This window comes from Lepidochelys kempii, chromosome 2 (assembly GCF_965140285.1).
Source record: "Lepidochelys kempii isolate rLepKem1 chromosome 2, rLepKem1.hap1, whole genome shotgun sequence".
Classification (NCBI taxonomy): domain Eukaryota; kingdom Metazoa; phylum Chordata; order Testudines; family Cheloniidae; genus Lepidochelys; species Lepidochelys kempii.
Genome location: NC_136381.1, coordinates 5,425,470 through 5,568,195, shown reverse-complemented (window position 1 = coordinate 5,568,195; position 142,726 = coordinate 5,425,470). Strand labels below are relative to the sequence as shown.

General features: G+C 49.2%; 5 protein-coding genes across 5 annotated transcripts; 3 read left to right on the top strand and 2 right to left on the bottom strand.

Moving 5' to 3' along the window:
- The first annotated feature begins 43,074 nt into the window (after positions 1 to 43,074).
- PSCA (prostate stem cell antigen) lies at positions 43,075 to 51,610 on the top strand. Its single transcript, XM_073329332.1, has 3 exons — positions 43,075 to 43,126; positions 47,781 to 47,888; positions 51,396 to 51,610. Exons 1-3 carry the CDS (start codon positions 43,075 to 43,077, stop codon positions 51,608 to 51,610), a joined length of 375 nt encoding a protein of 124 aa, XP_073185433.1.
- Positions 51,611 to 70,714: 19,104 nt separating this feature from the next.
- LOC140905834 (ly6/PLAUR domain-containing protein 2) lies at positions 70,715 to 78,649 on the top strand. Its single transcript, XM_073329331.2, has 3 exons — positions 70,715 to 70,852; positions 76,594 to 76,713; positions 77,771 to 78,649. Exons 1-3 carry the CDS (start codon positions 70,801 to 70,803, stop codon positions 77,974 to 77,976), a joined length of 378 nt encoding a protein of 125 aa, XP_073185432.1. The 5' UTR covers positions 70,715 to 70,800; the 3' UTR covers positions 77,977 to 78,649.
- Positions 78,650 to 82,721: 4,072 nt separating this feature from the next.
- On the top strand, positions 82,722 to 87,530 carry THEM6 (thioesterase superfamily member 6). The gene is made up of 2 exons (XM_073329968.2): positions 82,722 to 83,433; positions 85,413 to 87,530. The coding sequence occupies exons 1-2, from the start codon at positions 82,930 to 82,932 to the stop codon at positions 85,524 to 85,526; spliced, it is 618 nt and encodes a 205-aa protein (XP_073186069.1). The 5' UTR covers positions 82,722 to 82,929; the 3' UTR covers positions 85,527 to 87,530.
- A 19,793-nt stretch (positions 87,531 to 107,323) lies between these two features.
- Positions 107,324 to 108,987, bottom strand: LOC140907963 (ly6/PLAUR domain-containing protein 2). The gene is made up of 2 exons (XM_073335051.1): positions 108,903 to 108,987; positions 107,324 to 107,535 (listed from the first exon to the last, which is right to left on the bottom strand). Exons 1-2 carry the CDS (start codon positions 108,985 to 108,987, stop codon positions 107,324 to 107,326), a joined length of 297 nt encoding a protein of 98 aa, XP_073191152.1.
- Positions 108,988 to 136,823: 27,836 nt separating this feature from the next.
- On the bottom strand, positions 136,824 to 141,207 carry LOC140905832 (lymphocyte antigen 6E-like). Its single transcript, XM_073329330.1, has 3 exons — positions 141,156 to 141,207; positions 138,365 to 138,469; positions 136,824 to 137,128 (listed from the first exon to the last, which is right to left on the bottom strand). The coding sequence occupies exons 1-3, from the start codon at positions 141,205 to 141,207 to the stop codon at positions 136,914 to 136,916; spliced, it is 372 nt and encodes a 123-aa protein (XP_073185431.1). The 3' UTR covers positions 136,824 to 136,913.
- Positions 141,208 to 142,726: the final 1,519 nt, after the last annotated feature.

Here is a 142,726-nt window from a genome sequence, read left to right as displayed (position 1 = left end):
ATGGGCTTTGTGGAGACAGCAGGAAAAACACTGCCGAAAAGCCCCACCCGTATTCACTCCTCCTTCCAAACGCATTCACCTCCCATTCACTCCCACCCCTTTCGGGATCCTTTTCCACCGAGCTGCGCGCAGAACAGTCGGCTGGCGGGAATGCTTGGGGGGAGCCAAGTGGGAGTCACGCAGAGGAAGGCTCTGGGTGCAGAAGAGAAGTCGTGATGAGAGAAAGAGAAGAGTGAGGGGGAGGAGCAGACCCACAAGAAGAAGCCAGAGCCACTGCAGCCCCTAGAAGGGCTGGGAACCTGGGTTCAACTCCCTGCTCTACCCCACATTTCCTGTGTTCTGTTGAATTAGATGGAAGGGGTGGGGTCAAAGGTATCAACACCATCCACTCCCTGTCCAACACTCGGGCAGTTCTCCAGCCCGTGCAGACTAGCTGACCACCATGATCCCGCCTGGCCTTAGAATCGATGGAGCCAGTGCAGGAGGCGGGAAGCGGTGGTCTGAAATATCCAAGCCGGTGGAAGAGGAGGGAGGATGATGCAGCAAAAGGAAGTTGTTTCCTGATGGTGAACAAGCTGGTTCTGAGCAACTCCGACCGGCTCGCCTGTTGCCACTCAACGACTGACTAAGCCATGTTGAACTCCTCTCTCGCTCACCAGAGCTGCTCCGGTGGTTGAAGAGCGCTGGTAGGGAAGCAGCGAGGCTGGCCTTGTCCACACTGTACCTGGTCAGTGGGGACAGGGAACTCCGTGCTCCTCTGGCTCCCTTCACCCAGAGAGATGGGCCGACGACAGGTCTCATGGCCCAGGCTGTCCTGTTACGTTAGCACTGGGAGAGCTGGTGACCTCGCTACGAGCCCAATAGCCCCCTTGTTTCCCAATTCATTTTGTCCCATGTCAGCATCCAAGGAGCGGGCGAGAGGAGATGTAAGGGACTTCATCTTAGTGTCCCAGGAGGACGACGTGCTCTGTCACTCAGCAAGCGAGTCACAAATCCCAGGAATGGCACGACTGGAAACGGGCTCTCTGGTAAAGAGAGCTTCTTAGGAGCTGGAGCACTGAGATCGCTGGAGAGGCAGCAGCATGCTACACAGCGGACCAGGCTCTCAGCTGGATTTAAACACCATTGACATGGACGGCGCTCCATTGATTTGCAACAGCGGAGGATCCGAGCCGGTGCGTTACGCCGACGCAACCCGCTCATGTGTCTCAGTGACGGAGGTTGAGAGCAGCGCATTAGACATCCAATTACTCCGCTTCATAACCCAGGTGAGGGGCCAAGGGTCGATGGGCATGGGGAGTGAGCCCCCTATTTCCCCCTAGAGGTGAGCTGCATCATGCGTGTTTGGGAGGAGCTAGAGGAACTGACTGGCAAAGCACGTCTCATGACCCCCGAGAATGGCTGTCCCGCGAGAGAATAGCAACCTGCTCCTGCCGGCAGCGAAGAATTACTCTTTGGCACAAGTGGTCGAGCTCAGTGTTCTGGTGCTAACGGTACTGGGGTCAGGCCTGCCCGGGGGGGCCTTTAGTACTGCTCTGGTGTGGCTCTCTGATTGAGTATGGAGCTTCACTCTTTAATGTCTGTCCAGCTAGCACATCTCACCAGCACTAAATTCTCTATAAAGGCACACTGAAAAGCAGTGAAGCTGGTGGCTCAGGTTCCTCCCGCAACAATATTTCTTCCTGCAAAGTGTCTGCCAGCTCCTCTAATTAGCAGCGGAAGAGCTACCCCTTGCTAATTGCAGTATGCACATATCTATATGAAAGGAAGCAGCTATCGGCTGTAATTAGTGGCCGGGCTCTGCCGGCTGTGCTTGGGCTGACGGATGGTGACAGGCCACTGCACTCCATCCTTGCTGCACCGACGTCCCAACAAGGAGCAGATGTTTCCTCCATTCCTCGTTGAATTGCTCCGGGAGCCAGGCCTTTTACTGCGGCTCTCGTTAAGCCATTAGCCTCCCAGAATGTCTGGCTTCTGGCTCGTTAACACACAGACTGTGGAAGGCCCAGTTCAATTAATGCTCTGATCAGTGGAACAATTCTCCTTCAAAGCCAACGTGGTGCAAGCAGGGGCACCGGACTGGCTGCCCTCGAAGCATGAAAAGCATGAGACAGGGACAGGCACAGAGCAAACGTCCCCGCACTTTCGCCTACGACTCTACCGTGGAGGTCCCTGGTCTAGGGCCTTCTCCATAGCTATTAATTCCTTGTTGTCTCAGCCAGCCCTGCTGCCCAGGGGACTGACTAGTCCCACTGTGGGGTTCTCTGATTTGGACCCAGACCCTGCATCATTCAAGTCAATGAGAGATTTACCATTGACTCTGATGGACACAGGATCAGACCTCGGACAAGTGCCAGAAGAAGCTGGACTCCTAAGGAAGACAAAGAGACAGACACAGCTGGGACGCAGCTCCATTGACTTGAGTGACGTTACACCAGCTAGCCCTGGAGCTGAATCTGGCTTAGGGGTTTTATAGCTGTAGGAGTGACCAGTACTCCAGGGAAGTGAGCTACAGGGCTGAGGGGTGTGCTGGGGATGGAGACGGTGGAAGCCTGCTGCACCAGGATACGGAGGGCACTTCTGACATGGGACATCACCACAGATGGAGGCATGAAGGTGAGGGTGGGAGACGGATACAAAGGGAGCGGCTGGCCATGAAGTGTTGGCAGAGCAAACAGCGTGAATAGCAAGGGGTAAGCAAGCTGCGTAGAGCCTCAAATGTGAGCGAGAGGAGCTTGAATTTGGCAGGGGATGCAAAGGGGAGCCCCTGGGCCAGGCACAGCGCCACATAGGCTGCCGATCAGCTTTCTTCCGTGAGGCAGATTCACAGCAGTGAGATCTAGACCTGGTTCCATAACCCACCACCCGATGCCCTGGATAGGCGCGGTCAAAGGCAGGGACCCACAACACTCCTAACGCCAGGTCAGCAATAGAGCGCTGCATGCCCTAGAGCGGAGTACAGGGAGTGACCAAGTGTGCCCATCCTCCGATCATTCAGGGCAGTCTACACTGCCATTCAAAATCTGCGGCTAGCCCCTGCCAGCTGACGTGGGCTCGCGGGGCTCAGCCAAGGGGCTGTTTAACTGCAGTGTCGACATGTGGGCTCGAGTTGGAGCCTGGGCCCTAGGACCCTGCCAGGTGCAAGGGTGATCTAGTGAATAAATGACAAACCCAAGATCCCGGTCTTGTAAGGTCTGTTCCCAGTGCCACTGCTGGCCCACTGTGTGTCCTTGGCTAAGTCACGTCAGGGTCCTGAATCTCAGTTTCCCAAGTGCAATAACAACCCTTGCTGACCAACCCTGAGGGTGTCGTGCAGGTGACTTCATTAACGTTTGGGAAAATATTTTGAGACCCTTAGCCTGTCGGTGCTAGAGAAGTGCCATGGGATGAGAATGACAAATGACACATTCCTGCCACGAGAGCAACACACACAGACACACACACCTACACCAGCCCGTGCTCTCACAACAGCCTCAGTGGGTAAATCATTTCCATGTAGAGGCGACAGGCTGACAGATAAATGGAGCCTCAGGAAGCTATTCCATACGACCAAAGTGAAATCTCCAGCCTCTCAGGGGTTCCTCTGCAGGATGGAAAAGGCCAGTTTATTATTGTTGTTATCTAGGTGACATTTCTCGGCTCAGTCCCTTCCTCCGTTCCCCCAGCCCTGACAAAATCCCCTGCTGCAGCTGACGGAGAGCTATGCTTGGCTAAGGGCTGCTCAGCTAAGCGATTATTGTTAGGATTTCATTTAATATTGCTTTGGGCTATCGTAGCACCTAAAACACAGTGTTGGTCAGTATGATGAGCCGTAGATTCAGCACGGCAGCAGCCTAGCCAGGGTCATCTTGCTGCTGACCCCTCTATGCTCCCGTCTGACAATGTCCTGATTCTACGCAGCCTGGGATTAGCAATAGCGAGTGTTGTCACTGTTCAGGGCAACTGCACTTGTGTTCCCCCTCCATGGGCCAGCAAGGGCACCCGCTCTTAAGCCATTGTGGAGAAGCTAAATTAATTCTTTGCATCGGTCGTCACTGCAGAGGTCTCTGAGGAACTGCCCCAGATTGAAGTGTCAACAGAGGTGATTTTGGCACAAACTGATAAACTAAACCTTACTAAGTCACCGGGGCAGATGGGCTTCACCCAAGAGTTCTGAAGGAACTCCAATGTGAAATTACAGAATTACTAACTGTGGAGCGTAGCCCGTCGCTGAAACCCACCTCTGCACCAGATGACTGGGAGATAGCTAATGTGACGTTGGCTTTTTTAAAAGGGATCCAGAGGTGATCCTGGCAATTCCAGGCCAGCGAGCCTAACTTCAGTACCAGGCAAACTGGTTGAAACTACAGTAAAGAACAGAATGATCAGACACGCAGATGAACGTGATATGTTGGGGAAGAGTCAACATGGATTTTGGAAAGGGAAATCATGCCTCACCAAGTTATCAGAAGGCAGGGTACAGGGTTAGATGGACTGTTGGTCTGACCTGGTATTGCCTTTCTTACATTCCAGCTCCCCAGCCATCACCTCTCTTGGGTGGAGACCTGTGTCTCTCTCCCTCCTGACAGGGAGTTTTCCAGGCTACACAGTTCCCTGCCTACACTGTGAATTCCCCAGCAAGGCAGACAGACTAAGCAGAGCCTAATTGCCCAGAGTTACATTATCACATGGCTCTTCCTAAGCAAGCACATTGATCCTTAAGATGACAGCATGACAGAGAAAACATATTACAATCAAAGAACTTACACACATGTAATCAGCTTACTAGAGATCACCCCAATGCCAACAAGCCCTCTGCGGTGAACGGGCCTGCCAAACCCCCACAGGGGTTATTCTATGGTTACAAGTTTGTACCTGCCTTGGCTTAGAACAAGCATCCCTGTGGATCCGTGAGTCACTTCTTCATACGGTTTGGGTGTCTGATCAGTCCTCATGGAACAGGAGATCAGCCGACAAAAGGTCTCTCCCTCAGGGCAAAGCTTCAAAAGGCTGAGTTCCTGCGTAACTGGAGGGTTTCACTGGCATATACTTTCCCCCTAGAGATTTCCTGGGAAACCAACATAACTTTAAACTGTCACATTGCTTCAAATTGTGCTGTGCAGCTCAGAACGCATCCCAGGGTTTACATTAGTCGGCTCTCCTCCCTGGAGATATGTGCGCTCCCACAATGACACATAAACACTGGCATGTTTGATGCAATGAACTCCTAAGATACTTAAGCTTCATTCACTGAGGTTTGTCCACGATATTGTCCTATATGTCATGGGTGGTCACATCACAGTGGCTGGCTGCTGGAGATCTGTTTCTGCCACAGCGTAGAATTGGGACTAGACCCAGTGACCAAACAATTTAATGCAATGGTGGCTGGTAGCCCTAATACCCTCCACCTGCTAAAGGGCAAGTCTGCTGGCTCTGCGTCTGCCCCAGTACAAAGGGTCTGCAGTTCTGCACAGAAGGTCCTTCAAGCAGGGCTTGCAAGCCTGACTCACATACAGCCGGCACGGTGGGTAATCCCCATTCAAGGAGGATGGCAGCCCTACCAGTCTGTTCCCTTGCAGAGTTGTTCAGCAATAACACCGCTAAGGGCCTTGCAAGAGCTCTGCTTTACTCTCTGTCTGGCTGCGGCTTGCTTCACAGGGCTCCACCCAGAGGCTCTTTCTGGGAAGCTCAGCCCTTGAAGGCACAGAGCCCGCAAAGCACAGAATCCCGACTACAGTTAGCAATGGCTCTTGTCCTGCTCTGGAGAGGGAGGGTGTGCAATGGGTTGACCGTGTTAGTGCAGTGGTTTTCAACCTTTTTTCATTTGCAGACCACAGGTTGAAAACCACTGGGCTAGCATAACACCCTGTGGCCCCATGCAGATGGTGGGAAACTGAACCCTCAGACCCTCAGCACAAGCGCCTCCAACAACCCCATTAGCAGCCAGCAAGCAGCCGGCTCTGATGCTCTCTGGGGCCAACCACTGGAGCAGGACATGGCCATGACCAGCCAGCCTGCTTCTTCCGTTTCCTCCTTGAGCTCCGGGGGCAGCTGCATGCACTGGAGGAGTCTAGTGTTGATTCCCCACAGGTGACCGGGGTGTTATTCTGTGGGTGGCTGCAGCTTGTTACACCAGGACTGCCATGTGTCCAGCACCCCGAGCTTAAGAACGTGGCCGTTTAGCTCACGCCACTGGCTGCCTGGCTCTGGCATTGGTCAAGTCAGGCGCTATCATGCTGGCTGGGACCTCCTCTGCCACGTCTCTCCTTGCTGGTGCTGGCGAGTGGATTGTGATTGTGCTGAGCAGACTAAGTTTCCCCTTCCCACTCCCGCCCTCGCAGGAAAGTCAAGGGGAAGCAGAGTTCATTCTACTAAGTGGGGTGGGAGCAGCGTGACCTAGAGGCTAGCACTGGACTGGGATGCAGGAGACCTGGAGTCCATTCCCAGCTCTGCCACTGAGCTCCCTGGGGGCCTTGGGCATCTCACTGCAGCACTCTGGGCCTCAGTTTCCCTCTCTGTGAAATGGGGTGAGTGATACAGATCTCCGTTATAAAGGGCTTTGGGATTTATGGATGACAAGGGCCATAAAGGAGGGAGGTATTATTATGATTTGGGTCCCAGGGAGCTGATCCATAAGCAAAGCTCCCAAAGAACTGGTTGAATTTTGTGACACGTTAAAGCCAGCCTGTGAGGGACACAACAAACAGCAGAGTAGCCCACAGCACATGCCATCACCCCCTACTCCTCCTTATTAGTGACGGCTCTGCTAAGGCTGCTCCAGAATCCCTTTCTTGAACCAAAAAGAACAGGAGGACTTGTGGCACCTTAGAGACTAACCAATTTAACCAATTTATTTGAGCATAAGCTTTTGTGAGCTACAGCCGATACATCCGATGAAGTGAGCTGTAGCTCACGAAAGCTCATGCTCAAATAAATGGGTTAGTCTCTAAGGTGCCACAAATCCTCCTGTTCTTTTTGCGAATACAGACTAACACGGCTGCTGCTCTGAAACCTTTCTTGAACCAGTGGGGCATTGCTGGCCTGTTGTTAAACCTGAAGTGCCACGGGTCTAATGACAGTGTGTTCAAGTGGCCCTGAGAGATCGACCCAGAGGCCCCTGAAATGTTTGTCACCAGCCGGGCAGGCACACGCGAGAGCCGTCAGCGGCATGGTAGATGTGCTCTGTGGCATCTGAGCCCTGGAACATTTGGCAGCACGGCAGATGGGAGCACCGATAACATTCAGCGGGGCGGCAGGTGCACGGTCAGAAGAACATCCAGGCTCACAGCAGGTATGTTCTGCTCAGGGGTGCCCCTGCGGTGTTTGGCAAGACAGCATGCGCGGTCTATCTGCCTGAACGGAGCTCAAGTGATTGAACGTAAGAACGGCCACACTGGGTCAGACCAATAGTCCATCTAGCCCAGGATCCTGTCTGCCAACAGCGGCCAATGCCAGTTGCCCCAGAGGGAGTGAACCTAACAGGTAATGATCAAGTGATCTCTCTCCTGCCATCCATCTCCACCCTCTGACAGACAGAGGCTAGGGACACCATTCCTTACGCATCCTGGCTAATAGCCATTAATGGACCTAACCTCCATGAATTTATCCAGTTCTCTTTTAAACTATGTTATAGTCCTAGCCTTCACAACCTCTTCAGGCAAGGAGTTCCACAGGTTGACTGTGCGCTGTGTGAAGAAGAACTTCTTTTTATTTGTTTTAAACCTGCTGCATTAATTTAATTTGGTGGCCCCTCGTTCTTATATTATGGGAACAAGTAAATAACTTTTCCTTATTCACTTTCTCCACACCACTCATGATTTTATAGACCTCTATCCTATCCCCCCTTAGTCTCCTCTTTTCCAAGCTCCTAGCCTCTTTAATCTCTCCTCATACGGGACCCGTTCCAAACCCCTAATTACTTACAAATGTTTCTATTTTTAAATTGTTGATTGTGCTTGCACTCCTTGCAGCATCCTCTGTGGAAAGCGTTTTACTGACAGGAACATTTGCAAAAATACACCTAGCAGAACGCTTGTGGATAAATCAATTGCATGGCTTTGGATGGAGGACCTGGTGCTATGCAGGACACTCATCCAGTCCGGAAACAGAAACATCCCATACCACCTTAGATCCTCCAATCCAGGACCAGAAACATACCACGGGACCGATGTGTCCAATCAAGCAGCTTGGAGTTCCAGTATTGGCTGCTGAAAGCAATACCCTCAGCAAACATCTGGGGAACTGCCGGAGGGCTGAAATCTATTTGCAATAAACATGGACTGAGTCATTGCAAATGAAGAACGTGGTGGGAACTGTGATGTGTTTGCAGGTGTTTTCCAAAAGCAAACGGCCAACAGTGCCCAGTTCTGCCAAGCCCCAGAGAGACACTTGTGTATTTATTTACCTGCAAAAGTAACAACTCCTGTGACATGCCATTTTTTTAGTTGCTTGCCAGCTCTTCTCGTCTCTGCTTTCATTTCCTCCTCTCACAGGCAATATAAAAATACGGGATTTATTGCCATGGACGGGCTGCCATTGGAGAGAGGTGAGAGAACAGCTGTTCCTGGAGGCAGGGGGAGGGAAAAGTGTATATGGACAGCAGAGTATATGTACTGTAACACTGTTGACTCTCTCCTGTTATCACTAGAGCCAGAGAAAAACACCATAATCAGTGATAAATGCTCATGAATCCGTGTCTCATCTTCCCGGGAGCCTCAGAACAGGGGACAGACAGAGGGTCAAATAAATGGGGAGAACTAGCCCCTGAGTCTCATCCAGCCCCCTGCTGTTTGGCTGCCAAGTTAATCTCCTGCCTGGCCACTTGGCAATCACATAACCCCTGCGCGGGAGGAGCGGGGAACCCTTAGCCACCATGCTCTTAGACACAGCCTTGCCCTTAGCCAGGCTGTTGAGGAGCCTGTCCTACAAGGCATGGGCCCATCAATCCTGCATGCACCAGGCTGCAAGAGATGGGCCTTGGTGGACTGTGTGTCAAGCCCTGAGAGGGAAAGGGCCTGGAGAGGTGGGACTTCATAGCATTTCTGTTCCTTCTGCACAGATGCACCCTACCCTCTCTAGTGTTAGTAACCGTAGAGTCGTAGAGTTTAAGGACAGATGGGACCACTAGGTATCACAGCCCTCAGGAGACTACACTGTCATGTGCCACCTTCAGAGAATAGGTGGGACTGAGGTGCACCTGTGCCCAAAGCTCCTACAAAGGCAGGACAATGATTACCTGAGATGCATCCAGGTAATCCTCGCAAGTCACCTGCACCCCACACTGCAGAGGAAGGTGAAACCCTCCCCCCAAGGTCCCTGCCAATCTGAGCTGGGGGGAAATTCCTTCCCGACCCTACATATGGCCATCAGTTAGACCCTGAGCGTGTGAGCAAGAAGCAGCCAGCCAAGCCCCTGAGAAAGATGCTCGGTGACACCTCAGAGCACTGGCCCACCCTGCTGAATGTCCCTTCTCCAACCAGGCACATCCCTGATGTTTCAGAGGAAGAAGATTAAAAACACTACCCAGAATACATTGGTGGAAGTAAATCCCTTCCTGATCCCTACTGGGGCCCTGGAGCATGAGCTTGAGGAACAGGACAGAGCAAACACAGCAACGTTTGGCTTTGGCTTGTCCCAGGCATGCTGTGGGCTGGGCTGGGCCGGGCCAGCTGGGAGCAGCCAACCCTCCCTTCCCTCCAGTCCAGGGATGGGCACCAGGAGTGTGAGGTTTTTCCGGACCAGCTGTAAGGAAGCAGGGACGAGTCTGTCACCCAGCCGCCGAGACGCACACGTCAGCCTGAAATGTGCTGGTCCTGCGGCTGCTAATGCAGACTCGTAATGACCAGCTTGGGTTCAGCAGGGGGGCACTGAGACTGTGTCCAAGCAGGCTTGGATTTCTGGACAAAATAGCTGGGGAGAGGATGTTTCGAGGCCCCTTTTTATGCATCCAGACCTTCAGATTCCTTGGACTCCCACCTCAGTTTAGAACTAAAACGGGGCTTCCCTTCTTCTCTGAGTGCCCAGGACACAGCAAACAGCCACGTGACTCATCTGGGAGAACATTCTGCTTCGAGACAATTCTGCTGGTGTCCGAGATAACTTTGGTTCTCCTGGAATAGTTTTAGAATTACCCAGTGGTTAGAGTATGGGGCTGGGGGGGGTCAGGACTCCTGGTTCTGTGTCCAGCTTTGGGAAGGGGCTGTGGTTTCATGATTAGTGCAAGGGATGGGACGTCAGGGCTTCTGCCTGTGATTCTCTATGAGACTGTGAGCCAGTCACTTAGGCCTTGTCTACACCAGGCTTTGGAGGGGTGGTGGTAACTAACACACTTTCAGAGTCTGGTCTAGACAAGACCGGAGAGCCCGGTTTTTCAGAGAAGCTGCACGTCTGTGGCACTCACCGACTGGCTGGAATTAGGAGTGGTCAGCACCTCGAAAAATCAGCTCTGTGCCCTCCTGTGCCTCAGTTTCCCCATCTCTAAAACAGGGCTGGTGACACTTCCCTACTTCACAGCATAGCTGGCAGGCTTAATTAGTCAGGGGGTACAATGCTCTAACTAATAACTAACCCTCATCAGCATGAATTTGTTTGTCTAGCAATGCCTTGCTATGTTACCTGGGGTGCTGCTATTTCACATACCCCCCCCACCCCACCCGCAGCCCTGTACCTCAGTTTCTGCCACATTACAGGTTAAGAAATCCATGCCGAGTGAATAACGTTTGCTCTCAGCAGGAGAACTAGTGATGAATAAGCTGGGAGCCGTTAATGTCACGCAGGCCACATTTTACAGTCGCAAGAAGCTAATCAGCATGAAATCGCTGGCTAAATTCTTTGGTGCAAACGTTCATGAAGGTGCCTGCCTGCACAAGCACATAACCTATAATTTCCCATGGGGACCGCTCCCCGTGGCTCTGTTAGCGAACGGACTAAAGTCTCGGACCCACCTTTCACGCCCATTCCATTTGCACCGCTTAAAATGCCGCTTGAGCGAACAATATGCTCAGCGCTAAGGCGGGTATAAACCTGTTGCAGGGAATCATAGAATCATAGAATATCAGGGTTGGAAGGGACCTCAGGAGGTCATCTAGTCCAACCCCCTGCTCAAAGCAGGACCAATCCCCAATTAAATCATCCCAGCCAGGGCTTTGTCAAGCCTGACCTCAAAAACTTCTAAGGAAGGAGATTCTACCACCTCCCTAGGTAACGCATTCCAGTGTTTCACCACCCTCCTAGTGAAAATGTTTTTCCTAATATCCAACCTAAACCTCCCCCACTGCAACCTGAGACCATTACTCCTTGTCCTGTCATCTGCTACCACTGAGAATAGTCTAGAACCATCCTCTCTGGAACCACCTCTCAGGTAGTTGAAAGCAGCTATCAAATCCCCCCTCATTCTTCTCTTCTGCAGACTAAACAATCCCAGCTCCCTCAGCCTCTCCTCATAAGTCATGTGTTCCAGACCCCTAATCATTTTTGTTGCCCTTCGCTGGACTCTCTCCAATTTATCCACATCCTTCTTGTAGTGTGGGGCCCAAAACTGGACACAGTACTCCAGATGAGGCCTCACCAATGTCGAATAGAGGGGGATGATCACGTCCCTTGATCTGCTCGCTATGCCCCTACTTATACAAGGGAGTTCTCCTGGACACCACACTGAGCCTCTCGGGGACTCGCCCGCGGTCGACAGCAGGGTTTCTCAACCCGTGGGTCGGAACCCAAAATTGGGCCGTCAGAGTGTTTCAAAGGGTCGCGTGGCAGCTCCTGTCCCATGGGGCTGGCTGGGCTCGCCTCCCTGCTCCTGGCACTGCAACCTCTGGGGTCCCAGCACCACTCAGGTTTGGCCCAGCCGTCGTGATGACGGGAGCCCGGGAAGGCTGGTTTTGAGTGAGTCGCCCTGCAACTCCAGTTGCACAAATCTGGTCCAGTCAGGGGGCTGGGGCCAAACCTGAGTGGCACTGCTTGGAGTGGAGAGCCAAGCCCAGCCAGCCCCACAGCTCAGGAGCTGCAGGAGTCAGCACTGTGGGCTGAATGCCAGGCAGGACCCAACCCCTTGCAGGGCAGGACCCGACCAAAACCACCCCACTGACTATTTACTGGGTCACAACAGGCCATAAACATTTACAAATGGGTCCTGAGCCCAAAGATGTTGAGACCCACTGACCTACTGCATTAATAGCGGTAGAGGGTCAGGAGTCTGGTTCCCAGGTTGCCTGGAGTCCAGGGCGGAGATAGAACGAGATGGAAGCTATTCCAAAAGCCAAACTCAGAGACAAAGGGTTGGCTGAGCCACAGTGCTGGCTGGGAACCTGAAAGGGATCTTCGAAGGGTTTTATAGGCAGCCATGCTAAAGGAACTACCGTAGAGTTTGCAAATATTTGCATGCATGCGTATCTACTCTGTCTCTCGCTCTCTCTGTACACACAGAACTTGAGCACTCTCTTTATATATATATTAGCTCTTAATCAGGCGAAGGTCCCTTGAGTTTTGTGTGTGTGGGGGGAGAGAGAGAGAGAGAGAGAGAGAGAGAGAGAGAGAGAGAGAGCTCTTAATTAGGTACAAATCCCTAGAGTGGTGTTAATACCTCAGTGACAGGCCTTCCCTAGCACACAGGGGTGTTGCAAGGATGCACACATTGAAGACTGTGAGGTGCTCAGGTACAACATCAATGGGGCCATACAGGTACCTAGGACTGACAGATACACACCAGCGAACAACTTCAGCATGATCTTTGTGGAAATGTCCCTTCCTTGCCTGATGTCTTCGGACCTCGCATCATGTCTGTTGTATCTAACTTAGATTGTAAGCTCCAAAGGGCAGGGGCATTGTCTTTATTATTTCTGCAAAACATCCGGAGTAGCATTAGCGCTAGGAATATGACAGCTAGACAATTATCTCCAAAATTTGATCTCTAGAAGGATTTTGTACCTCTCCCAACCCTGAAGCATCTCCCACTGATCGTGCAGGTAAGAAGAAAATCTTCTGAACCTGACAAGCCAAAAGGAGACACGCTAAAAATGTAGAAAGCGATTAGGGGGTCTCCATTTTTGGGTGCCTGATTTGAGACACCTTAAGAGAGCCTGATTCTCAGGCGGCGTGTGCTTACCATAAAAGGGCCTCCCAAGACAGGTGCCTAAAAACTGCTGAAAAGTAATTAATAAGAGGATAGAAAGAGAAGGTTGGTAGCTGCAGATCTTCCCAGCCCCAGGCAACGTGACCATGCAAATGGTTTTCATTACCCATCATCAGTGCTTAAGAAATAATAAATGAATAATAAAACTGCCATTAAAAGTTGATTGGCCCATGAAGTTAGAAAGCTCCTTAATGGCTGTTGCGCTTGTGAGTTTTCAGCCACCAAGAGGAGAGGCTTTGATGCTTTGCTCCCTGTATTTGCCATGGCAGTGAAGGCGGCTGAACAGACATTGCAGTGGCATGAACGCAGACTCTACAGAAAAACCCAGCACACCTCAGTGAGCCGCATCAATCAGGGGCGATTTTCCACCTGAAAACGTATGTGTTGATGCTAATGTCTTCCTGGCAGAAAGCACAATGGAGAAGGACAAAGGAGTAGCCAGCGGGAACCAGCTGTGTTGCCTGAGTACTGTGCATATGGCATGAGGCACACGTGGTACAAACAAACACTCATTTCTATGCACTTGCTATTGTATTCCAACACATGGTAACAAAGAAGAATGTAAGAATAGCCATACTGGGACAGACCAATGGTCCATCTAGCCCAGTATGCTTTCTCTGACAGTGGCCAGTGCCAAATGCTTCAGGGGGAATAAACCAAACAGGGCAATTGCGAGTGATCCATCCTCTGTTGTCGTCCCAGCTTTTGGCAGTCAGAGGTTTAGGGCCACCAGGAGCATGGGGTTTCATCTCTGCCTATCCTGACTAATAGCCATTGATGGACCCATCCTCCAAGAACTTATCGAAATCTTCTCTGAACTCAGTTATACTTTTGGCCTTCACAACATCCCCTGGCAATGAGTTCCACAGGTTGACTGTGTGTTGTGTGAAGAAATACTTCTTTCTGCTTGTTTTAAACCTGCTGCCTGTTAATGTCATTGGGTGACCTCTGGTCTTTGTGTTAAGGGAAGAGGTAAATAATATTTTTTAGTCGCTTCCTCTACACCAGTCATGATTTTATAGATCGTCTCTTTTCAAACCTGCACAGTCCCAGTCTTTTTAATCTCTCCTCAAATGAGAGCCGTTCCAGACCCTTCATCGGTTTTTTTGCTCTTCTTGTGAATTCCAGACACACCAGTTCTGCTTCTTCCCCAGCTCACTTTAAAGGCAACAAACAACATCTTTTCTCTTGCAGATTTGCACTATTCTTTTCCTAACTTGCTTTCTTCCTTGAACAAGGCTTTCCCAGCAGCTGCCTCTTGTTGTGGAGGAAATCTACTAGAGTTATAACTCCGTCAGAGCCAGAACCTCAGCTTGTGTAAATCAGCACAACTGACTTGAATGGATGCTGATTTACACCTCTGCATGCTCTCCGGGTTTCTTTCTGCTCTTGTTCACGCAGGGGAAGGAATAATTTCAAAATGTCAGCAGAAAGTTTCACCAGCATGTTTAAAAACATGTCACAGCTCCCTGGCTGGCTGAAAAGCAAAACCCAAACAAATCCATGAAATCTTCCTTGAATTTTGGATGACAATTGCCATAGAAAATTTGCAAATACGAATTAGCTGCACCAATATTGCTCCAATACTGTTGGGACAGCTGTAGTGGAGTGGATACAGCTGTAATTTAGAAAGTATTATTATCATAATGTATTGCTATCTATTACTTTAGCATCCACAGATGCCCATCTGGATCAGGGCCACATTGTTCTTTTATCTCTCTGCTTCAAACAACTGAAAATTGCTGCTCCCAGGACAACTTCAGGAAATGATACATGAACAGTCTAGATTGAGATACTACAGGAAGATAGAAGGAAATCTAACACCTACAAACCCTGAACTTGAAGCCAAGAATGTAACAAGATTCAAGAAGGGACTGGATATTCCTGTGGATAACAAGAATATGCAGAAAGAAAAGGAGGACTTGTGGCACCTTAGAGACTAAACAATTTATTTGAGCATGAGCTTTCGTGAGCTACAGCTCACTTCATCGGATGCATGCCGTGGAAACTGCAGAAGACATTATATACATACAGAGACCATGAAACAATACCCCCTCCCACCCCACTGTCCTGATAGTAATAGCTTATCTAAAGTGATCATCAAGTTGGGCCATTTCCAGCACAAATCAAAGTTTTCTCACCCTCCGCCCCCCCCCACACAAACTCACTCTCCTGCTGGTAATAGCCCATCCAAAGTGCTAACTCTCTTCACAGTGTGTATGATAATCAAGGTGGGCCATTTCCTTCACAAATCCAGGTTCTCTCACTCCCTCACCCCCCTCCAAAAACCACACACACAAACTCACTCTCCTGCTGGTAATAGCTTATCCAAAGTGACCACCCTCCCTACAATGTGCATGATAATCAAGGTGGCCCATTTCCAGCACAAATCCAGGTTTTCTCACCCCCCCACCCCCACCCCCATACACACACTAACTCACTCTCCTGCTGGTAATAGCTTATCAAAAGTGATCATCAAGTTGGGCCATTTCCAGCACAAATCCAGGTTTTCTCACCCTCCACGCCCCCACACACACAAACTCACTCTCCTGCAGACTGATCATGATTAATGCTAACAAACATTTTGGAAGGGATATTAAACCTTCCGGCCTTAAAACTAGAAGTGGAGAGGACACCTAATGTGAAGGGCAGATTTTCCCTCAGATGCTGGGATGGTCACATCTTACACCTTAAGAACATAAGAACGGCCATACTGGGCCAGACCAATGGGCCATCTAGCCCAGTATCCTGTCTTCCGAGAGCAGCCAATGCCAGGTCCTTCTGAGGGAATGAACAGAACAGGTAATCATCAAGTGATCCTATCCATGTCACCCATTTCTAGCTTCTGGCAAATAGAGGCTAGGGACACCATCCCTGCCCTTCCTGGCTAATAGCCATTGATGGACCTATCCTCCATGAACTTATCTAGTTCTTTTTTGAACCCTGTTATAGTCTTGGCCTTCACAACATCCTCTGGCAAGGAGTTCCACAGGTTGACTGTGCTCTGCACTGTGCATTATTACACCTTCCTTTGGAGCATCTGGTTCTGGTCACTGTCAGAGTCAGGATACTGTGCTAGATGGACCTTGGGTCTGATCCAATCTGGCAACCTCTATATTCCTAATTAGCAAAGTACAGATTGAAATTCCTGAATCAGCTAAGCACACATGTAGCCTCGTCTCTGTTCAGCAAAGCATTCACACATATGCCTAATTATAAGCATTGACTTCAAATGTGTGTTTAAATTTAGGCAGGTGCTTATGGCCCTGATCCAGCAAACACCTACACACACTTAACGTACAGCACATGCTTAGTCCCACTGACTTACATGATTAAAATGAAGGACATATGTGAGTGTTTGCAATACCAAAGACTGAAAGCCTAACCTTACACCATTGAATGGAATCTGTGCCATTGACTTCAATAGAAGCAGGATCAAGACCTAAGTGCTTTATAGAGGTCTAGGAACTGGCTGGGAATGACATTAAGCAAACCTTACAGCTCCTTGAAAAGCTTCCCAGAGGCTTAGTCCATGTGCACAAAAACCAGGAGATAAAATATCTCTCTCCAGTAAAAGATTGTTTGCTTATGTTCAGCATCAGCAGCTGGTTTAACATTAAACCCTCCTCTGCTCTGGAGGGAAAAACAAGCAAACAGCTAAACACTGCTTAATAGTGTGCTCCGACTGAAATTACAATTTCCCTTGCTTGTTTCCTTTTCTTCTATGCAGAGGAGAGCAAACGCAGGCGCTATGAGCCATTATGATCAATCACAGATCATCATAGCCGGCGAGGTAGTTACAAGATGTGTTTAATAGACATTTTCTCAGAGACAGCATAATCGCCAACCAGCTCAGGTGCCTGCAAATAGGAAATCTTAACAAAAACCCCACATGTTCACACAGAGACCTATGAAAACAAATGGCAAATGACATCCCGGGCCTTTGATCCAAACCAGGGTCTCAGCTATCAAGCCGCCGAGCGGCTTGGCCAGCACACAGGTACCCCAGAGTCGGGAAATGGCTTTATTGGACAGAAATAAAGAATAACAATCAATGCAAGTGCATTTGTGAGGTTCAGCTGAATCCCTCTTTTGAGTGGGCAGTTGGAAGGGAGCAAGATTCTGAGCCAGATCCTCAGCTGGTGTCAGTTGGTGTAGCTCCACTGAAGACAACTGGACTTAAAGTTGAAGACTTAAACTGGACTTAAACTTGAAGTTAAGCACTTGCTTAAGTGATTTGCAGAATAGGTAGAAATCCTAAGAGTTACTATTGAACCAATGCCCCAGACTATTTCCAGAGGCCACTGTTTTCTGGAAGATACCAGCCTACCGATGAGATGTAAAATGCCTGTTGTCGTTAAAGAAGGAGTGGTAAGCCGGTGTCCTGGCCAAGTTCCAAATCAGGTAATTGCATCCTGCCTACCCGAAATTCCCCTGTAGGTTTAATTGATATGTATACTTCCTTACTTTCTGTCCTCAGCTGTTGTGCTGTGTGGCTATGCGCTGTGAAGACAACTGAGATGTTCCACCCCAGAAGTGGCTGTGTTTCAGTAAAAAGAAAAGGAGTACTTGTGGCACCTTAGAGACTAACCAATTTCAGTAGTGGATAAAGTAATAATTGTATATTTTGTTGTTTGGTTGTTTTGTGCGTGCCTGTGATCATGTTGCAGATAGTCTGACTGGCCTCACTGGAGGAATCCTATTCCCCAGATCTGCATCCTTTAGCAAACATCCATTTGAGAATTTCAAGGCGAAGAAGGTTTGGGGATGGAGTTCTTGGTAGACCTGGAGACGGAAGCGCCCGGTGATATCCATCCTCTGGGTGATGTACAGACCTCACTGACAGAGCGCTCTATTCATTGCTGGAATGTGGTGCAAGGAAACATTACCCCATAATATTTTGTCCATGGCCATTTGACAGCCTTCCCCGGTAACCTGTCACACCCCCACCTCTATAGCACATGTGCCTCACCCATTGCTCATTTGACCTGAACCAAAGTCCAATGGAGTCAATGGTAGCTTTTCCACTGACTTCAGTGGCCTCTAGATCAACGCCTAGGGAGGCAGCAATAAACGTACTAGTTTATTCAGAACCAGGTATATGCACTAGGTATGATACCAAAACACATCTATTCGAGGTCGTTATTTACTGCATCTCATGGAATCATAGACCCATAAGGTTAGAAGGGACCACAAGGGTCTAGTCTAACCCCCTGCCAAGATGCAGGATTTGTTGTGTCTAAACCATCTGAGACAGACGGCTCTCCAGCCTCCTTTTGAAAACCTCCAGCAAAGCCGATTCCATAACTCTGAAATCAAATATTTAATATGTCAAATATTCAATAACCTCTTAGAATCAAAGAATCATAAAATATCAGGGTTGGAAGGGACCTCAGGAGATCATCTAGTCCAACCCCCTGATCAAAGCAGGACCAATCCCCAGCTAAATCATCCCAGCCACTTTGTCAAGCTGGGCCTTAAAAACCTCTAAGGAAGGAGATTCCACCACCTCCCTAGGCAACCCCTTCCAGTGCTTCACCACCCTCCTGGTGAAAAAGTTCTTCCTTACTCGTTTTCACTCCAACAGTTACTCACCAGACTCCAGATGCCGAGAAAAGGCTCCATTGTGCTACGTTGAGGAGCGTGAACCCTGTCCGATACGTACCTCGCTGGGCTGGAATGCCTCCAGCCATCACTGTGTAGCTGGGAAGGGCCTCTCTGCTTTTGTAAAGCAATTTTAGTAGCTGTTATCTTATTCTTCCCTCCATCTCGAGTGGCCTCCCCAATTAGTTAGCTGTTGCTGACCAATCCGAATGATAATAAAGGCCTACGGGCTGCTCATTTTGTCTAAGTAATTGTAGAGAATGGGCTATAACTTTCTCCAAGAACAAACAGGAGAAAGGTCTGTGTCACAGGAGATGGACACCCGGTCTTTGCACTGCTTGGTGCTTCTGTGAACAGTCTGATTGTAATGATGCTACCTTTCCTTTCCGAAACCAAGCTCTAGGGAGAGTTCTTTGAAGGGAAATCAGCCTGGAGGATATAGCTTTGATTAGACATATTTACACTCCCTGGACCTCCAGGTTTATGCCTGGCAGAGTCAACTCAACTTTTCATCTTTCAGAGATAAATACATTCAGTTCTGGGCAGCCTGTTGTCAGTGGCTCTTTCTAATGAGACCTTTTTGGAAAAGCAAAACTGAAGGCAAGCCTTGCGTATGCTCTGAGGTCATTAAAGATTACAAGTGTCCCACTGACATGCCAGTTCTTGTTATCCAATGCTCAGAGTACTTCAGTATGTTATGAAAAGGAGTAAAGAGTCCACACAATTTATAATTATTGTACAGGAAAAAAGCATACTAAATATCTGCTGATATGAGAAGACTGCATAGATCTATCTAGCCATTTATATACACATCCACCTATCCAATCATTCATCCGTCTCTATTGATATCTGTCCATCCATCCATCCGTTCCGAATGATACCATTCATCCATCCATCCCTATTGATATCCAGCCAACCAACTCTATTGATACCGATCTATCCAGCCAACCAGCCCTGTTGATATCCATCCATCCATCCTTATTGATACCCATCTATCCACCCATCTATCCATCCGTACTGATACCCATCCATGTATCTCTATTCATACACATCTATCTATCTATCTATCTATCTATCTATCTATCTATCCCCATACAACCCCACTTTCTATCTATCTATCTATCTATCTATGCTAGCTAGCATGAAAACCCCTTTTTTTTCATTTTTCAACTCCCCTCAAAATATTTGGGTGAAGTTTTTCAGTGAAAATCCCCCTAAAAATTGGGGGAAAATGCATTTTTTTCATTTTCTTTGAACTATTCCATGGGAAATAAAATCCATTTCCCAAACATTTCCTACCATCTTCCTGGTGCCCAAGCCCCGCAGCTATAAAGCACCACAGACTGATGTGTTTCTTTTTCTCTCTTTGCAGTTGCCCGGGACTGCACAGTATTGCCACGGAAGAGTTTGTCTCTTCAATGCACTGTTGTTATGGGAGGGCTGGATGAAAGAAGCCGGTGTTGCACTAACTCCTGCGGATCACAGAGAGACACTCTCATTTCGTAGTTTCTAGCATTCTCCACACAGTCCCACCGCCTCTCTCCCATATTGAAGCACCACTGTTTTAGGGCCAAATTTTGCTCCTATTACTCATGGTGAAGTATTGCTATTTGCATTGCTGTAATGCCCAGCGGTACCAACTTTGGTCAGGGCGCCATTGTGCTTGTAGGGAGAAAAAACGATTCCTGCCTCCAAAGAGTTTACAAACTAAACAGACAATGGGTAGGAGTGGAAGAGACTAACCCAGTGATGGTCACACACCAGGGCGGGGCAGAGTTGGAAATAACACCCACGTCTCCTGATTCCAAATCCGGGACCCTTTCCACTAGAAGACCATATGCCTGAATGGTCCCTTACTACAAATAGTCCGACAGCTGTCCATGAGGCAGTGTGGTCTAGTGTATAGAGCAGTGGACTGGAACTCAGTTGACCAAGTTCTATTCCTGGCTCTGCCATTAATCTGCTGGATGACCTTGGGCAAATCATGGTGCCTCCCCATATTTAAAATGGGGATCATGTTACTGAGCTCCTTTGCAAAGTGCTTTGAGCTCTACAGATGAAAAGCTCTACGTAAGAGTCAGGTGATGCTGCTATTAACTTTTTTAAGGCCCGGCTTGACAAAGCCCTGGCTGGGATGATTTAGGTGGCATCGGTCCAGCTTTGAGCAGGGGGTTGGACTAGATGACCTCCTGAGGTCCCTTCCAACCCTAATCTTCTATGATTCTATGATTATAAGATGGCAAACTCTGATCTAGATCCAGGTTGTGATCACCTTCAAAGTTCACAGGTTTTTCAAATCCCAGGTTTTGATTGAGCCAGCATCATCACAAAGCGTGCTGTATTAGAGATTAACCCCTCCCTTTGTGGTTTTATTATGTATATTACAGTGCCACCTCGAGTCACCAACTGAAATGGTATGACTTGTGGAGTAGGGTCTCACTCAACGTGTTCAAGGCTATCAGCATCTGCCCATAGTTAACAATGTAAAATGAGCACTGTATATCAAATGTCGTTACGCAGGCAGCACAAGGGTCTATAAATATATATAGCCTAATTCATCAGGCAAAGGCAGTCGGAAGATAATCTGTGAGGCAAAGCCCTCAGGATTCTCCTTTCTACATCCACCCAGAACAATGCCCATAATCCCTGAAAACACATGATTAATTTGTCCAGTGAATCCTTTCATCTTCTCACCGAGGGCAGTTTGTTTTTCAGTTGCAAAGCTGTTTTTGGCAGCACGGATCAGCTGATCACAAAGACACCGTGAGCCTTTGTTAATGGGATACACGTGGCCACCGGGAACATGACTGGGTCAAATGGAAGTTGAAATCGACCATCTCATTGATTCTACTGTCTTTTCCCCAGGCCAGGATGTTAAGACTCATCCATCAATTTCTAACACACCCATTGTCATGATATCAGAGCTGCAGCATAAGTACATAAATCAAAGACACAGGAAGCCTGTTTTGTCTCACCCATCCCACATAATGTCCAGGGAGTGTGTTGGTGAACATATGATATTATTATTAGCAGGCTCAAATAATTTCCATTGGAACGTTTTTTTCAACAGAAAATGGCATTTTGACCAGAAGGAACATTTCCACCCAAAATTTTGGTTTGGGTCAAAACGTTTTGTTTCTTGGCAAAAAAGTTCAAAACAATGAAATGGTGCCATTTTTTCCAAACGTTTTGGTGGGCAAACCCCCCGCCCCCTATTCTCTCCTTTTTTACTGCCCCTTTTGCTTTTCTCCAGTGGGAAAAAGTTAAAAGGCGAGAGAGAAATTGAGGGGATTTCCCCACATTGAAATGAAACAATATTTTAAAAAATCCTCCCAAAGATTCACAGAAAATGTCAAACCAAATGAAACAAATATTATTTTTTCTGAAATGTTCCACTTATCTTTATTTGAGCATCTCTAATGATTACTTAGAGAGTTTACATCAAGAAAGGATCATTAGATCATCGAGTCTGAGCTCCTGTATATTACAGCATAACTGCCCACTAAACCCAACAGCCGGAATTAGACCAAAGTGTTACAGCCTTCAGGAGACCAAACTATTGTGTGCCACCAGCAGACAATAGGAGGGACTTAAGTGCACCAGTGCCCGAGGCCCCTGCGGGGGCAGGATGTTCCCTTAGTATGATTTTATTATATCAGATTCTTTAAGGTCGTTCTTGTGGGAGGAGATGGGGGTTTGTTTCATTCTGAAAGTGGTGGCCAATGTACACCTGGCACAACGGCATTCCACAGCCACCAGCTAACCGCCGGAAAAGGTCTATTCGAATTGGAAACGGTACAGAAGAGAGCAACAAAAATAAAGAGGAGCATGGAACAGCTTCCATGTGAGGAGAGGGAAAAAAGACAGGGACTGTTCAGCTGGGAAAAGAGGTGCGGAATCCGGCTCTTAAGAACCGATTCAAATCCTGTTCAAGTCAGTGAGAACGCTGCCCATTAACTCCAGTGTGCAACGTATCAAGCTCCGAAAGTATTCACGGTTCACTTATCCATGTCCCTACTGAAGTTAAAGGGAGTTGGCTATTGAAATCAATAGGGACAGAGTTAGCCTAATGCTGAGTCAATTTGAAAAATCACACATTTCGGGGGAACTCCTGACCCTATTGAAGTCAACAGCAAAACTTCCACTGATTTCATTGGTGCCAGGATTTTACCCTCCGTGCATATCCTTTGCCGTGATAATGGACATTCACATTGCTGCTACTGGAGAATAAATAAATAGAACAGCAGAGGTCACTAATATCAAGCCCTCCCCATGTGCGCAATGGGAAATCTTTCATATGGGTATTAGCCAGCATCACTTCTGTTTGCATAATGGCTCTGAGAAAGTGTGGGGTTTTCTAATAGGTTTTGCAGCAAAATATTTATAGCGGAAGGAAATGCAGATATGAATTGAAATTCTTATTGTCTATTCTATCTACGTTCTCAGACCGCCCTCATCATCATAGTACCTGATAAGGCATGCAACGCAGGACAAAAAGATGGAAGAAAAATCTTTTCCCCAGTGCACAAAAAACAGAGCACGCTTAATATTCTTGCACCTGGCTGATTTTCCAATGCAGCAAAAAAACCAGGCATTTCCCAGAGGGTGGAAACCCACTGTTTGGCCTTGAAAGCTGTGCGTGAGCTCACAAAAATTCACAGAGGGTGGAATCGTCAGCCACATCAGGTGCACAAAGGCTCCTGGAAGGATGATCCTTGTGTTCATTGTGATGCAAATGTCTGGAGTGGCATTGGCAACTGTCGGAAGACAGGATACTGGGCTAGATGAAAGTTTGGTCTGACCCAGTATGGCCATTTTTATGTTCTGATGAGTTTCAAACTGGTTCTAAAGCATCAGGCTAACTCTGCTGAAAATCAACAAAAGGACCCATGTGTCACAGGGTGCCGCTGGCTCTTTAAGACGGAATTGGCCAGCGTTCCTGTGACTGGTCAGCTGATCCCCAGCTGGGCTGCAAGAGAAGGCACCTAGATCCTTGAAGTGGGGTGGAGGTGTTGGGGGAGTCAAGCAAGGGGCAGAGAGGGGGTAAGCCTGAGAGCCCTCCAGACTGAAGGATGATGAAGACCGATGGCAAGCCTGGAGTCAAAGAAGGCAGCAGAGCCTGATCCTTGTGAGTTATTTGTGAGTTGAGGTGCCCCTATTAATACATTACCCCACAACACGGGTGTTATCAGCCTCAGAGTGTTGGAGAGATAGTCTTGAGGAGCTCTGAGAAGGGGAAACCGAGGCTGGGTGCCTACAGAACTAGCATCACAGGTAGGCTACACAGGCATCCACCCAGTTTCTATCGGCAGCCCCTGACTCCAGCACTGCTAGCAGGGATAGCTTTAAGAGGCCTGCCCCTTTAACAGTAGCCACCCATGCATCGCCTTACAGCGGTCTGGGTTTGGCCTCAGCCTTAAGAGGTGTAGCATGTAGTACCTCCCGGCCCCAGCCACAGACCCTCAGCCAGGGCCAAGGGGGAGGAGCCTTGGCTGGCCACACCCCAACACAGCCACACCCTCTATGGGGTGTGGACGCTCACGCCCCTGGCCCAGCAATGGTATTCTGGCTGTCCCATGAGTGAGGTCTCCCTGGTCCTCACTCTCTCTTCCATGCTGAAGTAATCTTAGGGTCTTTCCCACACAATCTGCCCAATCATTCCCAAACCCCACCCAATCTGCTCTGAGCCTGGGCTCCTGGAGAGCACCGATCAAACAACACTAGCCCTGCACTGGTAGGGGGCGTCCTACGGGTTAGAACACAGGAAAGTGACCCAGTTTCCAGATTCTGTTCCCAGCTCAGCCACTGTGTGACCTTGGGCCAGTCATTTCTGCTCTTGCTTGCCCCCTTTATAAAACAGGGACCTGCCTCACAGGCGCATTGCCCAGGCCTGTATAGTGCTTTGAGATCCCAGGTAGCTGGTCTGAATTCCTGCCTTGAGCTGTTTCCCCCAACAGCAAAGCTCCAAGAAAGAAAGTCCCTTCCCATCTCCTCCTGCAAACAGCACGGAGACGCACTAGGCTCCTCCTGCAGCCGCTGGCAGGGATCCCACACACGGAATCTTTTACAACCAAACGAGCTCAGCAATTAGCAAAATGACAAAAAATGTCAGACGCATTTTTGATGCGCTGGAGTTGCTGGATTTTGAACAAACAGCCTGGACTGCTCCTCCCCACAAAGCCACCTGAGCACGAATGGTGGTGCAAGAGCACCACCTTCTGGAAAGCTTCCAGGACCTGCAGCCCTCCGAAATCAATCTAGCTATGTGCTAGCCGCCAGACACAATTAGCATTACGTTTTTGTGATATATTGATGTCCTGGTTTCCAGCAAGACCATGTGTGATGTAGTGGGGAATTCTCCTTCCAAGCTGGTCAGGCTGGCTAGATGAAGCATGGGTACAGACGACACAGGTTCCTGGTTAGGAATGATGGTCTCTGCCTTGACCCTTCTAGAAACGCTCAAGGTCAAACAGGTTTCTTGTTTAATGAACTCGTATAGCCATTCTACAGCAGTTTTCATCCACAGATCTCAAAGTGAACTGCAAAGGAGGTCAATGTCTTTATCCCCATTTTAAAGACGGAGAAGAAGAGGCACCCAGCAAGCAAGTGACAGAGCCAGGATGCAACCGAGTCCTGAGTCTTGGCCCAGTGCTCTATCCTTTAGTTTAATCCAGCTCATTAGGACAGCTCCATCTTGGCAGATCCTGGAGGGTCTCTCTGGGCTGGCCTGACCTAAAGATACCTCCGGACTCCGAGGTGTTCTAAAGCTAAGCTCAAATCAGGATTCAAATTTCACAAATTGCCACAGTCTTTATAAAGATCTGAGCAAACCCCCCAGATGCAAACACCTCTGGATCTGGCTCCAAATTCAACAACCTGTTCTACTGAAAGTCTGAGCGAGTTCAGCCCTGGCATAAGCAGGCATCATTCCTATCAACATCAATGGGTGTTGCATCTGTGGATGCCAGGTCTGAATTTTACCTTCTAAGCCACAAAACAACAAGCCTGGAGGCCTGGAGAGTAGCTGGAAGCGTTGGCTGAAACCGTTCATTGCCCGAGACAGCTCACACATCCTTTCCTTCAGCCACAAGAGTGTGCTAATACTGGAAAAGTATAAAATTCTTAACAAATGCATGCATCCGATGAAGTGGGCTCTAGCCCACGAAAGCTTATGCTCAAATAAATTTGTTAGTCTCTAAGGTGCCACAAGTCCTCCTGTTCTTTTTGCAGATACAGACTAACACGGCTGCTACTCTGACACCAGTTATAGAATGGTGTACCTTCCTACCAATTACTGCACATCGCTCCTGATCTATCCAATATTTTTATGTTACTGTAGTAATTGAATTCCTCCTGCCTGGCCAAAGGCTCCTTGCTGGGTTGTACTATAGGGAAACAGTTTCCTTTTAACTTTTCTCATGCATCAAAATGAATGCTGTGGAGGATGGAATAAAGTCATGCTTGCTCAACTCTCAAGCAGGACTGAAAATCCCCACTAATGATGGCAAATATGTAGTTATGACAAGCGAGCCATTCAAAAGCCAGAGCTGTGCGTCCGGCCATGCTCTCCTTACAAACGGCAGTGTAAGAATAGTATAACGTGACTGTGCATCCGGCCATGCTCTCCTTACAAACGGCAGTGTAAGAATAGTATAACGTGACTGTGCATCCGGCCATGCTCTCCTTACAAACGGCAGTGTAAGAATAGTATAACGTGACTGTGCATCCGGCCATGCTCTCCTTACAAACGGCAGTGTAAGAATAGTATAACGTGACTGTGCATCCGGCCATGCTCTCCTTACAAACGGCAGTGTAAGAATAGTATAACGTGACTGTGCATCCGGCCATGCTCTCCTTACAAACGGCAGTGTAAGAATAGTATAACGTGACTGTGCGTCCGGCCATGCTCTCCTTACAAACGGCAGTGTAAGAATAGTATAACGTGACTGTGCGTCCGGCCATGCTCTCCTTACAAACGGCAGTGTAAGAATAGTATAACGTGACTGTGCGTCCGGCCATGCTCTCCTTACAGACGGCAGTGTAAGAATAGTATAACGTGACTGTGCATCCGGCCATGCTCTCCTTACAGACGGCAGTGTAAGAATAGTATAACGTGACTGTGCGTCCGGCCATGCTCTCCTTACAGACGGCAGTGTAAGAATAGTATAACGTGACTGTGCATCCGGCCATGCTCTCCTTACAAACGGCAGTGTAAGAATAGTATAACGTGACTGTGCGTCCGGCCATGCTCTCCTTACAAACGGCAGTGTAAGAATAGTATAACGTGACTGTGCGTCCGGCCATGCTCTCCTTACAAACGGCAGTGTAAGAATAGTATAACGTGACTGTGCGTCCGGCCATGCTCTCCTTACAAACGGCAGTGTAAGAATAGTATAACGTGACTGTGCATCCGGCCATGCTCTCCTTACAAACGGCAGTGTAAGAATAGTATAACGTGACTGTGCGTCCGGCCATGCTCTCCTTACAAACGGCAGTGTAAGAATAGTATAACGTGACTGTGCGTCCGGCCATGCTCTCCTTACAAACGGCAGTGTAAGAATAGTATAACGTGACTGTGCGTCCGGCCATGCTCTCCTTACAAACGGCAGTGTAAGAATAGTATAACGTGACTGTGCGTCCGGCCATGCTCTCCTTACAAACGGCAGTGTAAGAATAGTATAACGTGACTGTGCGTCCGGCCATGCTCTCCTTACAAACGGCAGTGTAAGAATAGTATAACGTGACTGTGCATCCGGCCATGCTCTCCTTACAAACGGCAGTGTAAGAATAGTATAACGTGACTGTGCGTCCGGCCATGCTCTCCTTACAGACGGCAGTGTAAGAATAGTATAACGTGACTGTGCGTCCGGCCATGCTCTCCTTACAAACGGCAGTGTAAGAATAGTATAACGTGACTGTGCGTCCGGCCATGCTCTCCTTACAAACGGCAGTGTAAGAATAGTATAACGTGACTGAGGGCAGCTAGTCCAGTTTATTCCATATAGCCAATTACCCTGCCTCCCGCACTGGTTTATATGCCAGATATTCAGAGGACTCTGAAAATTCCCATAATGCACCTCACTCATTGTGTGATATTGTACCAAGGGGGGAATCCCTTTATAAATACTCAGTAGTGGGGTTGCTTGGGGGGATTATTTCATTGACTGAGGTGCCATCATGTTTCTAAGGAAAAGGTGCAGACAACATTTAAAATAAAGACACCACGAGCCAGATCCTCAATGGGAATGAATCAGTCGAGCCCCATTAACGTGCAGCACATTGGCTTTAGCGGAGCTAGGCCAATTTACACCAACTAGCTAAGGACATTGCCTAGGAACTATAGGCAGAATCACCAACCATTTAAAAATCGTGAGTCAGCCCTTCCCCTCCCACTCACATCACAAGACTGGCTTAACTCTCATGAGCTTTAAATAAATAAATAAATAACTGTGGGGTTCTTTTTATTTTTCTTCTGGTTCTTGGGCTGTTACGGGGAGTTTGGGTCACTTTTTCAGGGTTTTCTTCACCACTGTGAGGGCTGGAAACACACTTTAAAAAGGAAAAAGAAAGCTGAGACTCCAGAAGCTGGGGCTTTAAGAAACTCACCAAATAGCATGGGAGCCATGTTAAAAGCTCACGAGCTGGCAACGCTGGTAAATAGCAGTGGCTTTGTATGAAAGGAGCTAGTCAGCTATTCAAAGAAAAGGAAGCAAGGCTTGTAGAGAGGATATAAGTTTTCAGAAGTAATTAAAGTGATAGCGAACTCCTTATAGTTCTACACTGAGACACGGGACCCAAAGTTGGACACCTCAGTCCAACTTTAGGGGCTTAAATAAGCAGCCTGATTACCCATTGAAAGGGCAAATACTCAGCCATCAGAAAGAGACCCCCACCCCCCGCCCCAGACAAGGTAACACTGAAGTAACGGCTGGGTCACGGAATCACTCCCCCTCCTTTTCTTGCTGACATTCTCAACCCAATTACCAGGGTTGATGTGGACGCTCAAATGTGACTGCCTCAATGACGGGGTTGTACTCTGAAGCACTCAGAGCTCAAACCCAGCCGCCTACTTTGCAGGAGTGGAGGAGACTGTTTCAAAAGGCACCTTTGCTGCGGAAGTCATCGGTACAGGTCTGTCGGCACACATTTGTTACACAATCTTTCATGCGGTGAGTGTTACAACACGCCCAGGAGGCAGGGAGTGCTGTTATCCCCACTGTATAAGTGGGAGACGGAAACTTGGTGATTTTCCCCGGTCACTGCAGGAATTTCAACACAAGTTGTCTGTTAGAGCACTAACCACTGGACCATCCTTCCTCCCCTGAGCATGCTTAGGAAACTGCCAACAAGAGCATACCAGTGATCTTTGTTGCCATGGCAGGACAGAAAATGAGCGGCCTTTAATGTGAAATAATTCCCAGCAAACTAGACAGCTGTAGCAATAATGCGATCGTTTATTTCAAGGAAGGGAACTACGAAGCGGGATTTGAATCAAGAAAGTAACCAACCAAGTCATCGAAGGTCAGGCTAGATGACCACAGTGGTCCCTGCTGGCTATGAATTTGTCCAGTAGAATTTGTTTTCTATACAGATGAGAAACCAAGCACTTATCCTTTCCATCCTTAGATCCCAAAGCATTTGGCAAAGCTGGATGAAGATCATCTCAATTTTAACATATTTACTGAAGTGCAAAGAGGTTCTGAGAATTACCACAGGTCACAGAATGTGAGCAGCAGAGTTTGGAACACAGGCTAGATTTCCTGACTCTTATTCCTGTCTCGTAGCCATAAAATGTAGTATCCACAAAGAGAGAGTCAGAGGTTTGTGCAGACTTGGAGGCAGAGAACACCGGGAGCTCTCCTGGAGGAGGTGCTCTTCGCCCATGCACCAGTGTCAAAGATCTGGTCTGTCTTCAAACTCTAAAGAAAAGGGAATGCCCAGGGTACACTGTTGGGCTTGGAAGCAATGTGAGAACACTGTACATCTGTATAGTTATTGGGCTATGCAGGCACCTCAGGGTTCCCCTAATGACTTTCCCTTTCCAGGTCTGTGAGCCAGTCAGAACCCTGAGATCAGTGTGTAGAACTAAATTCAGAATTCCCCTTTGTTATTTTTCTGCACTTCCAGAGACATTCCAACAAAACTAGGCTGTTCCTGAAGTCATAGACATTTCTCTCTGCCATCTGGCCCACCTTGCTGCAGTATCTTCAAACCACCTGCTCTAATGCTTCCTGTGACCTAGGAATGCTAAGCAAGTTTCTGTCATTGATACACACCGGGGATACCCCAAATTTCACGGCACAATGGCTCACCTACTGTCTTTGATGGCCCAAGATTTCTTCATGTGACATGTCTTCATGTGACATCTCCTGCAGTGATATACCATGTCAGTGTCACCAGTGACATCACACCGTGAAACACAGCACCGAAGTACTCAAGCCTGACATTTAAAGGCTAATACCAGGTGCCCATGTATTATCTGGAGATTATACCTTCAATGGAAAGATTACAAGGATATATTTCTTTCAAGATTTTGTAGTGACACAAAAGCAAAGCCTGAGTGATTTGTAGCTCTTCCTAGATCCCCAGGAGAAATAGATGGCCATGTATTATGCACAGTTAAGTGGACTTGTGATTTTAAAATACAGGGAGGAATAAAATATGTGCACACATACTCACACGTGTCTGGCTGTATGTTAATGCTACCTGCTGGTATCTAAAATAGCTCATATTTGCCATCTTCAGGAACTGAGCCAGAATTGCACATATATTCAAAGTACCATTAGGAGGGACTCATGCCTCGAAGGTACAAAAATGCTGAGGTTTTCATGCTACCCCCAAAATGGGGGCCACAGGGAATGGGGTAACCCATCCTGCCTGGCGTGCTGGTATAGCTCATGTTGAAACCCATCCCGGTTCATCTGCCCTGCTATTTTTAGCTATGCCAGGATGGGTAAGGGCCAGGAGTCAGACCTGGGATTGCCGTGAAGACAAACCCTAAGAGCTCTCACTGTTAGGGAATGTTTCTTAATAGTCAGATAGACTGTAATATTTTAATATTAACTTTACATCGGAGCTAGTATTTCAATTCTAACATATGTTCCCTTTGCTCATTTTTCTCCCCCTTACTCATAGTCCTAGCAGAAACTTTGCTCTTGTCTCCTGAGTATTCCCACCTTCCAAACTCTTGTCGACAGTTACCCAGGTCCCCCAGAGCCTGACCCAGCAACCCGTATTTAGATCTTTCTAAGTTTCTTTGCTATATCCTGTATTTGTTTTTTCCCCAGAGCCTGCAGCCCATTCCACCTTGGGCTGCGATCCCATCTGAGGTCACAAGCTAAGGAAACATGGCTCAGTGAGTAAGATGGACGACCTCCAGGTATCATCTGTAGTGTCTGTAGGACAGGTTGTTGATGGCAGTCTCAGGGCTTGTCTACACGGGACATTCGTGCGCGGCAAGCCAGAGTGCGCACCAGCCTGCCACGCATTAATGTCCTGCATGGACACATGTGCAGCGCACTATAAGTTGTGGAGTGCGCTTTGGCATACTCCCATTTCAAACACACTGCAGAACTTTTCATGCGCTGTAGCAGTGTCCACACAGAACGTTGCTGCGCGGCCAACAGGCGCACTGTCATAGGATCATAGAATCATAGAATATCAGGGTTGGAAGGGACCTCAGGAGGTCATCTAGTCCAACCCCCTGCTCAAAAGCAGGACCAATCCCCAATTAAATCATCCCAGCCAGGGCTTTGTCAAGCCTGACCTTAAAAACTTCTAAGGAAGGAGATTCCACCACCTCCCTAGGCAACGCATTCCAGTGTTTCACCACCCTCCTAGTGAAAAAGTTTTTCCTAATATCCAACCTAAACCTCCCCCACTGCAACTTGAGACCTTTACTCCTTGTCCTGTCCTCTTCCACCACTGAGAATAGTCTAGAACCATCCTCTCTGGAACCACCTCTCAGGTAGTTGAAAGCAGCTATCAAATCCCCCCTCATTCTTCTCTTCTGCAGACTAAACAATCCCAGCTCCCTCAGCCTCTCCTCATAAGTCATGTGTTCCAGACCCCTAATCATTTTTGTTGCCCTTCGCTGGACTCTCTCCAATTTATCCACATCCTTCTTGTAGTGTGGGGCCCAAAACTGGACACAGTACTCCAGATGAGACCTCACCAATGTCGAATAGAGGGGGACGATCACATCCCTCCATCTGCTCGCTATGCCCCTACTTATACATCCCAAAATGCCATTGGCCTTCTTGGCAACAAGGGCACACTGCTGACTCATATCCAGCTTCTCGTCCACTGTCACCCCTAGCTCCTTTTCCGCAGAACTGCTGCCTAGCCATTCGGTCCCTAGTCTGTAGCTGTGCATTGGGTTCTTCCGTCCTAAGTGCAGGACCCTGCACTTATCCTTATTGAACCTCATCAGATTTCTTTTGGCCCAATCCTCCAATTTGTCTAGGTCCCTCTGTATCCTATCCCTACCCTCCAGCGTATCTACCGCTCCTCCCAGTTTAGTATCATCCACAAATTTGCTGAGAGTGCAATCCACACCATCCTCCAGGTCATTTATGAAGATATTGAACAAAACCGGCCCCAGGACCGACCCCTGGGGCACTCCACTTGACACCGGCTGCCAACTAGACATGGAGCCATTGATCACTACCCGTTGAGCCCGACAATCTAGCCAACTTTCTACCCACCTTATAGTGCATTCATCCAGCCCGTACTTCTTTAACTTGCTGACAAGAATACTGTGGAAGACCGTGTCAAAAGATTTGCTAAAGTCAAGAAACAATACATCCACTGCTTTCCCTTCATCCACAGAACCAGTAATCTCATCATAGAAGGCGATTAGATTAGTCAGGCATGACCTTCCCTTGGTGAATCCATGCTGACTGTTCCTGATCACTTTCCTCTCATGTAAGTGCTTCAGGATTGATTCTTTGAGGACCTGCTCCATGATTTTTCCGGGGACTGAAGTGAGGCTGACTGGCCTGTAGTTCCCAGGATCCTCCTTCTTCCCTTTTTTAAAGATGGGCACTACATTAGCCTTTTTCCAGTCATCCGGGACTTCCCCCGTTCGCCACGAGTTTTCAAAGATAATGGCCAATGACTCTGCAATCACAGCCGCCAGTTCCTTTAGCACTCTCGGATGCAACTCGTCCGGCCCCATGGACTTGTGCATGTCCAGCTTTTCTAAATAGTCCCTAACCACCTCTTTCTCCACAGAGGGCTGGCCATCTATTCCCCATGTTGTGATGCCCAGCACAGCAGTCTGGGAGCTGACCTTTTTAGTGAAGACAGAGGCAAAAAAAGCATTGAGTACATTAGCTTTTTCCACATCCTCTGTCACTAGGTTGCCTCCCTCATTCATTAAGGGGCCCACACTTTCCTTGGCTTTCTTCTTGTTGCCAACATACCTGAAGAAACCCTGTCGATTCACACCTCAGCTTGCCATGCACTAACTTCAGTTGTAGCGGAGCCCTTACTGAAAAAGGCAGCGAGGAAGGGTGCATGACTGTGAACAAGTCACTTTATCTCTCTGTGCCTCAGTTCTCCCTCTGCAAGACAAAAATCAATATAGTTCCTTCTCCCATCCTTTGCTTGGCTTTCCCATTTACATAGTAAGCTCAAGGACAGTCTCTTGCTATACGCATATCCAGCTCCTAGCACAATGGGGTCCTGATCTCAGCTGAAAACTCAGGGTGCTGCTGTAAGACAAATAAAAAATAATAGCAGTTGTGGGTGAACAGAGGAAAGCCAAATTCATGGCCTAGGTAGAATCTTTCAGTGGCTCACGAGTTGGCCTTTTTGCAGTAACCCTGCTCCTCTTCCAAATGAGAAATCGGGCCCAGGCTTGGCTAGCGACTCTCTGAGGACAAGCACAGAGTTAATATACCTGTGTGTGAAACAGACAAACCAGGTTTCTGTGATCCCCACAGGACTGAAGACAAAATAGAGATGATGCAGCTGCCTTTTATATTCTTTTGCCATGTGGCTTGTGCGTCCTTTGTCCCAAACACAAGCTTCACAGCACAGGGCATGGAAAAGCCTTAGAGTTCTGTCCATAGGCCTGCCCCTACATACCTTGCTGACTCATAAGGTACATCCCCTGGCTCCTCCCAATGGGTTTATTGTACAGATAATGACCCTTTATGGGCCATCAAACAGGTTAGGCAGTGCCAAGCTATCTGTGAGTGTCACCCAGAAACATAACACAAGTTTGGAAATACAAATATTCCCTACATACCTATAACTCACAATACAAAGGGATACCCACATATAAACAAGATGATCATACCTGGCGCAAATTATAACAGTTTTGCGGATACCTCACATGGCGTATCTGGCACGATTCATTGTAATTGTATAATATTGGTAGTGGTAGTAATAATAATAACAATAATGCAAAGTGTCTCACAATTCCATACAGTGTCACGCTAGGGGTCACCCAATGAAATGAATAGGCAGCAGGTTTAAAACAAACAAAAGGAAGTACTTCATCGCACAACACACAGTCAACCTGTGGAACTCCTTGCCAGAGGATGTTGTGAAGACCAAGACTATAATAGGGTTTTAAAAAGAACTGGATAAATTCATGGAGGACAGGTGCATCAATGGCTATTAGCCAGGATGGGCAGCGACGGTGTCTCTAGCCTCTGTTTGCCAGAAGCTGGGAATGGGCGACAGGGGATGGATCACTTGATGATTCGCTTTTCTGTTCATTCCCTCTGGGGCACCTGGCAGTGGCCACTGTCAGACAACAGGATACTGGGCTAGATGGACCTTTGATCTGACCCAGTGTGGCCGCTCTTATGTTCTTATGTGCATATGTAGAGAGTTGACTGAACATGTAGAGCCAGAGATCACAGCAGCTCTGTCCGAGTCAATGGAGAGCAGCCAGTTGATGCCAGCTGGGGACCTGGCCCCAAGTCCCCATCTCCCGGTACCGCTTTGGGCTCTGAACTGGCAATGGGATCCGCACAATATCATTGGGCCGTGCCATTGTAATGAGTTCATTGGAACAATCGCTGAGCCAACCCCTGCCTGCGTCCTTGCCCTTCCCCGCACCCGTCAGAAATGGAAGGAGGGCAACTCTGGGTACTGGGGCCCTGGTTGTGAGTAACAAACTGTCCCAAAGTATGTGACAGTGGTTCTACCCCTTGTGAGGTATGGGGGAAGGTGGTTCTACCCCCTGTGGGGTATGGGGGAAGATGTCTCTACCACTTGCGGGGTATAGGTAGTGCCCTACCAATTTCACGGCTATGAAAAACACCACATGGACCATGAAATAAGCCCTTTCCCTGAAATCTGATGTCCCCTTGTTCCTAGGAGCTCCCCAGCAAAGGGGCTTCTAGCTCCAGCTGGGCTGGGGAGGGACCAGACTTAGCCACCCCCTGCTCAGCCACTCTGGGGTGGGGGGAGACAAGACCGATCTCCAGGTGCCTCCCCCGTCCCCCTGCTGCAGGACATTCTCTGGGTCTGTGCAGCCGCCCCAGAGGTTCCTGCAGCTGGAGGAGACTTGTGGAGTTGGATCCAATCTTCCTGTGCTGATGGGAGCACCCCAGCAAAGGGAGGTCCTAGCTGCTAGTCCAGGCAGGGCTGGGGCAGGACAGGACTTGCTCTTTCCCTTCAGGACTCTCTTGGATATCTCTCCCGGCTGCAAATAGCTCCGCACCCCCTCCTCCCCTCTCTGTCCAGTTCTGAAAGCAGCACAGAAGTGAGGGTGGCAATCCCATGACCCCCCTATAACAGCTTTGTGACACCCCCCCCACACACACAATCCCCTTTTGGTTCAGGACCCCCATGGTTACAACACCCTGGAATTTCAGATTCAACCATCTGAAAACAAGAAATTTACCAATTTTCAAATCCTATGCCCGTGAAATTGACCGTAATGGACTATAAATTTAGTAGGGCCCTATATATATGGCAATACTGAGGCACACAAGGGCAGGTTAAGGACAGTCCTTGGCAGTATTAAGTTCATTTAGTGTTGATGAAAGGAACTGATTGACAGCCCCGGAGATGGGAATTCTCTTCTCAGCCACAGAGCAGGCAACACATGGACACTTGCAAGGAGTGATTTCCGCACTGCTGAGATGCCTCATCTCTGTCCTGGAGGGACCGTCTCTCAGGATGAAGAAGTTCACTCTCAATGAGCCATTCAGTCCTTGGCATCTCTGCTGAGACTCCCAGCTAAGGTACCACTTAGTGTCAGCTGGAATGGCGTGTCCTGCCAGGAGGATATTTCTGCACTAGAACTGGACTAGAGCCACTAGCTGACTTCAGACAGAAAAGGAGGACTAGTGGCACCTTAGAGACTAACCAATTTATTTGAGCATAAGCTTTCGTGAGCTACAGCTCACTTCATCGGATGCTGTAGCTCACGAAAACTTATGGTTAGTCTCTAAGGTGCCACTAGTCCTCCTTTTCTTTTTGCGAATACAGACTAACACGGCTGCTACTCTGAAACCTGACTTCAGATAGGCCATCAGCGGCTTCGTTCAGTCACTAGTGAATTCAAATTCAAACTGGTGACCTAGAGCTGAAAGGCTGTATAACCCATCAGCCGTCCCCTGAGCAAAGTTTTAACTCTGGATTTCCTCCCTCCTCTGGGTTTAGTTCAGGCCCGTAATATTCAATCAGTAGATTTTTTCTATTTAAATTCTACAATATAATAATATTTTCTTCTGCAAATAATCATTGCACAACCGTTATCAATAGAAATTACAGTCCTAAGCCCTTCAACAGATTTCATTTGTTGAACTCATCTTTACAGTGACTATAGACCTATGTATGCAGAGGTAGTGTCCACTCTTTGGGCCTCTCCAAAGATCAGGAATGTACCGAGCCCCAGGCCATGAACTGTAGCCACAAGGTTGAAAACAGAAACCCAGGAACCAGTGGTTTCAATCAGATGCCCGGCTAAAGACACACAAACAGCACCTGTGTATAGAAAGAGAGCAGAAATGCATCAAATAGAACTCAGGCCTGGTCCTCGCCCTGTAATGTCAGCTCAGCCAGAGGATCCCCCAAATGTGGGACAATTCCAGGAAAAGCCCTTACCCACTAGGGCTCCACCTCTACTCCCAATGCCTGTAAAGAGAAGAAGGAAACCACTGCATCACATCGCTTTACACGCGATGCTTCTAACCATAAGATACTTGCTAGGAATCTGTGAGCACACATTTCGCGATAACTAGTGACTTCGGTGCATGGTTTCATCTGGGCTTCTACTCTCCCTCCACTTTGTGGGCAGGCAAAATTGGCAGGGGCAAATGCCAGCTGGAAACTCGAACACTCGCATGTGCCCTGTCCATAGCCTGACTCTTGTGTGTGCACAAGCATTAGACTCGTTAAAGGGCACGCACATGCAGGAATTTGCATCTGCCGAGGACAGGTGAAAACGCATGAATAAGCACAGGGAGAGGCTGTGGGTTGAAAATCTAGCTCTGAATGTGTACAGTGCTACTCCCAAGACTTGTCACTCCCTTTGGGTTTGCTTGTGCTGTTTAGGCCCAGCCCCACTGTGTGGGTGTCAGGGTGGAGTTGCTGCTCCCCATGGGGTAGAGTGCGGGAGATTCCTCCCAGAGCTCACAGAAAGAGCTTACCCACTGCTACCCCTGTCAGGTAGTGCGGCGTACACCCTCCCTAAGGTGCACCTAGGTAGCTCAGCTGTCCAGTGTGTGGAAGGCAGGGTCCACCTCCTCCCCATCCGCTTCCGGATGTCTTGCTCTCCCAGGGGGATGCAGAGACTGCACCTGAGTCCAGTGTTCTCTCTAATTTTTCCCACGCGTGTGCGAAATGAATTTTGTTATGTGCACCAATATAGAGGGGATGTGTGACACCTGGGCTGGGGGAGAGAGGCACCTCTCCCCGCCGTGGCAGCTCTGGGGCTGGGGCCTCAGGATGGGCGCCTCTCCCCCCAGCTGCGGCCAGTCCGGGGCTGGGCTGGGTTGGGGCCGGGGAAGGGGCACCTCTCCCCCAGCCGCAGCAGGTCTGGGGCACGGCACTTAATAGGCTGCTGCCCGACCGTGCAGCCACACAGCTCAGAGGGAACTTAGCCAGCAGCAGTGCAGAAGTAAGGGTAGCAGTTCTTCAACCCCCACTTACAATAATCTTGCGACCCCCCCCCAACTCCTTTTTGGGTCAGGACCCCTACAATTACAGCACCGTGAAATTTCAGATTTAAATAGCTGAAAACATGACATTTACAATTTTAAAAATCCTATGACCTGTTAAATTGACCAAAATGGACCTTGAATTTGGTAGGGCCCTAATTATAGGGTGAAGGGTTAATGTCTAGCTATTCCACCTGGAAGCAGGCGGGGCACACCCTGACTGTTTCCTAGGAGCAATGCACACATTGCTCTATCCAAGGACAAGGGCTAGATATGAACCCTGAGAACTTGATTGTTTGGACAGCAACTGTGGGAGGTTTCTTTAGCCTGGGCTCAAGGCCTGAGAACCAGGATTGTAGTAGATAGAGGATGGTAACTAAGCATATGAATCAACGTCATACATTCCTTTGTGTAGCAGTGTGTAATGCTTAGGGGGAGAAATATAATAAAAGGAGAAGGTGGAAGGCAGGGGGGGCAGAACAGCCCATCTCCGCTGACCAGCCTGTTTGCTTGCATAAAGCTGTGTTCTGTCTCATCACTGAACCGCAACAATAGGGGAGGTGGTTCTACCCCCTGTGGGGTATGGGGGAGATGGTTCTACCTCCTGTGGGGCATGGGAGACTTTTTGGAATATTGGGGTTGGAGTCTTGGATCAAACAAGGGGGTGGACATAGGAGATATATTGTGTTGAGGTGCTTTCTATAGAGCCTATCATCGTGGTATCTGGGAACCACAACCTACCCCCGTGAAATAGGGAACTATTATCTGTCTATGTTTCTAGCTTTCTGTTTTATCCTACCACCTGTCACTGCTGTATCTGAGCACCTTCCATGTAAAATCAATAGCGAAATCCCTAGAATCTCTGGCACTGCTTCCTTTTCAGGGTAAAACCTCTCCTTGAGGTAGGGCATTACTCTCCATAGTGCACAGATGGGAAACTGAGGCACAGATCAAGGCTGACTGATTTGCCCAAGGTCACACAGAAATTCTGTGGCAGAGCAGGGAACTGACTGTAGGTCTTCATGTCCTAGACAAAGTCCTTAACCACTGGACCATCCTCCTTCTTCTCTGAATTGTCTCCAGCGGTACAATTTGCGACACGTACAGTATAGGTCTGTTTACTGGATCAGCTAGGATGCATATGGCTGAGATGCCCACCTCCCTTTGAATTCTGGGAGTTCTGTTTTGGTCTCTCCGTAGGACAATCCCAAGATGCCCTGTTGGGATTCTGAAACCTGGCTGTGGTGCCCCCGAGTAGATGGGTACTGTGGCCCCACCATCCAAGCTCTTGGCTTACACAGCAGATGAACTCCCATCCCCACACATGGAAACATCATTGTCAGAAGGTGCTTTTGGCCGAGCATATGCTCCCCTCCACCCAGCTGTCATGCAGGAGGTGGGAATGCTTTTCCTTTGACTTCAATGGATCTACACCAGCTGACTTTAAGCCATCAATCCAGAAATTACTGATCACGCGCTAAGCTCGGTACAAGCTCCAACACCCTTTTTCTTTCATTCGAAAAAGCTCGTGGCATCCTGTAAGTAAAACCCTCAAAGAATCTCCCCCCACCCCATGCTATATATTGTGAAAGAGCTGTGTTTTGAAGATAGAGACATTAGCTCTAAAGAAAGCAAGAAACTGCAGGAAATTGAATTTGGAAGCCGGTCTGTTTCCTTTCACACTGATCTCAATAAAAAAACCCACCCTGCAAATGGCACAAGGAGTGGAAAAACCTGTCCGATCAACTCGCTAAAGCAAACATGCAACCTGCAAGTTGGAATCTGAATGAACTAACCTTCACCTACAATAGAGGAAAGTGTGTTCTTAGGAACCCTGAATTGGATGAGGACCTGGTGTGAATCCAACTGTGAGAACTTAATCTACCCTCTGGGTAGAGACCAACCACAGGACACACCTGGGTAGAAAGCCTAGCTGTGCTCTGAGTGCATTGAGAACGTCATTCAACAATCAAGTTTCACCAAGAGCCTGAGGATACAAACAAGCAAGAGACCCATCTAGTGTCTATGGAGGTATTTATGTGGCTCTCCTCTCCATGATGTCAGAGGCCCTTCCCATCACCCACTTCTACAGGCGGGGAACAGAGGGTAGAGGTAGCTTTTTGGCCCAGGTCAAACAGATGGTCTGTGGCAGACCCATGAACTGAAGCCAGCTCTCTCTTGAGTTCCAGCTCAGTGTTCTGGCTGCTAGACCTCTCTGCCCGCGGGACATCACCCAAAAGCACGGCTCGGCTCAGGGGTGACCCAGCAGAGAAACTCCTGACAGAAAACTGGTTCCACCTCCTCCCTCTGAGGACCAGAGTCCCGCACCCTGACTGCTCATTAACTGTACCAAACGCAGCAAAACTGGGCTCAGCGCGCCCCAGCGGCCTCCTCCAGATGTTGGTTCTGGGATCTTGCTCTCCCTTTTTCCATGCGCCTATTCAAGGGCCTGGGGAAAAGACTCTCTCTGGTTTCACCCGCGTACTGGAATGATTGATAGGGTACTAAATTGATTGATAGGGTCCTAAACTGGCAAGAAAAGTCCTTGGCTGTTTGAAGGAAGCCTGTGCTTTCAGGGAATACAGCCACAGATTTAAATTATTTCCCAGCCATCCTTCTGGTATATTTATTCCTAATACTGTTGCTCATTTCTAGTGTTAAATAAGGGCTTCCTCTCTCATGGCCCTGCTTCCCCCCAGAAAGGTATCAGGCCGTATTTTGCCATCCACAGAGAAATGCCCATTGAAATCACTGGGCGGCTCAGCATAATGAACTGAGGGCCCATGATGCTGTATTGATGAGGCTGTGTGACAGCACAAACTCAGACATGGGACTTCACTGCGGGAGGAGCTTAGGAGAGGGAAAGGGCCCTTTAACCAGGTGTAAGTGACCCCAGTAAGTGTCTACGGTTGCACCATGTCCTGGGATTGTAGGGGATGTTTAATCCCTTTCTTTGGGGCCCTTCTGAAAGATTCCACGGTGCCCCCCACGTGTCCCTTCTTCCCTCTCCTGGGGGCGCCTTGGTTGCTGACGATCAGTCCCTTGGTGATGCGGTGGCTATATCTGTGACGGTAGAGAGAGCTCCAGCTAGAGCATTGAGGACCATTAAAGCCTGTTCTGGGTATCAAGTGAGAATTGATCCTGTCCGTTCCTGACAGCTTGCTCGTGTGTCCCCCAGTACCTGCCAACGTCCCTTCCTATGGACCCTCTTGGTCTCACTCCTGATGATGATGTCCTGGTCCATCCCTCCTGGACTCAGCTCCTGCCTGTGACACATGAGTGTGAGTCTCACTTTCTATGGTGTCCTCCTTAACGCAGAGCAAAAAGGATCCAGACCCCGGGCTGGTGTTTGTGCATCTCCTCTCGCGCAACCTGTCCCTGATGACAACCTGTCCTCCCGGGATGCGGTGTTCACCCACACAAGCCCTGAGCAGGTTAATGTGGGCCAGGAGGGGCCAGTTAACCTCAGATGCTGCACCTGGAAGCCAAGCAGGGACTGACAGGGCCTAATGGCAGAGGGATCCCTGCTCGGGGAGGAGCTGGGATAGGCGAATAAGCCAGGAAGTGAGAGCAGGAGGGGGCCTGCAGGGAGAAGGTCTGCAATCACTGCCTAGAGGGAAAGGGACTTGGATAGGGGGAGGAGGAGACACAGTGGGACAGTAAGCCCTGGGGAGCAGAGGGATCTACAGTGGCTAAACCCAGAGAAAGGCAATAGAGAGGAGGGGTAGGAAGGAACCCAGGGAAACAGCAACAGGCTCTGAGACGGAGCAGACCTGGATTGCTAGTCAGAGGGTCCCAGGGCTGGAACCCGGAGTTGCAGCGGGGCCCAGCTTCCCCTCCCAGCCACTGGGAAAGTGGCACAGGACCTAGACTTGGAAGAGAAGACAGCCTGAGATGGCATCTGGACAGCTTGTCTGGTGGGACTTTGTAACCCAGGAAGGAGAGGACTATTTAGTGACCTGGCCAGAGGGCTGAGTCATGAAGAGGGCACACCCTGGGTCATGAGCAAGAGGTGGGGGGCACAGCAGGGCGCCAGATGGGGTGAGAGCTAATGCTCAGACCTAGCCACAAGGAAGTGCACTTACAACCATCTCCAACCTCTAACCAGCCCCTGATCCGTGCGAGCTCAGGGGCTCCTACACATCCTGTCCTCCTCCAGCGTCTCTCTGATTCTGCATTGCGGGTCTCGCTTGGATATTTGAGTTAATACGCAAGCTCTCCGTCCTGGCTAACAGGCAAGGAACCCAAATGCACAGCGATGTGCCTGGGACACAGACGGAGCAAGCGCAGTGTGCTAGGAGTCTCAGAGATTGGTCTGCCATTGTGACTTCAGAACAGACCTCCCTTCTTCAGATCTTTCCCCTTTCGGGCTGCTCAGACGGGGTCTCTACCCTCCCTTCCCCTCTCCTGCAACAGCAGGGATTTTATCCTTCCTTCCTGTTGGCTGCTGTGAGGTTGGGGGTTTAATTGGCCGAGTGTCCTGAGAACCATATCCTCCTCTCAGCAGAGTCCTCCGTTTAGTATTCAGGGGCCTAGAAGTTCTCCTGTCTTTCTTCCCAATGGGAACCGCCTTGCTGCCATACACGGAGGTCGCCTATTCTCTGAGACTGGGCATCGGCCACATGTGGCAAAACTAGAGACTTTGGGAATTTCCCTTTAGGAAACGTGAATGAAATTTCATTCCTCTCCAATGTTCCGCAAGGAGCCTGAGAAACAGCTTACATCATGCACTTGGGCTTAGAGAGGCGTGACTCTGAGCTACTGTGGAGACACCTGGAAAATTCGTTAAAGAATGAGCCTGTGTTTAATTTAAAGCTGGTGCCCCTGGTTACGATGGGTGTAGCACTCACAGAAGATTAGTCACACCTGAGCAGCAAAAATCTCCCCAACCCAGGGAAGGGTCACAAAGAGAAGGCCATCCTTGATTTTAGGTGCTTTGTTTTTCTCCACTGAGATGTGAACCATTCTTCCAAGCACGCTGGACAATGAGGAAATGAGCAGTGATGGGGAGGGAAGTATCTGAGAGCACAGATGACGGGGACAGGTCAACAGAGGAGGGGCATTCATCACAAATATCAGTGCCATGACTCACAGGACCAGCTGGTCCAGAAATGAGCGATTTAGCAGTGACACCTCCCAGCCCCCTGCGATTGATGAGATAACTGAAACGGGCTATAAAGCACCCCAGGAGGAGGTGTCCCGTATTCTCTGTGCTTGGCTCATCCTTCGAAGATGAAGGCTTTTCTGGTCATCCTGCTGGCTGCCGTCCTGTGCACAGAGCCAGGTAAGACATCCAGGAGATTCCTTCGTACACCATCCCATCTCCTTACCACCAAGATAAACGGCTCTGGGAGTGGCTGGAGAGATCCTTACAGTGCGTTTGCAGCAAAGAAAGAACTTCTGAAGTCACTGGCTCCAGCTCCAAATATAGTGTATTGGCATTCTCCTGGACCACTTGATGGTTGATCACTTGATGGTTACCTGTTCTGGTCATTCCCTCTGAAGCACCCAGCACTGGCCACTGTCAGAAGACAGGATACTGGGCTAGATGGACCATTGGTCTGACCCAGTGTGGCCGTTCTTATGGACAGCAGACTGGTCCATATAAGGATAAAGATGGTCTTCTGCATTCCTGATGAGAGTTTATATGCTTGGGATTTGAAATGAGTGCTCATTTCTAGAAACTATCTATCTACTGGGGCGGTGAGTTGTATGGGCTCCAGCAATCTTCAAGGCCTGGGGGCCTGGCTCCACCAATGTTCGGGGCCGGGTCTCTCCCCCGGCCCCACTTGCCACCCCGCCCGCATCGCCCCCAAGTGTCCCCCAGCCCCCACTTGCTGCCCTCGTGCGCCTCCCCCCTGTCCTGGAGCGTCCCTGCCTCTCCCCTGCAGCTTCACGCTCACTCTGCTTGTCATCAACTGCCACCACAGGGTCCTAGCGTCCCCCACCGCCAGTGGCAGGGCAGGCTGACCCTGCCCTTCCTCCTCAGACCCTTCCCTTTTCAGGCGGGACCCTCCACCAGCAGAGGGGGACCCCCCCCCCCGCCCACAGTCACCACTCCTGCCCCATGCTGGGGGGGGAAGGAGGGAAGGAGGGGTTCCCTCTCCCGGAGCTTGCTGCTGCTGGCGGGGAGAGGGCTGGGGGGAGTCCTCCTCTCTGGCCCCAGCCCCGGGGCAGCCTGCCTGCACCCCAAACTCATCCCCAGCCCTGCCCCACCCCAGAGCCCACCCCCCCAACCAGAGCCCTCACCCCCCACACCCCAACCCTCTGCCCCAGCCCTGAGCCTCTCCAACACCCCAAACCCCTCATCCCCAGCCAGAGCCCTCACCCCCCCGTACCCCTACCCTCTGCCCCAGCCCTGAGCCCCTCCCAAGCCCCTCATCCCCAGCCAGAGCCCTCATTCCCCTGCACCCTAACCCTCTGCCCCAGCCCTGAGCCCCCTCCTGCATCATGAACCCCTTGTCCCCAGCCACACCCAAGAACCCTCACCACTGCACCCCCTCCCATCCCCAAACTCCTTCCCAGAGCCTGTACCCCTCCCCCACTCCTGCACACCCACCCCCTGCCCCAGCCTGGAGCCTGCACCCAAACTCCATCCCAGAGCCTGCACCCCCACCCCCTTTCCACACACCCTCTCCTGCCCCCAAACTCCCTCTAAGAGCCTGCACCCTGCACCCCTCCTGAACCCCAATCCTCTGCCCCAGGCCGGGGCCTGCACCCCAGACCTCCTTCCCCCACCCAAACTCCCTCCTAGAGCCTTAGGCAAGTGTGGGGCGGAGTTTGGGGGGGGGCGGGTTCTGGGCACCACCAAAATTTCTACAAACCGGCCACCCCTGTCTATCTATCTATCCACACTCCCCCCGTTATGCTGGTTTCTGAATCCCCCAATACCTTTCTAATCTTTCTTTTTATGCCTTTCCCCTGCCTCATACAACAGGAGGTTTTCGTTTACTGGCAGGTTTTCTTATTGCTTGGAGGGGGGTTACTTTGAGATGCCTCGGAGGCTTATTGACAGAGGGAGTTTAGAGAAGAGAAACAGAATGAATGTGGAGGAAAAACTAGACCGTCTATATTCTCTAAGTCATAACCAAAGGGGGCAGGTGACGTGCCTACAGAGATGGGTGGGAGAGGAATGGTTTCAGATGGCACAAGAGGGTATGGCTAAGAATACTGAGATGGAATAAGAAAGGGAAAATTTAGGCTGAAGAACTGCAAAAAGCATCCTGCCAGTCTTCCTGGGCTGTGGAACAGCCTCCCAAGGAAATGGGCGTTAGGCAAATTATTTGGGTCTTTTATAAGCGTTTGGGATAATACACGAGAAAATGCTCACTGGGAACCATCCTGCCATTCTCGGTGATGAACTGGGCAGTCTAACAGAGCGCGTACAATTCCTTCAATAGCGTCTACAGCTCTGCGCTCTGGAGCCTGAGTTATTGCTAGCTCAGTGGTTTGAGCATTGGCCTCCTAAACCCAGGGTTGTGAGTTCAGTCCTCAAGGGGGCCATTTAGGGATCTGGGGCAAACATTGGGGACTGGTCCTGCTTTGAGCAGGGGGTTGGACTAGATGATCTCCTGAGGTCCCTTCCAACCTTGATATTCTATGATTCTATGATTGCTGGGAGAGACATGGGAGTCTGAACACGCTGGGGCCGTCTTTGGTTTACTGGTTTATACAGCTGCTAGCGCACTGGTGCTCTGATCCAGACAGGAGCCAGACTGCGCTCTGGCCACGTTGTTATTAATAATCATCATCATCCCACGAACCCTGCCGAAGGCTCCCACTCTACACTGTACAATGTCAGGCCTGGATGTGGGCCTAGATCTGGGAATTCTGATCCCATTGATCCGAGCCTGTGAACCAAGGGGACCAGTGTAAAGTTGGCATGAGATTAGATCGGCTTTCTGGATTCATTTTATCTGCAGGTCATCTCCTTAGTCCTGGGTATAATTGACACCCTTCCCTCCCCTCCCCCCCGACACACAGAAGAACCATTACAGGTTATGGAGCTTGAGAAACCCACTTGGCATGGGCAGGGAGGGGGAATGAATTCCCATCTCAGATCCCATGGGGACAGCTGCACCCAAAGGGGTATGGACCCTCCAGGGAAGGACACATGGGAATCCCACCAAAGGAGCTGGCTGAATCAGTGTATCTCCCCAGGCACCCTTGGTATGCCCGTGCTAGCCAGCCTTGCCTGGGAGCAGGAAGAACTTTATGCCGCTGGGATTCCCCTCCACTGGTGGTTGTGCTGGTGAATCAAAGCCAAGATTGGGAGGGCAAGCCGCATAATTCTGCACTCGGAAAGGAAAGGTGGTCTGGTGGTGAAGGTGCTAGACCTGGGTTCAATTTTTTGCTCTGCTACAGGCATCCTGGAGCACATCACTTGGCCTCTCTGTGCCTCTGCTCCCCATCTGTAAAAGGGAGATAATGGGGTGCTGTCAGGGTAAGTGTATCAAAGGTGATGAGGTGCTCAGATCCTGTGCTAGAGGGGGCCAGATAAGTGCCTGAGCTAGATCAAGATGGGGGCAGTGAGCTAAACCCACAAGAATTTGTGCAAATGAACTTAAGCAGGGCCAGACTGAGGGGAAGGCGACCACCTGGGGTGCTGGGCTCAGGGGGCTCCAGGCTCGGGGGGCTGTTTTTGTTGTTAGCGACAAAGGGGAAAATAGAACGTTTGAAGTAAAATGTTTCAGGTATTTCGTATGTGGCTTCATTTTTCACTAACCTCCTAGAATGTTCTGGACCTTTGTAAAATCTTGTGGAACCTTCCAGACTTTCCCCGAACCTCCTAGACTGTTGTCACCACGCCCTCACGGGTGTATAAGGGGCGGGACGTTGCCAGTCAGTCAGTGAGATGGGCTACCAATGCTCAAAAAGATTATTCAAAAGTTTAACAAACGGTGGAGGGATATGGCCGGCCCCAGTAAGGTGGAAGCTCCAGCCTTCTCGCTCCCCATAGAGGGTAAAGCAGGTACGTTAATTGAAAGTCCTCATGTCGAACACACCTGGGGTGCTGTTGGACATTTCAGCTGCATGAGAGCAAGACACGCCTCAGGTGGTGCTGGGAGAATCAGAATAATAATGCTTAGCCCCAGTATAGTGCATGACGTTTTCCAAAGCCCTGCCCAGACAGGCACATCTCCTCCCAACACTTCTGGGAGGTAGGTAAGCGATTCCAGCCAGTGAGTGCTGAACATCCAGGGACAATGCAAGTGGATTGGTATCGATAGGTACCGAGGCACTACTGAGGATCTGGGCTTTAAACTGCGATTGTCTGCACTTGCGTCATTGCCTTTGTTCAGTGCACTTCACGGTGCTGTGGAAATGTACGGTATTGCGTCACGCTCCCCTAGGGCCTTCACGCACGCCAGGGTGTATGAACCCTTTAAATTCACCCAGGACCACTCTACCCACTGGGATTCATTTCCAGAGGGAGATAAAGGGTGTGCATAGACTCTGTGCTCGAGGGCGTTGCCAGAAAGCCGGTGTCACAAGTCACAACATTAGATCAATCCACACCTTTTAGGCCTCCCTCCATCCATCCTGGTTAATTTAACATTGATGTCCGATTGTTATTTACTGCCAAAGCTCCCGGGGGCTCCAATCAGGAGCGGAACGCCATGGTGCTTGGTGTTATCAAACATTTTGGAAGAAATGGTCCATGTTCTCATTTACCAATAATCATCATCATCATTAATAAATTGTTCTCTCCTTGATAGTCCTTATTCTTGAAACTATTTAGAGGGAACGTGCCCCAAGCCCTCCAAAAATTGCCTATCCCCCTCCCCTTTCTACACATGACTCTCTGGGGTGTGACCCACGGTAAAGATGGAGGGAGGGTCTTTTAAGCCACGGTTTACATTGCAATTGCCCTGTTTGGTAGTGTGCATGAGACTCCCTGTATTGCATTCCCTTCTAACCCTCTTCCTCTCCTGCAGGTGGTTCTTTGAAATGTTACACGTGCAAGATGCAGCTCAGCAACTCCAACTGTCAGACACAGAAGCTGTGTGGCAACGACTCTCAAGCATGCAAGACGGATGTGATCAGTAAGGCAAAGTCCCAGTTTGGTGTCAGACACCAAAGGGGCTAACACAGAGACATCCCTCTAGGATGTGTGAACAGATCCCCTTCCATTGCAGCCTTTCAGAGATCCCTATCTGGGTGCCAATGCCGGGTCTCTTACCGGCACGGTGTCCTACAGGAGGAGACATGCTGACTGGGACTGAGCGGGGGCAAAAGGCCTTCAGCTTGACTTTCACTTTATTCAGGAAAGGCAGAAGGCTAAGACTGATGCTTAGTGCTTCTGGCGTACACTGCTTTCCCGCAGGAGCCTCTCTGCAGAATTCCCCAGTGCCCAGAAGAAGAGGGAGGGTGTTATATTTATATTGTAAAACCCAACCCATTAGGGTGTACCCATCTCTGCCTGTCTGGAAGTCTCTGGGCCAGATCCTCAGCTGGTGTAAATCAGCACTGCTCCATTGATGTCAATGTGAAGGAAGCCCAGGGACACTGAAAGCAATTCTAGCTTTAGAAATTACCTGTTGGAGTAATACTAATACCCTCTGTTAACTCTTTCTTTCACACAAAACTTCCCTGGGTTAGACAGAAAGGCTGTATGGTTCAGTGGTTAGAACAGGGACACCGGGAGCCAGGAGTTATAAGTTCTGTTTTGCTGGCTCTTCCATTAACTCACCAGGCCAGATTTGGTAGTGAGGAATTAACTTAGAGCTGGCCTACAGTGGGAGCTTACATCAGCCTAGCTACGGCTCTTGAGGGCGTGAAAACACCAGGCCTCTGAGCATAGGTGTGGGAATTAGGGGTGCGGCAGGTGTCACCCTGTGAAAAGTCATCCCCAGGTGTCACTGTGAAAAGTCTGCTGGTGCTGTCTGAAGGACGCTAGCATCATTTTGTGATTCTTGAGACTGCCGGAGCTGCGCTGCATCCGTGTGCTGTGAGCGGGAATTGCACTTTTCCACATTACTTTTGAAGACGCATGGTTTATGAAAAGAAAAGGAGGACTTGTGGCACCTTCGAGACTAACCAATTTATTAGCTCACGAAAGCTTACGCTCAAATAAGTTTGTTAGTCTCTAAGGTGCCACAAGTCCTCCTTTTCTTTTTGCGAATACAGACTAACACGGCTGCTACTCTGAAATATGGTTTACAGTTTCGTTAGCTGGCTTTCAGCACCCCCACTATAAAAAGTGGTCCAGTGCCTCTGAGAGACGTAGCTATACCAACCTAAGCCCTGGTCAGGGAGCACTAGGCCGATGGAACAATCCTTCCATCAACCTAGCCACCACCTCTCAGGAGGTAGATTAACTACAGTGACAGACGAATTCATCTTGTCGGTGGAGGTAATGTCTACACTGTCACCTGGTCTACCCTAGAACTTACTTTGGTATAATGTATGTCGTTCAGGGGTGTAAATAATCCACATCCCCGAGCGATGTAAGCAGAGCTGTGTCGGCAGGAGAGCTTCTCACGCCAACATAGCTACCGCCTCTCGCGCGGGGTGGAGTCATTAACCGACAGGAGAGCTCTCTCCCATCAGAGAGCTTAGCCCTACTTTCACTAATGCACCTATGTGTAAGGAAGTCTGAGCTGCTGAAGGGCCAAGAAAACGTTTGTTACACCAGCTTATAGTGTTCAGCTCTGAATTTGATCCCCTGTGTGTCTCAGGGCAAATCGCTTAGCCCCTGTATTACTCCACTCTCCCATCTGTAAAATGGGGATACCAATACTCCATTAACTCACTCACAGGGATGTTGGGAGGCTAGACTTGTTTATAACAGAGGCGCAGGACTGTCTCAGGCTCTGTGATTGTACAAAGCTTGCTACAGTGGGGCCCCGAACCCTGTATGGGGTCTCTGGAGTTATAATAATAATGTTTTGAAATCCTTGGCTAAGTGCGCTATAGAAAGGCAAAGGATTTGTTATACTACAAGTCAAGCAACCACGCTCAATTAAACTGGATTTTTTTTTACAAGCTGGTTCCCCCAAGAAATGCAACCCTGCTTTGTGTTCTTTCCCTTCTCTCTGTCGCTCCTTTGCCGAGACTCCTTCTAGTGGTCGGTTGCAGAGGAGCAGCCGGGTCAGTCTGTATCCGCAAAAAGAACAAGGAGGACTTGTGGCACCTTAGAGACGAACCCATGTGTTTGAGCGTGAGCTTTCGCGGGCGCCAGCTCGCTTCATCGGAACTGCCTCGGCTGATTCGATTCAGTGAGACTTGGCCGGGGTCGCGTTTTAGAATCCCCCGCGCAGTGGTTCCCAAACTTTTGACTAAATGACAGGTTTCAGAGGAGCAGGCGGGTCAGTCTGTATCCGCAAAAAGAAAAGGAGGACGTGGGGCACCTTAGAGACGAACCCATTTATTTGAGCGTGAGCTTTCGCGAGCTACAGCTCGCTTCACCGGACGCATACTGTGGAAAGTGTAGAAGATCTTTTTATACACACAAAGCATGAAAAAATGGGTGTTTACCACTACAAAAGGTTTTCTCTCCCCCCACCCCACTCTCCTGCTGGTAATAGCTTATCTAAAGTGATCACTCTCCTTATAATGTGTATGATCAAGTTGGGCCATTTCCAGCACAAATCCAGGTCCCCCCCAAACAGTGTGCATGTGTGTAAACTCTTTACTATGTTTTAATTTTTTTTTAAATTCAAACATGAAAGAAAAAAAAGAAACACAACATCAAGTGATTTCCACACTGCTAGCACCCCTCCTCAGCCCCCTGCTGCCGCTTCCCTTCCCCTCCCTAGTCCAGGCCGGCTCCCCAAGCCCCCTGCTCGGCTCCCCTCAGCCCTCTTGCTCTCTGTCTCCCAGCCCTGCCCCCTCTTGTCAGAGATGCTGGAACAACTTGTATCGTGGGGGTGCTGAGAGCCCTGGATATGATGGAAACCGGGTCAAGCCAGGGGGTGCGGCAGCCCCCCCCCGCACCCCTAGTTCCAGCACCTGTGCCTCTTGTGAATAGAGAGACCTGTAGCAGGGCTCCTGCCACACCCCTGTAGTTAGAGGCCTTCAGGCCTTAAGTGAGAGTGGAAGACAGGCTACAAGGAAACAGAACAGCCCTCCAGGCTGTTTCTGTCCTGGGAGAGAATTAGCCTCGCCCTCTTCAAGATCCGTTTATGTCCATAGGCGAGGGGAGGGGCTAACTGAACAGCACCCGCCACAGCTCCCTCTCCCAGCAAGGGGGCCCCTCAATCCCAGTCTTCCCCTCCGTCAAGGCGAGAAGAGCGCCCCGCCTCCATCCCAGCTCCCCTCCTGGGCCAGGCCCCCAAGTTCCATAGTCCGCTCTGCCCGGAAGAGAGTGTGATCCTGCCCCCCACACACCCTGCTGCAGCAGCTCCTGTCCTGGGGGCTAAGCCTGGCTTCCCGCTCCAGGCATTGCAACCTGGTGCATGGGGGTTGCCGACCCAGTCGGGTTTGGCCCAGCCACCCCTCTGTCAGCGGGCCCCCAAACCTAAGTGGTCTAAGGCAACCCACATAGACCCTTTCCGCCCCCCCCCCCCCCCCCCGCCGCCCAAAATGAAACCATTTTGTCTTCCTTCCAGACGTCGTGGGCTTTTTCAATGTCATCAACAAGGAGTGCGCTGCGTCGTGCCAGCCGAACTACCAGGACTTCACCGTGGGAAAGCAGAACGTTTCCTGCTGCAGCACCGACCTCTGCAACCGCAACGGGGCGGGCAGCGTGGGCAGCAGCTACGCCGCCACGGCAGCGGGGCTTACAGCCAGCGTCCTCTGCGCCCTTCTGAGGAACGGGCTGTGAGGCGTGGGGAGGAGCCCTTCGGCCTGACAGAATCCTGGCGCTTCCCCGCGGCGGCTAGGATGCTCACCGCAGGCCCCAGCTTCACGCTCAGCTCTCTTGCGCGCTTATAGCTGGCTGCAGATGCCTCCCTGGCAAGAGCTTTGTTCCTGCTGTTAATCAAGAATAAGAAACTCTGTGCGTGTGTGTGTGTGTGTGTGTGTGTGTGGTGTGCCTCTGAGAAGGACGCGCCGCTTGGCTGAGGCATTTGTCACTCCGTCAGGTGCACATCCGGGCGTGTGTGTTTGTGCGCCAGAGACACAGATTTTGGCAGACGCGCATGCTTTGTCACTGTTGCTGTTGTCATGTGTGCTACGTGAGATACCCTTTACTGTTGTATAGCAGAGCAGGAGGCATGAATTGTACCATACAAACCAGCTGGAGCCCTGGTCTGTGACTCTGGCACCCAAGTGCGACTGCTGTATAAATAATAAAGGAAGGGAAGCCTTGGCGTGTTTTGGGGGCCTGGTACCATGCACACCATGCCTAATTAGCTTCTCAGCTGTCACACCAGGGAAGGAAAGTCCTATGCTTCTCAACAGCCCGCCAGCTGCTTGATTTCATAGAATCATAGAATCATAGAATATCAGGGTTGGAAGGGACCTTAGGAGGTCATCTAGTCCAACCCCCTGCTCAAAGCAGGACCAGTCCCCAATTTTTGCCCCAGACCCCTAAATGGCCCCCTCAAGGATTGAACTCACAACCCTGGGTTTAGCAGGCCAATGCTCAAACCACTTTCTTGTTAACTCCTTCCAGGCTGCTCTCCTTCCCCGACCCGGGCCTGGCCCCTGGAGACATTTTCACCTAGAGTTACCCCAGCGTTAGGATCCTTTGCAGTTGTTCCCCTCGACTGCCGTTCTGAGTGGTAGTAGCACCCTCTGAAGCCGCCTTCCCTTCTGGTCTTTGGTTCTCTCTCGCTGTGTATCCTCCAGGCTACTCCCTGGTACGTGTCTGATGGCGGAGACCAGAACCAGCTTTGCTGCATGGCTGATGAGGTGTTTCCCTTGGAGCAGCTCCAGTGTTATGCACTGTACAAGGAAGAGTGGAGAGAATAAACAAGCAAGTGCATATTTCCCATCCCAGCTGCTTGATTTCTGAGACGTGCATACGCACACCCAATACCATAGGCGAGCTCCAGGGGGGAAGCCAGTAGTAGAAAATCAACAGAATCCAGAGCAGGGAAGATAAAGAGACTTGTCTGGACTGACTCTGCCTCAGGGAGATGTTCTCAATGTCACTCAGGAGCGGAGAGGGGATCCTGTCTAGGATTATCACAATATTTCCTCCTCTCAGGACTGGCCCTGGGATTTCTGGGGCCCTATGCAGAATAGCCCATGGGAGAACCCACCTAGATTCCTCCCTCCTTCCCGGGAATAATGGGAATTTCCCCTACCTCTCAAGCATATCCATGCCACCTCCTTGCTGCCTGGGAGTCCCCATTCAGGCCCTGGTGGCTCTCTCCTTCCCTCACATGTTTAAGACTCTCTACTATCTAAGGTTTCAGAGTAGCAGCCATGTTAGTCTGTATTCGCAAAAAGAAAAGGAGTACTTGTGGCACCTTAGAGACTAACCAATTTATTTGAGCATAAGCTTTCGTGAGCTACAGCTTATGCTCAAATAAATTGGTTAGTCTCTAAGGTGCCACAAGTCCTCCTTTTCTTTCTACTATCTAACATCCCTCTGAGTTTAAGTGGCAACTTCCTCCATAGGGAGCGGCTCAAGGCTATCTCTGGCATAGGAGTCCATCCTCTCTGACACAACCTGTTTGCCTGCCCACACCTACCAGAGTACACAGGCAGCTAGCTCAGAGGATTGTGACTGCATTTAGGAGCAAGGTTAGCCTTGTTACGTAGGTGTGATGAGGGGGTCCCAGCGACTCATCCGCTTGTATTAGAAGACCCTGGTTAAGGCAGGCAATTGAGTAGCAAATTGGTATATGCAAGGGGGTGAACTTTGGGTTCCCCTAAGGATCTGTTCTGGGACCTGTGCTGTTCAACATATTCATAAATGATCTGGAAAAAGGGGTAAACAGTGAGGTGGCAAAGTTTGCAGACTATATACAGGTTTCAGGGGGGTAGCCGAATCAGCAAAAACAACAGTGAGTACTTGTGGCACCTTGGAGACTAACAAATTTATTTGGGCATAAGGTTTCATGGGCTATAACTATATACAATTAATAGACTATATACAATTACTCAAGATACTTAAGTCCAAAGCTGATTCAGAAGAGTTACAAAGGGATCTCACAAAACGGGGTGACTGGGCATGAAAATGGCAGATGAAATTCAGTGTTGATAAATGCAAAGTAATGCACAATGAATAATGTAATCCCAATGAGACCTACAAAACGATTCAGTGGCTAGTACCCAAGAGGGTCAGGAATGCAACCCCATGCTCTGGGTGCTGCCTCTGATTACCAGGAGCTGGCACTGGACAACAGGGGATGGATCACTCAATAAATTGCCCTGTTCTATTCATTTCCTCTGATGCATCTGGCACCAGCCACTGTCAGAAGACAAGATACTGGGCTAGCTGGACGACATCCATTCTTATGTCTCATTGGAAGCAGACATTGCTGAGTTCTAAAAACCTAACTCTATGCACTCAGATCAGTGGTTCCCAAACTTGTTCCGGCGCTTGTGCAGGGACAGCCCCTTGCGGGCCTGGCTGGTTTGTTTATCTGCCGTGTTCGCAGGTTCGGCCGATCGCGGCTCCCAGTGGCCGCGGTTCACTGCTCCAGGCCAATCGGAGCTGCTGGAAGCTAAACCCAGGGTTATGAGTTCAATCCTTGAGGGGGCCATTTAGGGATCTGGGGCAAAAATTGGGGATTGGTCCTGCTTTGAGCAGGGGGTTGGACTAGATGACCTCCTGAGGTCCCTTCCAACCCTGATATTCTATGATACATAGGTGGTTGGTCAGCAGAGGTTTCAGTTAGGCTGAGCCCAGTGGGCCCCCAGCTGGTCTCTGAGCCCTGGGGCTGAGCCCAGTGGGCCCCCGGCTGGTCTCTGAGCCCTGGGGCTGAGCCCAGTGGGCCCCCGGCTGGTCTCTGAGCCCTGGGGCTGAGCCCAGTGGGCTCCTGGCTGGTCTCTGAGCCCTGGGGCTGAGCCCAATGGGACCCTACTACCTCCTGTAGTTCCTAAATGTTCTTCTGTCCCAGTACTAGTCAGCCAGGGCTTAGGTTGTAGGACTGGAGAGAGAATTAGAGTATGGACCGGCATCTCCCAGCCTGCCTTCTCGCTGGGCACTCAGCACAGAGCTCTGAAGCTAATGGGGGTTTGGTTGCACTCTAAGTATTTCCAGGAAGTCGCCTTTTAGTGGGTGGGGGGCAACTGATTTAAAGGTTTAAAGATTTAAATCAGCAGTTGATTTAAAGGTGACCTGCAATAGAATTTGATTTTAAAAATGGGCTCCTGCCATTTTCTTTTTTTTTTTTTTTGGCTCTTTATGATCAATAAAGGAGGCTGGAATAGATTTTGCCCCCCAAAAGAGTTTCATTTTTCCCCTATGCTTATTCTTTTTATTAGAAGTTAAAATCTTGTCTGCCCTGGAAGAGTCTTCAGAGAACTTGTCATCACAAAAGTCAAGAGAATGAAGGTGGAACAATTGAGAGAGGAACAGGGTTTTTTTAGTACAATTTCATGACTGTGTGAATTTGAGTGATCTACCCTGGAGTTACTTCGGTCATATTTACCCTGTCGCGAAGGGTCCTGGCCACACTACAGAATAACAGACCCGTTGTCATAATGCCCTGGGTCCACACTGGCATTCTACCACCTGGTGTGTTGTGCAGACTTCTGAGGACACGCGACATGGCTTGTAGCTGTACAATAAGCTTCCCTACTTTTGCAGTGTATTGTGAGAGAACTTGTCTGTCCTTTCTGGGCACCCTGGGCAGACGTGAGCCTGAGCTATAATATATGGTAATTTTGTAGTGACGACAAGGCCCTTTTGTTTGGCTCTGTTTCCTTTTGTGGCTTGCATTTAACTCCGATGTCTAATGAACATTTCGGAGAAAGGAAGGCTTGGTTAAAGATTCAACCCTTCAGTTAGGTTGTGAGCACTCAAGGATCACTGATCTTTTCTTTCCCTTTACACCCATAAAGGGGCTTCCAGCAAAAACAGGGAGGGAAAGGCATGACATGCCTAAATGTAAATGCAAGCAGTGGCAACCAATGCTTAAATACAAACAAACCACCAACCCTCTCAGGCCTTCTTCACAGATCGGAGAGAAGAGGGGGAAAAAGCAGATCCCCAGATCCTGCGCCGAACCCTTACAGTACATGCACTCTTTGCTGTCTTTGGACTGAGACCATTTGCCTCAACACCAGTGGCAAAATGGCAGAGCCGTTCATGGAAATTCACGGACTTGGGGATGTTCACAAAGCTGGAGATTCCCAAACCTGAGCTGTCTTTTGTAGGGGACAGATCTGAGGAATTGTCACAGATTGAAGTGTCGCTAGAGGAGGTTTTGGAATTAATTGAGAAACTTAACAGTAACAAGTCACCGGGACCAGATGGCATTCACCCAAGAGTTCTGAAAGAACTCAAATGTGAAACTGCGGAACTATTAACTATGGTTTGTAACCTGTCCTTTAAATCAGCTACTGTACCCAGTGACTGGAAGATAGCTAATGTAACGCCAATATGTAAGAAGGGCTCTAGAGGTGATCCTGGACGTCAGTACCAGGCAAATTAGTTGAAACAATAGTAAAGAATAAAATTGTCAGACACGTAGAGGGACATAAAGTGTTGTGCAAAAGTCAACATGGTTTCTGTAAAGGGAGATCATATCTTACTAATCTATTAGAGTTCTTTGAGGGGGTCAACAAACATGGATAAGGGGGATCCAGTGGACATAGTGTACTTAGATTTCCAGAAAGCCTTTGACAAGGTCCCTCACCAAAGGCTCTTAGGTAAATTAAGTTATCATGAGATAAGAGGGAAGATCCTTTCATGGATTGAGAACTGGTTAAAAGACAGGGAACAAAGGGTAGGAATAAAAGGTAAATTTTCAGAATGGAGAGGGGTAACTAGTGGTGTTCCCCAAGGGTCAGTCCTAGGACCAATCCTATTCAACTTATTCATAAATGATCTGGAGAAAGGGGTAAACAGTGAAGTGGCAAAGTTTGCAGATGATACTAAACTGCTCAAGATAGCTAAGACCAAAGCAGACTGAACTTCAAAAAGGATCTCACAAAACTAAGTGATTGGGCAACAAAATGGCAAATGAAATTTAATGTGGATAAATGTAAAGTAATGCACATTGGAAAAAATAACCCCAACTATACATATAATATGATGGGGGCTAATTTAGCTACAACTAATCAGGAGAAACAACTTGGAGTCATCGTGGATACTTCCCTGAAGACATCCACGCAGTGTGCAGGGGCAGTCAAAAAGCAAACAGGATGTTAGGAATCATTAAGAAAGGGATAGAGAATAAGACAGAGAATCTCTTATTGTCCTCATATAAATCCATGGTACGCCCACACCTTCAATACTACGTACAGATGTGGTCCCCTCATCTCAAAAAAGATATACTGGCATTAGAAAAAGTTCAGAAAAGGGCAACTAAAATGATTAGGGGTTTGGAATGGGTCCCATATGAGGAGAGATTAAAGAGGCTGGGACTTTTCAGCTTGGAAAAGAGGAGACTAAGGGGGGACATGATAGATGTCTATAAAATCATGAGTGGTGTGGAGAAAGTGAATAAGGAAAAGTTATTTACTTGTTCCCATAATATAAGAACGAGGAGCCACCAAATGAAATTAATGGGCAGCAGGTTTAAAACAAATAAAAGGAAGTTTTTCTTCACTCAGTGCACAGTCAACCTGTGGAACTCCTTGCCTGAAGAGGTTGTGAAGGCTCGGACTATAACAGGGTTTAAAAGAGAACTGGATAAATTCATGGAGGCTAACTCCATTAACAGCTATTAGCCAGGATGGGTAAGGAATGGTGTCCCTGGCCTCTGTTTGTCAGAGGGTGGAGAAGGATGGCAGGAGAGAGATCACTTGATCATTACCTGTTAAGTTCACTCCCTCTGGGGCACCTGGCATTGGCCACTGTCGGCAGACAGGATACTGGACTGGATGGATCTTTGGTCTGACCCAGTATGGTCATTCTTATGTTCTTAGTGGTTTACGGTAGAGGTGGGTTAGTGACATTTCTCAAACTGTGTGTTTTTAATTAAGGTAACTGTAATCAGCTTGTGAATCACGGAAGTTCCGCCTCTGGGGAAGCCGCATCTTTCACATTCCCCTCTGCTCGGTGTACTCCAATGAAGGACAATGCCCAAACCGCACCCCAATGCCATAGCCTAGTCTCCCTGACCACTAGGAGGACCTCACACAGCAGGCCCGCACCTCTGCAATGAGCTGCGTCAAACTTCCAACTCCCTCACCCCCAAATCTAGGAGAATGCCCAAGCTCACTTTACCTGGTATCTGCTTCTGCATGCTTCAGACGAGAGAGACACTACCCTTGTGTTTCCCTTACAGCTGAACTCTAGGGCCCGGGGAAAGGCAGACCTCTGTATCGCCCACAGCAGTCACAGAGGCTGGGTCAACAGGCTTGCGGGGCTCACACTATGGTGCTAAAAGCGTCTACGTGGACGTTCAGGTGGAGCTCGGGCTCTGAAATCCACCCATCTCCCTAGACTTCAGAGCCTGAGTTCTGGCCTGAGCCCCAGCGTCCTTTGGGGATAGCCCCCAGTTATCCTTAATGCTGTACCGCAAGCCTGAGACTTGCTGCCACGGGCCGCCACGCACTGTGTAGACGCACCCAGTGCTGCTTCACCGCTGCTGAAGGCGGGTGGGAAGGAAACAGGTCACCCACTGCCCTGAAGCTCTTTAAGGATGTAGCGGGCAGCGGGCCTTTACAGGTACCCCCTAGAGATGGCCAGTGTGGGGAGCAAGCCTGCTGCCTGCCCCAAAAAGATAGGAGGGAATCTGCCCCTAAATATTGTGGGGGAGGGAGCATGTGGGCTACTGGAATCCCCAGAAACCATCTCATCAGAATGGCCATACCAGGTCAGCCCAATGATCCATCCAGCCCAGTATCCTGTCTTCCCTCAGTGGCCAAAGGCAGATGCTTCAAAGAGAATGAACAGAACAAAGCAATCATCAAGTGATCCATCCCCTGTCATCCACTTCCAGCTTCTGCCAGTCAGTCTTAGGGACATCCAGAGCATGGTGTTGTGTCCCTGACCATCTTAGCTAATAGCCATGGATGGACCTATCTTCGGTGAATCTCTCTAATTCTTTTCTGAACCCAGTTATACTTTTGGCCTTCACAACATCCCCTAGCGATGAGTCCCACAGGTTGACTGTGCAGTGTATGAAGAAATACTTCCTTCTGTTAGTTTTAAACCTGCTGCCCATTAATTTCATTGGATGACCCCTACTTCTAGTGTTATGTGACGGGGTATATACCATTCTCTTTGTCACTGTCTCTACACCAGCCATGATTTTATCAACCCCTCTCATATCCCCCCTCAGTCCTCTCTTTTCCATGCTGAACAGTCCCAGTCTTTGTAATCTCTCCTCATGTAGAAGCTGTTCCATACCCCTAATCATTTTTGTTGCCCTTCTCTGTATTTTGTCCATTTCTAATATCTCTTTTTAGAGATGGGCAACCACAACTGCACACGGTATTCAAGGTGTGGGTGTACCATGGATTTACATAGAGGCATTACGATATTTTCTGTCTTATTATCTATCCCTTTCCTACTGGGTCCTTATATTCTGTTTCCTTTTTTGACTGCTGCTGCACATTGAGTAGATGTTTTCAGAGAACTATCTACAGTGACTCCAAGTTCTCTTTTTAGAGTGGCAAGAGCTAATTTAGACCTCATCATTTTGTATGTCTAGTTGGGATTATTTTTTCCAATGTGCATTACTTTGCCCTTACCAGCACTGACTTTCATCTGCCATTTTCTTGCCCAGTCACCCAGTTTTGAGTTTGTAACTCTTAGAAGTCTGCCTTGGACTTAACTATCTTGAGTAATTTTGTATCATCTGCAAACTTTGCCACCTCACTGTTTACCCCTTTTTCCAGATCATTTATGAATATGTTGAAGAGTTCTGGTCCCAGTACAGGCTCCTGGGGGACCCTGATATTTACCTCTTTCCGCTCTGAAAACTGGCCATCTTATACTGAACTCGGTGCAAACCAGGCCTTGTTAGGAGCCAGCCTGAATCATCTACAGGCCTTATGGGAGCCTATTCCCTGGGACAGAGTGAAGCTTTACTTGTCTATCGCCTCCACGTGCTGTTGGACTTGATGCAAGGATGGCTGGGAGAATTTCTCTGGCCTGTGCTATGCAGGGGATCAGGCTGAATGATCACAATGGTCCCATCTGGCCTGTGAATCACAGTATGAACCTGAGGTTCACCTTGTCTCAGGCTGAATCACCCACCCTGGCCATCGCATTCTCCAGTCACCACACCCATCAATGAGAAACTGCAGGCCCTATGTTCTGCGTCGACAGGGCCAGCCTCACGGGTGGGTGTTGTGGTCAGGGGGGCGCCGTGGTCAAGAGTCAAGGAGCAGGGTGGGGTGGGGTGTGAGGCCATGGAAGGGAGCTTGGGGAAATGGGGGGAAGGCAGTGAGGTTCGGCGGCGGTGGGGAAGGTGGGCAGCCCGGGGAGGCAGTGGGGACCAGGGGGAATGGGTGAGGGGTCAGGGGAAGCAGCATGATCCAGGGCCGATGGGGGATGGATAGGGAAGGAGCACGGGCTTGGAGGGATGGGGGGATGGTTGAGAACCTGGGGGAGGCAGCAGAAGCCAGGGGCAATGGGGCGATGGTTGGGTGGCCTGGGGAGGCAGTGGAGACCAGGGTGATGGGGGGAATGGATGGGGAGGCAGAGGGTGCCCAGGGTGATGAGGGAATGGGTGTGGGGCCAAAGGAGGCAGCAGGGGCCAGGACCGATGGGGGGGTGGATAGGGAGGTGGTGGAGGGGCAGGGGTGATGGGGGAATGGGTGGAGGGCCAGAGGAGGCAGCGGGAGCCAGGAGCGATGGGGGGTTGGATAGGGAGATGGGGGGGCAGGGGTGATGGGGGAATGGGTGGGGGGCCAGAGGAGGCAGCGGGGGCCAGGAGCGTTGGGGGGATGGATAGGGAGGTGTGGGGGGGCAGGGGTGATGGGGGAATGGGTAGGGGGCCAGAGGAGGCAGCGGGGGCCAGGAGCGATGGGGGAATGGATAGGGAGGTGGGGGGGGGCAGGAGTGATGGGGGAATGGGGGGGGCAGAGGAGGCAGTGGGGAGGAGTGATGATGGGATGGATAGGGGGGTGGTGGGGGCCAGGGGTGATGGGGGAATGGGTGGGGGGCCAGGGGCGATGGAGGGGGCAAGGTGGGACACCCGCGTGCCACAATACAAATTGGCCCATGGCCTCATTTCCCCTAAGGCTGTCCCTGTGCGTCGAGCTGGAAAGGAACGCAAAGGTCTAGCTGGAACTCAGCCAAGACACCTGAGCTGATCACAACGCTCTCCCGAAAAGAGCCGTAAACATCCCAGCTGGGCGATCCTCACACAGGCCCAGGCCCTGAAACCCTTGTGTCACCCAGGCAGCCTCAGGCTCTGGTTGTGACATCCCAGACAGGAAGAAAAGGAGGGCAGGGAGTGACTGCCTGAGGGAGCGCCCTGACCACTCCTACCTCCTAAAGCCTCCCCAAAGGCAGCAAGCTCCAGGGGACCCCCAGATTTCAAAGGAGAGCAGCACCCGACCCATGTCCCCACCCCCCAGCCCCTCCGCCCAGGGCAGGTGTAGAATCCGCAGCTCCCCACAGCTGTAGGGTTGCCAACTTTCTAATGCCACAAAACCAAACACCACTGCCCATTGCCTGCCCGCCCCTTCTCCAAGCCCCCACCCCTTCTCCGAGGCCCTATCCCCACTCACTCCATCCCCCCTCCCTCCATCACTCACTCTCCCCCACCCTCACTCACTTTCACCAGGCTGGGGCAGGGAATTGGGGTGTTGGAGGGGGGTGAGGGCTCCAGCTGGGAATGCGGGCTCTGGAATGGGGCCAGGGATGAGGGGTTTGGGGTGCAGGAGGGGGCTCCAGGGTGGGACAGGGGTTTGGGGTGTGGGAGGGCTGCAGGGTCCCGGCGGCGCTTACCGTGACTCCGGGAAGCAGCCGCCAGGTCCCTGCAGCCCCTAGGCGCATGGGCAGCCAGGGAGGCTCTGCGTCTGCCCTCATGCCCACAGGCGCCGCCCCCGCAGCTCCCATTGGTCACGGTTCCCGGCCAATCGGAGCTGCGGAGCCGGCCAAAGCTTATGCCCACATAAATTTGTTAGTCTCTAAGGTGCCACAAGTACTCCTCGTGGTTTTTTCTGAAACCTGTCCTAGACAGTATCAGAAACAGAAAGCAAGACCCTAGCTATCGGGACTGTCCTTGCTGTAACTATGGTGCACATGGAACAGGATTCCCTAACATGGTGCTGTCGCTGGGTTGTCCTAGCCGCCTGATCAACAACAATCCATTTTCGGATACAAACACTTCTAACCATGAGCTGTGTGTGAATGGGGCCCTGAGGGTAAATTACCTCTGTGCAGGCTTGAATAAAATCCTGTGTGCAACCTACCATGGCTTTAAACATGGCTTAAGTGGTACCTTGGCCCCCAGGGAATTATCACCTTCGTTATGCTAGCAGTTCTTCTAAAACTGCCCACCAAACCTGTTTGGTGAGTTTCATGGCACTACAATGGGCTGAGAGTGGCTTGCAGAAATCCTGTTGACTATGAGTTTCAATATGGCGAACTGTAATCGCATATGTCGAGGAACAAAGAATATTGGCCATACTTACAGGATGGGGGACTCTACCCCTGAAAAAGAAAAGGAGGACTTGTGGCACCTTAGAGACTAACCAATTTATCTGAGCATGAGCTTTCGTGAGCTACAGCTCACTTCATCGGATGCATACCGTGGATACTGGAGCAGACTTTATATACACACAGAGACCATGAAACAATACCTCCTCCCACCCCACTCTCCTGCTGGTAATAGCTTATCTAAAGTGATCATCAAGTTGGGCCATTTCCAGCACAAATCCAGGTTTTCTCACCCTCCACCCCCCCACACACAAACTCACTCTCCTGCTGGTAATAGCCCATCCAAAGTGACATGGTCTCTGTGTGTATATAAAGTCTGCTGCAGTTTCCACGGTATGCATCCGATGAAGTGAGCTGTAGCTCACGAAAGCTCATGCTCAAATAAATTGGTTAGTCTCTAAGGTGCCACAAGTACTCCTTTTCTTTTTGCGAATACAGACTAACACGGCTGTTACTCTGAAACCTACCCCTGAAAAAGGATTTGGAAGTTGTGAAGGATAATCAGTTGTGGCCAAGGGAACAAATGCAATCCTTGGATGCAGCAACAAGGGAATTTCAAGTAAGGGTAGAGAAGCTATTTTAACTCTGTATTTGGCACTGGTGTGACTGCTGGAATACTGGAATCCTGTGTCCAGTTCTGATGCCCACAATTAAGAAGGATGTTCATAAATTGCAGCAGGTTCAGAGAATAGCATTGAGAATGATTAAAGGATTAGAACACATACAATCATAGAATATCAGGGTTGGAAGGGACCTCAGGAGGTCATCTAGTCCAACCCCCTGCTCAAAGCAGGACCAACCCCAACTAAATCATCCCAGCCAGGGCTTTGTCAAGCCTGACCTTAAAAACCTGTAAGGCAGGAGATTCCACCACCTCTCTATGTAACCTATTCCAGTGCTTCACCACCCTCCCAGTGAAAAAGGTTTTCCAAATATCCAACCTAAACCTCCTCCACTGCAACTTGAGACCATTTCTAGTTGTTCTGTCATCTGGTACCACTGAGAACAGTCTAGATCCATCCTCTTTGGAACCCCCTTTCAGGTAGTTGAAAGCAGCTATCAAATCCCCCTACACTCTTCTCTTCTGCAGACTAAATAATCCCAGTTCCCTCAGCCTCTCCTCATAAATCATATGCTCCAGTCCCCTAATCATTTTTTTTTGCCTTCTGCTGGACGTTTTCCAATTTTTCCACATCCTTCTTGTAGTGTGGTGCTCAAAACTGGACACAGTACTCCAGATGAGGCCTCACCAATCCTGAATAGAGGGGAATGATCACGTCCCTCATTCTACTGGCAATGCTCCTACTTATACAGTCCAAAATGCCGTTAGCCTTCTTGGCAACAAGGGCACACTGCCGAGCCATTCGGTCCCTAGTCTGTAGCAGTGTATGGGATTCTTCTGTCCTAAGTGCAGGACTCTGCACTTGTCCTTGTTGAACCTCATCAGATTTCTTTTGGCCCAATCCTCTAATCTGTCTAGGTCCCTCTATATCCTATCCTATCCCTACCCTCCAGCATATCTACCTCTCCTCCCAGTTTAGTGTCATCTGCAAATTTGCTGAGGGTGCAATCCATCGCCATCCTCCAGATCGTTCATGAAGATATTGAACAAAACCGGCCCCAGGACTGACCCTTGGGGCACACCGCTTGATACCGGCTGCCAACCAGACATGGAGCCATTGATCACTACCCGTTAAGCCCGACAATCTAGCCAGCTTTCTATCCACCTTATAGTCCATTCATCCAGACCATACTTCATTAACTTGCTGGCAAGAATACTGTGGGAGACCGTTTCAAAAGCTTTGCTAAAGTCAAGGAACAACACGTCCACTGCTTTCCCCTCATCCACAGAGCCAGTTATCTCGTCATAGAAGGCAATTAGGTTAGTCAGGCATGACCTGCCCTTGGTGAATACATGATGACTGTTCCTGATCACTTTCCTCTCCTCTAAGTGCTTCAGAATTGATTCCTTGAGGACCTGCTCTATGATTTTTCCAGGGACTGAGGTGAGGCTGTCTGGCCTGTAGTTCCCCAGATCCTCCTTCTTCCCTTTTTTAAAGATGGGCACTACATTAGCCTTTTTCCAGTCATCTGGAACTTCCCCCGATCGCAATGAGTTTTCAAAGATAATGGCCAATGGCTCTGCAATCACATCCGCCAACTCCTTTAGCTCCCTCAGATGCAGTGCATCCGGCCCCATGAACTTGTGCTCATCCAGCTTTTCTAAATAGTCCCGAACCACTTCTTTCTCCACAGAGGGCTGGTCACCTCCTCCCCATGCTGTGCTGTCCAGAGCAGCAGTCTGGGAGCCGACCTTGTTCGTGAAGACAGAGGCAAAAAAAGCATTGAGTACATTAGCTTTTTCCACATCCTCTGTCACTAGGTTGCCTCCCTCATTCAGTAAGGGGCCCACACTTTCCTTGACTTTCTTCTTGTTGATAACATACCTGAAGAAACCCTTCTTGTTACTCTTAACATCTCTTGCTAGCTGCAACTCCAGGTGTGATTTGGCCTTTCTGATTTCACTCCTGCATACCTGAGCAATATTTTTATACTCCTCCCTGGTCATTTGTCCAAGCTTCCACTTCTTGTAAGCTTCACAAGCTTTGTGTTTAAGATCAGCAAGGATTTCACTGTTAAGCCAAGCTGGTCACCTACCATATTTACTATTCTTTCTACACATCGGGATGGTTTGTTCCTGCATCCTCAATAAGGATTCTTTAAAATATAGCCAGCTCTCCTGGACTCCTTTCCCCCTCATGTTATTCTCCCAGGGCATCCTGCCCATCAGTTCCCTAAGGGAATCAAAGTCTGCTTTTCTGAAGTCCAGGGTCCTTATTCTGCTTCCTTGTGTCAGGATCCTGAACTTGACCATCTCATGATCACGCTTCCCAGGTTCCCATCCACTTTTGCTTCCCCTACTAATTCTTCCCTGTTTGTGAGCAGCAGGTCAAGAAGAGCTCTGCCCCAGTTGATTCCTCCAGCACTTGCACCAGGAAATTGTCCCCCACACTTTCCAAAAACTTCCTGGAGTGTCTGTGCACCGCTGTATTGCTCTCCCAGCAGATATCGGGATGATTGAAGTCCCCCATGAGAACCAGGGCCTGCGATCTCGTAACTTCTGTTAGTAGCCAGAAGAAAGCCTCGTCCCGCTGGTCTGGTGGTCTATAGCAGATTCCCACCACGACATCACCCTTGTTGCTCACACTTCTAAACTTAATCCAGAGACTCATGCCTTATAGTGATAGACCCAAAGAGTTCAATCTACTTATCTTAACAAAGAAACTGTTTGTAAGTGTCTATATGGGGAATAAATATTTAATAATGCACTCTTTAATCTAGCAGAGAAAGGAGTTGACATTATCCAATGGCTGGAAGTTGAAGCGAGACAAATTCAGACTGGAAATAAGGCGTACATTCTTGACAGCGAGACTAATTAACCATTGGAACAATTTGTGAAGGATCATGATGGATTTCCATCACTGGCAATTTTAAAATCAAGATTGGCTGGTTTTTTTAAAGATCTGTGCTAGGAATTCTTTTGGGGAAGTTCTATGGCCCGGATTACACTGGAGTTCATAGAGTCATAGAATCATAGTGTTAGAGCAGGGACTTGATCCCTAACCACTGGACCATCCTTCCTCTCCCTTTGCCAGTCACCCACCTTCTGATCTCCACTCCCACCTGCTGCTGTAGCTTCAGGCATCTCCCCCGATGAAACTATTGGGCTGAAGAAACTAATATGGAGAAACGTCCGACAGGTACCAAGGGGAGAGACCCACCAAACTCTACTCACCTATAACCATACCTTTCTGGCTTGGTGCAGCTCCGTTGAACACACAGAAAGTAAGGGCCTAATCCTCAGCAGCTGTGAATCTGCATGGGTCTGCTAAAGTAAAGGGAGCGACATTGATTTCCAGCTGAGAATCTGGCCCTAAGGGAGCAGGTACCTGGGCCCAGCAATGGGAGAGTCAGTGACTAATGCTTTGTGTGGATGCCTAGCAGGCTGTCAGGGCATGGGATGAAGGTCCAGAATAGGGTGGCAGGAGGGAGCTGGATGGTAGCAGAACAAGCTGTGGGGTGGCAACTCATCTCTGGCAGTCGGAGGGGGTGGAATTGGGGAGCCCCAGAGTGAAAACCCACTGAAGGTGGCTCAGGATTGTTGGTCAAGCTCCTTTGGTGCTGGTTCATCTCAGGTCCAGATCAGTGACAGGGGGATGAGCGGAGAGCCCATGCACACAAGACAAAGCAGCCGTTGTCTCGTCCTCTGAGAGAACAGCGGGGCGCAGCCGTGTCCCAGGACGACACCCCCAGTTCTAATTAAAGCTGGCACACTCTGCTATCTGGTCCATTAGCCAGCGGGCAGGGACGGCACAACACATTGTGAGGACGAAGGCCTCCCACCCAGCTGAGCCGTGTGTCCCACACACCAGCTTTTGCTTGCTCATGTGAAAGCTTCTACACTGAGCGGGAAGGGAGGGTGGAAAACACCAAGTCCCAACACGACACGCCAAGATGTTCTGAAGCTCTGCCTCCCACGGCAACCACAGGTTTGCTCCCAGTCACTACAACGAAGCCCAGGAGAGCAGATTTTTAATGCTTCTTTCCTTGTTATTAAAGATGCACTGTGCAACAGGGCTGATTACGTACGAGGCTGGAGCCCGAGGCTGGTATCATAGAATCACAGAATATCAGGGTTGGAAGGGACCTCAGGAGGTCATCTAGTCCAACCCCTTGCTCAAAGCAGGACCAATCCCCAATTAAATCATCCCAGCCAGGGCTTTGTCAAGCCTGACCTTAAAAACTTCTAAGGAAGGAGATTCCACCACCTCCCTAGGTAACGCATTCCAGTGTTTCACCACCCTCCTAGTGAAAAAGTTTTTCCTAATATCCAACCTAAACCTCCCCCACTGCAACTTGAGACCATTACTCCTTGTCCTGTCATCTTCTACCACTGAGAATAGTCTAGAACCATCCTCTCTGGAACCACCTCTCAGGTAGTTGAAAGCAGCTATCAAATCCCCCCTCATTCTTCTCTTCCGCAGACTAAACAATCCCAGTTCCCTCAGCCGCTCCTCATAAGTCATGTGTTCCAGACCCCTAATCATTTTTGTTGCCCTTTGCTGGACTCTCTCCAATTTTTCCACATCCTTCTTGTAGTGTGGGGCCCAAAACTAGACACAGTACTCCAGATGAGGCCTCACCAATGTCGAATAGAGGGGAACGATCACGTCCCTCGATCTGCTGGCTATGCCCCTACTTATACATCCCAAAATGCCATTGGCCTTCTTGGCAACAATGGCACACTTTTGACTCATATCCAGCTTCTCGTCCACTGTCACCCCTAGGTCCTTTTCCGCAGAACTGCTGCCGAGCCATTCGGTCCCTAGTCTGTAGCGGTGCATTGGATTCTTCCGTCCTAAATGCACGACCCTGCACTTATCCTTGTTGAACCTTATCAGATTTCTTTTGGCCCAATCCTCCAATTTGTCTAGGTCCTTCTGTATCCTATCCCTACCTGCCACCGTATCTACCACTCCTCCTAGTTTAGTATCATCCGCAAATTTGCTGAGAGTGCAATCCACACCATCCTCCAGATCATTCATGAAGATATTGAACAAAACCGGCCCCAGGACTGACCCTTGGGGCACTCCACTTCATACTGGCTGCCAACTAGACATGGAGCCATTGATCACTACCCGTTGAGCCCGACAATCTAGCCAACTTTCTACCCACCTTATAGTGCATTCATCCAGACCATACTTCTTTAACTTGCTGACAAGAATACTGTGGGAGACCGTGTCAAAAGCTTTGCTAAAGTCAAGAAACAATACATCCACTGCTTTCCCTTCATCCACAGAACCAGTAATCTCATCATAGAAGGCGATTAGATTAGTCAGGCATGATCTTCCCTTGGTGAATCCATGCTGGCTGTTCCTGATCACTTTCCTCTCATGTAAGTGCTTCAGGATTGATTCCTTGAGGACCTGCTCCATGATTTTTCCGGGGACTGAGGTGAGGCTGACTGGCTTGTAGTTCCCAGGATCCTCCTTCTTCCCTTTTTTAAAGATGGGCACTACATTAGCCTTTTTCCAGTCGTCCAGGTCTTCCCCTGATTGCCATGAGTTTTCAAAGATAATAGCCAATGGCTCTGCAATCACAGCCGCCAACTCCTTTAGCACTCTCGGATGCAACGCATCCGGCCCCATGGACTTGTGCACGTCCAGCTTTTCTAAATAGTCCCTAACCACTTCTTTCTCCATAGAGGGCTGGTCACCTCCTCCCCATGCTGTGTTGCCCAGCACAGCAGTCTGGGAGCTGACCTTGTTCGTGAAGACAGAGGCAAAAAAAGCATTGAGTACATTAGCTTTTTCCACATCCTCTGTCACTAGGTTGCCTCCCTCATTCAGTAAGGGGCCCACACTTTCCTTGGCTTTCTTCTTGTTGCCAACATACCTGAAGAAACCCTTCTTGTTACTCTTAACATCTCTTGCTAGCTGCACTCCAGGTGCGATTTGGCCCTCCTGATTTCATTCCTACATGCCTGAGCAACATTTTTGTACTCTTCCTTGGTCATTTGTCCAATCTTCCACTTCTTGTAAGCTTCTTTTTTATGTTTAAGATCAGCAAGGATTTCACTGTTAAGCCAAGCTGGTCGCCTGCCATATTTACTATTCTTTCGACACATCGGGATGGTTTGTCCCTGTAACCTCAATAGGGATTCTTTGAAATACAGCCAGCTCTCATGGGCTCCTACACTGTTGGCTGCTGAGACCCCATCGACCCATTCCACAACCGTTTTCTATCACTGCGATCACTATCAATAGTGTTGTCTTTAAAAACTCTCGTGTTCCCTTGGACTTTGAATAGCCAGGAAGATTCTGGGCCACGGTGCAGCTCCTCCATGGTACCACTTCTGGGTAAAGAGGCCAGAATCCCAGCACATCCCCCACCACTCAGCAAATCCCAGAAGACCCTCCCCAGATGGATCCCAAGCAAATTCCCCACCTCTGGCTATTGCATTGATGCAGCTCCACCAGTGGGTAGCACTAGTTAGAGAGCTAATGTGGACTGTCCCTGGCTTTTCCTCACCATCACGACCTCTATGATTATCATCTAGGCTTGCTCAGAGCAGGGTGAGCCAGCTGTGCCCTATCACATGAGGGCTTGCACCAGGCAAGGGTGGAGATCGGGAGGGGTTGGTTTCCTGATAACGCTTCATCAAGGGAGGAAGGACAGGCCAGTGGTCAAGGCCCAGGATTGGGAATCAGGTTACTTGAGCTTAATGCTCAGGTGAGTCCCTTTGTTGACCATGCCTCAGTTCCTGCTGTGTAGCACGTGAGTGTTGAGGAAGGGCCATATCAGGACCTAGACAGCCCTGGAGAGGAGGGCTGGCTTAGTCTGAGAGCAGTGGGGCCTAGAGAAGGGCAGAATGGGCAAATAAACTCTTCCAGGCCTGGAGGCTGCTGAGGGGAAGAGGAGTTGCTATCCTGTCACTGCTAGGATTGGAGTAACGGAGGCCAGTGTACAGCAAACAGGGAAAGAGAGAGCAAAGTATATTGTACCTTGCATTCCAGGAGCACCTGCCATTGCTCAGGGCAGTACAAACACAAAGTGGCAGGCAGCCCAGCCTCAAAGAGCTCCCAATCTGCGTAAACAAGACAGGGGAGGGAGCAAGGAGCAGCAGTGTCCCCTGAGACACAGAGAGGCTAAGTGACCCACCCAAGGTCACACAGGGAGTCTGTGGCAGAGTGTAGCGCTGGTCGCCCAAGTCCCAGCCTAGCAGTCTGATTGCAGGACTGTCCATGCTGTCGGACTTGCTTCACTTCCCTGGTGCCACTTCACTCCCTGCCGCCCAGAGCTTCTAAAGACCGTTTCATCCAGAGCCATTATCTCTCTGGGGCCCCCAGCTGCCTGCAAAAGCGAAGAGGGTCAGTGAGGGGCATCAGTGTGGCACAAGGAGCTGGCACGAAGAGTCACTCCGGTGCAGGGGGATGAGCTGTATGAACCCCTCTGCTCTTGTCTGATGGGGAGGGTACAACCCCACCCCACCCTGACCAATGCAAAGGTCCCTGAACATAACCCCTCTGTACTGCTATTTTCAGCCCTGGAGAGCTTCAGGATGTGCAGGGATGGGGGAGGAAGAGGGCGGGGCCCTGCTGCGATAAGATCACTCAAGGAACTTGTTCCACTACAGGGGTCTGGGGAAGGCTCTAATCAGAACCAGCGGAGGACGGGAAGTCACCTGCAGAGGGGAAGAGTAGAAAGCTCCCTGCGAGCAGTTCTTGCTCTTCTTGGCTGTCCAGGCTGAGGGTCTGCTCAGGATGAAGGTGCTTCTGGCTCTTCTGCTGGCTGGCCTTGTGTGCGTGGAGCTAGGTAAGATTGCAGGGGCTTCACCTGGATTCCCCGGACTGCAGTGATTTATCTGTGACATTCCCAGTGTGCGGCTGCGCTGGACAAAGGTCTGGACAGCCCAGAGAGAGGGTGGGAGTGTTGTTATCTATTTGACAAAATTATCAGGCAAAATGAAAGGAAGGTTTTGGGGAAGGGAAATGGGGGGGATGTTCCCGGCCGGGCATTTACTGACAGCAGAAGAGGGAGGCTCTCCTTCTGTCCTGCATTGCACTTGGTGCAGGCATCCACACCTGTGTAATGCGATTGCCTCAGAGTGGTCACATCTCACATCCCCTCTACGCTGGTGTAAAGAACTAACAAGGTAACAGGGCAAGGGAGAATGGGAACCGAGGGATCCTCCTCTCTGCTCCAGATCCATGACCCACAGCGGAACAGGGAGGGTGAAAGGACAGGAAGGAGGCCGTGGAACTGCAGGCAGGGATCGGACCTGACACGTGCTCCACCTAGCCCCCCAGTTTGGTCCTTTAGGTGCAGGATGGGTTGCACTCCACCTGCTATGTGACTGTGGTGGCAGTCTGTAAATCAGCGTTGGCCAGACGATGGGGAGGGATGTCCAGAACTCGGATAGTTAATGCTAACACAAATTTTGGAAAAGGAGATAACCCATGGGAGTCAGCATTTAAGCCCATCTCTAGCTAGTGGGGTTGGAATGAGACCTTCATGGGGGAGATGATCCTCCACATGCCTCCTATAGCGTTTCCTGAACCTTCCCCTGAAGCATCCGGTTCTGGCTACAGTCAGGGACAGACCCTGGCCCTGATGAAGCTTGGGTGTGATCCAGTCTTGTTGTGATCCTTGTGTTCCTGTTATATATCCTTGCAGTGCGCATCCCTGGTAGTGCTGAGATTTAACAGCCTGCTGGGGGGGTTCTCTTGACATCTCTGCTGTGACTTTAGGTGTAACCCGGGAGTCTTTCAAGAGTTAACCACTTGGGGGTTTTCCTGATTCGCGCTGTCCTGCCTTTCCTCCCTACTCCTCGATCCTCTCCATCTGCTGGACTTATTTATATACCACGGGCCAGCTACTCTGCTGGGTTAAGTGAACAGAGCTCCATTTACTTCACCAGACCTGCACCAACTTAACCCCAGCTGAGGGTCTGCCCCATGTTCTTGTTTCAGCCCCCTTCCAGGTAACCTATTCCACATACTTAGTTATTTCCCTCTGGGGTATCATAACATTGCTTAATATTAAAATACCATAGGTGGGGGACATGACACTGACCTATTTTACAGATGGAAAGATTGAGGCACAGAGAGGGGAAAGTGAGTTGCCCTAGGTCCTGCAGTGAGACGGGGCATGGCTGGGCACGGAACCGGGATCCCTTGAATCACTCTCGGGTGTGCAGGTGTCATAAATATAAAGGGAAGGGTAAACCCCTTTGAAATCCCTCCTGGCCAGGGGAAAGCTCCTCTCACCTGTAAAGGGTTAAGAAGCTAAAGGTAACCTCGCTGGCACCTGACCAAAATGACCAATGAGGAGACAAGATACTTTCAAAAGCTGGGAGGAGGGAGAGAAACAAAGGGTCTGTGTCTGTCTGTAGTCGTCTTGGCCAGGGACAGAACAGGAATGGAGTCTTAGAACTTTTAGTAAGTAATCTAGCTGGGTATGTGTTAGATTATGATTTCTTTAATTGGCTGAGAAAAGAATTGTGCTGAATAGAATAACTATTTCTGTCTCTGTATCTTTTTTGTAACTTAAGGTTTTGCCTAGAGGGGTTCTCTATGTTTTTGAATCTAATTACCCTGTAAGATATCTACCATCCTGATTTTACAGGGGGGATTTCTTTATTTCTACTTACTTCTATTTTTTATTAAAAGTCTTCTTGTAAAACACTGAATGCTTTTTCATTGTTCTCAGATCCAAGGGTTTGGGTCTGTGGTCACCTATGCAAATTGGTGAGGCTTTTTATCCAACATTTCCCAGGAAAGGGGGGGTGCAAGTGTTGGGAGGATTGTTCATTATTCTTAAGATCCAAGGGTCTGGGTCTGTAGTCACCTAGGCAAATTGGTGAGGCTTTTTACCAAACCTTGTCCAGGAAGTGGGGTGCAAGGTTTTGGGAAGTATTTTGGGGGGAAGGACGCGTCCAAACAGCTCTTCCCCAGTAACCAGTATTAGTTTGGTGGTGGTAGCGGCCAGTCCAAGGTGTAATATTTTGTACCTTGGGGAAGTTTTGACCTAAGCTGGTAAAGATAAGCTTAGGAGGTTTTTCATGCAGGTCCCCACATCTGTACCCTAGAGTTCAGAGTGGGGGAGGAACCGTGACAGCAGGCCAGAGCATTGCACAGCCCTTTGTATGCCCTTGTTCTGCTTCTCCGTGGACTCTTTCCTCACCATTGGATTGTTCCTTAGTTTTGTAACCTCTCCCCCGTGCTTCTTTGGTCCCTTCCACGGCCCCCTCTCCATGGCAATAATGGCCTTTTGCTCCTCTGGGAAGGGTTGATTTGCCAAGGACTGTGGGGGCCTGATTCTCTTCTCCTTTAAGCTGGTGTAAATCAGAAGTAACTCCACTGAAGTCAATGGAGTTACCCTAGTGGAAAACTGTTGTGAGGTCAGAATCAGGCCCAACCAAAATTCGCTGGCCGGACCATGATTTATACTTGCTGAAGTTCTGATCCCACATGTTAACAACCATCTTTATGCAAAAAAAAAAAAAAAAATAGCACATCAGTGAGTCTCAGAGCCTGGGCCAACTGACTCAGGCTCACAGGACTCACACCCGGGGCTAAAATGATCAGTGTAGATGTTCCCGCTTGGGTTGGAGCTCAGGCTGCAAAACCCAGAGAAGGGGGTGGGTCTCAGAGCCCGAGATCCAGCCCAAGGGAGAACATCTACACTGCTGGTTTTAGCCCCGTACCACAAGGATATGTCTACACCGCACTTAAAAATCTGCCACTGGCCCATGCCAGCTGCCTTGGGCTCATAGGGCTCAGGCTATGGGGCTGTTTAACTGTGGTGCAGACATTCCGGCTCGGGCTAGAGCCTGGACTCTAGGACCCTGCGAGGTGGGATCTGGCCCACTGAGCCTAATTTACCACAGTCTTCCACCCTATATTGTCATTCCGACCTGTGCAAAGTAGGTGGAGAGCATCTGCAAATCAAAATGGGAGCATTTCATACTCTGCCCTCCCTCTGCACAGTTTGAGGCTGGCATTTTCAAAGGAGCTACATGCTCAACTCCCCTTGAAATTCAATAGGAACTGGATAGCTAATTGCCTTAGCATCCTTTGAAAATTCCAGCCAAAATGACTACCCTAGGTAGGGGGGAGGGATAGCTCAGTGGTTTGAGCATTGGCCTGCTAAACCCAGGGTTGTGAGTTCAATCCTTGAGGGGGCCATTTAGGGACATGGGGCAAAAATTGGGGATTGGTCCTGCTTTGAGCAGGGGGTTGGACTAGATGACCTCCTGAGGTCCCTTCCAACCCTGATATTCTATGATGAGGCTATGGAGAATTGTCCATACAGAGCACCTGGATCCAAGTAATATATTCTTAGAAACAAAATTCATTTCTTTCTACATTTTCGCCAGGCGGTGGCAGTAGAAACGTTTCTTGCATTTTTTTAACTACTACCAGACTGATCACGTTTATAAAAAGGACACATAGGAAAGAAGAAATACGTCAAAGGTCTTGACTGTGCAAGCAGTTGCTCTTACAAAACAACTGTAACATCATCAGTGGTTTTATACCGCAATAGCATACCTTAAGGAGTGCATTGTCCTTGCTCTGTCCTCAGTAACTCTGGGGTAAATCTGAAATTCACTGGCCCATATTCTGATCTCAGTTACATCAGTGCAACTGACACACACATACACAACTCAGATGGTGGCTGAACCAAGTTAGTCTAAAAAATAACTAACTAACTTCATAAAATTCTCTTCTGAGCTGAGAGAATGTGCATAGAAAAATTCATCCTGAAAGGAATTTGTTTTGAGAACCCTCTGAGCAAGTGCGAGGGGGCCTTGGAGTGGAAGCTGGAGCTCAGTGATAGTGGGTGCTATGGTAGGGGTATAACTGAGACCCGTTTTGTTTCATGTGAACAGCACCTTGAAATGACAGCAACCACTTTGCCCTTGGTGCCGCTGCAGTTTGGTCCAGAATACACACACACGTGTTGTCAGACGCCACCAGTGTGGTGCTCTGCTCTGTCCAATGCTGATAGCAGTCAGCTGCGTGCGTGTGTTCCCTCTGTGTGCTGCCCTGGCTCTGCGCAGATCGCTGACACAGCAGACCCCGAGAGAACCCCCAATGACCACAGACTCCGATAAGGTACGAAGGCACCGGCCAGGTTTATGGTCAAACGAAACACAGTCTTCTAGCTCCCCGCATCAGATGTCTACAGTTCTGCTAGTCCATATGTGCTCTCTGACAATGGACGCAGCTCAGTCAGTGGCGGGACACTCCACTGCCCCCTAGGCTGGACAGACACACCGCCCCAGGGATGCATTCTTATACACAAGTACAAACAAGTTACACAGCGCTCCTGATGTACTGAGGTGCAACACCTCTACGTAGCAAGGTGCCGCCTCTCCCCTTGTACACGTTGGTTCGAACAAAACAACGCCATCCACCATACTGCCCTTTTCTCCTGTCTTTAGGATGGGTCCACCTGTTCCTTGTTATGTGTGCGGAATGTGCAAGCCTCAGGGTGTTCTGGTATCTCGAGTGTCCAGTACCTTTTAGGGATGTAAAAAGAAAAGGAGGACTTGTGGCACCTTAGAGACTAACCAATTTATTTGAGCATATGCTTTCGTGAGCTACAGCTCACTTCATCGGATGCTTATTTTCAAATAAATTGGTTAGTCTCTAAGGTGCCACAAGTCCTCCTTTTCTTTTTGCGGATACAGACTAACACGGCTGCTACTCTGAAACCTGTCATACTTTAGGGATGTGTATTTTTGCAACATCAGCCCTTTCCTTGCCAGCATCTGTGAGCAGGGCCTGCCTCTGGCTCGCAGCTTAACTTTGCTTTATGTCAGCCAAGTCTTGACCATTACTTTAGCTCAGGCCTTAGGCCTCATACCAGGCCTCTGATACAAGGGTTTAAGTTTCAGGGCCTCATCTTACTACAGCATGTACACACACTCACGAGGAAACATCTCTTTTGTTCTTTGTTGCTTTTCTTAATCTAAAAGCAAAGTCATTTCAGGTGGCTGGAACTTGCTCTTTGTGCGTGGACACACAACAGCTCCCAGCACCGGATCTCATGTATATAAACCTGCGGGACAGGAACAAGGGTCTACTGCTTGGCAAAAATGCTGACCATGCAGGCACCTGGTATAACCTCAGAGGTAGCAATCCTACAAGGAAGTAATGAGGATCGCCAGGCAGGTGATTCATACTAGATCCCTTCACTTTTCAAGTTGCGGAACCCAAACTAGGGGACACTGGATCTTAGGTCCTTCCAAAATAAAAGAATAATAATCAATGAGCCAGCTACAGCTTGGTCTTTTAGCTCAAGTGGTAGAGGTTCATGCTTTCAGCTCTGAAGTTCTGGGTTCAAATGCCATTGCACATGGCTGGTTATCAAGGTACTTGAACCTGTGACTTACAATCGCAATGTACCCTGCGGGGGGGAGGGAATCTGGTGTTCTAAACAGCCATTTAGCATAATTGCAGGTTGTCCAAAGCTGACAAAAAAGCAGAGCCACACTCAGCACCTGCTAAGATCTATTCAGAGGCATGCCATTTTGTTCCTCTTGACAGCCCAGTCCTTGCGATGCTACACCTGCAAAGAACCGACGGATCTTTCTGCGTGCACCACAGTCAGCAACTGCTCTAAGAACGACACTGCATGCAAGACAACTTTGCATTCTGTAGACTCGGGTAAGTCTCAGCCAATCACTGCAAATAAACAAGGCAAAGGAAATGCATCTCGGTTATAACTTCTCACGCACCCTCTTCCCTTTTTTCCTTCTACCCGCTTCCCCAGCCAGTGTGAGATTGTCCCCTACACTGTCTCTGAGGAACCCAAATGGAGAAGTCCAAATCCAAATTTACAGAAGAAGGAGAATAGTCTATTTAACTCTACCCTAGTGGTAAATCACCAGGATCTGGGCTCTCTCTGCTTACTTTGCTTCATCTATGCTTCATTCCTGCTTTGAGCAGGGGGTTGGACTAGATGACCTCCTGAGGTCCCTTCCAACCCCGCTATTCTATGGTTCTATGTATCAGGCAATCTTACCTCTCTAACTTGTGGGGACCTGGACTCCCTTTGTTCACTTTGCTTCACAGAAGCTTTGGCCGGCGCTGGTTGTTTACAAAGGAGAACAACAACATGCCAGTGCTAATTTTACAGGAGCATCTTCTGCACACTCTGAACTGACCGTCTGCACTGTGTGATTATCGGAGAAACTACTGTACTGCTCATATGGCTGTGCCCCGTCATAAGATGCAGTGACTTTACCCTTAATTTACACTAAAAGAAAAGGAGTACTTGTGGCTCCTTAGAGACTAACCAATTTATTTGAGCATGAGCTTTTCTTTTTGCGAATACAGACTAACATGGCTGTTACTCTGAAACCTTAATTTACACTGGCATCCATTCAGAATCAGGCCCCTGGAGAGGACGGGAATACCAGCTGGTGCCTGGGTCTGAATTCCATGCAACTTTGGCACCGGGACTGTGTCTTCACATGCACGTACACAGCACCTGGCACACTGTGGGTACCACTGGATTACAGATACTAACTAAAGCCAATGAGCTTTTTGCTCACCTGCACTCAGGCTCCTTTGGATATAGTTTGCTTACCCTTCTAAGGCCCCTTTCTACTTCCAAGACAGTGTAAAGTAGCCTTAGCATAAAGGAGAACCAGGCCCTAAATCTATAAACCTCCCTTCACCATTTCTCTCTCCCTTTTTTTTCCTAATCTATCCATTACAGGTTACCCCTTTTTCAGGAACATCACCGTCTCCAAATCCTGCGCTGAAACGTGCATGCATTCCGACCCGGATGGAATTGGGGAGTCCCACCCCATCTCGTGCTGTTACAGCGACCTGTGCAATGCCGGGGGAGTGCCAGGGCTGAGAGCCAGTGCCGTGGTGATCACAGCTGCCACTCTCTGGACCCTCCTGAGTGTCATGCTGTAATATAGCAGGGTCTCAGAGAGAAATCCTCCTGGCCACGCTGCCCAATGCGTGGCACTGTTAGACGCTTGAGGAAGATATTTCTTCAGTTAACTGTGGCCTCTTCAATCGATGCCGGGAATTTAATGGACCTTTGGAGATCAAACCCACCCAGCTTTGAAACCCTGGGCAGCGCTCTGCTCCCAGCTGCTAATCAAGGGGACTCGTTTCTTCAGCATTGACTACATCCTGCCGCTGCAGCCCTCCAGGGATGGGGATGTGGAAGAGACATGGCCATTCTGCATAGCAGGAAGGGTCAGATGACAGGGACTGTGTGGGGGTGGGCACTGTTCTGTACTGGGGGGAGGTGGAGGAGCAAGACAGAGCCATGGCAGGCAGGTCAAAGAACTACAGAAACTCATCAGCCAATCCATCCAAATAGGGCCATGCAGGGCTGGTGTCAGGGGAAAATGCAGGGTGCCCCCCAATTCTCACCTAGAACCTGTTTTCTTGTGCAGGGGATCCAGCATTTAACCCCAATCATGCCACATTTGATTTCTTCTTAGCAGCTCCCAAGCACTGCAGTCCCCCATCTTTCTGTACGATAAATAGCTTAACATAGTGATTCCCTGTTCTGAATGTATCCGATGAAGTGAGCTGTAGCTCACGAAAGCTTATGCGCAAATAAATTTGTTAGTCTCTAAGGTGCCACAAGTCCTTCTTTTCTTGTTCTCTGGGGATGTCAATTTCCACCTCCCATTTTCTCAGCGTGCTTGAACCCCAAGAGGTCGGTTTTCAAATGCTGCTTAGAACAATGAGCGAAACGAGTTTGAGGGCTCATCTGAGAGTTTCTCTAGGTTGCAAAGCCCGCTGCACAGTTCAAGAGAGAGGCCCAGAGTTGGAAGGGCAGGAGGGTTGTGCACATCAGAAATGCTGGTCCAGCTAGTACGGAACCTGCCTGCCCTTTGCCAGACGTGAACTAATAGTCTCAGTTCTTTACTTTCAATTGCACTAAAACCCAGACAAGTTCCCAGTTGGCTTCAGACACCTGCCTCCGGGCCCCCCTGTCTCCCCCCCCCCCAAAAAAAATAAAAGGGAAATATATTACTGGGCCAGATCCAGTCTTCATGGAGCACATCCTCTGCTGAGGATCTGACCCAGCTTAGGATCTCCCCCCCCTCCTCGCCCCCGCCCCTTGAGAATGTTTTCAAGGCACATTTGTCCCACCTCTGCAGTAAAACTAGATCCAGCGTAACCGGATCCAGTTCAGAAATGGCTTGCCAGGGATTCTTAGCTCTGTCCCATCTAGGAGGGAGAATTTGGACTTTGCACCACTCTCATTCCCATGACAAAGACTTTGGCATGTGAGCCGCCCCGCTGAAATCAACAGGATGACTCACGTAAATGAGGGAAGGAGATCTGGGCAGCAGGCCCTGAATTCCAGTTATAAATGTTTCACTTTGACCAGCCTTTCCTCTGTGTCACCTTCCCATCCGGGGTAAGGTCCAGCGTCACTCCCATGAACTCTGGCACATGGAAACTGATCAGAAACCTGATGGGCAAGATGTCTGCTCTGTCCTCTGCTGCACGCTGCCTCTAGCTGGTCCTTGCACTGGGCCTGTATGTTTGGAGTCCCACAAGGGGGCACAGCACGAGCTTGTGGCAAGGGCAGAGGACCAGCCCTCTCATCATGGCTCTGCCACTGACTCCGTGTGCGACCCTGTTCAAGTCATGGGGTCATTGCTCCGTGCCTCAGTTTTCCCAGCTGTAACACGGACACAGCTTCGCTGGCACAGCTTTGTAAAGTGCTTTGAGATCTAGGGGTGAAAAATGCTGATTCCCACCATTAGAGGGGGCATGCTGCCTCGGGCAGAGAAAGGTCTCCTCCTCCAGTTACTGCTTCCCCTCCATTTCAGACTGGTAAGCCCCCTTCCTGCCCATACCTCAGAGAGTCTGAACTCTAAACGCCAGAGCAGACCAACCTCACCATTATCCTTTTTAAAAGAAGGTCCCGATTCCCCCTTCCCACTCTACACTGTAAAGACTGGAGTTCGACATTATCTCTCTGGCCTTTGGATGCAGATCCCAAGCCAGAAGTGGCGACATGAGCTGAGCTGAATTCTCCACGTTGTATTGTCTGAACATGTCAAATAATTTGCCGTGGTCTGTACAAGGGGGAAGCTGGCAGGGGCCCTGAACTCCCAGTGGGGCTCTTCTTCAGGCTGGCAGGTCTGCGGAAGGATCCAACAAGCAAAGTCACGTTCAACAGCTCTGCAATCTCTTCCTGTACAATTCCAAGCCATTGCCCAGGGACCAGCTGCCCCCCTCCAATGGGGAACAACAATCTGACCATAGGGAACTAAAATTTGATAATGGGCATTTCAATCTAGCAGACAAAAATCGAACAAGCTCCAATGGCTGGGAGTCGAAGCTAGACAAATTCAGACTTGGCAATAAGGTGCAAATTTTTAACAGGGAGGGTAATTACAGAGGCGAATTGGAACAATTTACCAAGAGTCGTGCTTGATTCTGAATCACTGGCAATTTTTCAATCAAGATTGGATTTTTTTTTTTTTTCTGAAAAATCTGCTGTAGTTCAAACATTCAGGGAAGTCCTATGGCCTGTGTTAGGCAGGAAGTCTGTTGTAATCAACGGGCCTACAAATTCACCCTGATTGTGAGCTCTGCTGTAAAAAGTAAGTGAAAGTTTCTAAGATGTCACAACAACAACCACAACAAATGTTGCTGAGAAAAGGCACAAAAAGACTGCATTCATCCAAACAAAAAGGCCGACCAATAGAACGCCATGTTTCTTCTTGTTTCTATCCTTCTCTTTTTTCCCATCTGTATAATAAAAGTCTAGTTTAGCTAGCCAAGATGACACATTTTGCAGCACTTCTGTAAGCCTGTGACCAGAAAGAAGCGACTAAAAGCACTGCCCTAAACAGCCCAATGCTGGCATGAGTTTGCCAGGCCTCAGAGCAGCTGATCAGCCCCTGTGCTGGCCTCTTTGTCAGCTCTGAGGTTGCATGTGAGACTTACCACCAGAGACAGAGGCTACAGTGTCTCTCTTTGGCACCTTAAAGACTAACAGATTTATTTGAGCATAAGCTTTCGTGGGTAAAAACCCCACCCCAGCTTACCCACGAAAGCTTATGCTCAAATAAATCTGTTAGTCTTTAAGGTGCCACCGGACTCCTTGTTGTTTTTGTGGATACAGACTAACACGGCTACCCCCTGATAAATGTCTCTCTTTGCTGTTCTTTTCTCTGCCCTTTTGCGTGTTTGTCTTGTTTTGTCTTCCAGGAAATGAGACTGGATTTTAACAGCTCCCAGCCCATCACTTTTCCCCCAAAAGCATGTCTTGAATAGCATCTAAAAGACTGTCAGACAAGGGGTGGGTTCCTTCTAAAATCTCTCTCCCGCTAAAGGAAAAAGTTAATGTAGGGATGTAGTTAAGGATGTAGTTAAAAGCCTGACTTATGCTCAAGCGCTTTCCATGTCAAATGCTTGAACTTTTTCCTTCTTTTCTGTATCTTTAATAAAAAGGTTAAACAACAATTCAGTGGTGGGTTTGCCATGGTACTAAGCAAGCTGAGGTCTCTGTGTACCAAACCCCAAACCTTGTTGAATACGGTTGGGTTGTGTTAAGACCTTTTTGGCCCAAACATTCCATCTGAACCAATACAGCAGATCAGACTCCATCCCAGGGCTCTCTTCTGGCTTCATAATCTCAGCCAGCCCATCTGCAGAGGGAGCTTGGCTCAGGAAGCTCAAGTCACGGGGCAAGCCCTGGAAAGGTGACTTCGTCTAAGGCTCTGTCCACACTTGCAGAGCTTTGGCGCTGTCAGTTTCACCGGTGATAGGGAACCGGTGAAAGTAAAGCCCTGGTCTGGGTACTCACTTACTTCCTACATTTGCAGCATTTCCATCCCGGATGCTCTAGGGCAGCTATCCCACAGTGCAGCTCTCTCCATTTTGAAGATGGCTTTGTGGGGAAGGGGGAGAGGGGGGGTGTTTGTGGGGCAGCTTGCCTCCCTGCACAGCCTCCTTTCTCCAAACACTGATCAGTCCCAGGAGCTCAGCACTGCTCCAGCTGGGGATCCTTTGCTCCCTGGAGCAGCTATTGTCAGCCGGCCAGATGGCACCTGAGCACTTGCCAAGAAAACGGGAAGGGGAGTTTCAAAGTTCCCGGGGCTTTACAGGGTGGATGTCTGTTTCCCTGGCGTCAGGGCAGCAGAGCCGCTGGCCAGACTGGTCGCCAAGGCACTGTGGGATAGCCTGCGGGGGAGAGCCTGTCTTCCCTTGCCCATGGCCGCAAGAGCATCCCCGGTAAGAGCTGCACGCCTCTGGCGGAGGGGGCTTTCCTTCTGTGGGGAAACTTCTGAGTTTCACCGCAAAAAGTCATTGGCAAGTGTAGACGCTCCCACGAGGTTTGCGCCCCCCCAAAAGGGACTTTTCCCGCTTTAAATGGCAAGTGTAGACATGCCCTAAGGACCCTGGCTCAATCACGTACCCAGGGGGGTTGGCTCTAGCCCTCAAGCTGCCTCTGGAGACCCTCCGCAGGGCTGGGAGAGGACTGGGGAGGGAGCCAGGGTTGCAATCACCAGAGGGGGGGGGGTGCCAAGGCTGCACACACTGGGGCGGCGCGGCGGGGGGGGGGGGGTGGCAGGAGAGCAGCGCTGCAAGAAGTCCGACCGCCAGGGCGGGGGCAGCGGGGCTTGCGATAGTCCTCGTGGACCGAGGAGCTCGGGCTGCCGGCAGCAGCCGGGGAGGGGGGAAGGCAGCGGGCGGGGAGAGACGCCTGCTCCAGTGCGGGGCCATCTCGCTGGCCGGTGCAGCCGAAGGCAAAGGGGCGGTGCAAGGGGGCGGACGGAACAGGGCCTTGCGGAGCAGGACCGGGAGGAAGCAGCCGCTGCTGGGTCCCGCCCCTTCCCGGCATCCCTGGACGCTGCCGGCAGGCGGGAGGCTGCGGCGATGCTGCTGGTGCTGCTGGGCGCGGGGGCCGCGCTGTTCGGCCTGCTGGACGCCTGGTACCTGCTGCGCCTGCCGCTGGCCGTGCTGCGCGCCCGGTGGCTGCAGCCCCGGCTGCGGGACGTGCTGCAGGAGCAGAGCTGGCCGGGCCTGGTGCTGCCCTCGGACCTGGACTGCCTGCTGCACATGAACAACGCCCGCTACCTGCGCGAGGCCGACCTGGCGCGCTGCGCCCACCTGGCGCGCTGCGGCATCTTCAGCGCCCTGCGCGCCCTGGGGGGCAGCCTCGCGCTGGCCGCCTCCTGCGCCCGCCACCGCCGCCCGCTGCGCCTCTTCGAGCGCTTCGCCGTGCGCACCCGCCTGCTGGGCTGGGACGCCCGCGCCTTCTACCTGGAGCAGCGGTTCCTGAGCCCCCGCGACGGCTTCGTCTGCGCCCTGCTGCTCTGCCGCCTGCACGTGGCCGGCAGCAGCCCCGGGCGCCTGGTGCAGCACCTGTACCAGAGACAGGTGAGGCCGGGCGGGGGCTGTGCGCGCAGGAGCATCCTCGGTGAAGCGGGCACCAGGGCGGCACAACCGCCCGGCAAGGACGCTGGCAAGAGAGCAGCTGTGGCCGGGGATTGGTATGAGCAGGAGCAGGGCCAGCAGGTGGAGGGAAGCGATCATTCCCCTCTATTCGGCACTGGTGAGGCCACACCTGGGGTATTGCATCCAGATTAGGTCCCCCCACTACGGAAGGGATGTGGACAAATTGGAGAGAGTCCAGCGGAGGGCAACGAAAATGATTAGGGGGCTGGAGCACATGGCTTACGAGGAGAGGCTGAGGGAACTGGGCTTATGTAGTCTGCAGATGAGAAGAGTGAGGGGGGATTTGATAGCAGCCTTCACCTTCCTGAAGGGCGGTTCCAAAGAGGATGGAGCTCGGCTGTTCTCAGTGGTGGCAGATGACAGAATGAGGAGCAATGGTCTCAAGGTGCAGTGGGGGAGGTCTAAGTTGGATATTAGGAAACCCTATTTCACGAGGAGGGCAGTGAAGCACTGGAATGGGCTCCCTAGGGAGGTGGTGGAATCTCCATCCTTAGAGGTTTTTAAGGCCTGGCTTGACAAAGCCCTGGCTGGGATGATTTAGTTGGGGTCGGTCCTGCTTTGAGCCGGGGTTTGGACTAGATGACCCCCTGAGGTCCCTTCCAACCCTGATATTCTATGATTCTATTCTAAGAAGAGGTGGGCACAGGGACGCAGCAGGGAAAAGCCCCTTCTGCCCCAGGGGCACCTGTTCCACACATTCCCCCCCCCCCCCCCCGCAGCAAACAGACTCCCCCCCCGCCCCCCCGGAATAGAGCACTGACTATGGGAAAGGGAAATATTGAGTTACAGAGGGACGGCTGGAGAGAAACAGCCAGGGTGCAGCCTGCACATGGCCCTCCAGGCCCAGCGGTACCACAGTCTGAGAGGGCAGACACTGAGCAATGCGTCTACACACAGTTCTGGAGTCCTGGGCAGGGCTCCACTCTGGCGCTGCGTCTTGGTGCTCCTGGCCCTTTTCGATGCCCATGGACTTCCCACAACAAACCCCTCTGGCCCCCTTCGGCCTCTCTCTGCAAACCCACACAGGGCCCCCACTGCCCCACTTAGCCAGCCACAGCCTCCCTCCTTATTCCCAATGCAAGGTCACAAGCCCCAGACAGCTCTGGGCAACAGTGATACTGGGTCCGGCTCCAGTTTGGTCTTCTCAGGTGATTCCTCCCTGGTGAGGATTTTGACACAAGATCAGCAGGTACTTTGGCCTTTGAGCACCAGAGCAAGAACATTTCTTCTTCCAGGACAATGCAGGACCATTGCTCTGATCCAGCGTGGAGGTTCCTGTCTAGTCTCTGACAAAGCTCAGGACCGGTGCTTCAGAGGAAGGTGCAAGCCTTCCTTGCAGCAGGGAGTTACGAAATAACTTATCCCCAGGAAAGCCTTCTTCTAATCACCAGTAGGTAGAAGTTGGCTTATATCCCTGCCAAAGAACTGCTAGGATTTAAAAAATATTTACTGTTATAATGCTGCATTTTCTCATCGGTTAGCTCTCTTTGAAATCTTGCTAATGATGATAATGAGCTGGAAAGTTAAGAAACAGGAGCAGCAAGTAGAAAATCGGTAAGATTTTCAGCCCTGGAGTGTTCTTTTTTTAAAGAACTTATTTCAGTCTTACAGTGCGCTCCATGGTTTAATCCGAGTGGTCTTGATATACTTAGTCCTTGATACTTAGTCCTGCCATGAGTGCAGGGGACTGGACTGGATGACCTCTCGCGGTGCCTTCCAGTCCTACCATTCTATGATATCCAAAATCTTGTGGGAAACATAATGGACAGAAAAGGGAGGAGTGCATGTTGCTGAACTGAGGGTGATTTGGAGATCAACTGAGTTATTTTGTATGTGACACTGGCAGGGAATCTGTAAAACCTGTACCCTGAACCAATCTATCCTGCCTCTCTTTCCTCCAGGTGGACTCCCCAGAACTTCCAGAGGAGGTGCAGCATTGGATCAGCTACAATGAAGCCAGCAGCCAAAAGCTAAGAGCTGAAAGCGGCCTGGGAATCAATACCAAGGATGAGTAACCAGATGTTGTTTTCCCCCACCTGTCCTTCTCCAGACTGCAATAGACCTGTGCTCCAAACAGACCCAAGTCCTGTACTTACTGCAGGTGCTCTTTCTCATCAGCTTCCCTGCTTATGCCGCTGCGGATAAGAGACTGATCCAGATTGCCATCAGCTTCCTAGACAAACAAGCCAAACGGCTGGCTAGGAAAGGACCCCCAGAAACCCTATTAAGTTGGTGAAAGCCCTCTCTGATCTCAGTTGGTACAGTGAGCTCGGTGGTGGCTGGGTAGCACCTAGAGCCCCAGGACAGTGGGGAGTGGCACCTTTTGGTCTTTAGAAGGGAGTTTTCACTCAAAAACGTTATTTCCAGAGGCTGGTAACGTCAGGAAAACAAAACTTTGGTGCAGCCCAACCTGCAGGGGATCTGGGGCATCAGCACATCTAACATCCTCCCCCGCAGGAATTTGAAACAGCCACCCCCACTGGCTGATGTGCTGATGCCTCCACTGTACCCACAGTCCTTTGCAGTAGCCCTGCCTCCACACACCTTCAGTCACTAACACTGCCAGCAGAGGGAGCCCAGGACCTGCTCAGTAACAGGCTCCGTGAATGAAAAACCTGCTGATGTATTGCAAAAGATAAAGGTACCCCATGGTATGCCAGGCTTATGCCCAATAGCACTATTTAGAAAACCCTGACCCCAGCTGCATTCATTTATTAACAACCCTATCCTAGGATTTGTCTGTAGGGAAATACATCAGTGCCGTGGGGGGGGAGGCTAACGTGGTGTTTGCAAGTAAATAAGGCTTCACCACATACATATGTTGTCTCCGTCTTTAGACAGAATGAATGTGATCACCAGGGTTATTCCAAGCGTATTTCGGAGCAGTAGGTTAGGACTAGGAGCCTCCTGTGTTCCCATCATGGCTGTACCACTGAATTACTATGTGACTGAGGTCACACAATCTCTCTGTGTCCTGAATTACTCAGCTGTGAAATGGAGATGCTACCTACCTACCTCCCAGGGGTGGATGTGAGAACTACCGTAATTCACTGATGTTTCTGAAGTGCTTTGAAGAGGAAAAGTGCAGCGCATGTGCTAAAGTATCCCCTGGCCCTGCTTTTCTTATCTCTGTAGCTGCAAAATCTCTGTAGCTGCAAATGGGTTGTGCCTCTTCTTGAAATCCTGATCTACACAAAGTCCTAGGAGTGCTGGTTCAAGGTGTTAGCTAAGAGCTTTCCTAATGCCTTCTAAAAGGTCGTAGTGTAGACAAAGCGGTGTATACGGCACATGGTAATATCTACACTAGACTATTAGAACATGTCATAATGTCTTAGCTAACAACACACCGTGAAATCCTAGTCGAGGTGAAGCCTTTGAGTTTCTGCACTTGGGAAAATCGGGACTGTAACACTCCACTGGTAGTGTAGTTGTAAACAGGATTCAGAGCAGGGTTAGAGGATGCTGGGGTAAAAACATGGGAGCCCATTCAGTGCTACAATCTCCCTTCATTGGTACGAACCGTTGGAGCGGCAGGAAAAACACAAATGGCCCCAGCATAGACATGACCCAGGTGTTGCAACCTGCTTTAGAGCAGGACTCAGGGAATTCAGGTCCCCTTTGCCCATGTAAGCAAACAGGGCAATTTCCTTTCTGATTGTTGGATATTTGATTCTATTTATATTTGGAACAGTTCTTGTTATGTACTTTGTAAATGGAAGATTGCTGTATATTACGCTAACGTTTTCCTCTTATGAGCACTTTACACCAGAACTGTATTGAGGGAACATGCTTGGAAATGTGGCTAACCTGTGAATTTGTGCATGTGTTCTGTAATCTAAATACCACCGCTTCCTGCGGTGGTCTGAACCCAGACAGTGAGATAGCTGTGAATTGCCTCTGAATATATATTTGCCTCTTCTAATGGTTTTCTTGGCTCGCAACTATTACTTACTGGAACTGCTTAGCCACACTATTTTATATTTACTTGAAGACATTAAAGGATTCTAAATGAGATGAAATCCCGAGAGCAACGTTTATTCCTTTAAAAAACAATGGATCCATTTGCACCGCAATCTAGTGAAGCTGTAAGGCATATGCTTAACTTTAAGTAGATGGAGGCTACTCAGTGTCCTTAAAATTAAGCATATGCTTAAGTACTTGGCTAGAACAAGGCTTTGGGGTATAAACATTAACCAGACACTGTCAGATGGTGGAAAGAGAGAGAGAGAGAGAGAATCATAGAAGTGTAGGACTGAAAGGGACCTCAGTAGGTCATCCAGTCCAGTCCTCTGCACACAAAGCAGGACTAAGTAATAACTAACCCATCCCTGGCAGGTGTTTGTCTGAGCTGCTCTTGATAACTTCCAGTGATGGAGATCCCACCCGCTCCCTAGAGTTGGAGGAACTCCACCAGGCAGTGAAACAACCAATCCAGCCAAGACAACTGGTGGCCGCAGCAGACAAAATCTCACCGAGTCTTTCCTGCAGTTGCACCTGATCGTTTCACCTTTTAAATACAAAAAACCAAAACCCTAAGCCAGTCCCTTGCCAGCAGGGAAGTAAGAGAGGGGAGATGCTGCTGTTGTGACTGTGGGGGTGTTACACTGTGGTGGCAGATGCCCATCTTGGAACGTACTCGGGTAGGCGAGAGTTCACCTTTGGGCTTGATCTAGCAAGTTGTTGGGAACTCTGGCCCCAGTTCTTCAAAACACTTAAGCACATGCTTAGCTCGAGGCACGTGAGTGTCCCCATTGAATTGTGTGAGAGGGACAGAGCACAGAATGCCAGCTCCCTACTTCCGATGGGGCCCAATTTGAGAATGTACCTCTGCCTGTCCCCACTCTGCCATGAGCCTGTCCCTGAAACCAAGGACTGCACCAGGGCTTGTTAGCAGCGCAGCTAACAACTTCATAGCTCGCTGACAGCTCTGACAGCCTGAAGTATTCAGCATCATGAGTCAGGCCCCAAAGAGTGATGAGGGTGCATAAAAATAATGAAATTTACAAGAAAATACCTTTTAGGTTCTTTAAAATGACCTTGGGGGTTCTGAATTTTAAGGATGCCCTTGGTTCCCTTTTTCGGGCTTTCCTTTACAATCATACGAGTGAGAAACCTTTTTTTTTTTAATGAAATCTGAGATTCACATGTCCTGAGCTGACCCAGAGAGCTGGGCCTTTCCTCCTGAGACCCGATACTGCAAGGCTTGCGATAAAGTATCAAGACTTGGCAATGCTGCATGTTTAACCAACTGTCCTTTTAATCCACCCAGCCTCACTCTGTGACCCGTTGTCATATACGAAGTTGTCCTACACAGTGGAATTACCACCAATCCCTTATTATTAATCACTCTCTGAAAGTCCCTTGTGTTGCACTGATGTCATTCAGAAAGTCACGTGCCTCCCTGCAGCAACATATACGGGAACGGCCTGTGAATGCCAGTGATAACTGAACCTGATGATACTGGGAACAAAAAGAGCTCTCCATCATGTGTGGCAAAGCATCTTTTCTGCCACATAGAATCATAGAATATCAGGGTTGGAAGGGACCTCAGGAGGTCATCTAGTCCAACCCCCTGCTCAAAAGCAGGACCAATCCCCAATTAAATCATCCCAGCCAGGGCTTTGTCAAGCCTGACCTTAAAAACTTCTAAGGAAGGAGATTCCACCACCTCCCTAGGCAACGCATTCCAGTGTTTCACCACCCTCCTAGTGAAAAAGTTTTTCCTAATATCCAACCTAAACCTCCCCCACTGCAACTTGAGACCATTACTCCTTGTCCTGTCCTCTTCTACCACTGAGAATAGTCTAGAACCATCCTCTCTGGAACCACCTCTCAGGTAGTTGAAAGCAGTTATCAAATCCCCCCTCATTCTTCTCTTCCATAGACTAAACAATCCCAGTTCCCTCAGCCTCTCCTCATAAGTCATGTGTTCCAGACCCCTAATCATTTTTGTTGCCCTTCGCTGGACTCTTTCCAATTTATCCACATCCTTCTTGTAGTGTGGGGCCCAAAACTGGACACAGTACTCCAGATGAGGCCTCACCAATGTCAAATAGAGGGGGACGATCACGTCCCTTGATCTGCTGGCTATGCCCCTACTTATACATCCCAAAATGCCATTGGCCTTCTTGGCAACAAGGGCACACTGCTGACTCATATCCAGCTTCTCGTCCACTGTCACCCCTAGCTCCTTTTCCGCAGAACTGCTGCCTAGCCATTCGGTCCCTAGTCTGTAGCTGTGCATTGGGTTCTTCCGTCCTAAGTGCAGGACCCTGCACTTATCCTTATTGAACCTCATCAGATTTCTTTTGGCCCAATCCTCCAATTTGTCTAGGTCCCTCTGTATCCTATCCCTGCCCTCCAGCGTATCTACCACTCCTCCCAGTTTAGTATCATCTGCAAATTTGCTGAGAGTGCAATCCACACCATCCTCCAGATCATTTATGAAAATATTGAACAAAACCGGCCCCAGGACCGACCCCTGGGGCACTCCACTTGACACTGGCTGCCAACTAGACATGGAGCCATTGATCACTACCCGTTGAGCCCGACAATCTAGCCAACTTTCTACCCACCTTATAGTGCATTCATCCAGCCCATACTTCTTTAACTTGCTGACAAGAATATTGTGGGAGACCGTGTCAAAAGCTTTGCTAAAGTCAAGAAACACATCAGCTTCTGCCTTCCTCCTGCTTTTGGGACCACGGGGGGCAGGAGTAACCCAGGCCTACTCTGGAGGTTTTTAGTTCTTATCTTTGGTTTATTTTCAACATTGACAAGCCAATCCTGAGTTGATCTCTTACTGAAGAAAACCCACAATGCACAATAAATATATTTCCTTGTGCCCACCAGAACGTTGGTGCTGGGTTCTGGTCCCCAGCTGTTCCCCAAACAGAAGTAAATTTGGTGTTTCCCCAAGAGGGAGGGGAACATCCCTCTACCTTGGAGAAACCTTTTCTCACTGCTGCAACTTATGTCTTCTACCTCCTCTTGCTCTCTCAGCAGAAGAGGGGTTTTGAAATGTCACTGGCAACCCCTTAACTGGAGTCAGGTGTCTCTAATTAAGGTGAGGTAACCTCTTTTCAGTTCATAGTAAAAAGGGCCTTCACCATACTAGCACTGATATACCTGTCTTCCTCCACTCTTATCCTGTCAGGTCTGATTTTGTCTCACGTGCTTGTAGCTGTTCTTGCCACTTCACACTGACTCAGCAGACATTCTAAGCTTCAGCATGACACGACAATCCCAGCATCGTATTATGGAAATTATTGTTGCTTAGTTTATGCAAGCAAAAAATAAAGACTTCCCACGTGCTAGACACAATATTCATTTCTCTCCACTATTCACAGAAGCACTAGAATATTATGCATCTCTCAAGTATATGAGGGCTATTCTACACCACCCATTGCATCCACTGCTGCTTTACATGCTGCTAAAATGGCTTAGGCCATTCTTTCCCTCTCCCACACTTGGCCCTAGAGTTGTCAAGTTTTGTGCACCAACATGTGTAATATTTTTCACTAGGGAGAGCGAGTCCCTGATCTTTCAGTCAGGGTGCCCCGAGCAGTGAGCCAGGTTTGGGGGAGGCAGGAACCTATCCCTCACACCCCTAGCAGATGGGGAAGGAGCCAGTTGGGTGGGGTGTACGGTGAGCCCTGGGAGCTAGTAGGAAGCAGAGTATTGGATGAAGTAAGGGCACCTAGGATCGGTGTGCGGTAAGCCCCTCGAGCACAGTCCTTACTAGCAGAGATTCACTCCTCCTTACAAGATATATCTACCCCTTCTCTGTTTGGCTCCTGGCCAGTCCCACTCCCCAGCAGTACGTGATTGAGGTTTTGTTTATGGTAAACCTTCACACAGGGCATATTAAGTACCGTTCTGTTGCCCATTAGTCCCATAATAAGGATAATAACAGTATTATTTTATTTATAGCATTATCATTACTCCTACCTCCTAAACTTAAATGAATTTTAACCAAAATGTTCACCGGGCATAGTGGATGTCAGCCATGCAAATAAAGGCTGGCTCATTGTGTCTTTTCCTGCATTTCACCAGTGGATGGCAACAAAGAGCTCCTTCCCCTATGATCTTCAGACCCAGAAGTTTCCAGCTCCCTGTATTGACACAGCCCCAGATTTGGCTTTTATATCTGGGGAGGGGAAATGACCCACTTCACCTTAAGTGAAAAGAATCCTGGGAAATATAGTTCAGTAACTGGGTGCACACAATTGTTTGTCTATAATTGGCTGAACTGCAGATTGTAATTATGTGGCGGTTTGCTTGTATTAGAACTGCATGACAAGATGCTGGGTTCTGTTTGCATCTCCCCATAACAATGGGGGTAGCTTTGGCGCAGAGACGGACTTGTTTGTTCTAACCTCTTAGGTGAAGGGATATGTGTAAACTCCTCCCTGCTGCCTCTAAAGGGCTGTGTTAGCAGCCAGAGAGAACCTCCTTGATTGCAATTCATGGCCTGTCTCTAATAAGCAACCTGAAAGGTAACATTATACTCAGTTACCATGGTAATGGTAATTGAGTATAACTGAGTAACAGATTATTGAAAAGCCAGCTGGTTGGGTGATTTAGGCCCCTGGGAGATCATCAGCTCCAGACTTTGGCAACGTTGATTGCTAGGTGTTTGTATTTTTCTAATCTTTTCAGGCACGTCTACACGGCTTTTCGGATCTAGCAGGAGCGAGCCTCCAGCTCAGGTCGGCAGACTAGAGGGGCTCTCGCCAATAGCTGCGTAGACAGTGTTTTGAAGGTGCAGCTCAGGCTCTGAAACCCACCCCTTCCCTAGGCTTCAGAGCATGAACTTTCCAGCCCAAGACGGAACTGCAGAGCACCATCTATACAGCTATTCTTAGACCTCTGGTGAGAGCCCTGCTAGCTCACGTCTATGGACCCAGGCTGGCTCCAAAATGCTGTGTACATTTACCCCTCTACTTTCAATGCTAAGTTAGAAACACACTTTTTTTTTTTATTTATTAACCATACATGTGCAATGTTACAGTTACAGGAAGGATGGTCTGGTGCTTCAGCCCCCTTGACTTGGAGTCGGGAGAGCTGGGTTCAATGCCCAGCTATGCTGCAGATTTTATGTATGATCTTGGGCAAGTTATTTAACACTGCTCTGTGCCTCAGTTTCCCCTCTGTAAAATGAGGATTATAGCACTTCCCTGCTTCCCAGGTGGGTGGTGAAGCTAAATTCATGAATGGCAGTGAAGCCATTTCAGCTGCCTGGATGAAAGTCACTGTGGAGGTGCAAATAATTACTTATTATCCTAGATATGATTTGTAAAAACAACACTTTGCATCCCTCTAGCAACTTTCATCTTAAGATTTCAAAGCGCTTTACAGACACCAACTAAGTTAGCCTGATGACCCATGCTGACAAAGTACATCAGTGATGTTTTCCCCATTTTACAGATAGAGAAGCAGAGGCAGAGGGAGGTGACATGACCCCGCCAAGCACTTTAGGGTCTGAACTAAGGATAGAATGCAGTTCTCCTACCTGCATTAATAACCAGGCAGTCCTTCCTGCTGCTGTATTAATATAGCTAACACGTGACTTTTGTGACCAATTGTATAACAGAAATAACAGTGAATTGTCTAAAGAGAGAGACAAGGTGGGTAAGGTGATACCTTTTATTGGACCACATTCTGCTGATGAGCGAGACCAGCTTTCGAGCTTACACAGACCTCTTCTTCTGGGGATTGTTATAGGTTAGATTGTTATGCACAAGGGGTTTGAAAAGGGCAATTAAGGGTAGCAGGCAGTGCTGTACTACCAATTGTTTAATGAGACATAAAACCAGTGTGTGAGTTCATTTGAGAGTGTGGTGATTGTCTGATTTCACCCATATAATTGTTACTGGGGCATTTGATGCACTGGTTGAGGTATACCATGGGACGCTGGTAAAGCAGGTGCCCACTCTTGCCAAGTCTTTAGGCATCAGCTGAGCACCGATACATTCATAGCTGGAAACCAGACCAGCTCACCTGGTGTTCGTATCGTTCAGGATAGGGGGTGGACTTTGTACGGATGTGTTTAGTGTTTAGACTAGGAATTGCTTGTAAATTGCTGCATGCTTTAATCTCACTTGTAATGTCAGTATTCTATGCTACATGGTAAAATATATGTTTGTTTTATAGTTATAAAAATGCCTGCTCTGAACTTGTGAACTCAAGACGGGAAGCCTCTGTCCTTCCATCAGGACTATCAAAATTAAGTGGGCCATTGTAGGATAAAAGTTTTGTCAATTGCCCCAGCTACCCATGGAGAAGTAGGTGCAGAAGGCCTTTTCCCATCGGTTTGAATGCTGGACAAAGGAAATAAAGATATTTGACATGAAGATTTTTCATCTCCGCTGTTTAGACTCTTACAAGGGCTGGAGCTAAGAAACAAAAAGCAAAAATCTCTAGGGTTGACCTAGATTACCTTTTGGCTGTGCAAATAAAAACCTGAGCGTCAAGAAGATCAGAGCAAAGATACCTCCCTGGGTGCTGGCAGGACAATAGGATGGGTTTCAGAGTAGCAGCCGTGTTAGTCCGTATTCGCAAAAAGAAAAGGAGGACTTGTGGCACCTGAGAGACTAACCAATTTTACTTCATCGATGCAGTGAGCTGTAGCTCATAAAAGCTTATGCTCAAATAAATTGGTTAGTCTCTCAGGTGCCACAAGTCCTCCTTTTCTTCTTGACAATAGGATGGTACGTCATAATGGCTCCACTTGAGGGAAGCCTTCCCAACATGTAGGTGACCAGATGTCCCTATTTTATGGGGACAGTCCCGATTTTGGGGCCTTTTTCTTATATAGGCACCTATTGCCCCCTAGCCCCTGTCCCAGTTTTTCACACTTGCCCTCTGGTCACCCTACCAACATGCAACTTCTTCCTTAGAAGCTGAGCTGCCCAAGGCATCGCTCAGCCATTTCTACTTAGCCTTCATAGTGTGATTCCCAGCACAGAAATTACCCTGGACACCTGCTTGCTTTCTCTTCAGAGACGGAGGCCTTGTCTGCTCTAGCAAGGTGTACACACTGCCACACCACTGGGACAGAAACTGCACACTTACAGCGCTCTAAGAAAACCACCCCTATAAGAGGCGTCGAGCTTTCTGCCCCGGGGCTACAGCGCTGCGGTGACAGTGTGGACACCCTGGTCGATGACAGCGCTGCAATTGGCCTCTGGAAGGTGTCCCACAATGCCTGTTCTCGCCTCTCTGGTCGTCAGTTTGAACTCTACTGCCCTGCCTTCAGGTGACCAACCGTGAGCCCCGCCCCTTAAATTCCTTGGGAATTTTGAAAGTCCCCTTCCTGTTTGCTCGGTGACGCGTGCAGAGGTCTCAGCGCATCTTTGCAGGTGGCCAATGCCTGCTCCACGCACCAGGCGATCCCCCGCTTGGAGCAATGCCGAGCTGCTGGACCTCATCGGCGTCTGGGGAGAGGAGGCCGTGCAGTCCCAGCTGCGCTCCAGCCGTAGGAATTATGATACCTACGGACGGATTTCGCAGTGCATGACAGAAAGGGGCCGTGACCGGGACACACGGCAGTGCAGGGTCAAAGTGAAGGAGCTGTGGAACGCCCACCACAAGGCGCGGGAGGCAAACCGCCGCTCCGGTGCTGCGCCCACGAGCTGTCGGTTCTACAAAGAGCTGGACGCGATACTCGGCGGCGACCCCACCTCCACTGCGAAGGCCACTGTGGATACTTTGGTGGTTCGCGTGCCAGTCGAGAGCGGACCGAGCCAGGAGGAGGAAGTCTTGGATGAGGCTGTGGAGGGGGAGAGGGACCCAGAGGCAAAGGACAACTCGGAGGTCAGAGATGCATGCAGCCAGGAGCTCTTCTCTACCCAGGAGGAGGCTAGCCAGGCACAGCTGTTGGAGCTTGGCGAAGCACAAACAGGGGAGGAGACCCCTGGTAAGTGGCTTTGATTTTGGGAATCCCTGAAACGAGTTTTGGGGGGCAGAAAGGTTGCAGAAAGCAGGCTTGTGTCTGTATGATGCACATACCACCACATGCCTAGTCTGAGCGACAGAACAGGGTGTTGATTGACTCCCTCACTTCACGAGAATCTGCCTCAGAGATCTCCAGGAAACTCTCTTGGAGATACTGGGCAATCCGCTGCCGCAGGTTCTTTGGAAGAGCTGCTTTGTTTCTTGCCCCATGAAGGGTAACTTTCCCGTGCCACTCTGCCATCACGGGGAGGCGGCGGGACCAATGCTGCACACAGGCGAGCCACAAAAGGGCCAGGGCAGAAGCCGCAGTCTTGGAGAAGACCCTCCCTTGATTCCCTGCTCACCCTCAGCAGTGAGATATCTTCCATAATGAACATAGCCTGTGGAAAATGTGGGGACAGTAATGCTTATCAAGCCCCCCCTACAGTACTGGCTCTCCCCAAGAGCCACATGCCCAGTGTCCAGTATGGTCCTGGAACACTGATTTCCCCTGCCCCTGCGGTTACTCACCATTTTGTGGGTCTTGTGGCTCATGTGTGCTTGCCCGAGGTCAGCCAGTTAGTGACAGGTGTGTGAATAGTGGCTGTGTTTTAAACCACTGAGTCAGTGGTCCATGTGTTGGAAACAATACTGCTTCTGTAAAATGTTGCATTTTGGCTCCACAGAGCTGACCTTGGGAGCCCAGCCTCCCTCTTTGTTATCGGCAGCTGAACGGCTGCACAGAATAAGAAAGTGGCCACGAAGAACTAAAGGGGACTTTCTGTGTGATGTCACGATGCACTTTGCCGCCAAAAACAAGAATCGGAGGAGTGGCGGGACAGCGAGAAGAGGGACCGAAAGGGGAACGCGGAGCGCCAGAATGCAGCCCCGGAGCGGCTCTTAAACGTTACGGAGCGCCAAGCGGACACGCTCCAGGAGCTACTAGCGCTGCAAACCGAGCAGCTCCGCGCCCCCCCTCCCCTGCAGCCGCCCTTGCAAAACTCTTTCCCATGCGCCCCCCTCCACCTTCCCCCCACACACACACACACAGCGCCAACACACTCTAGTCTGTACCTGCAGCCTTCCACTCCTGCCCCGACACAGTCCAGCCCTGCAGACTCCCAGTACCCACTGCACTCAACACCCGTCCCTCTGCAGTTTAGCCCTGCTGAAGTACCGTACCCACTGCATTGTACTCCAGAGGACAAGGCTGCATATTATTCCTGGACATACACAAATCTTTAACGGTCCCGGGACCCCACCTCCTCCTGGGACCCTCCCTTCCCCCATCCCCCGCAGTGCTGATGTGATTTTTTGTTTGTCTGTCTCCTCCTGTTGTTGTTTTTTAATAAAAGAATTGTTTTGGGTTGAAAGAAATCTTTATTCCATTAATTGAAAGCAAACAGAGCCCTGCAAAGCAACAGGCAATTGTCTTAAACCTTCACAGTGCATTGTCTGCACCAATCACAATCACCTCCTAGCATGACAAGCACTGCATTCCTGAGCATAGCAACACATGTTAGTGGCTTTCAGCTTCATATTGTTGCCTCAAAACATCCCTGATCCTTATGGCCCCATGCTGCACCCCTCTAATAGCCCTGGTCTCTGGCTCTTCAAATTCAGCCTCCAGGTGCTGAGCGTCTGTGGTCCAGCCCTGCATGAAGCTTTCACCCTTCCCTTCACAAATATTATGGAGTGTACAGCACACAGCTATAAGCATAGGAATATTGTCATTGGCCAGGTCCAGCCTCCCATATAGGCAGTGCCAGCAGGCCTTTAAACGGACAAAAGCACACTCAACAGTCGTTCTGCACTTGCTCTGCCTGTTGTCAAACCGCTCCTTGCTGCTATCAAGGTGCCCTGTGTATGGCTTCATGAGCCACGGCATTAAGGGGTAGGTGGGGTCTCCCAAGATCACAATGGGCATTTTGACTTCCCCTACGGTGATCTTCTGGTCCGGGAAGAAAGTCCCGGCTTGCAGCTTCCTGAACAGGCCAGTGTCCCGAAAGATGCGTGTGTCATGCACCTTTCCAGACCAGCCTGCCTTGATGTCTGAAACACCCATGGTGATCCACATGTGCCTGGAGAACCATAGAGAAATACTCTTTCAAATTAATGTCCTCGGTGGCTAGGTGGTCTGGTGCCAGAATTGGAATATGCATGCCATCTATCGCCCATCTGCAGTTAGGGAAGCCCATTTGTGCAAAGCCACCCACAATCTCATGCACGTTGCTCAGAGTCATGGTCTTTCGGAGCAGGATGCGATTAATGGCCCTGCACACTTCCATCAACACGAGTCCAGTGGTCGACTTTCCCACTCTTTACTGGTTAGCAACTGATCGGTAGCTCTCTGGAGTAGCCAGCTTCCACGGTGCAATCGCCACGTGCTTCTCCAGCGGCAAGGCAGCTCTCATTCTCGTGTCCTTGTGCCACAGGGCTGGGCCGAGCTCATCACACAGTCCCATGAATGTGGTTTTCCTCATCCAGAGTTCATCCCTCCTCTCATGTGGGCTCCAGCATAACAGAACATAAGAATGGCCGTACTGGGTCAGACCAATGGTCCATCTAGCTCAGTGTCCTGTCTTCTGGTGGTGGCCAGTGCAGTGTGTTAATACCCTCCCTTGTGGATACAAGTTCATCAAAGCTTCAGTTCAGAATAAGCATGCTCATAGTATGTTCAGTTTCCTTTCTATACAAATCAGGAGTCTTTATCTGGAGTCCCCAGAAGCAGGTAATTAGAACACAATGGGCCGCTTTCCCCCAGGCATATCTTCAAAGAGTTGCCTTTGGAGGGGAAGAATTTGCATTCCCCTCATCTCAAGGTATTTCCTAAGGAAATCCACTTCACAGGTATTGTTCCAAAAAGACCTTTGAACTGCCTCATACCTCCAGAGATTGCATGACTCTTGTCATTCTGCTCAAGAAATTCCATGCAATCTCAATACACCAATATTTGCATTTGTAATAGTGAACTCCAAAGGAGTAAACCCTAATTCACTAAGGTCTAACTTAATTCAGTAAAGTTTATTGTAATTCCATAAGGTTTGTTCAGGATATTACAGGATACTGTCAGCCTGTCACAGGCTCTCTGGGCGCTACCATAACACCAATGATAACAAAAAGATATGAACAAACTGGAGGGAGTTCCCGCAAGTAAAACATTTATGATGGAATGATCAGAAAGATAAGAGCTAGTTATGTCTAGCTTGTCAAAGCAGTGACAGTTACATGGCTATTCTATAATTGCCTCTGGTATTTGAGTGTGCAAACACCAAGGAGAGATTGGAATTATTTAGTGAATATAAGAACAAAAGAACGGTCATACCAATGGTTTACCTAGCCCAGCATCCTGTCTCCTGATGCTGTCTAGTGCCAGGTGCTTTAAAGGGAATGAACAGAACAGGGCAATTTCAAGTGATCTATTCCCAGACATCCCGTCCCAGCTTCTGGCAGTTGGAGGTTTAGGGACACTCAGAGCATGGGGTTGCATCCCTGACCACCTTAGCTAGTAGCCATTGATGGACCTGACCTCCCTGAACTTATCTAATGCTTATTTTACTGCAGTAAAGGGTATATCGACAGAAACACTGGAATTAAATCAGTCCAGTGTGGTTCGTGTAAGTTTGCCCATCACCATGGTGTCTGAGAATGTAAAGAACTGTTCTGGAGAAGTCTGTCTCTGATAGTCCTGATCCAATGCCCATTGAAGTCATTGGGAGATTTCTATGAGCTTCAAAGCTTTTTAGATCCAGCCATAAGGGAGAGGGGAAAAGCCCCGTAACTTGAAGCTTTAAAAATGACTGTAGACTGACTAAATCCCCCAAAATGGATTGTAATGAACAGTGCGGCGCTGGCAGAGGGGCTGGGAGAGACAGATCTAACCTAGGTGATGAGTGCTAGATAGGATAAACCCCAGGTAGGCTTTCAGATACCTCAGTGATGGGTGCAGTAGGGAACTCTAGACAGAGCTAATCTCTCTGTCCATCAAACAGCGGATGACAAAACAGATTGGCTAAACCAGAAATCATAGACTAAAACTGCAAGGGACCGCCGTGATGATCTAGTCCAGAGGTTCTCAATCTGAGGGGGGTGCGGAATGTATTCTGGGGGGCATGAGAAGCAGCCACCCAGCGCTCTCTGGCTGCCCAGCTCTGAAGGCAGAGTGGTATTCATATCAATATAGGCACTTGTGTGGTGGTGGGTATAAATTACTACAGATTCAAAAAAGGTGGGGTGCGATCAAGTAAGTTTGAGAACCACTGATCTAGTCTGACCTCCTGTGTAACACAGTCCATAGGACTTCTCTGAATTAATTACTGTTTGAACTAAAGCAGATCTTTTGGAAAAAAATATCCAATCTTGATTTAAAAATGGCCAATGATGGAGAATCCACCACCACTTTGGGGAGGTTGTTCCAATGGTTTATTATCCCCTCTATTTAAATTTGTGCCCTTTAACCTTCTCTGTGTTAACCTTACTAGATTGAGCTCCTTGGGTCTATCACTGTAAGGCAGGTTTTCTCATCTTTTAATCATTCTCGTGGCTCTTCCCTCTAAACCAGTGGCTTTCAACCTTTCCAGACTACTGTCCCCCTTTCAGGAGTCTGACTTGTCATGCGTACCCCCAAGTTTCATCTCACGTAAAAACTACTTGCTTACAAAACCAGACATAAAAATACAGAATTGTCACAGCCCACTAGTACTGAACAATTGCTTCCTTTCTCCTTTTTACCATATAATTATAAATCAGTTGGAATGTAAATATTGTACTTACATTTCAGTGTATAGTACATAGACCAGTATAAACAAGTCATTGTCTGTATGAAATTATAATTTTTACTGACTTTGCCTGTTGTAAAACTAGGCAAATATCTTGATGAGTTGATACACGCCATGGAAGACCTCTGAGTGCCCCCAGGGGTATACGCGCTCCTGGTTGAGAACCACTGCTCTAAACCATCTCCAATTTGTCAACATCCTTCTTGAACTGTGGACACCAGAACTGGACACAGGAGTCCAGCAGTGGTCTCACCAGTGCAAAACACAGAGGTAAAATAAACTCTTACTCCTACTCAATATTTCCCAAGGATTGCAATAGCCCTTTTGGCCACAACGTTGCACTCAGAGCTCATCTTCCATTGATTACCCACCAGGAGCCCCCAAGTCGTTTTCAGAATTGCTGTTCCCCAGGATAGAGACACCCCGTTATATTCTCAGATACTATTGTGATGGTTGTGATATAAGAAACTAGATATAGCCTATCTACCTACCTCTAGCTCCTTTGATTCTGAGATAATTGACTTCCCTGTGGATTTTTTTGATGGCATCATTATAACTTCATCTCCTAGATTTAAAGCTTTGGGTTTTTATCCTGTCTTACAAAACCCAACACCACCATAGCCTCAGGAACTCACCCTATCGATGCCTATGACTGTGGTGATGTTCTTAAATGAACTCAGTGAAATGACCTTATAAAATGATAATCCAGCTCCTGAAGTATTTGCTTTTTAAATTCTATAATTTACAGTCAATTTACAATGTTCCAGGGTGTGTCTGTCTTGTGTAACAACCACTGCAGGGTAAAGACAAATTAACATGATGCCAATCCTCCATCCCAGGAAGAGATACCGCTGTGCTTTGAAAAATAGTGAGGGCAGGTGTGGAGAAGCTGTCTTTAAGTAACGTGAATGTGTATTTAGCTAAGGTGTCATAAAAGAAAGTAATGAAATACCCCTGCATGCAAGCACACACACACACCCCCCTTCACCTTGTTCTTGTGAGCCTATAGAATTTGTTGTGGTGTAGCATTTAACCTGGTTGCAACCATCTACGAAAGACGACAACATGGCTGAAGGCCTGAGGAGACTTGGGTTCTAGACCTGCCTCTGCTACTGACCAGCTGTGTGACCTTAGGCTAGTGCGTGTACCTCAGTTTCTCCAACTGTATCTTGGGGAGATCAGCAATTACTCTGCCTTAGGAAGGCCCTTGAGATCTGTGGCTGAAGAGAGCTAAGTATTACGATGTTGTGAAAAATAAAGCTGGGGGTAGGGTTGCCAACCTTCCAGGATTGTCCTGGAGTCTCCAGGAATTAAAGATTAATCTTCAATTAAAGATTATGTCAGGTGATGAAACCTCGAGGAATAAGTCAGACCAAAATTGGCAACCCTAGGGCGGGGCATTAATGGGGCAGTGATTGTGAGCAGGCCTGATGCCTTTACCTTGACTCAGTGTGAATAATCATTAAGGCTACGATTTGGTCACAGCAGTCATGGATTCCGTGACTTTACTGGACCTCCGTAACTTCTTCGGCTTCAGCTGCCAGTGGCTGAAGCTGGGGCTGGAGATGGGACTGGGCGCCCCCACCCTGCAGCTGGGGCTGGAACCAGGACTGGGCGCCCCTGCCCCGCAGCTTGCAGTGGGGGCTGTAGCTGGGGCCACATGCACCTGTCCCGCGGCCGGGGCTGCAGCGGGGACCGTGTTCCCCACTCATGGCTTCCCAGGGCCATGCATCCCCATCCCACTGCAGCCGGGGCTGTGCGCCTGTGGCTGGGGTTGGAGCCGGGACTGTGTGCCCCTGCCCCGCAGCTGTATCCAGCTCCGGAGCGGGGGCTGTGTGCCCCCCACGGTGGGTGGGGGGGCTTGGCCTGTCAGTCCCCACCACACACAGGACTTCAGCTGTCATTCCTCCCCCCTCACTTAGCCCTGCCTCCTGGTTGTTTTTAGTAAAGTCACAGACAGGTCACGGGCTCCTGTGAATTTTTATTTATTGCCCATGATCTGTCCGTGACTTTTACTAAAAATAACCGTGACCAAATCTTAGCCTGAATAATCACAACTGGGAGCCATTGTGTCTTGAGCGAAACACCCCGAGCTCTCAGTGAGTCTTGTTAACTCTGGCTCTTGCGGATAACCTGGGATCTAGAGGCAAACTCACTGACTAACTTTCGACCTTTGCCATCTATTCTCTTCAGGTTCTTCCACTGCATCCACCCCCTTGGTACCTGAGCACCTGCCCTTTGGGTTGTATTGTGTAAGGAAAAGAGCTAAGAACTTTTGCTTTAATGAAAGCCAAGTTTAGCCCTATCTCAGCCAAGTCCCCAGAGCAGTCAGCCCCAAATTTGCTTTGCAGACTGAAAAATCCAAGCTCTATCAATCCCTTCCTGCATTATTTCTGCTCCCCTTTGCCTGAATTCCCCCTTAACTCCTGGATCCCTTGCATTTGTATTACGACCCTGCCTGCACTATTGGTTCCAGTTTTAGCTTTGAAAATTTCCATGAGATCCCTTCTGAGTCTCCAGTTGTGCAACCACAAAGACATTACCCCTTCGCTGTGATCTTCCGGCTTGATACAATCTTTGCTGCCCCTTGCTCCATTCTCTGCCGGGCTGTAATCTCCCTGTGGTCTGGCGATGGGGATTGCCCAGAGAATTCTAGCTTGAGGGAGAAGGGGCACCTGAGGCAGTAACAGTGTCACCTCTGTCATCTGAAGGGCTCGATTTGCACGAGGAGGGGCATGCTGGCATGTAGAATATGCTCAGTGCAGAGTGCAATAGGGACACACCCATGCAGACTCTCAGAGCATCCTCTGCCGTGATGTCCGAGCCACGTCTGGGCCTGTGGGTGATTACTCGTGTCCAACAGCTTTGGGGTTTTAAAAAACGGGGGGGAAATAATAAAATCTAAACCAAGAACCAGACCCCAGAGGCTCCAATAAGTCCATTAGGAATGTCCCCATTGCTACTGATTTTACCCAGAAGGTGCTCATATACTCCAGTGAAAGACAGAAGTCACACAGCTTCAGATACAACAAGCGGTGGGTGTTCTGGAGACATGTCAAAGTACAGAAACAGCAAGCACCAGACAGAATACAGCGCTGCTGTATAAAATTGCTCCTATACCTGTTACGGAGAGGCAGCAGGGTGCAGTGGTTAGAGCCGGGGTGGGGTTCAGCTTCAAGAGGCCTGGGTTCTATTCCTGACTGTTAGTGACCTTGGGCAAGTTGCTGTATGCCTCAGTTTGCCCATCTCTAAAAAGGTGGATGATAACCCCACCTTTATCAACAGCATTGAGATCACAAAATGGACTTAGCCGGGAGATATATTAATGCTGCAAAGTAATAGGATGAGATTTGCATGTAAACGTGTTGCATGAGCTGTGGCGTGCAAGTGGGAAGTTAAGTGTGCAAAAGAGCACATGCAGAGAACTCTCACTTGCACTGGCTGCTGCAGGTGCATTTCTGAACATAATTCTTTTTTTTTCTGTACAGTTTTGCAGACCTGACCCCTTAACTGAGCATTTCACCTGCACACCTCAGAAAAGGAGGTCTATTTGGTATATCTCATTTTAAATTGATATTTCCCGAAGTGTGGGGAAGAAATTGAAGCTCTTGCCAAGGGTGCAGTACGGAGAGACCTCTCTATTGTTTTCCAGAGTCAGTTTTCATTTTAGTAAAAAAATTAGCCTCTAGCTCTTATGACTGTGAAAAAAACCTTCAAAATGTGACACAAGTTTAACTGACGCAGCAACATCTGCCTGAGTTTGCAGAGTGCCTGAAACAAGAGCTCCGAGGTGTGAACTACTCCATTGCTTTCGATGGGTGCGATTAAATGCCAGAGATGCTATTTTAACTCCCAATTTTATTAATTCTTTCACTGCTCATCAAAGTGGGTAAGAAAAGAGAGGAAGAATGAGATTATGAAGATCTACACCAGTATTTCCCAAACTTGGGGATGAAGGAGCAGAGAAGATGTAGAAATGTTAAGAAAAATGAAGAAATGTTGACCTTTTTTCAGGGGGACAAATTTGGTTTTATTTTCCTGAAGGGGGCTCAGCTTTTAATAGTTTCAGAAATGCTGCCTAAAATTATCATGTTTCACAAGCTTGTAAGTAGAAGTGGACAGGAAATGGTTTTCCCATCATGTGAAATTTTTCAAGGTATCAAAAAAACTTCCTGTCCTGCATCAGGAAGGAATGTCAAAAATCTCAAAAAATGTCATGTATCAAAAATCTGAAAAAGTTTTTGTTTTGAGTCAATCAAAATGTTTTGTGTCGATAATTTCAAAACATTTCATTTTGATCGCAACCATTTTTTTCTTTGAGTCTAAATTTATTAAAATAGCTAAACAAAAATTCGCTTTGTCTCAACGAACCCAGAATTTCTAGTTCTATAATGTCAAAAGAGGATGTTTTTACAATTTCAAAACGTTTTTTCCAAAATTGTTGGAAATTTTGTTCCCATTTTGTGAACAGTTTCAATTTCAACAAATCGGCATTTGGGGAGTGAAAAAAGTTTGTCAAAAAATTCCCAACCGGCTCTTCTCACAAGTGATCTTTTGAACAGTAACACCTGACTCAGAGGACAAATCCTGCTGCTGTTTCAAACTCTTGTGAACATAAGAACGGCCACACTGGGTCAGACCAGTGGTCCATCTAGCCCAGTATCCTGTCTTCTGACAGTGGCCAATGCCAGGGGCTTCAGAGGGAATGAACAGAACAGGGAATCATCTAATGATCCATCCCCTGTCGCCCATTCCCAGCTTCTGGCAAACAGAGGCTAGAGACACCCAGAGCATGGGGCTCCTGGCTAATAGCCATTGCTGGACCTATTCTCCATTAATTTATCTAGTTCTTTTTTGAACCCACTTATACTTTTGGCGTTCACAACATCCCCTGGCAACGAGTTCCACAGTTGACTGTGTTGTGTGAAGTACTTCCTTTGCTTTGTTTTAAACCTGCTGACTATTAATTTCATTGGGCGACCCCTGGTTCTTGTGCTAGGTGAAAGAGTAAATAACACGTCCTTAGACTTTCTCCACACCAGTCAAGGTTTTATAGACCTCTATTATGACCCCTTTTCGTCATCTCTTTTCCAAGCTGAAAAGTCCCAGACTTCTGCCTCTCAGGTTACCCTACCAAGGCTGTCTCTTGATACTGCTGTCTCTCCCCTACCCATGTCTTACACATGATCCACACATGGAAGTTCTCCTGCACTAGAAAGCTGAAAGGACAGCAACATTGAAGTTAGACAAACTGGAAGCATGCCCCGGGAGCTCCTTGTACCTTACACTAGGACTCACGAGGGAGACACATGACAACTGAGCAATGAGTGCCCCCCTCTGCGTGGTGTTTCTCAATCTCTGAAGCTTCCTCTCATTTCCTGGCTGGATCTGTCCATTCTCACAGTCAGTCTGGCCTGTTTCCATCCCTTCTGCCCAACTCTCCTATTATTTACTGAAACTTTTCTGGGAGTGCAGCCCCCTCCCCAAGGATGATAATATTAATTTACTATTGTCATTCCTCTAGGGGCTCTCATTATAGATCTGGACCCCACTGTGCTAGGTGCTGTACAATTTATAGGTGCCATCCTTCCCAGGGCAGCATTCACCAGGGGGGAAATTCACCCCATGCAGAGAGGCCCGAACAATGTCTAACCACCACTCGAGTCCCCCATAGACTTCAATAGAACTCAAGTGGCCCCTAGCCCTTGAGCACACTCACTGCACTGGAAAGATGACAACAATTCCCTTAACTGGAGGGAATATCTCTGGAGTGAAAGGGGAGTGCACCGACCAACCCACGAGTGTCTCTTCAGGGCACTGCCACTGTTTCATGAGTTAATGCAATCCATTGCCAGGCAGCTTTATTTTGAAGCCCATCATTCATGCCTGCTCTTTCCACGCCAGGTACTAAGGAATTAAATAACTGTTCCCACTAAATGAGGGAGGGAGGAGAGGCCAGGGAAAGGGACCTTGACATTAACACGGAGAGTGGAGGAGGTGGAGAGATGGTAGGAAGCTATTGGAGAAGGCATCAGCTGCAGGGGAGAAGGCTCTCATCCCACCAGCGCTGTTGAGATGACGTGAAAGGACGGAAGAGGTCAGAGCTAAGGAACTGGGAGAGAGCAGAGAGGGAGATAAAGAAAGACAGACAACAATGGCAGGGATTCCCAAACCAGATTCTGAAATAAAGCCCTGATTCAGCAAAGCATGTAACCACATTGCTTACGTCCCCCAAAGTCTTAACGCATGCCCTGCAGAGTCCGCAGCTTAGAACTGAGCCTAAACTCACTTCACTTTTTGCTCAAATAGCATTTCAAGCCAGAACTGAAGTTCAAAAAAAGAATCCTCGAGTAGATTTCAGCAGAGAAAAGTTGAACTATAAATAACTTTAATTATTACGATTGATTAAGCAATTAATTCCTGCTCATTATTATTCCTCTTAAACTGGGTCACAAAAGAATAGAAGAATTTTATATACTTCGATCGGATCATTGGCACATCAAGTCCAGACTCCTGCCTTGTGCTTCAGAGCTAGGTCAAAGATCCCTTACTCATCATGCACTGAGAATGGAATTTACTCTGTGTAAAGGTCCAGCACCAAAGTTATGGTGTCTAGGGGTTGCGCTGTCTCACTGAATTTCACCCCAAACTGGTCATTTAGCAATGATGTCTGTAGAACAGGGTCTAGTGAAATAGCCATTTGCTAGGGGTGTTGGTCACAACCGTCATGCACTTAATTTATGCACTTAATTCAAATCGTTAGGTCTTGAGTAACTGGGTGTGCCGTGGAATTTTCCACAACTAATTGACACAACAAAGACATTCCAGTACAGATTAGCATTTAATTTAATTTAGCAAGGAGCCGGTAGAGAGATTGTCCAACTGGGCATTCCTGAGCCAGGTCCCTTTATTGGCAGGGACAGGAATGCAGAGATAACATCTTTCCAAGAGGCCACTGTGTCTAAGAAAGCAAAGAAGCATCTTCCTAAAAGTGTCCAAGACCACCCATTGGGAATGCAGATGGCAAGTGCAGCCAAGAGGGGCTTGATTCTTGTTGGGTGGTTCTTTGAGAGTAAAGGCTTCACCTGCCTGGCTCCTCACAGCCCAGTCCTGAGGAGGATGCAGAGGAAACTGGCTGAAATCCCCATCGCCACGTAGCTGATTTGTATGCTGACCGCCCCATCCTGGTTGCACAAATCAGAGTTACAGCAGAAGGTGGGGCGAGAACTCCCGATCTCATCCACGTCGGATGGGATGCATTTCTGAGCGCACGACTTGACGACAGTTGAGTCGCCCACGAAGGGGTAAACTACAACATTTCAAAGCAAGAGAGAAGAAAAGGGTATTAAAAGGAGGATTTGGGCGTGGGGTGTCTCCAGCCCTGCTGGGAGCACTGAACATCTGTCCCACTGGATTCCAGCTCCAATTCCAAAAAGCTTCAGGGATTGAACCAGCTGGGAACTAAACCACCAAACCTTTTGCTGATCTCCTATGTAGAGAATCCCATACATACATTCCTTGGGGTCTATCTCTGTCTCTTTGGGTGCTGACCCATCTCTGTGTCCTTCCTGCGTGTCTCCCTCTGGCTTGGTGAACATACAGGCAGTTCTGCTTGGAAGCTAAGCAGGGCAGGCACATGCCCCCGGCTTTACCTAAACCTGGGTGCATTGTGTGTCATCTGTCTCCCTGCAGACACGACATCCCATCTTTAATCGCTGCTCATCCTAGGTTCAGCTGGTACCCCTATCCAGAGGATTCACGTGAAGAGACAGTGCCCCATCTCCTCTCTCTGGAAAAGCGTCTCTTTACTTGGCAAAGCTCAGCTATTGGCCAATGCAGGCCTCGTCCTGAGAGGTGCAGAGAACGCTCTGAAGTCAAGGGATCCAGTTTAGGCTCCTAGGAGCCCAGTGATTCAGGCACCCACCAGGGAGGTGGGAGACGTAGACCCCAGTCCGCTAGCTCCCATCACTCTTTTGTTATTTATCCACAACAGGAGAGACTGACGCTGCCCCCATCGGGATGCCCCAGAGCTCAGGGGTTAGAGCATTGTCTGAGAGGTGGGAGACCTTTCTTCCCTGGTGGCAGGGAGGGGAATTGAACCTTCTAACCTCCTGCTGCTTTGTGTGACACACAGCAGGCACCTAACCCATTCCTGCAAGAAACACTTTACATGCCTAAGCTGCGGTTGGTTCCCGTTTGCAAATCACTAGCAGAGAGAGGTGTCTCCCTGCACCTATTGCCAAGAGGGGCGGGACTTAGCAACCCCCCCTTTCATCTGCCTCTCCCATTGGCTAGAGGTGTGTCCCTGCCTAGCGTGCCGGCTTTTGTGAATTGCAGTCTAAGGCCCCCGTCTCTCCCCCTTCATTGTACAGGAGCCTAGGTCCCTAACTCAGGCTTTGTGGATCCCAGGGCTGTTCCTGTGCTTTGCCAGGGCCCTAAAAGTTACTCGCCGTGACGCTGAGCATAGTGACACCTAAGTTCCTTTTTGGATCTGGACCTAAGTGACTCGCCCAACGTGAGTCCCAAGTACCCGTGTTGCAGCCTGGGTCCATCGCTAGGAATCACAGGGGAACTCTGATCCCCTGCAGTTCTAACCCTGGGGTTGGGGCTGGATGGACGTTCCTCCCTTCCTTAAATTTGAACGCAGGCTTCTCCCTCCGGGAGTCTCTTCCTTACCTTCCTCTCTGGAGTACATTACTGTCTTGCACATGATGTCATCCGTGGAGCAGTTGCTGATGGTCATGCACAGGGGGGAGCTCATCGGCTCCTGGCATGTGTAACATTGCAAGGTGTGGGCTGCAAAGAGGAACAAACCAGGGTTGCCTTCATGGGGATCAAGAGGTGCTGTCTGCCCTTCCGTATCACCCCTGTTAGGCAAACCGCCACGGCACCACTCCCCTAAGGTAGTTATCAGAATGCGCTACTGGAGCACAGGGCAGTTCCCTATACATCTTGTCTGATGCATGGAGGGACATGCTGCTAAATCCACATGCCATGCCTTTGGTGTAATGCCAGGCTAGTGTTAAATTGCCTCCAGGCATGTGGGTATCAGAGGTGAATCCGCTCCTTGGACAGCAGCACTTTGAAGAGGATCATCTTTCAGCTTTGTAACAATTAGCTAATAAGACCCGTCTCACAGTTATCTGAGTGGCAGAAACTTCAGCCAGCTAACCAGATCCAGCATAATAGACGGGCTGAGCTGATTGACACAGAGATCATTCCCTTGGTGGGCCGGTCACTCCTGAGGCCTGATTCTGATTTACACTAGAGTCCCTGTGCTCATCCCCTTTACATCCCCAGAGCACAGTTGCCAACTCTCAAGCGGTAAATAAGCACCCCGACTTTCACAATAAGCCAAAAATCAAGCTAATCCCATGTCAAAACAAGCCAGCCCCTAAGAATCCCAACACTCTGTGTGACTAGATACCCCTGGAGTGCAGTCTGGAACTGTGGTGGGCCCGCTGTGCACCCCTGACTCTCTCACCGCCTTGCCGGGAGCCAATCAAGAAAAAGAAGCAACAAGTCACAAACTAGCCAACAATCAACTCAGAAGCCAATTAAGCCAAAAACAAGCCCAATTTCTGCATTTTTTTCACGGGTTTGGCATGTCTGCACCAGAATGGTGTAAAGACACCTTATAAATAGCATAAATAAGCCTTCTTGTAAGTAAGAATCAGACCCTCAGCCTATAAGCTCTTTGGGCCAGGGGCTGTTTTTATTTAGCACTTTCTCCAGTGCTAAGCACATGGTCAGCACTTACCACAGAAGAGTCCTTGGGGCAACTGGGTAGAGAGATAGAATAAGGCCCATGGGATTTGTGTGGGCATGAGGGAAGTGAGGCAGGCCCCAGGCTAGGACTGTTCTGTGCTGAGATGTTTGTTCCACATCAAAAAGTGGGTTTCACATTATTTAAAAAAATCACACATTTAAATGGGGGACAAATATTATACCATAAGCAAGTCCTTCTACCAGGAGGAAACAGCCCAAACAAGCTGCAGGTGAGCTAATTCCACCCCATAGTAGACCCCAAAAAGATCCCTTAGAAAACTGGACCCAGCTGCTCCCTCAGGCTTTCTAATCATAGAATCATAGAATCATAGAATATCAGGGTTGGAAGGGACCCCAGAAGGTCATCTAGTCCAACCCCCTGCTCAAAGCAGGACCAATTCCCAGTTAAATCATCCCAGCCAGGGCTTGGTCAAGCCTGACCTTAAAAACCTCTAAGGAAGGAGATTCTACCACCTCCCTAGGTAACGCATTCCAGTGTTTCACCACCCTCTTAGTGAAAAAGTTTTTCCTAATATCCAACCTAAACCTCCCCCACTGCAACTTGAGACCATTACTCCTCATTCTGTCATCTGCTACCATTGAGAACAGTCTAGAGCCATCCTCTTTGGAACCCCCTTTCAGGTAGTTGGAAGCAGCTATCAAATCCCCCCTCATTCTTCTCTTCTGCAGGCTAAACAATCCCAGCTCCCTCAGCCTCTCCTCATAACTCATGTGTTCCAGTCCCCTAATCATTTTTGTTGCCCTTCGCTGGACTCTCTCCAATTTATCCACATCCTTCTTGAAGTGTGGGGCCCAAAACTGGACACAGTACTCCAGATGAGGCCTCACCAATGTCGAATAGAGGGGAACGATCACGTCCCTCGATCTGCTCGCTATGCCCCTACTTATACAATGTAATGTAGAGTTGGACACTCTGCGGTGCTTACCGCGGTCTGGCTGGTCTCTTTGAAAGTTAAATTATACAGCTCCCGTATTTAACAAAGCTCTAAACTTAGCCTTACAGTGGTAGCTCTGTCAGTGGCCTTGATTTCTACCCTATTAACTACCGGCAGAGTAAAAGTGACAGGATTTTAGTTTCTCTGAGTCAGTAATGGGGAAGTATAAAGGGATCTTCACTGCAATAAGTTTTAGACCTTGAGAGTGTGCACCGTATGTTTATATTAATGTCCTTTGGGTTCGCAAGATGTCATCAAATATTGGTGGATAAGCTAACTACTAGTTTATTATTGTTGTTTTACTGGTAAAGCGGCCCTGCCTGGCCAGAAACTCAGGGTGCTGTGCAGGTTAGAGCATGGTTGGAAATGTAATGAAATAATCTTATGAAAATAGATACAGACAAATAATGTGATTGAACAGGAGAGATACTTAACCCTAACTGCATCATGAATTAGAAAACACAAAACTGTCAGGGGTAAAGGCAACAAAATTCATTATTGAACACACGGCATCAAACTGGCATGAACTCTGACAGGCTTTGCCCACCTTAACTTAGACAGTGATGGATCATCCATCACTTGTCTCTGTCTTGGGTGCTTGGGCAGCAAGATGGTTGGCATCTTAGAAAACACTTGCAACATGTATATTTTACTCACGTCAAGTAGACAAGGGCCTATACACCTAGTTATTGTGGTGTTTTCCACATTAACACAAGGCGCACTTGTGTTAAACAAATAAAAGCCTTTCTTCTTAACATATTATTCACCTAACAAAGCAAAGTCTGCTCCTAGCTACTGCATGCTGCTCTCTGCTCTGCTCTGCATTTAGATCTCAGGCAGCTCTCTGCCGGATTAGCATTCAGATCCGGCTGTGTTGTTATATGAAGGGTGGCCATCTGAACGCTCCAACACACCCAATACCCTTAGGGTAACAATAGCAGCTGGTCCCCACAGTTGTACCCCATTATCATGTCATTTCTGTAAATGATTGGCCAAAACACTGTCATCACATAAAGAAAAGGAGGACTTGTGGTACCTTAGAGACTAACCAATTTATTTGAGCATAAGCTTTCGTGAGCTACTCTGAAACCTGTCATCACATGTAAGCCCAGAGCTCACACTGACTTCAATGGAAGACATCTGCTCACATCCACAGGCAGGAATTGACATTGTTGCTGTTTTTTTTAAAGAAGTAATGGTTTGATGGATGATAGGTTGAGGATGATTTCTATAATAACTAGAACTGGGCAAATACTGCCAAAAATATTCATGAACATTCATTGGAATAAAACCCACGAATTCAGAATTCGCAACCCTTTTTCTGTTCAAATATTGTATTCTGTTTTGCTGAAGTGCTTGTTTCTGGAAAGCAAAATTATTATTGAAGTGGATCAATAATAACTGCATAGGAAAGGATGTGGCCTGAAGAAGACAAACTTGAAATCTCATTGCGTCCCTTCCTTCTGTTGATAGAAGTTCGGGGAGCTGAGACCACACCGGAAACCCAGTGTCAATAGTGGTGAAGAGTCCATGAGCGATCAAACATGCTGCCATATGTTACGGGGCTGAAAGTAAAATTGAGCTCTTACCGGTGTGGGGCCGGCTCTCCCGCCACCCAGAAGGGGCGGGGCCTCAGACGGAAGGGGCAGGGTTGGGGGTCAGCAACCCCCCAGCCAGCCCATCTGCGCTGCCTGGCCCGGGCCCTTTTAAATCGTGGCCCTGGGACAGCTACATCCCCCCCTGCCCCCAGCCGCCGAGGGGGGCAAAAGGGGCAACGATGTTAAAGCCCTGTCACGGCAGCGCTTAAAGCAGGGTCCTTTACCGCGGCAGCACTTTAAAGCCGTTGCCCTTTTGCGCCTCCCCATCGGCGGCCCTGCCGGTAGGGACCTGGCAGGGCCGCCGATGTGGGGCGCAAGAAGGGCAACAATGGTAAAGCAGGGTCACAGCAACGCTTTAAAGTCTGTGTTACGGGCCGGTACTGGCAGCGAACTTACTTGCACCCCTGGGAGTAAGTTCTGTAGGGCATTGCCTTTATGTTTATACAGCACCTAGCACAATGGGGCCTTGGTTCTGATTGGGTGCCACTGTAATGTAAATCATATTACTTTTGATGAAAACAATTAAATTGAATCCTGGTAATGTGCAAATAAATTTTTCACATTGAATAATTGGCTCAGTGCGATTAATAAATGTATCATGGCCTAAAATACCTAATGGCCAGTGGTCAAAGCTCATTTTGCTGGAAGCACTCTGAGTTACTGATGTGACTCTGAAATGCCTAGGGCATAAGAATGACTGGAACATGATCAAGTTTACAGTATCTATGTAACTAAAGAGAAAGGCAGAAGCTGAGGCAGATGTTAGTGTTATTTGTTATTTGTATTGTGGTAGCACCAAGAGGCTCCCATTACAGACCAGGACTCCATTGTCTAGGTGCTCTACAAAGGCAGAAGACAAAGATGGTCCCTGCCCCAAGGACCTTACAATCTAAGTAAAAGACAAGAGGCAACGAGTGGATTCAGAAAGCGGAAGCACCAGGAAACAGTGAGACAGTATTGGTCAGCATGACAGGTCAGCACACTAGCTGCCCAACTGTTGTCAAATTTTCTGTAGGCATCATGGCAAATCTAGTGTGTGGGCATATCAGTGCGGAGTTCTTAGGACAGTAGGAGATAAGAATATAGCCATTTGTATCCTATCCTGGTATTATACTTATGTTGTTGCCTACTGTCCGTCTTCTACACTGTAAATTCTCCAAGGCAGATGCCTGAGGCTTGTCTTATAAAGCACTGAGCAAAGAGCTGTCACTGATTTCGGTCGGAGTTCGGGACCTAAATACCTGTGAGGATCTGGGCCTAAAAAGCTAATAGGGTATCTTTCCTGACAAGCCAATTCCTCCAGCCTCATAATCATTGGAGGTGCTTTTCTTTGACATACCTTCACTTTATTGACCTGTGGTTTTGAGGTGCCCAGAGCTATAAGCAGTATGAATGGGACGCAGTAGGGAGAGCCCATTTCATCTCCTTGCCCCATGACGTATTATGATTTATTCAGTGGCGAGATAGTGGCGCTCACAGAGAGTTACGGATGCTTGTTGGTACATCGTCCCCTTGCAGAATGTTGAGCTGAGCCAAATTCAAACGGCTGAAAACTGGGAAATGCCCAGTTGATGTTGCCCATGCAGCGCTGACTCGGCCGTCTTTCAGCAATGCCCCCGTATGTCTCATTAACACACACATCTTTACCCTGCCAGCCTCCCAACGGGCAAAATGTACGATCTCTTCCCCTCCTGTGGCAGCCCAGTCACGCTCACCCACAGGAGTCCATCTAAGAACAAAAAAGGAAAACATGGGCATTTCCTGGTTTTCAGAAGTTTGAGTTTTGCTGAGCTCAGCATTCTGCAAGGGGCCAACGTACCACTAAGCAACCTTAACGTCGGTTTTTGCTTCTCAATTTCCTATATATATATTTTTTAATCAGGAAACTATAGGTTGCTGGTAGTAGTTAGCAGTCATTTTGACAGTTGTACATATCCTGTCCTGCAATTTGCATACAGAGTCAGGCAGCCCTGTCCCTCATCAGCTGGACCCCACCAGTCCTGCTCCGGCACAGATCCCCAGCCATGCCCCAGACCCATTCACTGCACAATCCACTCCATCCTGGTCCCTTTCCCACTGCTGGGCCCGGAGCAAAGGATAACTATGATACAGAGGAATGCTGTTCCTGGTCGTGTTTCACAATGGTTGGAGGGTAGGGTTTGAGGCAGAGCTAGTGCGAGAAAGCCCAGCCAGGGTTTCTGTTCCAAAATTTTGACAGTTTTACATTTGAGAGAGAGCTCCTGTGACCTCTCTCTAGTAGATGCACCCCATCTCCGAGAAACAGTGAGATGTCAGAGCTTGTCATGTTTCTATGCCAGACAATTCACTTTCTTCTGGGCAGCCACGAACCCTCCAATTTCCTGATTCACATTCTTCCAACTCTTATTAATAACTTTCCTATTGTCACTGTAGCAACTATTCAGACACAGCCGAATCAGGGAAAACCATCACAGGTCCTGGACACCGATCTCGGATGCAGTCCGTATCACCTCTCATCCACCGTGTGAGGTGTACACTAGAAATAAGGCCCAGATCATTTCTGCCTGTGTGAATCACCACCACGTCCAGTAGATCATAACCTCTTAAATCACCAGGAAGAGGCTGCAGATTGGGCAAAACTTGATGCCAACGCAAGCCACCCCTCTCCACCCAAATCAGCGCGCAGCCAGCAACCCCCATGGCATGGTTTGCTCTCCGGCAAGCTTCTGCAACCTCGTGATACAGGCGTCGCTCAGAATCCACAGCTTGCGAACCCTGGCGCAGCAAATATTTATTTTCCCTCAACTAGCAAACCACAGATTTTCTCATTCAACCCATCCAAGGCTTGTCTATTGCCTGTCCTCATTTCATGCCCCTCCTCCGCACAGCCATAACCCCCTCCCTGTCCTTCCGTCCTCCTCCCACCTACGGACACATGCAAAGTCTTCTGTCATCAATCCCTCCCTACCTGACACAAGACCAGCTGCTGACTATTCTGCTGCATTCACCATAAACCTCGCCAAAGAATAAAAACACATTACATTTATCCAAGGCACCTTGTAGCAAGGGTTATTAATAAATCCTTACTACAAAGGATACAGTACAAAGGTTTAGACTTGAAATGTCAGTGCCCCGTGTTCACCAGGGCCCTGGTATCACCTCATTCCCGCAAACTACCCAGGCAAGTATAACACCAACAGACCCTCGTCATCAGCAGGTGGGATTGAACCTGGGACTCCGGGAGCTCAGTGCATGAGTCTCTCCAGCACAAGCTAAACGCCAACCGGCTGTTAGCTGGGGCTGTAGAGCAGACTCATTTTATATCTCTCTCAAGTGGTCTCAGTGCCACAAGATGGGACAGAACCCCGCACCCAGAAGGTGTGTGGGTTACATACTCCCCCTCGCTGAGGAAGCTCGCCCCAAGCTTCAGAGACTTCCCAAATCCCGGACGAGCCCCCACTGGTAATGCCGACAGACCCTGGTCATCAGTGGACGGGATTGAACCTGGGACTTCTAGAGCTTAGTGCATGAGCCTCTACCACAGGGGTCGGCAAAATACGGCCTGCCCCCCTAACAGTTCTGTCTGGCCTGCCATGACTAACATTTCTGTCCAGCCTCCTCTGCGCCCTCGTGACCTCTAAGTCCCGGCCACTAAAAGTCCCGCGGCACAGCGGGGTGCTCAGGTAGGCTTCCTGCCTGCGGTGGCCCCACGCCACCTCCGGAAGTGGCTAGCTCCTGCTGGCACATCGCTGCGTGCCCTGGCGGGGGGGAGGCGGCCCCACGCGCTGTCCCTGCCCCCAGCACGGTCCTCACAGCTCCCGTGGGCTGGAAACTGGTGAACGGGAGCTGCGGGGGTGATGCTTGCGGGAGCGGGCAGTGCACGGAGACCTGCTGCCCTGTCCCCGCAAGGGGCGCACAGAGACATGCCAGCAGCAGCCTGCCTCAGCCCTATTGCACCACTGGCCAGGAGCCACCTGTGGTAAGTGCCTCCCGGCCAGAGCCTACACCTCACCCCCCCCCGCACCCCAACTCCCTGCCCCAGATCAGAACCCCCTCCCGCACCCAAACTCTCTCTCAGACCCCACGCCCCCTCCTGCACCAAACTCCCTCCCAGACCCCCCCCCCCCCCATTAATATAGTAGAAATGTGCGGTCCGTGACGACTTACCAAAATTCGTGGCATGGCCCTCCTGGGAAAATTATTGCCCACCCATGCTCGACTGCATGAGCTAAAAGCCAACAGGCTGTAGAGCAGACTCAGTTTACCTCTCTGTCTAGTGGTCTCGGTGCCACTAGATGGGACAGAACCCCGCACCCAGGCAGGTGTGGGTTACACAAGCTTAAAGCGTCTGCATGGAAACCTCCCGCGTTCGTCTGATATATTGGCACAGGCACCCGATAATCCTTCCAGATGGCACAGCTACGCAAGCGACGACGTGAACGTGCTCTTAATTACCGCTCACACTGCGGCTGCCCCAAAGACACAGTGGGTGCCGTGCACTTGTGGGCAAAAAACGATCGAGATGTTTGACCTGCATCTCAGCAATAGTTCGATCTCTAGCTCCGTGCAAAAAAAAAAAAAAAAAAGCCCCAGACAGAACCCCCAAAACAACACACGCACCCCCCCCCCAGGAACTTTTTGAAAAAGGGCTACGGAGGGAGTTTATGTCTGCAGAACCCCTTGCTCAACTGACCTCAAATCTGGGTCACTAGCCCTATTTTTCACTTCCAGGAGGCACCGCAAATTTCAAGAAAATCTTGCAGATTTTAGAGCACTGAGAAGCACTGGCCTTTAAATGGGAAGACTAGCCCATGGGCTCCTCTACACCTCCGCCTGCAGCCCAGGCCGCTGGGAAAGGTGTGAAGTGGGACGGTCTCTGCTGAGATGATACAACCTGCAACACTTGCTCTGGGGCATGCGAACGGCTCCGTTCCCCTCAGTGGGTGTTCCCCTCCCCCTCCTGTGCTTTAGAGCCAGGTGATATGCATGAAGGATGCCTGTTCTCAGCTCCCCACCCGAAGGGGCAGGGCTTCCCCAGATCCTGGGTCGCTTAGGGGGCCTTCCAAAAGGGCAAGCCCGCCACAAGCCAGGTCACATGAGAGAGGCAGGGACAACTCCTGTAGATGGGCACATGTCCCCCCACTCCCCCATCCTGGCACACAGACAGGGGGCAGTGAGCGGGGCTCAGAGACCCCCAGCAGGGCAAGGCTCCCATATCCCGGCTCATATGAGCAGGGCAGGGAGAGGGGTTCAGATGCCCCTAGAGAGGCAGGAGCCCCCAGCTCTGGGCACACACATGGGGGAGGAGAATATGAGGCTGACAGATGCCCCCCCAACCCCTAGTCTCCCCCAATTCCCTGTCACTCACCCCTTGTCCCCCTTCCCAGTGTCCCACCCTGCCACACTCTCCCTAACCCCCATGCCACCCTCACCTGAGACCTCAAACTCTCTCACCCATCCCCATTTAGCCAACTTCTCATTATTCCCCTCCCCAAAGCCCCAAACCCTTCTTCCCCCTGTTCCCCACCCCTAATACTCCTCCCTGCCCAGGAAGCATTCACAGATCTAATTTTTTCCCCACCAAATACTTTGCTTGCATCTCCTCCAAAACAACAAGATGGAGGGGGAACACAAACAAAGAGAGTCAAAATGAGGGGCTACCCAGGAAAGAGGGATGGGGGGAGACAAATGAGAGGGGTCGCAAAGATAGAGGATGAGGAACATAAATGGGAGGGGAAACACACAAAGGGGGGGCCATCACTGGGGGGAGGGGGCGCACAGAAAACTGGGACCACAAACGGGAGACACTTTCGCCATAGTGGGGATGGGGGTGCCAAGTGGAGGGGGTGACCCAGAAAGGAGGAGGGAGAAACAGGATGTCAATAGCAGGAGAAACAGGGGACCTTGTAGGGTGGGAGAGAGAAATGGGGGGGGCTCAACCCCATCCTGAGAAAGGATTGAGAGGGTCCATGTCCCCTGGGGGACAGAGAGAGAAGAGGAAAGCTCAATGGCTTCTCTGGGAGACGCAGGAGGGGAGGGAACTGGACTCCTCTCCTTCCCCTGAGCCCACTGGGAGAGGAGGAAGGGGGTGAAGATGAAGGCTCCTGGGACACAGTATGGTGGCTCCTATTAATCTGGATAAGAACGGATGGCAATATCCGGCCATCAGCAGGGTGGCCCCAGCCGCCACACAGATGCAACATGACTTTCCCTGACAGGAAAGGGTTCCCGCTCGAGACATTCCCGCTCACTGAAGTCCTGAGGGTTTCATGTCTCCCAGGCTGGGATCTGGGCCATAATGGCCCCAAACATTACGCCGATCAGGGCTTGCCCAGCCATCACCACAAAAAAGTGGCCATTTGTCCTTGTCACAATAAAGCAGAGAAAACCCGACAGGGACTGTGCTCTCATAACCCACCCCTGGTGACACAGGTGACCCCGAGAGTGGGGTGGCAAGAAGAACAGGCTGCCGGAGCACAAGTGCGGCCAGTGACGTGCGATGGATTGATGTGACTCAAAGAGAAATGCCAGCGGGCCAGCTTGAAAACCACCATAAGGCATGGGTGTAGTTAGGGGGACAAGGAGGAGTTGCCCCCCAAAACTGAAAGCCTCAGGCCGGTGCGGAATTCCCCCTCTCTCCCCTCTCCCTGCTGTGCATGCCCCATTGGCCTGGCTGAAGCTGCCCCCTCCCCAAATATAAAAGTCAAACTACACCTATGCTGAGGTCTGGGGAACAGCCTCCAGACGGCGGTTGTGCAAATGAGTCCTGCAGGGGGATCTTGACTGGGTGACGGAGCCCACCCTTTCCATCTCTAAGTTCCCAGGTATCTATGAATCACATGCGGTGCATGAAACAAGCCGCTGGAGAAGACAGCTAAAGCAGAGTCTGTGGAGGAGTGTCAGGAGAGAAGAACACCAGCACGTGGGAATAAGATAAAGCCACAAACCCTCTAAAGCATCAGGCTGCATGGCAAAGGCACAGCCAAGAGAGGATGAAAGAAATCACACATAAAGCCAAGTAATATCTATCAGTGGAGAGACATCCATTAATAGCTGCTAAAAGAATAAATCCTGGGTTAGGGGTTCTACGGGTATGTTAGCAACAAGAAGGTCAGGGAAAGTGTGGGACCCTGACTGAATAGGGGAGGCAACCTAGTGACAGAGGATGTGGAAAAAGCTGAAGTACTCACTGCTTTCTTTGCAGCTCCCAGACTGCTGCACTGGGCAGCACAGTAAGGGGAGGAGGTGACCAGCCCTCAGTGGTGAAAGAACAGGATCAGAACTATTTAGAAAAGCTGGACATGCACAACTCTATGCGTCCAGATCTAATGCATCCAAGGGTGCTGGGGGAGTTGGCGGATGCGATTGCAGAGCCATTGGCCATTATCTTTGAAAACTCGCAGTGATCGGGGGAGGTTCCAGACGATTGGAAAAAGGCAAATATAGTGCCCTTCTTTAACAAAGGGAAGAAGGAGAATCTAGGGAACTACAGACTGGTCAGACTCACTTCAGTCCCTGGAAAAATCATGGAGCAGGTCCTCAAGGAATCCATTTTGAAGCACTTGGAGGAGAGTAAGGTGATCAGGAACAGTCAACATGGATTCACCAAGGGCAAGTCATGCCTGACCAACCTGATTGCCTTCTATGATGAGATAACTGGCTCTGTGGATATGGGGAAAGCGGTGGACGTTATATATCTTGACTTTAGCAAAGCTTTTGATATGGTCTCCCACAGTATTCTTGCCAGCAAATTAAAAAAGTATGGATTGGATGAATGAACTATAAGGTGGATAGAAAGCTGGCTAGATTGTCGGGCTCAACGGGTAGTGATCAACGGCTCCATGTCTAGTTGGCAGCCGGTATCAAGCGGAGTGCCCCAGGGGTCAGTCCTGAGGCCGGTTTTGTTCAACATCTTCATTAATGATCTAGATGATGGGATGAATTGCACCCTCAGCAAGTTTGCAGATGACACTAAGCTGTGGGGAGAGTAGATAGGCTGGAGGGTAGGGATCGGGTCCATAGTGACCCAGACAAATTGGAGGATTGGTCCAAAAGAAATCTGATGAGGTTCAAGAGTCCTGCACTTAGGAAGGAAGAATCCCATGCACCGTTACAGGCAGTGTGCCCTTGGTGCCAAGAAGGCCAACTTCATACTAGACTGTATGAGTAGGAGCAGGGCCAGCAGATTGAGGGAAGTGATCATTCCCCTCTATTCGGCACTGGTGAAGCCACACCTGGAATATTGCATCCAGTTTTGGTCCCCCCACTACAGAAGGGATGTAGGTAAATTGGAGAGAGTCCAGCAGAGGGCAATGAAAATGATTAGGGGCCTGGCGTACATGACTTACGAGGAGAGGCTGAGGGAACTGGGGTTATTTAGTCTGCAGTGAGAAGAGTGAGGGGGGATTTGAGAGCAGCCTTCAACTACCTGAAGGGGGGTTCCAAAGTGGATGGAGCTCGGCTGTTCTCAGTGGTGGCAGATGACAAAACAAGGAGCAATGGTCTCAAGTTGCAGTGGGGGAGGTCTAGGTTGGATGTTAGGAAACACTATTTCACTAGGAGGGTGGTGAAGCACTGGAATGGGTTCCCTAGGGAGGTGGTGGAATCTCCATCCTTAGAGGTTTTTGAGGCCCGCCCTGACAAAGCCCTGGCTGGGATGATTTAGTTGGGGTTAGTCCTGCTTTGAGCAGAGGGTTGGACTAGATGACCTCCTGAGGTCTCTTCCAACCCTGATATTCTATGATTCTAAGATCCCAGCCTGAAACTTATTATTTTTGTAAACGATGCTCTGAAACATCTGGGCAGGCTGCAAAGAGCACCTCTGTCACATCAGGCCACCACCAATGACTTCACTGCTAGGTTCCCACAGGGACAGATCTTGCGGCAGTTGAAGTCAATGGCATTTTGTCACAGATGTCCCTTCATTCACTCTTCTTACCCCGCCACACAGTCAGGGCTTGGTTAATAAAGCAGAATCTTACCTAGCTCCACGCACACAATGGCAGCCAGCAGAACAGACAGAAGCCCCTTCATCTTGAGCAGCTCCTCACAGCCTGGAGCTCCTTGCAGATAGCTTTATCAATGGGCCCTCTGGGTGGGCTTTTCCTTTTACTGATTCTGACCATTCCCCCCCTCCCCTTCTCCCCACCCCAGGATCCAGCTGTACTGGAAAAGCAAGTCTGAGTCATAAGGGGATTAAATCTCTAATTACAGAGCCCCTCCTCCTGCTTTCCTGTACATTTTTTTTTAGATTTTTCATGCTGCTTGGGAAAGACGGTCAGGGTTTGAATGGCAGACAATAGCTAAGCTAATTACATCCCTCTTCTTTGCAACAAGGTGTGATCCCCATTCATCCCCTGGTTCTTCACACAAAGTGAGCGTTATCGAATCCCAGCCATCTCCAACTTCCTATGGGCCTTGTTGACATTTCGTCTTTTCTTTAGCAATTAGTGGCACCTGGGCAGTTTCTGTAAAGACAAATGGGACTTTTAAGAGGCAGTGGCAGCAGCTGTGGGCCGCAAGTGGTTTTGCCCTTGAGAAGTGGCAGACCATGTGAGACCAGCAAGGGGCATGTGTACTAGCTGGTTAAATTCAAACCCTGTTCCACGTTGAGCCTCCAAAATACACACAAAGGGCCTCTGTGCAGATGCTAATTTGTGCTCACAAAAATCTGTACCTAGATTTCTGCAGTTAATTGCTGTGGCAGATCTCAGCTCTTGGGCATCTGGCTGGTGTGTGAAGGCAAAAACTGGAGACTGGAGTGATTTGTTTAAAAATGAGGACCCAAAATCTCCTTTGGCATGGAGGGGTGGGGGGAGAGAATGGGCGTCCATTCAACATAAAGGTTGTAACTTGATTTGCCGCTGCACGTATAGCTGCCCAGAACCACAGACTGCTAATGATTCCCAAAACGGGACTTGAAAATCCAGTTGAAAAGGGGACCTGGCAGTTACTGACAGGACTGGACACCAAAAATCCAGTTACCATGGGAGGGGAGTCGGGGGCGCCAGGTCAGCCGGGGCTGCCTCCTACCTGCAGGAAGGCTCCTTGTTGGGCTGCAGCATTTCTCTTTCCAGCCCCAGGAGCAGAGGGAGCCCAGGTGGGGAGGGGAGGGACGTGGAGACAATACAGCGAGCGATGAGGGTGGGGGATAGGAGTGAGTGATGGGGTGGGTCCTTGGGGAAGAGGCAGAGCAGGGGCAAGGCCTGGGGGAAGAGGTGGAGAAGGGCAGAGCCTTGAGGAAAGATGTGGAGCTGGGGTGGCCCTTGGGGGAAAGATTTGGTGCACGAGGCAGGGCCTCGGGGGTCTGGTTACCAGCAATTAGAAAGGTGGCAACCCTACTGCAAGCAGACCAAATAGTCCTGTGCTGGTCACTACTAACTAAGTCTGAGTAAAGCCAAAACTTACATGTCAGTGATTTCACACAGTGCTTATCATGAGGTGCACACTGGGTGGGCATCTCCCATTTGTCACCACCTCCTATGCAGCACTGCAGGGCCTGAGCTGGGAAAGGAGAACATAACAAAATACCTGAGTCATCAACTAAACCTGGGGAAAGGAGGAATGAATAACCCAGGCAGAGTGATGATACTCAAAGGCTGGTAAGGATCAGGATTAGAGCTGAACGAATAATTGATCTTTTTGATTTGGGGACCGAACGAAAAAAGTCAGGAAAACAAATCGATTTGTTTCAAATGGAACCTGAATGTTTTTGTTTTTTCTCACTGAGTGGAAACCTGAAAAGAAATCATTCGCGTCGAAACAAAACAGTTCAAGTTTCAGAGCGGCAGCCGTGTTAGCCTGTATTTGCAAAAAGAACAGGAGTACTTGTGGCACCTTAGAGACTAACAAATTTATTTGAGCATAAGCTTTCGTGAGCTGAACTGTAGCTCACGAAAGCTTATGCTCAAATAAATCTGTTAGTCTCTAAGGAGCCACAAGTCCTCCTGTTCTTTTTGCAAAAACAGTTCGTGTCAATTCGAAGCGACAGTTTGAAATTAAATGTCTAACTAAATGGACATTTTCAGGATGGTTAGTTTGGAGTTTTCCAAAATGAACCTTTTCTCCATTTCCAGTGTTTGTTGTCAGGGGTTTTTTGGCCTGAAACTATCCACCAATTTGACCCAAACTCACAAATCGTTTTGGTGCCCCCAAAATTGTATTTTTCATCTAGTTTATTATTTGCCAAAAAGTTGCCCCCAGCTCTGATCAGGATGCCACAGTTCGGAGGGCAGGTATAGGCAGGTGCTACTTCCCCAGCCTATTCCAAACAATTCTTACCCTTCCTGGGGTCTGCCTTAATGGCAACCAAAGCACCAAGGCCTCAAACTTACCTACCCCTCATGACTAGGGGCCTATCAAATTCACGGCTGTGAAAAATGCATCACAGACTATGAAATCAGATCTCCCCTGTGAAATCTATTATTGTAGGGGAGGGGGAAGGACAGGGATGGGGCATCCCAGCTGGGAGCTCCTGCCATGCTCCGGGCTCCAGCTGCTAGTGCTAGAAGGGCTAGAGAGGGAAGGAACTTCCTCTTACCCTGCACAGCCGCTCTTGCGGCGAGATCAGACCCACCTATGATAAAGATGTGGCGGAGACCACGGAATGGGAAAGTCTCGCACACAGAACTATTCACCGATTTCCAGTTGGAACTTGATCCACTCCTGGTGCGTTAATTGTCTAGCAATGAGCCCACTGTCACCGTGGGAGGAGCAAGGTGCTGTCCACGGCATCCCAGCAGCCAGCAATGTCGTTACGTGCCGTGGTCAGGTGTGTATCACCAAGTAATGGCAGAGTGTGGGCGGCGCTGGGCTGTCCCATCGCAGCCCTGGAAAGCCTGTTCTCCTGCAGTGCGCTCCCCACTCAACTGTGCACGTAAGCCCAGGCTGGAGCTTCCACGGCCATGGCCAAGCAGGCTCCTGCAGAGGCCAGAATCTCATTACCGGGGATGAATTGGGAAGAGATGGCAATCCTGGGGGTGATTGCCCCCCGCCCCCCGCCCGCAGTCACCGCTCCTGCCCCATGCTGGGCAAGGCGCAGCCCCACCCCCCACCGCCAGTGAGGCTACAGTGAGGGGCAGCAGCAGGGGAGGAGGCGGACATGTGATGGCAGCCACCCCCCCATCTCCCGGGACCCAGCACAGGGGAGGCGAGGGGGTTTCCTGGACCTGAGAGGGGCCCTAGGAGCACGTGCAGTGACGGTGGTGCAAGGTGAGTGTGCTGCTGGGGGGCAGAAGGGACCCCTCCCCCGGAGCTCGCTGCTGCTGGTGGGGAGAGGGCTGGGGTAAGTCCTCCTCTCTGGCCCCAGCCCCGGGGCAGCCTGAACCCCGAACTCCTCATCCCTGGCCCACCCCAGAGCCTGCAGCCCCAGCCAGAGCCTTCACCCCCCACACACACACACCCCAACCCTCTGTCTCAGCCCTGAGCCCCCTCCTGCACCATGAACTTCTCATCCGCAGCCCCACCCCGCAGCCCTCACCCCTGCTCCCCAACCCTCTTCCTGAGCCCCTCCCACACCCCAAACCCCTTCAATCACACCTCCCCCCAAAGGGTATGGCCGTTCTGATGTTCTTGTCCATTTTAACCATTTGCTATTCCCAGTGGTCACAACGCTTACAGCTACAGGCATAATAAACCCTGTGTGCACTTCTGATCCCGCTGGGTATCCCCGCGCTACATAAGCCCCATGTAATAGCTGAGGCTGCAGTATAAGTTAAAGGGAGAGCAGCTTCGGACTGTGCTGTCTTTGTCAACATAAAAGAGGAACCGAAGCCACACGATCAAGTACATAGAGGCAGAAGTGAGGGAGGTCCATCATGGTCCCTGAGAAGCTTGTGGCTAAGGAGGTGGGAATGAGAAAAAAATGCAAGAAGAGGGCTTGTGACAGTGGGAGGATCCCAGAACAATGCCTAGCCTCGCTGTACTTTCACAGGACAGAGATTTGGGGTGGAGGGGGAAGGGGGGGTCTTTCTTTTGCAACAGGCGCAGCGATCAAATATCCTCTCTCTGCTGCTCTCCAGGCTTCCCACCTCCTTTTACAGGCCGTTTTGGGGGGAGTCACTTGCAGGATTTGCAGTTAAAGGCCAATGCCGTTTTGAGCAGTAGCCACAGGAACAGCATCACAGTGCTGGGACAGGAGATGATCATCCCTCTGTATGGAGCTTGTGCAGCTGTAGCTGGAATGCTGCATTCATTTCTGAGTCTGCATTACCCAAAAGATACCGACAATGAGGATTTAAACTTGATCTGAGGTACAGCTGGTCTTGAGCTAGCTGAGGCTGCAAGAGGCTGCAAGCTGAAGGCTGCAAGCTGAGGCTGTAAGGTCCCTGGGACTAAAGTTCGGCATGTGCTTAAGAACCTTGCTAAACTGGGGTTCACTTTAGATCTGGTTAAGAATCCCGATTTCCCCAAAGTCAAGGGACAGTGGGATTTGGATCCAGTGTTCTGGCTTTTAGCCCCGGCATTTATTTCAGCCACTCTGTTACAAGAAAAATGCCATATTTAAATAATAAGCCTTTTCCCCCCCTTTCTCCGAGACAAGGTGAAGTCAGTAAAACAACAAAAAACCGTGGGCTGGACCTCTCATGATGCCTGGAGCTATGTGGATCCCGAACTCCAAAAGTCTGGGGCCAGATCCTGGCCACATGAAATGCCCTTTGCACCACTCCAGTGACACAAAAGAATAAACATGGGGAAATAGTTTTATTTTGACAGGTTTCAGAGTAACAGCCATGTTAGTCTGTATTCGCAAAAAGAAAAGGAGAACTTGTGGCACCTTAGAGACTAACCCATTTATTTGAGCATGAGCTTTCGTGAGCTACAGTTCACTTCATCGGATGCATGCAAAGACAGGAGGCATATTGGCCTGGACATTATGCTCTCCAGCAATTCCTAGGTAGTATAAGATCCTCTGGGTCAGGGGTTCTCAAACTTTTGTACTGGTGACCCCCTTTCACATAGCAAACCTCTGAGTGTGACCTCCCCCCCTTATAAACGAGAAACACTTTTTAATATATTTAACACCATTATAAATGCTGGAGGCAAAGCGGGGTTTGGGGTGGAAGCTGACAGCTCGCAACCCCCCCATGTAATAACTTCATGACCCCCTGAGGGGTCCCAACCCCCAGTTTGAGAACCCCTGGACTAGGGGGCTGTTTTAGGTATGGTAATGTCCACACTGCACAGTTAACCCAGGTGATTGGCACACAGGGTTGAGCTGGTGCCTGGATTAGCCTAGCCCGGGTATAAGCATCCCCACTAAAGAGCCCTACCTGAGTTACTGTGTCTACATGGGCCCAGGTGTGTCTGGGGGCATAATGCCTGATTCTCTGTGCTGAGATGTTCTAGGGTTTTTTCCCACTCAGTTGTGTCAATTGGGGGAGAATTTGTCTGTCCCTCAGGGGGAATTATGGGAAGGCCTTGGAGGACTATCAGCTGTCCAGTGATTTTTGCTTGCATCCTCACTGCAAAGTGGGTGGGTTCCAGCTCCAGTGAGAGCAGACCCCAGCCTCTGACTTATATCCCAGCTGGGTCAGCTAGCCCATCCTTAAAGCACCTCCAAACCCAAGTCAGAGGGTTTTTCTCTGGGGGGATGAAGGCTAACCCCCAGGTAAGAGCCTGGTTTCTGTGCAGTGTAGACGTACCCTTGGGGTAGTTAAAAGCCATTCTAAGGCTGCTCTAAACTACAATGGGGACTGGAGCAATGGAAGGCAATGGCCCCAGGAGCTGGAAGCTGAAAAGGGCTCCCTGGTGGTTCCTTCTAACCCACACAGCTGTGCCAAGCACTTCCCGAGTGCAGCTGGGGACTCATCCCCATCCCCAAACCCTGCGCCCTCCCCTTTCCAGGGAGCGCTCAGCTTGGCCAAAGGACTCCACCCATCCCATGGGGAGAAGCCGAAGCCAGCCCTGGAACGATCAGGAGGGTGGAAGGTTCAAGTTACAAGGAAAGATGAGAAGTGCTAAATGCGTGTAGCCCGGTTAAGTGACAGCTAATAAATGTAGGTGGGGATGGGAGTGCGACATAACCCTCCACAAGTGTTTGAAGGCTACAGCTAGGGCTAATGGGGGTGGAAAATGGATAAAGGGACAGGTAGGTTGAGCATAGGGAGAAGTCTCCTGATGGTGAGAAGTACACAACTGTGGGATATTCTCCCCATGGGAAGCAGCGGAAGCCACATCGCTAAAGATAAAAGAGGAAGGGACAAAAAAGGAGAGAATACACTACAGGGAACAACCTTGTGGTGGCTCCAGAAAAGATGGGCTGGGTGACTCAATGGGTCTTTTCCACCTTTAAGGTCTGCGACTCGACCAGCCACACAATCTTCCATGGCGTCAGCTGCAGAGCGAATTGCATACTGCATTGCAGCAGTGTTGTATATCTCCATCTGCTGGAAGTAACAGGCTCATGCAAGACTGCGATAGCAATACTGGTTCCTATCCAGCAGAAAGATAGCGCAGGCTTCTGTGGGATCCCCATCCCAGACAGCTTGATATGGTGTTTTGTCCACCACCGCAAACCTATTCTGGGAAAACCCAGTCTGGTGCAAAGGTAAAAAAGAACCAACCATCCTCCAAGTGTGGACCCTGCAGTTGTGGGAGGATCTTCTACTACCAGTCAATGAGGTGGCTGGAGGCTGAGCAGAAGCTTCCTGTACTGAGAGTGAAACCATTGTGGGGGGCACACCTGTTTGGGTAGGATTTGTCTTCCTCCTCCGTCAGCGTCTTGCTTCTCATCACTTTTCTACGGGTGATTCCTTTGGGCTGCGTGGCCCCTGTAAAAATTCCTCTTGGACAATCAGCTGGGGAGGACCCTTCCAGCGGAGTCAGAACCTTAGGGGTGCACTTATTTATTTCAGCCACATGCCCAGGGGACCTTGCCCTTTAGCTTTGGTCTAAGGGGCCACACAGTACATAGGCCCTTGGTAATAGCGTTCGTAGCGTGCCCACTCCTGTTCCGTACATCCATTGTGTTTACTTGTGCCCTGCACCTGCTCCCATTGTGTACGTTTACCTGCTTTAACCTGGTAAATAACTCAGATGGGAATTGGGACACTGGCAACAAGAGCAGGGTCAGACCCCTTGCTGGCGGTGCTGAGTGTCACACATTCTTGTGCCCTACTGTTCACCATGCGTGATGACAATAGATCCTAAACTAGGAGGGTTTAGCCTCAGAATGAACATAAGTCCCGTGCTATGTCAGGTATGGAAGGATATCTTTGTATATGAGGCAATTTATATAGACAAAGAAGGGGGTTGATGGCCTCTGACATAGTTAAATTACCCTCCAGAAAACACCCCGTCACTGAATGCAGTCAGTTTCAGTGTGAAGGACTTGCACCTTTATTCCACAGAGGAAAGTGGGGTAGAGGAGGGGTTCTGGACTACCACAAGGGAGAATGAAAATGAAGGCGGGGTCTGGTCATTTGGACCGGCTGTACAAGACTTCAGTGCTGCTGTGGTTGTTCTTGTCGTAATAATGACATATTAAAATGAGGAGCCCAAAGCAAGAGCCTGTTTGATTCTTCTTTGTGATACCCAGTTTGTTCAGTGAATTACTAGGAGGAACAAATGGAAGCACATTCACAGTCTCCTGGTACGTCCCTATCATCCTCCTTCTCCTTTCTGTGGCTGGAGGAAGGGCTCCCCAAAAGCTTTCTGTTGTCCCTGCTCCTCTTCACTTTTGTGATGCTTCCTCTTTCTCATTCCCTGTCATGAGTTCTCCATTTTCAGTTGGGTGCATTTCGGGTTGCCAATTTTGGTTGGCTGTATCTATCTGCTACCCAAGACCCATAAACCTGGAAATCCTGGATGCCCCATTATCTCAGGCATTGGCACCCTAACAGCAGGATTGTCTGGCTATGTAGACTCCCTCCTCAGGCCCTACACTACCAGCACTCCCAGCTACCTTCGAGACACCACTGACTTCCTGAGGAAACTACAATCCATCGGTGATCTTCCTGATAACACCATCCTGGCCACTATGGATGTAGAAGCCCTCTACACCAACATTCCACACAAAGATGGACTACAAGCCGTCAAGAACACTATCCCCGATAATGTCACGGCTAACCTGGTGGCTGAACTTTGTGACTTTGTCCTTACCCATAACTATTTTACATTTGGGGACAATATATACCTTCAGATCAGCGGCACTGCTATGGGTACCCGCATGGCCCCACAGTATGCCAACATTTTTATGGCTGACTTAGAACAACGCTTCCTCAGCTCTCGTCCCCTAATACCCCTACTCTACTTGCGCTATATTGATGACATCTTCATCATCTGGACCCATGGAAAAGAAGCCCTTGAGGAATTCCACCATGATTTCAACAATTTCCATCCCACCATCATCCTCAGCCTGGACCAGTCTACACAAGAGATCCACTTCCTGGACACTACAGTGCTAATAAACAATGGTCACATAAACACCACCCTACCCTATACCGGAAACTTACTGACCACTATGCCTACCTACATGCCTCCAGCTTTCACCCTGACTACACCACACGATCGATTGTCTACAGCCAAGCTCTATGATACAGCTGCATTTGCTCAAAGACAAAGACCTACAAGATCTCTATCAAGCATTCTTACAACTACAATACCCACCCCCTGAAGTGAAGAAACAGATTGACAGAGCCAGAAGAATACCCAGAAGTTACCTACTACAGGACAGGCCCAACAAAGAAAATAACAGCACGCCACTAGCTGTCACCTTCAGCCCCCAACTAAAACCTCTCCAATGCATCATCAAGGATCTACAACCTATCCTGAAGGACGACCCATCACTCTCACGGATCTTGGGAGACAGGCCAGTCCTTGCTTACAGACAGCCCCCCAACCTGAAGCAAATACTCACCAGCAACCACACACCACACAACAGAACCACTAACCCAGGAACCTATCCTTGCAACAAAGCCCGTTGGCAACTGTGTCCACATATCTATTCAGGGGACACCATCATAGGGCCTAATCACATCAGCCACACTATCAGAGGCTCGTTCACCTGCACATCTACCAATGTGATATATGCCATCATGTGCCAGCAATGCCCCTCTGCCATGTACATTGGCCAAACTGGACAGTCTCTACGTAAAAGAATAAATGGACATAAATCATACGTCAAGAATTATAATATTCAAAAATGAGTCGGAGAACACGTTAATCTCTTTGGTCACTCGATCACAGACCTAAAAGTGGCAATTCTTCAACAAAAAAACTTCAAAAACAGACTCCAACGAGAGACTGCTGAATTGGAATTAATTTGCAAACTGGATATAATTAACTTAGGCTTGAATAAAGACTGGAAGTGGAAAAGTGAAACTATTTCCTCATGTTTATTCCCACCCCACACACACACACTGTTCCTCAGATATTCTTGTCAGCTGCTGGAAATGGCCCACCTTGATTATCGCTACAAAAGTTCCCCCCCCACCCCACCCCCACTCTGCTGCTGGTAGTAACTCACCTTACCTGATCACTCTCGTTACAGTGTGTATGGTAACTCCCATTGTTTCATGTTCTCTATGTATATAAAATCTCCCCACTGTATTTTCCACTGCATGCATCTGCTGAAGTGAGCTGTAGCTCACGAAAGCTTATACTCAACTAAATTTGTTAGTCTCTAAGGTGCCACAAGTCCTCCTTTTCTTTTTGCAGATACAGACTAACATGGCTGCTATTCTGAAACCTGTCATCACGTGATATAATCTTTAATTGACAATTAGTTTTTAATAATTGGAGACTCCCGGACAATCCTGGAGAGTTGGCATCCTCCATTCCTCCTTCCCCAGTTGTCCTTCACCCATTGCCATTCCATTTGCTTTTACTCTTCTTGAGAAGATTGGCCACAGTCCTCTATATAATTATAGATGTAAGCAGTGTCAGGATGAGCTCCACCCTGACATCTGGTGGTGAGGTGTGGCAAGTTGTGGAAAAGAACTTCAGGGGCCGATCTCATTTGCATAGGCACACCCACCACGCCTAGAATGAGACCATAGCTGCCCAAATGGTCACTTTGGCTGCTGTGGGATCCCCAGTGTCTCTGTTATTGGGGCAGGAAGAATAAATTGTTATTACCCTGATTATGGGAACTGTGCTTGGAACTGTACGTGGCCTTTTGTTATGATGGAGGGATTCACCATCAACTAAGTAGCACTCGCTAGGCAAGGGTCATGGGTTCCAAAACTGTGTGAATGGAGAGAGGCTGGGGACAAGTAGTAGTACTTGGTGGCATGGGCCCTTTGGTGAGGGCCTTACATGCTGATTGCACTTCCTCCTCTCTCCACTGTGGAATATCAGAGCTAATTTTGATTTCATTAGAAGTCTAGTTATAGGCTGCTGAGCTCACTTTGGGCTGACAGTGCACCAGCACTGGGGCTCCCCTACTATAAGCTGAATTCACCTAAGAGCTGAAATCACTGAGTGTTGTGTTAAGTAGTGGGGGAGCCTGAAGATATATTGTGGAGCAGTTTGCGGGACGGCTGGTGAAGCAGTTCGACGCGGAGCAGTGTGTGGATGACAGGAGCTGCTTGTGGGCCGTGGAGCTGAGTGAAGGAGTTCGTGGGGCAGCTGAACGAAGGAGTTCGTGGGGCGGCTGGCGGAGCGCCGCTATGGAGCTATGGGGCGGTCAGCTTCAGATCACGTAAGGTGCCTCTTACCCCCGTCCCATTTCCACCCAGGTTGGGAGGTAAAGCTCCGCCGATAAACTTTCGAACTCTGGGGCTGCCCTGACCAGGGACAGAGACTTTTGGGGCATTGGACTTTTGGGACTTTGGGTGATTTGGGGTTGCTGGACTCAAGAACCAAAGGGAAAAGGGCATGCCCCAATTTGCCTGGGGTGGGGTTGTTTTTGCTCATGGGTTGTGTTATGAATCCGGTTGGTGGTGTTTCCCCAACATAATGCCACATTGTTTCTCTCTGTTATTAAAAGACTTTTGCTACACTCAGACTCTGTGCTTGCGAGAGGGGATGTTTTGCCTCTTGGAGGCACCCAGCGGGGGTGGTATATATTTGTCCCAGGTCACTGGGTGGGGGCTCGAGCCGGTTTGCATTGTGTTATTGGAATGGAACCCCTAGATATTGAACCCGGCCCTTGTTGCTGCCAACTCTGACGGGCAGAAGGGTTACATATATTCCAATCTTGCACATGGCAAAGTGTAAAATCTTTGGAGGGGGTGCTCCTGGAGTACTATGGTGTTAATGGTGGCAGAGGTTCACCCTTTCCCAGGGTGCTAAGAGTCCCAGGTGGAGAGGGACTTTCTGAAAACCGATCCACAGCTTTTTACAGCTCAGTGGCTTCTTTGCTGACCATGCCTCCAAAATTCTGCTGACCCAGTCAGTCCCTGGACAACTTGCAGAGCTTTCAGTGCACAACTGGACACACTGGAAACTACTGCAAAAAGCAAGTATAAGCCAGAATTCAGAGGCAAAGGGTTTGTTTTGTTTTTGGCTGTTGCTGGAATGGAACAGAGAAACATCCCATTCCTACCCACAGGGAGACATTGAACTCTGGTGGTCATTACCGGGTTGTTTGAAAAGTGCCAACCCAGCAGAGACCAGCAACCCAGGAAGCTGAGGAGCGATTTCAGGTCAGGCTGCGGAGAGCCAGCGTAACTTTCCATTGGACTGCGGACCAGGGAGACATCCTACCCATTTAGGGGGGAAGATATTGCAAGAAATCCCGTGCCCGTTTTGAGTTTTAAGCCAGCCAGCGATGACAGCGCTGTGTCACACCTCCAAGAACTGACTTTCAGCTCCCTATCTGCCTAGGCAGGAGCTGGGAGGGAGTGGGGGTGATTTGGGCCCATTGTAAATGTTGGGGTGGGGAGAGGATTAAGCTATTGTTGCTATGTTATTATCCTAATTACTCCATTTCTTTCCTTATCCCATATCCTTTGTTGCCTAGAATTAATAAAGTACCCCCTGTTGTAGTGTTATTTTGGGGATTGTTGTCCTCGTATATTGGATTACACACATTAATTGGATTATTATTTGCTAATAAAAATGTTCCCAAGGGACAGAACCCCTTGTGTTCCAGGCACTAGGAGGGGTCCCCCTTGGGTGGAGGCACCAGGCCCTAGGAGAAAGAACCCAGGATCCCTGCTCTTGAGGGGAGAGGGGAGAAGCTGTCTCAAGCAGTAGGCAACAGGGAGAAGGCTTAACCATGCCTCAGGGCTGGGTTACAAATGTATGTACTGAAACCACAGGCCCTTTGCATATGCAGTGTAAGATGTAAGAATGGCCACACTGGGTCAGACCAAAGGGCCATCTAGCCCAGTATCCTGTCTTCCGACAGCAGCCAATGCCAGGTGTCCCAGAAGGAATGAACAGAACAGGTAATCATCAAGCGATCCATCCCCTGTCTCACATTCCCAGCTTCTGGCAAACAGAGGCTGGGGACACCATCGCTGCCCATCCTGGCTAACAGCCATTGGTGGACCTATCCTCCATGAATTTATCCAGTTCTTTTTTGAACCCTCTTATAGTCTTGGCCTTCACAATATCCTGTGGCTGAACAATCCTGCATTCTCAGCTGAACACTTCTGGGTTTGTTTTTTTTTGTTTGTTTTTTTGCCTGCAGCTTCAACTGGAAGCAGGAGCAAAGGAGGCTTCTTTGAGATTTCCACACTCAAACAGTTTGGATAAGAGTCTAGCCTTTGGATTCTTCTCTAAACTGACCCCCTGAGCATTGTATGCAGTCCCAGGATATTAGAGAGACAAGATGGGTGAGGTCATATTTTTTTATTGGACCAACTTCCGTTGGTGAGAGAGACAAGCTTTCTAGCCACACAGAGCTAATTAATAAATCTAAAATTACTATTAATTTTTTTAAAGCACTCATGATTTTTAAGTCAATCTCAAGATTTTGTTGGCCTGACTCATGGTTTTGGAACACTTAGGGTCGGCAGCGAGTACTTTACAGGGTTTTCAAAGAGTAGTTAACTAAGGGGACGTCAGAGTGTATGAAAATAAGAAACTGACGTGGCGGGGTACAACCAGGGTATGGTGTGAGCAGGGGATAATGACACATAGAATCATAGAAATACAGGCCAGGAAGGGCTTGAGAGGCCATCTAGTTCACCTCCCTGCGCTGAGGCAGGATTAAGTGAACCTAGACCATCTCTGACAGGTGTTTGTCTCAGCTGTTCTCAAAGTGATGGGGATTCCACAACCTCCCTGTGTAACATGTTCCAGTGCTTAACTATAAGGCAAGATGTTAGAGATTCTCATCTTCAGGAGAAAGCTTGAGGGTGGCATCATCACCTGGAATCTTTAGGTCATGGTTTCGTGTTATAAATGACATGGAGTTAGTTGAGTGAAAGCCTATTTCTGTGGCATGTAGCAGCCCAGTTTAGAGAAAGATGTAGATGAAACTGGCTGAAATTCCCACCCATATCCCTATCGTTACCCAGCTGTCCCTCATGCCCACTGCCCCATTGGTTATTCCATGGCAAAAGTCAGTCTGACAGAGGGGACTGGGCGTCTGTTCCCAACCCCACTTTTCTTTGGCTCACGCTCCAGAACGCAGCATTTGGTGGTGAGGATTGCCTTGAAAAAGGGATAAACTAGCATTTCAGAAAGAAAGGGAGTTGTGGGGATTAGCACTGAGGGCAGATTTGGTAGCTAATAAAACTTTCAGTTCTACAAGACTTTTTGGACAAGGATAGCCAGTGTAATTATCCCTATTGTGTAGATGGGGAAACTGAGGCACAGAGCTGTTATGTGACTCACTCAGGGTCACGCTGCGAATTGGCAGTGGAACTGGAACTAGAACCGTGGACTACTGTTGCCTAGTCCTGGGTGGTAGCTCCTCGGCCACCTGCTTTACCTTTACCCAAAGTGCTCCATTATTTACCATCAGAGCTGAGGTTCTGATAGTTTCCTGTCTGGGTGTAAATTTCCAGTCTCAGTTTTGTTCCCCTTGACCATTTCCTGATACTCCTCAGATAAGCCTATTCACCCACCTGCAAAGACAAACACAGTTTGCTAGCAACACCTGTTGGCAAAAGAAGAACACTGAAATGTTTTTTCACTCCAGCCAAAAGGCCAAGGAAAACAAGAGCAAATTGTTGTTATTCTGACCATTTGCTTTTATTTGTTCATTTCAGATATTTCCAAATAAGGGATTTTGTGCCTGTACGGATTGCTCCCGCTGTATTTTGGAAGAATATGTTAGCTTCAGAAAGAGTCACCATCATATGGAAAACACTGGGGAACTATGGGTGTTCTGGGGATCCATGAATGGCTCAAGAGTTAAACTGAGGGGGTCAATGGCTGATGTCCCTGGGCCCAAAAGTCCTGATGGAAATTGCAAAATAGCTTATGGCATGGGAGCTTGTAGCTCTCAGACTTGCTTGTTTATTTAGTGTCCATATTTGTTTGAAGTATTTTTATTATTATTCCTATAATAGTCAGACACTGAATCTGATCACCACACTGGTGTAAATCAGGAGTAACTCCACTAGAATCAGTGGAGCTACCAGGATGTAAATAAGATCAGAATTGGGCTTCATTTGCAGCTTTTCTACTGCTTTACAATGGAGAATAAATACTCCCATCACCATACTACAAATGAGGGAACCGAGACAGAGAGCACTCTGTTTTCAGAGGTAATGAACCCCTGGAGTTCCCGTTCACAGTTTGGTTTGGTCAGTGGCTTTGAAAATTTGGGCCTAAGGAACTTGCCCAAAGTCACAGAGGGAGCCTGTGCCAGAATGGGGCGGGGGGGATGTTAGGGGGCAGGGTCCCATCACTAAACACTAAACGTTGGAGGAGGAATGTGGGAAGGCGGGTGGCTGGAGATGAGTCATTCTGGTTTAGGCCCAATCTCTAGTATATTGTGGCTTGTTTTCTATCATGCGTGCCTGTTGATCATCCGCACACCACTCCCTGCTGGGATATTTATGAGTCATTTCTCTGTAGCAGAATGAAACTCGTCACCAGGAATGGACATTTTTTTAATCAGACATTTTCAGGGACATAAACATCAGAGAGTCCTGAGCGTTATTTCTTCAGCACATTCACTGGGACAGATGGGGTTAAATAAAGGAACCTTTCCTATATAGCATAGGTCAACGTGCCCCAGCCACCAATAGTGGATTCAAACTGTGACTGCAGCAGCACGGTCCAGCTGAGTTCCTAAGTCTCTGGCCCCAAGGACATGAGAGAAAACCCTCTGGTTCTGCAGAGCGACATGGAGTTCCACCCAGTGACCAAGGCATGAAAGGTGGTAGAGAAGCGACCTAGAAAGGTGATGACATAGATCCAAGATGATACTTGATAGAAAGGGCCCAGTGTTAACCCTGGTGGGATGCATTGCAAAGAGGAGATGTAGCCTCTCCCTGGGCGGGTTCTGCAGCGAGGAAACCCCCTCTCTGCCCAGCACTTCACACTCCGGTCCTGACAAAGGTGACAACAAAGCCGGCAAAGATGCTCATTGCCAATGCCAGGTAGCCGATTCTCATGTCACCCACGCCATTGCACAAATCTTCCTGGCAGCAGAGAAAAGAAGATTGGGGCATGACAAGAGTTTTCATCATTGTAGAGAGTGGGCACGATGGGGAACATCCCTTCTCCAGGAGATAGTCAGGAGCGGAGCTGTCTAAACAAGAAAAGGAAAGGGGAAATCAGCATTTAAAAGTTCCCAAGTGATTCCTCAAAGACTGTATCTGTCAGTGTTGACTTTATCCTAAATCCCATTGGGATCATAACGCTATGGAATCATCCATTTATCCCAGGGGATTTATCCATTTGTTTCTAGTTAAATAGCACCCCAAGACATCTCAGATTTGACAACTCCTGGGAAGGAGGAGGAGAAACTGCCCACAACTATCTGTTGAGATCTCTCAGAGGGAAAAAAATAAAGCCGCTGAGGAGGAACCCTTTCCATCCTGTCAGGGTCCGCCGGTGAGCCCAACACTTTGTGATAAATGGTACCAGCTGATACCTGATCTTCATCCATCACCAGAAGAACATCATTGACCAATGCAGTTAGACTTCTGTGCCATAACTAGGTCTAAACCCAGAATGAGAAGGGCCCAGGACATCTAAGGCATCTGGACACTGAGAGGTGTCTTACCACAACCTTCTCCACAGACTTACCCAAGAAGGGAGGATGTTTTCTATATGTTGAGTGATGGCTCCTTGAGCAAAGGCTGCACTAATGCATCCTTCAAAGCACCAGGAAGCCTGTCCTCACTGAGTGAGGCATTGACAGTGTCTACAATCAAGGACCCAGTACTTCTCCGCTGGCCTTCACCAGCCAGGAAAGACATGGATCCAGAGCACAGATTGTGGGACGAAGTTCTCTCACGCCTCCAGTACCTCAGGGAATATCATCAGATGGACCTCTAACAGAGACAGTGAGGTCCTTGTCCCCCTATGATCTTGTTCTGCCACCAGTTCTGCCACCTATTCTGATCACTTTTACCCACAAAATAACAAGAAATTTCCTCAAAATGGCATGCCTGGCCCCTAGGGGAAAGGAGAGCAGCCTCGTGGCTGGTCTAACTTACACTCTATTTTCCATTGGTTCTGGAAAGCAGAAAATAGCCATAGTGCAGGGCACTCTGGGCAAGACCCCCCACTCATGTCCTACCCTGGGGAATAGGAGCAGGACAGCATAGGACCCTTATACCAGTTGTACACCAGCTGGGGCACCCAGCACATGGGGTATTCTCAATGGGACCATTTCTGCCCACTTACTTGTCTCCCTCCCCTTAATCAACTACTCACTAAGCAAGGCTCTGATCTTGCAATTAGACCATGGGCGTAGGGATCTGCCTGTACTGATCCACTCCAGAATACGGCCCTAAGCACTGGTAATGCTGGGACTTACTTCTAATAAATGTCGTGCAGTAATGATCAGCTGTTGAGCAATTGACAGGATTCGTGCAGGTGTTCGCCGTTGTGCTGTTACACACGTGGCAATGCAGCGAGTAAGCTGTGAAGGGAAGATAACACGGCATATCCAACAGCTATCAAAACAGTTTCTTTTATTCGATTGGCTGGGAAATCAGCCTTATTCTCCCAGTGAAATGTCATGAATACTTGCTCGGTGTCAGCCAGAATTGTGCAACACGCAGCAGGCATGTCACAGCTGAGGATCAGACCCACTACTATCCAGACACAACATGTTGGTGAGCCAGATCCTCAGCAGATGTAAATTGGTGTATCTCCATCACGGGAGCCAAACCGATTTAAGCCCAAGAACTTAAGTGAGCCATGGGTGGTGCTGGCCCTCTGCACAGGGGTGACTTTCACCCAGGGGAAACGAAGGGAAGCTGGTAATGTTACTGAGATGTGCAGAAAAGAAGAAAAGCAAAACTAATTAGAGAAGCAAATAGGAATAATAACTGGCAAAGGGCAGAAAACTGGGGAGAGTTCTAAAAAGAGCTACAAGAATTGGGGGACTGAAAACCCTGCCTTTATACATAAACACCACCCTACACCAGAAACCTACTGACCGCTATACTTACCTACATGCCTCCAGCTTTCATCCAGACCACACCACACGACCCATTGTCTACAGCCAAGCTCTACGATACAGCCGCATTTGCTCCAACCCCTCAGACAGAGACAAACACCTACAAGATCTCTATCAAGCCTTCTTACAACTACAGTACCCACCTGCTGAAGTGAAGAAACAGATTGACAGAGCCAGAAGAGTTCCCAGAAGTCACCTACTACAGGACAGGCCCAACAAAGAAAATAACAGAACACCACTAGCCGTCACCTTCAGCCCCCAACTAAAACCTCTCCAACGCATCAGCAAGGATCTACAACCTATCCTGAAGGACGACCCATCACTCTCACAGATCTTGGGAGACAGGCCAGTCCTTGCTTACAGACAGCCCCCCAACCTGAAGCAAATACTCACCAGCAACCACACACCACACAACAGAACCACTAACCCAGGAACCTATCCTTGCAACAAAGCCCGTTGGCAACTGTGTCCACATATCTATTCAGGGGACACCATCATAGGGCCTAATTACATCAGACACATTATCAGAGGCTCGTTCACCTGCACATCCTCCAATGTGATATATGCCATCATGTGCCAGCAATGCCCCTCTTCCATATACATTGGCCAAACTGGACAGTCTCTACGTAAAAGAATAAATGGACACAAATCGGACATCAAGAATTATAATATTCAAAAACCAGTCAGAGAACACTTCAATCTCTCTGGTCACTCAATTACGGACCTAAAAGTGGCAATTCTTCAACAAAAAAACTTCAAAAACAGACTCCAACAAGAGACTGCTGAATTGGAATTAATTTGCAAACTGGACACCATTAAATTAGGCTTGAATAAAGACTGGGAGTGGATGGGTCATTACACAAAGTAAAACTATTTTCCCATGTTTATTTCCCCCTCCCCCCGCCCCCCCACTGTTCCTCACACGTTTTTGTCAACTGCTGGAAATGGTCCATCTTGATTATCACTACAAAAGGTTTTTTTCTCTCCTGCTGGTAATAGCTCACCTTACCTGATCACTCTCCTTACCGTGTGTATGCTAACACCCATTGTTTCATGTTCTCTGTGTATATAAAATCGTCCTACTGTATTTTCCACTGCATGTATCCGATGAAGTGAGCTGTAGCTCACGAAAGCTTATGCTCAAATAAATTTGTTAGTCTCTAAGGTGCCACAAGTACTCCTTGTTCTTTTTGCCTTTATAGTGAGACACTTAAGACGACAGAGGATCGATTTAGTTTATGCAAGAGAATGCTAACAGGGGCTTGATCAGAGGCTCTGATCCTAAATGGGAAAGAGATTTCTGAGAGGAGACAGTTCTTTAAACTGACAGAAAAAGGATAAAGAGATCCAATGGATGGAAACTGAATCTAGACTAGAAATTGACTAGGAATAAGGTGCTATTTTTTAGCAGGGAGGGTAATCAACCATTGGAACAGATTTCCTACGAACGTGGTGGATTCTCCATCACTTGCAGTCTTTAAATCAAGGCTAGACATCTTTCTAAAGATCTGCTTTAGCTCAAAGAGAAGTTATGAGTGTGCTGCAGAAATTACTGGGGATAATGATTCTGATCACCTTTGTAAAGCACTTTGTGCACTACTGATGAACTGTGCTATATAAGAGGTAGGCGGTGGTATAATTATTATTTCTGGGTCCAAGTTTTTCATCCTGTATTATACAAAAAGTCAGATCAGACTATCATAACGGTCCTTTTTGGACTAAAATCCACGAAAATCTTTCATTCCCATTGATTTTTCGGATACTTAAATGGGCAAGGTAGAAAAGAAACCAGTGGGGTTTTTACAAAGAAGATCAGCATTTATATTTGGAGATAAAGAATGAGCTTGTACAAGGTGGAGTGAACACAGACTGCACAAAGAACAGCAAGAGCCGCAGAAATCATTTATCTCAGAACAGAAGAGGAGCTGGCAGAATCTGCAAATAATGAGAAACTATCCTTTAGGGTTTGACGTTCCTTTCTCTCCCCATCCTAGCTTCTGTAAACTCTTCCTTTGGGGAAGGAAGTCCACTGAAGCCAATTGGGAGTCTTTCCACTGACTTCAATGGGCTTTGGATCAGGCGCATAATTGTAAGTGTATGGGAGATTAGCGATGGAAAGCATTATTATCTATGGAAGTCTCACCTCTCTCTGCCCACAGGACTGCGGCCAGCAAAATGATTAGAAAAGCCTTCATCTTCTTGGGATCCTCTCAGCTTGCAGAGAAAAGGGCAGCTTCTCTGGTAGGGACGATGGATTGCCTTGGCAAACAAGGACAGCAGTTTTAAAGGCTTGGTCTCAGGTAGGCGAGACAATAGGTGGCTAAATAGGGTGTGGAGCATACCTCATAAAGCGAGTCTTTTATTTATCTTTCCATTTATAATATTTACAATATTTTCTTGCATTATTCTCCTTTGTCATAAGCAGAGAAAGCAGGAGAGGGGATTTTACATCCTTTTTCATTGCATTTCCTTTTAGCAAGGGCTCCATCATAACTCTGAGATGTCTGCCATTCAGTATATTGATCTGTAAACCCCTTTCAGCTGCGGATCAACCCACGAACACCCCACCCCACCCAATTCAAACTTCTCTTCCCTCCCCAACCCAACTGCTGCGAACCCTTCCTTATCTAATGCTATCATCCTCAATCCAGTATCTGGATCGGTTTGTCTTCTTGTTCCCCCCTACTCTCTGTATGACATAAAAGAGAATCCTATCTTCTCCCCTCCTATTAGCATTGGTCTGTGAGATGTGTGAGCTAATTGTCTTGTGTGATAGGTGGTTATTGGCAGGCCCCTGAATATTTTCAGATGCACTTTGACAGTTCCAGGCTTTGTTAGGTTCACATCAGGGTCACCACTTCTCATGCAGGCCAAGCCAGTAGTGGTGAGGGGCCTTCACCATCTGAATTCTGATTTCTGTCCTTCAGGAAATGAGTTCGGCGGGGCTCAGTTCTGTTCCTAGAGCACAGGTGTCCACAACACATAAACAACCGCCAACCTTGACGCTTGCTGGCCTCCTTGTTAAGAGTCAGCAGGAGGTCAAAGACTGACTGAGGATTGTCTGTGGAGACCATCTCCATGCCACTGCTGCTCCCTCCAGGTCAGGGTTGGGGCAGTGTGGATTGTTGTTCTCATTAACCTCTGAGGAATAATTTTTCTCCCTCCTCCTTGTAACAACCTTTTCTGTACTTAAAAACTGTTCATGTCCCCTCTCACTCTCCGCTTCTCCAGACTAAACAATCCCAATTTTTTCAATCTTCACTCATAGGTCATGTTTTCTAGACCTTTCATCATTTTTGTTGCTCTTCTCTGGATTTTCTCCAGTTTGTTCATATCTTTCCCGAAATGTGGCACCCAGAACTGGACACAATAATCCAGCTGAAGCTGTATCAGCGCGGAGCACAGGAGAACTACTTCTCGTGTCTTGCTTACAACACTCCTGCTAATACATCCCAGAATGATGTTCTCTTTTTTTGCTACAGCATTACACTGTTGACTCATTTAGCTTGTGGTCCACTATGACCCCCAGATCCCTTTCCGCAGTACTCCTTCCTAGGCAGTCACTTCCCATTTTGTATGTGTGCAACTGATTGTTCCTTTCTAAGTGGAGTACTTTGCATTTGTCCTTATTGAATTTCAGCCGATTTACTGAAGTTAAGCTGACTCAATCCTGAGTTTCTGCATCAGAACCCTGATTCTAAGAGTTATGCCAAT

Coding starts and splice junctions, on each gene's coding strand:
- PSCA (XM_073329332.1), top strand. CDS start 43,075: ATGAAGGCTTTTCTGGTCATCCTGCTGGCTGCCGTCCTGTGCACAGAG. Junction 43,127..47,780: donor CGTCCTGTGCACAGAGCCAG/GTAAGACATCCA, acceptor CCTCTCCTGCAG/GTGGTTCTTTGAAATGTTAC. Junction 47,889..51,395: donor ATGCAAGACGGATGTGATCA/GTAAGGCAAAGT, acceptor TCTTCCTTCCAG/ACGTCGTGGGCTTTTTCAAT.
- LOC140905834 (XM_073329331.2), top strand. CDS start 70,801: ATGAAGGTGCTTCTGGCTCTTCTGCTGGCTGGCCTTGTGTGCGTGGAG. Junction 70,853..76,593: donor CCTTGTGTGCGTGGAGCTAG/GTAAGATTGCAG, acceptor TCCTCTTGACAG/CCCAGTCCTTGCGATGCTAC. Junction 76,714..77,770: donor TTTGCATTCTGTAGACTCGG/GTAAGTCTCAGC, acceptor TATCCATTACAG/GTTACCCCTTTTTCAGGAAC.
- LOC140907963 (XM_073335051.1), bottom strand. CDS start 108,987: ATGAGCTCCCCCCTGTGCATGACCATCAGCAACTGCTCCACGGATGAC. Junction 107,536..108,902: donor AATGTACTCCAGAGAGGAAG/GTAAGGAAGAGA, acceptor GAAATGTTGTAG/TTTACCCCTTCGTGGGCGAC.
- LOC140905832 (XM_073329330.1), bottom strand. CDS start 141,207: ATGAAGGCTTTTCTAATCATTTTGCTGGCCGCAGTCCTGTGGGCAGAG. Junction 138,470..141,155: donor AGTCCTGTGGGCAGAGAGAG/GTGAGACTTCCA, acceptor TTCCCTTCACAG/CTTACTCGCTGCATTGCCAC. Junction 137,129..138,364: donor CTGCACGACATTTATTAGAA/GTAAGTCCCAGC, acceptor TTTCTTGTTTAG/ACAGCTCCGCTCCTGACTAT.
- THEM6 (XM_073329968.2), top strand. CDS start 82,930: ATGCTGCTGGTGCTGCTGGGCGCGGGGGCCGCGCTGTTCGGCCTGCTG. Junction 83,434..85,412: donor AGCACCTGTACCAGAGACAG/GTGAGGCCGGGC, acceptor TCTTTCCTCCAG/GTGGACTCCCCAGAACTTCC.